The sequence below is a fragment of the Coregonus lavaretus genome, assembly GCF_964263955.1.
Source record: "Coregonus lavaretus genome assembly, chromosome: 2".
NCBI lineage: Eukaryota > Metazoa > Chordata > Actinopteri > Salmoniformes > Salmonidae > Coregonus > Coregonus lavaretus.
Window position 1 is genome coordinate 60,670,241 of NC_139989.1, and position 144,179 is coordinate 60,814,419.

General features: G+C 44.5%; 6 protein-coding genes and 2 pseudogenes across 10 annotated transcripts; 5 read left to right on the top strand and 3 right to left on the bottom strand.

Annotated features, from left to right (window-relative positions):
* Nucleotides 1-35,870: 35,870 nt before the first annotated feature.
* Nucleotides 35,871-74,181, bottom strand: LOC311144224 (proton channel OTOP2-like; the record flags this gene model as incomplete). Its single annotated transcript, XM_084180230.1, has 7 exons — nt 35,871-36,041; nt 36,463-37,334; nt 37,621-37,748; nt 37,999-38,057; nt 38,183-38,319; nt 38,663-39,057; nt 74,138-74,181. The coding sequence occupies 7 exons, from the start codon at nt 74,179-74,181 to the stop codon at nt 35,871-35,873; spliced, it is 1,806 nt and encodes a 601-aa protein (XP_084036356.1).
* On the top strand, nt 42,465-77,172 carry LOC311144234 (pre-mRNA splicing regulator USH1G-like; the record flags this gene model as incomplete). 3 transcript variants are annotated; one of them, XM_084180240.1, is made up of 4 exons in its annotated part: nt 42,465-42,628; nt 74,606-75,017; nt 75,522-75,566; nt 76,339-77,172. In XM_084180240.1, the coding sequence occupies 4 exons, from the start codon at nt 42,465-42,467 to the stop codon at nt 77,170-77,172; spliced, it is 1,455 nt and encodes a 484-aa protein (XP_084036366.1). The 3 variants fall into 3 exon arrangements, with proteins under 3 accessions (XP_084036366.1, XP_084036367.1, XP_084036365.1); XM_084180241.1 differs by having other exon boundaries at nt 74,606-75,005; nt 75,516-75,566; XM_084180239.1 differs by lacking the exon at nt 75,522-75,566 and having other exon boundaries at nt 74,606-75,062.
* Nucleotides 77,173-83,169: 5,997 nt separating this feature from the next.
* LOC311139902 (tripartite motif-containing protein 16-like protein) lies at nt 83,170-95,343 on the top strand (annotated as a pseudogene). The gene is made up of 6 exons: nt 83,170-83,808; nt 85,804-85,899; nt 86,195-86,414; nt 88,254-88,425; nt 90,331-90,420; nt 94,718-95,343. The product of its transcript is annotated as a tripartite motif-containing protein 16-like protein (transcript).
* Nucleotides 95,344-95,976: 633 nt separating this feature from the next.
* Nucleotides 95,977-97,413, bottom strand: LOC311145194 (protein amnionless-like; the record flags this gene model as incomplete). Its single annotated transcript, XM_084181406.1, has 1 exon — nt 95,977-97,413. One exon carries the CDS (start codon nt 97,411-97,413, stop codon nt 95,977-95,979), a length of 1,437 nt encoding a protein of 478 aa, XP_084037532.1.
* A 746-nt stretch (nt 97,414-98,159) lies between these two features.
* LOC311146550 (Golgi apparatus membrane protein TVP23 homolog B-like) lies at nt 98,160-106,704 on the top strand. Its single transcript, XM_084183068.1, has 7 exons — nt 98,160-98,219; nt 98,637-98,722; nt 99,118-99,262; nt 99,522-99,611; nt 103,154-103,279; nt 105,742-105,870; nt 106,088-106,704. Exons 1-7 carry the CDS (start codon nt 98,208-98,210, stop codon nt 106,109-106,111), a joined length of 612 nt encoding a protein of 203 aa, XP_084039194.1. The 5' UTR covers nt 98,160-98,207; the 3' UTR covers nt 106,112-106,704.
* A 648-nt stretch (nt 106,705-107,352) lies between these two features.
* On the top strand, nt 107,353-112,295 carry LOC311148337 (uncharacterized protein). The gene is made up of 5 exons (XM_084185271.1): nt 107,353-107,370; nt 109,744-109,849; nt 110,534-110,728; nt 111,260-111,805; nt 112,174-112,295. The coding sequence occupies exons 3-5, from the start codon at nt 110,536-110,538 to the stop codon at nt 112,281-112,283; spliced, it is 849 nt and encodes a 282-aa protein (XP_084041397.1). The 5' UTR covers nt 107,353-107,370; nt 109,744-109,849; nt 110,534-110,535; the 3' UTR covers nt 112,284-112,295.
* A 2,483-nt stretch (nt 112,296-114,778) lies between these two features.
* LOC311147124 (exocyst complex component 7-like) lies at nt 114,779-117,212 on the top strand. The gene is made up of 3 exons (XM_084183752.1): nt 114,779-114,893; nt 116,365-116,485; nt 116,971-117,212. Exons 1-3 carry the CDS (start codon nt 114,848-114,850, stop codon nt 117,080-117,082), a joined length of 279 nt encoding a protein of 92 aa, XP_084039878.1. The 5' UTR covers nt 114,779-114,847; the 3' UTR covers nt 117,083-117,212.
* A 4,401-nt stretch (nt 117,213-121,613) lies between these two features.
* Nucleotides 121,614-132,621, bottom strand: LOC311139913 (5-hydroxytryptamine receptor 3E-like; annotated as a pseudogene). Its single transcript has 5 exons — nt 132,561-132,621; nt 128,835-129,085; nt 127,244-127,288; nt 127,051-127,157; nt 121,614-121,803 (listed from the first exon to the last, which is right to left on the bottom strand). The product of its transcript is annotated as a 5-hydroxytryptamine receptor 3E-like (transcript).
* Between the last annotated feature and the right edge of the window lie 11,558 nt (nt 132,622-144,179).

The following is a 144,179-nucleotide window of genomic DNA, read 5'->3' on the forward strand; positions in this document are numbered from 1 at the left end:
CGCAGCAATGCGTCAAACACTCCAGTGCTTAAAACAGGCACACTGGGAAAGACACAAAGACAAGGGGACAGAGGGAACACTTATACAGATACTGATGAGGTGTTATGAACCAGGTGTGTGTAATAAACAAGACAAAACAAATGGAATGATGAGATGAGGAGCGGCAGTGGCTAGAAGGCCGGTGATGACGAACGCCGAAGCCTGCCCGAACAAGGAGAGGAGGCAGCTTCGGAGGAAGTTGTGACAGCCTAGTTGTTAAAAAGGCAGAGCAGCGCTTTATTATGGACAGACTTTTCCCCATTTTAGCTACTGTTGTATCAACATGTTTTGACCATGACAGTTTACAAACCAGGGTTACTCCAAGTTTAGTCACCTTAACTTGCTCAATTTCCACATTATTTATTACAAGATTTAGTTGAGGTTCAGGGTTTAGTGAATGATTTGTCCCAAATACAATGCTTTTAGTTTTTGAAATATTTAGAACTAATTTATTCCTTGCCACCTGTTCTGAAACTAACTGCAGCGCTTTTTTAAGTGTTGCATTGATTTAATTCGCTGTAGTAGCTGACGTGTATAGTGTTGAGTCATCCGCATACATAGACTCACTGGCTTTACTCAAAGCCAGTGGCATGTCATTAGTAAAGATTGAAAAAGTAAAGGGCCTAGACAACTGCCCTGGGGAATTCCTGATTCTACCTGGATTATGTTGGAGAGGCTTCCATTAAAGAACACCCTCTGTATTCTGCTAGACATGTAACTCTTTTTCCACAATATAGCAGGGGGTGTAAAGCTATAACACATACGTTTTTTCCAGCAGCAGACTATGATCGATAATGTCAAAAGCCGCACTGAAGTCTAACAAAAAAGCTCACAAAATCTTTTTATCATCAATTTTCTCTCAGCCAATCATCAGTCATTTGTGTAAGTGCCGTGCTTGTTGAATGTCCTTCCCTATAAGCGTGCTGAAAGTCTGTTGTCAATTTGTTTACAGTAAAATAGCATTGTATCTGGTCAAACACCAGTTTTTCCAAAAGTTTACTAAGGGTTGTAAAGGGGGCTTTACTATTCTTGGGTATCGGAATGACTTTTGCTTCCCACCAGGCCTGAGGGCACACACGTTCTAGTAGGCTTCGATTGAAGATATGGCAAATAGGATTGGCAATATCATCCGCTATTTTCCTCAGTAATTTTCCATCCAAGTTGTCAGACCCCGATGGCTTGTCATTGTTGCTAGACATTACAATCATATTGCATTTGAAAGGACAATAAGATGTCATATAGAATTTTCTGATACAGAGCTTACTTAAGCCTGTCACATGCCTCCCAGTCACAACAATTCCTATTATAAAAAAATTATGTGACTTTTTAATTTGTTTTGTTTTTCCGCAGGCTTTTTTTCCATCTGTTCGAGCACACCATTTTTTTTCTTGGGGCAAGTCGAAGTTCGGTAGCCGAAGTCTTCGCCCCTTCATCGGTGATTGGTCAACAGTACTACTATTAGGAGTGGGAACTATGGACGGGATTCTTCAATGAAGTGTTTGTTGTCATTCAACGAGAGACAACTAGTTTTCGTGCAAATTTTTCACTTACTGCACCAAACATCTTCGTTAGATTTAAAATTGCGTGACTGAGACCTCCTCGGCAGTGTTGTTGTTCATTAGTTTACTCCAATTAGGGGAGGGGTGTAAAATAGGGTTAGTGGGAAATAAGGAAAATATATTTTAAAAAGATGTGTATATATACAGTACCAGTCAAAGGTTTGGACACCCCTACTCATTCAAGGGTTTTTCTTTATTTTTACTATTTTTTACATTGTAGAATAATAGTGAAGACATCAAAACTATGAAATAACACATATGGAATCATGTAGTAAATAAAAAAGTGTTAAACAAATCAAAGTATATTTTATATTTAAGAATCTTCAAATAGCCACCCTTTGCCTTGATGACAGTGTTGCACACTCTTTTAGCCTTTTCCATTTAAGAATAATGGAGGCCACTTTGTTCTTGGGGACCTTCAATGCTGCAGACATTTTTTGGTACCCTTCCCCAGATCTGTGCCTCGACACAATCCTGTCTTGACGCTCTACAGACAATTCCTTCGACCTCATAGGTTGGTTTTTGCTCTGACATGCACTGTCAACTGTGGGACCTTATATAGATAGGTGTGTGCCTTTCCAAATCGTGTCCAATCAATTGAATTTACCACAGGTGGACTCCAATCAAGTGGAAACAGGATGCATCTGAGCTCAGTTTCAAGTCTCATAGGACAGGGTCTGAATACTTATGTAAATAAGGTATTTCCGTTTTTGTTTTGTAATACATTTGCAAAAAAAATTGTAAATCTGTTTTTGCTTTGTCATTATGGGGTATTGTGTGTAGATTGATGAGGATTTGTTTTATTCAATCTATTTTAGAATAAGGCTGTACGGCAACAAAATGTGGAAAAGGTGAAGGGCTCTGAATACTTTCCAAATGCACTGTATACTGGCTATGTTGTTGCTACGGAGTCTCAAGAGGGACAAACAGTAATACAATATCGTTTTTCAAGCTAAGGTCTTTTAAGGGAACACGTGAGGAACAGCCGAGTTCTGCTAGGAGCAAACCAAACTTAGAGTTGTACTTATTTCTGCTGTTCCCTATCTGGTCCATAGGTGGCAGTGCTATCCATGTGGATTGCATGAGGGAGCCAACCATAGGTCCCCATAAAAGTTTCCTTTCTCCCTTCCTTGAAGTAATCACTGATAAAAACATGACCGTACAGGTTAAAGCCTTGTGGGGAATCAACCCAATGACCTCACTATTAATAATGGCACATAGATCATTCACAATTTCACACAGCCTTATCGGTGTCTTGAGGAAATAAATAGTAGTGACTTAAAACAACATCACTGATATCAGCACAATGCCACTATGCCACTAAGTTTGGGAAGACAGCACAAACACTGCCAACTTGGCAAGACAGCACAAACAGATCTGGGACCAGACTAGTTGACTTATGTAACACAAATACTGGACCAGCAAGAAAATACAATGAGACAAAATAACATAAGAATATTGTCCCTACTGGAAGACGAGGAAAAGGGAGACCTTACCAACTACGTGATCAAGCTGATATCGGAGGAGCATGGCGATCTTTAACGCCCTAGATATATCTGTTTGTTTTTCCATTGGATGCGTAATCCACCGCATCCGCCAATGTCGCACTTCCGCATCTGCGGTGAAAGGTGGCAGAGCTAGAGCGGTGTTTGTCAGACCATGAGACATCCCGAGAATCAAGGGACTCGTCTGAAATAGGTTCAGTCGATATGCTAACTTTTGTTTGTAGCGTCTGAACCGTTTGGGCTACAAACTAATGTGACACCACTGTGGAAAGAGACATCCCGAAAATTGGTCTTCAAACTCCATTTTGCTCTAGGACCCCCATAAGTGTCACGGGAAACGTCTGAAGGCAACCGTACTGGTTAAAAAAATTAATGAAAGTATGGAGGTAGTTTTGTGCCTACCCCCCAAAAAGGGTTAAATAATGTATGTGTAATATTCAGCCACAAGAGCATTAGTGAGGTCGGGCACTGATGTTGGACAATTAGGCCTGGCTCGCAGTCGGCGTTCCAATTCATCCCAAAGGTGTTCGATGGGGTTGAGGTCAGGTCTCTGTGCAGGCCAGTCAAGATCTTTCACACCGATCTCGACAAACCATTTCTTCATGGACCTCGCTTTGTGCACGGGGCATTGTCATGCTGAAACAGGAACGGGCCTTCCCCAAACTGTTGCCACAAAGTTGGAAGCACAGAATCGTCTAGAATGTCATTGAATGCTGTAGTATTAAGATTTTACTTTACTGGAACTAAGGGGCCTAGCCCGAACCATGAAAAACAGCCCCAGACCATTATTCCTCCTCCACCAAACTTTACAGTTGGCACTGGGCATTCGGGTAGGTAGCGTTGTCCTGGCATCTGCCAAACCCAGATTTGTCCGTCGGACTGCCAGATGGTGAAGAGTGATTCATCACTCCAGAGAACGTGTTTCCACTGCTCCAGAGTCCAATGGTGGCGAGTTTACACCACTCCAGCGGCTGCTCGGCAATGGAAACCCATTTCATGAAGCGCCCGACGGACAGTTATTGTGCTGAAGTTATTCCAGAGGCCGTTTGGAACTCGGTAGTGAGTGTTGCAACCGAGGGCAGATGATTTTTACATGGTACGCGCTTCAGCACTTGTCGGTCCCTTTCTGTGAGCTTGTGTGGCCTACCACTTCGCGTGTGGCCTACCACTCCTAGACGTTTCCACTTCACAATAACAGCACTTACAGTTAACCGGGGCAGCTCTAGCAGGGCAGAAATTTGAAGAACTGACTTGTTGGAAAGGTGGCATCCCATGACGGTGCCACGTTGAAAGTCACTGAGCTCTTCAGTACGGGCCATTCTACTGCCAATGTTTGTCTATGGAAATTGCATGGCTGTGTGTTCGATTTTATACACCTGTCAGCAACGGGTGTGGCTGAAACAGCTTAATCCACTAATTTGAAGGGGTGTATCAATCAAACAGGGTTTATGAAAAATAGACACATACAAACAAATACAATAACATGTATTAATACAATACGCAATACAATACCTAAAAAAAGCAAGATATAGATTTATCAATAATTGCTGTTGATGCCGAAAAGGCTTTCGACCATCTTGAATGGCCGTTTCTATTCAAAATTTTGGAAGCTCTCAATACTACAGCTGAAATAAGTATGAAAAATGTATGCACTCACTAACTGTAAGTCGCTCTTGATAAGAGCGTCTGCTAAATGACTCAAATGTAAATGTAAATAATACATTTAATAAAAATATTATATAAATGTCGTAAAGCAAAATTATACACAAATAATACATTATCTGATGAAATTGCTTTAGACAGGGATGTAACCTCTCCCCCCTTCTGTTTGCACTGGCAATTGAACCGCTTGCAGAAAAAATTTGACAGGAGCCAAACATAACAGTTATCTGTATTGGAAAACATGAATATAAACTAAACTTATTTGCAGATCATCTCCTGATATATCTGACCAATATTGAAAACTCAATGCCCCTTTGCTAAAAATATTTAAAGAATACTCTAAAATCTCAAGATATAAAATTAATGTGGATTTCTTTTTTTGTAATGTCAATAGGAAAAATAATAAGTCATGATCTACAGTAATCCTTTAAGTGGACCACACAAAATATGAAATACTTACAGTGAGGGAAAAAAGTATTTGATCCCCTGCTGATTTTGTACGTTTGCCCACTGACAAAGACATGATCAGTCTATAATTTTAATGGTAGGTTTATTTGAACAGTGAGAGACAGAATAACAACAAAAAAATCCAGAAAAACGCATGTCAAAAATGTTATAAATTGATTTGCATTTTAATGAGGGAAATAAGTATTTGACCCCTCTGAAAAACATGACTTAGTACTTGGTGGCAAAACCCTTGTTGGCAATCACAGACGTTTCTTGTAGTTGGCCACCAGGTTTGCACACATCTCAGGAGGGATTTTGTCCCACTCCTCTTTGCAGATCTTCTCCAAGTCATTAAGGTTTTGAGCCTGACGTTTGGCAACTCGAACCTTCAGCTCCCTCCACAGATTTTCTATGGGATTAAGGTCTGGAGACTGGCTAGGCCACTCCAGGACCTTAATGTGCCTCTTCTTGAGCCTCACTGTTTTGGGTCATTGTCATGCTGGAATATCCATCCACAACCCATTTTCAATGCCCTGGCTAAGGGAAGGAGGTTCTCACCCAAGATTTGACGGTACATGGCCCCGTCCATCGTCCCTTTGATGCGGTGAAGTTGTCCTGTCCCCTTAGCAGAAAAACACCCCCAAAGCATAATGTTTCCACCTCCATGTTTGACGGTGGGGATGGTGTTCTTGGGGTCATAGGCAGCATTCCTCCTCCTCCAAACACGGCGAGTTGAGTTGATGCCAAAGAGCTCCATTTTGGTCTCATCTGACCACAATACTTTCACCCAGTTCTCCTCTGAATCATTCAGATGTTCATTGGCAAACTTCAGACGGGCCTGTATATGTGCTTTCTTGAGCAGGGGGACCTTGTGGGCGCTGCAGGATTTCAGTCCTTCACGGCGTAGTGTGTTACCAATTGTTTTCTTGGTGACTATGGTCCCAGCTGCCTTGAGATAATTGACAAGATCCTCCCGTGTAGTTCTGGGCTGATCATTGCAACTCCACGAAGTGAGATCTTGCATGGAGCCCCAGGCCGAGGGAGATTGACAGTTCTTTTGTGTTTCTTCCATTTGCGAATAATCGCACCAACTGTTGTCACCTTCTCACCAAGCTGCTTGGCGATGGTCTTGTAGCCCATTCAGCCTTGTGTAGGTCTACAATCTTGTCCCTGACATCCTTGGAGAGCTCTTTGGTCTTGGCCATGGTGGAGAGTTTGGATTCTGATTGATTGATTGCTTCTGTGGACAGGTGTCTTTTATACAGGTAACAAACTGAAATTAGGAGCACTCCCTTTAAGAGTATGCTCCTAATCTCAGCTCGTTACCTGTATAAAAGACACCTGGGAGCTAGAAATCTTTCTGATTGAGAGGGGGTCAAATACTTATTTCCCTCATTAAAATGCAAATCAATGTATAACATTTTTGACATGCGTTCTTCTGGATTTTTTTGTTGTTATTCTGTCTTTCACTGTTCAAATAAACCTACCATTCAAATTATAGACTGATCATTTCTTTGTCAGTGGGCAAACGTACAAAATCAGCAGGGGATCAAATGCTTTTTTCCCTCACTGTAGGATGCTTAATAAATGACAACAAACAACAAATATATAAAGATAACTTTATTCCATTACTCACCAATATGAAAGAATACCTAATTTAATGGAACAATCTTCCCATAAATCTTACAGGTAGAATAAACCTCTTCAGGATGGCATGGCTCCCAAAGTTTTTGTATTTATTTTCGGTAATACCAATTACCGCAGCGAAGACCCCCCCAAAAAATATGTATACTCGGTCATAACAGACTTTATATGGCCAAATAAAATTAATAGAATAAAAATAACCTTCCAGACTTGGAATTGTATCAACTCGCTTCCCAAGGCTTTTACTTGCGACATATAGTTAAATGCACTAAGGAGGAACAATGGGTACATATTGAAGATGTGCATGCTCATCCCCAGAATATTTTTATGAGTCTATTATCAAAGGACAAAGGTAAGAACATCAACAACTTCATAGATAAGAACACTATAATAATATGGAATAAAATGTAACGTATTCTACAAGAACCAACATCACTACCTAAAAGCACAACCTTATAGAACAATCCTTGGATAGCTTTTCAGAATTTACCGATAAATTGTCCCACATGGAAAACTAAAGGCATAGAAACCATAAATTACTTGGTAATAGGAAATACATTTATTTCCATTATAGAATTTAAAATACATTTTGGACTGAACAATGTAGACATTTTCAAATACAAGCAACATGAAAGTTACATACCACGAAATATCGATTTGAAATCTTTTGGACATCACAGCAACCTAGAGGGCATTTTATTTGAGTCAGAAAAGGATGTTCATATGATAGGTAAGATATACAAAACCTTGCAGAGAGCATATCCAACTGACAAGCTCTTATAATATAAACTATAGGAACCAAGACCTACATAAGATCGAGGGAAAGTTGGAGCATAACTAACGAAATTAACGTTAACGAAAATGTACGCTTAATCCAGTATAAACTAATGTATAGAATTTATTATACAAGAGACAAAATTCAAAAATTCTACAGCACAACGGCAGAGTCATGTCTTAAGTGTAAAATAAACAATGACTCAATAATCCATGCTTTCTAGTAATGCTATGAAGTCCAAAAGTTATGGGCAGAGCTAGAAAGTTTGCTGTCAGAAGTATTACATTTAACAGACGCTCTTATCCAGAGCGACTGTCACGATCGTCGGGAACAGAGGACCAAGGTGCAGCGTGGAAGGTGAACATATCTTTATTATTTGAGTAATACCACGAACAAAACAATAAACGATAACGTGACGTCCTCGGTTCAGACACAAACCTAAACAGGAACAAGAAACCACACCAAACGAATGCCTAACGGCTACCTAAGTATGGCTCCCAATCAGAGACAACGAGCTACAGCCGTCTCTGATTGGGAGCCACCCTGGCCAACATAGAAATGCAAAACTAGACCCACAACCTACAACTAACACCCTGGCTCAACATACGAGAGTCCCCAGAGCCAGGGCGTGACAGCGACTTACAGTTAGTGAGTGCATACATTATTTTATTTTTCATACTGGCCCCCTGTGGGAATTGAACCCACAACCCTGGCGTTGCAGACACCATGCTCTACCAACTGAGCTACATCCCTATTAACGTCCAGTGATTTGAACAGAGAGAGAGATTATTAATGTTCAGTGATTTGAACAGAGAGAGAGATTATTAATGTCCAGTGATTTCCAGGGATTAAAAAACAAAACAACTGGGAACTTTGGAAAAGTTTCTGGAATTTAGCAGCCGTAGACCCAGAAGATCTGAAGAGGATGTCTTCTCTTACCCCTGAGCCACACAGGCCCGGCATGGCTATCCTTGTAGAGCACGGCGTGATCTTCCCGGGACGTGTAGATGGTGTAGTACAGCATCCAGGCAGTGGTGAGGATGACGAGGAGGATGAGGAAGATCTGCAGGTTGATGGCGTTGATCTTGACATTGTTGAAGACACTGCCACTGACCAGAGCACAACCTAGGATCAGGACATTGACCGTGATGATGCTAGAGAGTAGCCAGCTGCGGTTACGGCCCCTCTCCCTCATTGTGCTCCCGCTGGTCGAGAGGGTGTTTCTCATTCTGTAAAGGTCTAGTCCACAGTTTGTTTGTGGTTTGTTACAAACCAAGCTCGCTTTCTTCAAAATGTCATATCCTATCAAAAGGTAAAATATCTAATGAGTTCAGAAAGTCTGGCTGTTCTGATCAGAGTTTTGTGAATACCTAACCATCCACTCAAAGGCTGCCTGTAGAAGGATGTCCCTCCTACCCATAACCCAGCTTCTAACCTAATTTCATCAGCAATGTCAACTCCATCAGTGATATGACACTGTTTATCATCATCAGCAGTGCCAGCCCATTATGCTCCTGTTGTAACGATAGGCCACGAGGGAAGCCATGCACAATGGGGGGTAATTTACAATTACACATTAACACAGGAACCAGCATCACCCTTCCTGTCCTAGAGCTGGAATGTTGGCTTCATTATATGACAGGGCCATAAAGGCCACCAGGGACAATAGCTCATCTGCTCATCACCGGAGTACTAGCTACTGCCGATCTATGTTCGACTTGTTTTGTCTTTATTGTACACACCTGTTTCCCATCATGTAGTTATGTCTTCCCTATTTAACCCTCTGTCTCACACTGTGTGTTGTGCGTGTTTGTTCATGTTTTGGTTGTCGTAGTGAGCGGGTTTGTTCCTCCCTGCGTGGAGGTTTGTTCTTTCTATTACCTACGAGTAAAGTACGTTTTTTCGATTAGCTCTGTGTCCTGCGCCTGACTTCGTCCTACCGCATTACACTGACGCCTTGACAATTATCTGTAAGGTCCCTCAGTCGAGCAGTGAATTTCAAACACAGATTCATCCACAAAGACCAGGGAGGTTTTCCAATGCCTCGCAATGAAGGGCAGCTATTGGCAGATAGGAAAATAAATAAATAAATAAACAGACGCTGAATATCCCTTTGAGCATGGTGAAGTTATAATTTACTCTTTGGATGGTGTATCAATGCACTCAGTCACTACAAAGATACAGACTTCCATCCTAACTCAGTTGCCGGATATGAAGGAAACCGCTCAGGGATTTCACCATGAGGCCAATGGTGACTTTAAAACAGTTAAAGAGTTTAATTTCTGCGGAGAAAACTGAGGATGGATCAACAACATTTTAGTTACTGTCACGGTTTCGGCCGAGACTGCTCCTCCTCCTGGTTCGGGCAGGCTTCGGCGTTCGCCGTCCCCGGAGTACTAGCTGCCACCGTTGTATGTTTCGTGGTGTGATTGCTTTAGTCTGTCTTGTACACCTGTGTCTGTTTGTGTTCTGATTACGTGTCCTATAAGTTCCCTGTTTTGTATTAGTTAGATTGTGTGTAGTTGTTTGCCTGTCGTGCGGAGCTGCGTGTTTGCGCTCTGTTAGTTTTGTTTATTGTTTTACGCATGTTGCGTAATTACCTCGCCTCCGTTTGTTTTCGAGGTTGTGTATTGTTTTGTTGCACTTTGGACTAGTAAAGTCTTTTTGGACGAATCCTCTGTGTCCTGCGCCTGACTCCTCCACCACATCCACATCGATTCTTTTGACAGTTACTCCACAATACTAACCTTATTGACAGAGTGAAAAGAAGGAAACCTGTACAGAATAAAAAATATTCCAAAATATTCATCCTGTTTCACGATAATTTTCAACCTCTCCTTGTCCCAGTCTTTAATCCCCACATGTTTTAAGATGACCACCATCATTCCTGTTCCCAATAGCTCTAAGGCTTCATGCCACAATGACTACCGCCCTCTAGCACTCATATCTGTAACCATGAAGTGCTTTGAGAGGCTGGTTATGGTTACACATCATCTCCATCTTCCTGGACATCCTAGATCCACTCCAATTTTCATACTGCCCCAACAGATCCATAGACGACGCAATCTCAATTGCACTCCACACTGCCCTCTCCCATCTAGATAAGAGGAATAACATCGATGGGGCTGCAATGGACCGGGTCGAGAACTACAAGTTTCTCGGGGTCCAAATCACTAAGGACTTAAAATGGTCCACACACACGCACACAGTCGTGTAGAAGGCAGGCAGAGCGCCTCTTCCCCCTCAGGAATTATAGAAGGTTTGGCATGGGCCCTCAAATCCTCTACAGCTGCACCATTGAGAGCATCTTGACTGGCTGCATTACTGCTTGGTATGGCAATAGCACCACCCTCGATCGCATGGTGCGGACAGACCAGTACATCACTGGGGCCCAGCTCCCTGCCATCCAGGACCCCTCCATATCAGGCGGTGTGAAAGGAAGGCCCGGCAAGTCGTTAACTACTCCAACCACCTGAGCCATAGACTATTATTTTACATGTTTAGTCATTTAGCAGACACTCTTATCCAGAGCAACTTACAGTAGTGAGTGCATACATTTTTGGTACTGGTCCCCTGTGGGAATCAAACCCACAACCCTGGCATTGCAAGCACCATGCTCTTCCAACTGAGCTACACAGGACATATCTGTTCTCTCTGCTTCTATCCCCAAGAAATAAGACTGCTATATAGCTAACAAAATGGCTACAAAGACTATTTGAGTTGACTATCTGAGTTGACCTTGTATTTCTCCATGCACACAGGGTCCTACACACTCACACACACTGACACTCCAACACACACCCAAACACTCACTACTCCATCATTTGTTCACACACACATAATATGCACATGCATTTATACTGACTCTACACACACGCACACCAACTCACATACAACATCATATTCGCTGCTGCTACTCTGTTTATCATATATCATGATGCCTAGTCACCTTACCCAAATACATATCTACCTCTATCAATCCAGTATCCCTGCACATTGGAAATATGTTACTGGAAATGAACATGTATATAGTATGCCTACTTACTTTCTCATATTCTTCTCATTTCTTATTTTTATTTCTCGTGTGTTTTTGTTCTACCTTATGCTATTTTCAGTACTACATTGTTATTGATTACTGTGTTGTTGGGTTGAGAGCTTGCAAGAAAAGCATTTCACTGTACTTGTGCATGTGACATTAAAACATACAACTTGTTTACAACAAGGAATTAAAGTAATACTGCAAAACATTTGGCAAAGCAATTCACTATTGGTCCTGAATACAAAGTGTTATGTTTGGGACAAATCCAGTACAACACATTGCTGAGTACCATTCTCCATATTTTCTAGCATTGTGGTGGCTGCATCATGTTATGGGTATGCTTGTAATCGTTAAGGACTGGAGAGTTTTTCAGGATAAAAAATAAGAGGAATTGAGCTAAGCACAGGCGAAATCCTAGAGGAAAACCTGCTTCAGTCTGCTTTCCACCAGACACTGGGAGATGAATTCACCTTTCAGCAGGATAATTTTTTTAAATTTAATTTTAATTTTTACTAATTGTAGACCTCCACAAGTCTGGTTAATCCTTGGGAGCAATTTCCAAATGCCTGAAGGTACCACGTTCATCTGTACAAACAATAGAACAAGTTCTCATTTACAACTGCGACCTGGCCAAGATAAAGCATAGTAGTGCGATAAAAACAACAACACAGAGTTACATATGGGGTAAAAAAACATAAAGTCAAAAAAAAATTATAACCTAAAACACAAGGCCAAATCTACACTCCTGAGTGGCAGAGTTACAGTTTTCACCTAAATATGCTTGAAAATCTATGGCAAGACAGAGCTTGAAGAATTATGAAAAGAATAATGGGCAAATATTGTACAATCCAGGTGTGCAAACCTCTTAGAGACTAACGCAGAAAGACTCACAGCTATAATCACTGCCAAAGGTGATTCTAACATGTATTGCCTCAGGGGTGTGAATACTCAGGTACATTATTTCATTTTCAATACATTTGCTAACATTTCTAAAAACATGTTTTTACTTTGTCATTATTGGGTATCGTGTTTAGATGGGTGAGATAATTTTTTTTTTAAATCCATTTTGAATTCAGGCTGTAACACAACAAAATGCGGAATAAGTCAAGGGGTATGCATACTTTCTGAAGGCACTGCAGGTAATGAAATACATTGGTGACATTTCTGAAGTATCATATCCACTTTGCAGTACTTTAAAGCTACTTTTTAAATGCTGATAAAAGTCTAATTTAAATAGTATTTGTATCTTTTTACACTTCACTTATTTTTGTACAATCTGTTGACAGGACTTGTTTTGATTTAGTTCTCTGTACTTTTAAGATGAACATGTGATTAATTGGGTGTACTTATTTTAGGGTATTGAGGGAAATATTAGCATATTTATTGTGGAAAAATTTAACATTTTATAGATTTTGTGTTTCATTTTGCAATATTTTTTCCTCTAACAGGTACACCACCTATCTATATCTAGAACCACCTATATATATCTAGAACCACCTATCAATATCTAGAACCATCTATATCTATAACCACCTATCTATATCTAGAACCACCTATTTTGTGAAGTGCACCAGTCCCTCCTGCAGCAAAGCACCCCCACAGCATGATGCTGCCACCCCTGTGCTTCACGGTTGGGATGGTGTTCTTCGGCTGGCAAGTTCTCCCTTTTTCCTCCAAACATAACGATAGTCATTATGGCCAAACAGTTCTATTTTTGTTTCATCAGACCAGAGGACATTTCTCCAAAAAGTATGATATTTGTCCCCATGTGCAGTTGCAAACCGTAGTCTGGCTTTTTTATGGCGGTTTTGGAGCAGTGGCTTCTTCCTTGCTGAGCGACCTTTCAGGTTATGTCGATATAGGACTCATTTTACTGTGGATATAGATACTTTTGTACCTGTTTCCTCCAGCATCTTCACAAGGTCCTTTGCTGTTGTTCTGGGATTGATTTGCACTTTTCGCACCAAAGTACGTTCATCTCTAGGAGACAGAACGCGTCTCCTTCCTGAGCGGTATGATGGCTGCATGGTCCGATGGTGTTTATACTTGCGTACTATTGTTTGTACAGATGAACGTGGTACCTTCAGGCATTTGGAAATTGCTCCCAAGGATGAACCAGACTTGTGGAGGTCTACAATTTGTTTTCTGAGGTCTTGGCTGATTTCTTTTGATTTTCCCATGATGTCAAGTAAAGAGGCACTGAGTTTGAAGGTAGGCATGAAAAATACATCCACAGGTACACCTCCAATTGACTCAAATGATGTCAATTAGCCTATCAGAAGCTTCTAAAGCCATGACATCATTTTCTGGAATTTTCCAAGCTGTTTAAAGGCACAGTCAACTTAGTGTATGTAAACTTCTGACCCACTGGAATTAAGTGAAATAATCTGTCTGTAAACAATTGTTGGAAAAATTACTTGTGTCATGCACAAAGTAGATGTCCTAACCGTCTTGCCAAAACTATAGTTTGTTAACAAGAAATTTGTGGAGTGGTTGAAAAACAAGTTTTAATGACTCCAACCTAAGTGTATGTAAACTTCCGACTTCAACTGTATCTATATCTATAACCACCTATCTATATCTATAACCACCTATCTATCTATAACCACCTACCTATATACTGTATATAACCACCTATCTATATCTATAACCACCTATCTATCTATAACCACCTACCTATATAGTGTATATAACCACCTATCTATATACTGTATATAACCACCAATCTATTTCTATAACCACCTATCTATCTATAACCACCTACCTATATACTGTATATAACCACCTATCTATATCTATAACCACTTATCTATATAGTGTATATAACCACCTATCTATATACTGTATATAACCACCAATCTATTTCTATAACCACCTATCTATCTATAACCACCTACCTATATACTGTATATAACCACCTATCTATATCTATAACCACTTATCTATATAGTGTATATAACCACCTATCTATATACTGTATATAACCACCAATCTATTTCTATAACCACCTATCTATCTATAACCACCTACCTATATACTGTATATAACCACCTATCTATATCTATAACCACTTATCTATATAGTGTATATAACCACCTATCTATATACTGTATATAACCACCAATCTATATCTATAACCACTCATCTACAGTGGGGAGAACAAGTATTTGATACACTGCCGATTTTGCAGGTTTTCCTACTTACAAAGCATGTAGAGGTCTGTAATTTTTATCATAGGTACACTTCAACTGTGAGAGACGGAATCTAAAACAAAAATCCAGAAAATCACATTGTATGATTTTTAAGTAATTAATTTGCATTTTATTGCATGACATAAGTATTTGATCACCTACCAACCAGTAAGAATTCCGGCTCTCACAGACCTGTTAGTTTTTCTTTAAGAAGCCCTCCTGTTCTCCACTCATTACCTGTATTAACTGCACCTGTTTGAACTCGTTACCTGTATAAAAGACACCTGTCCACACACTCAATCAAACAGACTCCAACCTCTCCACAATGGCCAAGACCAGAGCGCTGTATAAGGACATCAGGGTTAAAATTGTAGACCTGCACAAGGCTGGGATGGGCTACAGGACAATAGGCAAGCAGCTTGGTGAGAAGGCAACAACTGTTGGCGCAATTATTAGAAAATCGAAGAAGTTCAAGATGACGGTCAATCACCCTCGGTCTGGGGCTCCATGCAAGATCTCACCTCGTGGGGCATCAATGATCATGAGGAAGGTGAGTGATCAGCCCAGAACTACACGGCAGGACCTGGTCAATGACCTGAAGAGAGCTGGGACCACAGTCTCAAAGAAAACCATTAGTAACACACTACGCCGTCATGGATTAAAATCATGCAGCGCACGCAAGGTCCCCCTGCTCAAGCCAGCGCATGTCCAGGCCCGTCTGTGTCATGAGCCCTCTCACTCCACCGGGTTACCTCCTTTATTTTCTTCCACTCTGCTCACCACTCTCTCTACTCAGCCTAACTAGCTCCACCTGTCCCTGCTCTGCTCTGCTCTAATTACTCTGCCAGCTGCGCTGCATTACCCACTACCTCTCCCAGTATTTAAAGCCCTGTCTTTCAGCTCTCCTTTGTCAGATCGTCTGCAAAGCTCACACCCGGAACCTGTTTGCTCGCGCTTCTGGCTCACCCTGGTTTTGTGACCCCGGACCTGCCTGATGTTTGGATACTCTTCTGCCCCAGGAGATCCAGACCTGCTTTCTGCCATAACGACTCCTGACTACTCTTCGCTCCCGGTAACTCTGACCAGCCTTCTGCCTTGCTACTACGTATTTGGATTTCCCTTGAACTGTACTGCTGCCTTGTTTCATCCGCCCTGTTGTGTCTGTGTCTCCCCCCCCCCCAGGACTTCTGGACCACCCACCACCGGCTTCATAGGACGCATCGCTGCCACTGGGGGGGGCACAGACCCAGCACATTGGACGGGATCCCTGTTACCCCTGGAGCCTTCACTCACTCCCTACTCCCCTTTTCCCTTAAGTTTTAATAAACTTTCTGGTGTGACGCAATTGTGGTCCTCTGGTCGTCTGTCTGAACCGTGACAGTACGATCTGACCATCATGGACTCAGCGCACACTTCCCCCGACATGGAAACCGACGAGCATGAGCAGCAGTTCCAGCAGCAGCAACAACAACTCGCCATGATCATTCAACTCCTCACCAACCTTACCCCAGCCACTCCGCCCACCGGCCCGTTTCCAGGCAGTCTGCCCACCAGCCCTGCCCCCGAGTTACCTGCCCCGGTCATTGCAGCCGCTGCTCCGGAACCCAAGATTGGAAACCCCGAGCGGTTCAACGGCGATTCAACCCAGGTCCGGCCATTCCTGACTAGCTGCCGACTTCAGTTCTCCTTGCAGCCAAGGACCTTCGCCACGGAGGGGGCTAAAGTTGGGTATGCCATCACTCACCTGACGGGCCGAGCTCGACTCTGGGGAACAGCAGAGTTCGAACGTCAAACCCCCGCATGTGCAACCTTCGACCTGTTTGCTGAGGAGATGCTGAAGGTGTTTGACCTGGATTCACCAACCGCAGAGGCGTCTCGTGAACTGTTCAGTATTCGACAAGGCAGACGTACAGTCGCAGACCATTCCATCAACTTCCGAACCCTGGCTAGACGAAGTTCTTGGAACACACCATCGTTGGTGGACGCGTTCTTCCATAGTTTGGCTGACTATATCAAGGACGAGTTGGTCTCCCATGAACTGCCTTCCACTCTTGATGAAGCCATCGCACTGACTGTCCGGATCGACAGAAGGATACAGACCCGTCGTCGTGAGAGGGGGCGCCAAGGTCCACCTACTACCGGCATTCGGAGAGATCCGACTGGGCTCCTGTCATCTTCTGCCACTCACCCAGGTCAGCTTGATCAGTCTGAGCCTATGGAGATTGGGCGAGCCTCTCTCACTCCTGCAGAGCGCCAGCGCCGCTTCACCTCAAACCTCTGCCTCTATTGTGGAGGTGATGGACATCGTGTGGTAACCTGCCCTTTTAAAGGGCCGAAGCTCACCGGGCATAGGGGGAGTCCGGTTGAGCTCAATGACCATCCAGTCCTCCGACCGCAAACCCCTGCTGCAAGTTCACCTCCGCCTCTCTGACTCAACTCACACCCTGGCTGCTCTGGTGGATTCTGGCGCCGAAGCCAACATAATGGACATCAAGCTGGCACGCCAACTGGGACTGGAGAACCTCCGTTTGACACCTCCTATTCCTGCCCGGGCACTGGACGGACACTTACTCGGATCGGTTACTCATGTCACGGCCCCGGTCTCGATGGGTCTGTCCGGAAACCATCAAGAAACTATCCAGTTTCACCTGCTCCCCTCTCCAGGCCAACCCCTCATCCTGGGTTACCCATGGCTCCGCCGGCACAACCCTCAGCTCGACTGGGTGACCGGGGTGATCAGGGAGTGGGGAGAGGACTGCCACCGAACCTGCCTGCTTGCTGCCGCACTACCCCCTCGGCCAGTACCTACTAACTCCGCTCCTGACCTCTCCAATGTCCCAGAATGCTACCATGGTCTCAGAGAAGTGTTTAACAAAGCAAGAGCCACATCTCTGCCCCCTCACCGACCGTACGACTGTGCCATCGACCTCCTCCCTGGAACAGCCCCTCCTAAGGGCCGTCTTTATTCGTTGTCTGCTCCTGAAAGAAAGTCCATGGAGGACTACATCAATGACTCTCTGTCCGCAGGATTAATCCGTTCATCTTCATCTCCTGCTGGTGCTGGCTTCTTCTTTGTGGGGAAGAAGGACGGATCTCTTCGCCCCTGCATCGACTACAGGGGACTCAACGACATCACAGTGAAAAACCGTTACCCTCTGCCTCTGCTCACCTCTGCTTTTGAGTTGCTCCAGGGAGCCACTGTTTTTACCAAGTTGGATCTCAGAAACGCTTACCACCTAGTGCGGATCCGGGAGGGAGATGAATGGAAAACCGCATTCAATACACCAACAGGCCACTACGAGTATCTGGTTATGCCTTTTGGCCTCACCAATGCTCCTGCTGTGTTCCAGGCTCTAGTGAATGATGTACTGCGGGACATGTTAAACAAGTTTGTCTTCGTTTACCTGGATGACATCTTAATCTACTCCAGAAACCTGTCTGAACACACCCGCCATGTCCAGCAAGTCCTTCATCGTCTTCTGGAGAATTCCCTCTACGCCAAGGCAGAGAAATGTGAGTTTCACGTCAAGACAGTGGCCTTCCTGGGGTACATAGTGGCAGAGGGAAGTATCCAAATGGATCCTGCCAAGGTTTCAGCAGTCACTTCATGGCCAGTTCCGGAGAACCGTAAGAAGCTGCAACAGTTTCTGGGGTTTGCTAACTTCTATAGAAAGTTTATCCGGAACTACAGTACCGTTGCTGCCCCTCTCACTGCTCTAACCAGCACCAAGCAACCCTTCACCTGGACCCCAGCAGCCGACAAAGCCTTCAGTACCCTCAAGGTAAGGTTCACCTCTGCTCCCATCCTCCAGATGCCTGAGGTGGACCGGCAATTCATTGTGGAGGTGGACGCCTCGGATGTGGGAGTTGGTGCTGTGATTTCTCAGTGGGCTGCGGAGGATAGGAAGCTCCATCCCTGTGCCTTTTTCTCACGTCGGTTGTCCCCCTCTGAGTGCAATTACGACATAGGGAACCGAGAGCTGCTGGCTGTGAAGCTTGCCTTGGAGGAGTGGCGTCACTGGCTGGAGGGGTCCACCATTCCATTTCTCGTTTGGACCGATCATAAGAACTTGGAGTACATCCGCACGGCCAAACGGTTGAACTCCAGGCAGTCCCGCTGGGCCCTGTTCTTCACCAGGTTTAATTTCACTCTGTCATACCGGCCTGGATCACGCAACACCAAGCCAGACGCCCTCTCCCGTCAATTCCAGAAGGATGACACCCCCTCCAAGGATCCTGTGTCGATTCTGCCCAGTCCCTGCATCGTAGCAGCTCTGACCTGGGCTGTTGAGGAACAGGTGCTGGAAGCTCTCCGTAACCAGCCAGGTCCCAGCACTTGCCCAGCTGACCGCCTTTTTGTCCCCGAAAACCTGAGGTCCCAGGTCGTTCAGTGGGGACATGACTCCCGCCTAGCTTGTCACCCTGGCTCCACCCGCACTTACAACCTGCTCGCCCAGAGGTTCTGGTGGCCCTCTCTGAGAAAGGATGTACGGGAATTCGTCCAAGCCTGCCCCATCTGCAACCAACACAAGTCGTCCTGCCAGCCCCCAGCCGGATTGCTGCAGCCCCTGCCTGTGCCCAGACGTCCCTGGTCTCACATCGCCCTTGACTTTGTCACGGGGCTGCCCCCTTCAAGTGGCATGACCGTCATTCTCACCATAGTTGACCGATTCAGCAAGATGGCACACTTCATTCCCCTCCCCAAGCTCCCAACCGCCAAGGAGACCGCCCAGGTGGTCCTGGAACACGTCTTCCGGATCCACGGACTGCCAAAGGATGTAGTTTCTGACCGTGGTCCACAATTCTCCTCCGCTTTTTGGAAGGAGTTCTGTCACCTGCTGGGAGCCACAGTCAGTCTGACTTCCGGATTCCATCCCCAATCCAATGGGCAGTCAGAGCGGGCAAATCAGGAGCTCGAGAAGGCACTGCGATGCATGACTTCACGCAACCCCCACTCCTGGTCGCAGCAATTGACATGGGTGGAGTACGCACACAATTCTCTGACCTGCTCTGCCATCGGTATGTCCCCTTTCCAATGTGTTTATGGATACCAGCCTCCTCTATTTGCCAGCCAGGAAGGGGAGGTTACTTGCCCATCTGCACTTGCTTTTGCCCGTCGATGTCGCCGCACCTGGTCACAAGCCCGAGCCACACTCCTCAGATCCGTTGCCAGCTACACTACCGGGGCCAACCGTCGGAGAATTCCTGCTCCCACCTACCATGTTGGTCAAAGGGTGTGGTTGTCATCGAAGAACCTGCCACTCAGGGTGGAGTCGCAGAAGCTGGCACCTCGGTTCATTGGCCCATTCCCTATCATAAGAGTGATTAGCCCAACTGCTGTCCGGCTCCAACTGCCTAATTCCATGAGGGTGCACCCCACTTTCCATGTGTCTAAGATTAAGCCCATTCATGAGAGTCCGCTGGTCCCTGCTGCGCCTTGTCCTCCTCCTCCACGGCTCGTCGATGGTGGTCTGGTTTACACCGTCCGCCGCCTGCTTCGGTCCAGACGGAGGGGTAGGGGTCTCCAGTACCTCATTGACTGGGAGGGCTATGGACCTGAGGAAAGGACCTGGGTGCCAGCTAGTCGGATTGTGGATAGGACTCTCATCACCGCCTTCCACCAACGGCATCCTGATCAACCTGCAATCCGTAGGGGCCGCCCCAGAGGGGTCCCTAACCGTCCTGCCCGCTCGGCTTCCTGTCCTGTGCCTGATCCTGTCTCGGGACCTGTCCCATCTCCCGACCACGGCCCTCCGGCTTCCTCCGAGGATGAGGACGTTCACTCGGACCGTTCGGAGGAGTTCTAGCCCTCCTCCGGCTCCCCTCCTCCCGCCCGGCGTGGTGTTGCTCTTGGGACTTCTGGGGCCGTCCCTTGGGGGGGGGGTTCTGTCATGAGCCCTCTCACTCCACCGGGTTACCTCCTTTATTTTCTTCCACTCTGCTCACCACTCTCTCTACTCAGCCTAACTAGCTCCACCTGTCCCTGCTCTGCTCTGCTCTAATTACTCTGCCAGCTGCGCTGCATTACCCACTACCTCTCCCAGTATTTAAAGCCCTGTCTTTCAGCTCTCCTTTGTCAGATCGTCTGCAAAGCTCACACCCGGAACCTGTTTGCTCGCGCTTCTGGCTCACCCTGGTTTTGTGACCCCGGACCTGCCTGATGTTTGGATACTCTTCTGCCCCAGGAGATCCAGACCTGCTTTCTGCCATAACGACTCCTGACTACTCTTCGCTCCCGGTAACTCTGACCAGCCTTCTGCCTTGCTACTACGTATTTGGATTTCCCTTGAACTGTACTGCTGCCTTGTTTCATCCGCCCTGTTGTGTCTGTGTCTCCCCCCCCCCCAGGACTTCTGGACCACCCACCACCGGCTTCATAGGACGCATCGCTGCCACTGGGGGGGGCACAGACCCAGCACATTGGACGGGATCCCTGTTACCCCTGGAGCCTTCACTCACTCCCTACTCCCCTTTTCCCTTAAGTTTTAATAAACTTTCTGGTGTGACGCAATTGTGGTCCTCTGGTCGTCTGTCTGAACCGTGACAGTCTGAAGTTTGCCAATGACCATCTGGATGATCCAGAGGAGGAATGGGAGAAGGTCATGTGGTCTGAGACAAAAATAGAGCTTTTTGTTCTAAACTCCACTCGCCGTGTTTGGAGGAAGAAGAAGGATGAGTACAACCCCAAGAACACCATCCCAACTGTGAAGCATGGAGGTGGAAAAATCATTCTTTGGGGGTGCTTTTCTGCAAAGGGGACAGGACGACTGCACCGTATTGAGGGGAGGATGGAAGGGGCCATGTATCGTGAGATCTTGGCCAACAACTTCTCTCCCTCAGTAAGAGCATTGAAGATGGGTCGTGGCTGGGTCTTCCAGCATGAAAACGACCCGAAACACACAGCCAGGGCAACTAAGGAGTGGCTCCGTAAGAAGCATCTCAATGTCCTGGAGTGGCCTAGCCAGCCTGCAGACCTGAACCCAATAGAAAATCTTTGGAGGGAGCTGAAAGTCCGTATTGCCCAGCGACAGCCCCGAAACCTGAAGGATCTGGAGAAGGTCTGTATGGAGGAGTGGGCCAAAATCCCTGCTGCAGTGTGTGCAAACCTGGTCAAGACCTACAGGAAATGTATGATCTCTGTAATTGCAAACAAAGGTTTCTGTACCAAATATTAAGTTCTGCTTTTCTGATGTATCAAATACTTATGTCATGCAATAAAATGCAAATTAATTACTTAAAAATCATACAATGTGATTTTCTGGATTTTTGTTTTAGATTCCGTCTCTCACAGTTGAAGTGTACCTATGATAAACATTACAGACCTCTACATGCTTTGTAAGTAGGAAAACCTGCAAAATCGGCAGTGTATCAAATACTTGTTCTCCCCACTGTATATAGTGTATATAACCACCTATCTATATACTGTATATAACCACCTATCTATATACTGTATATAACCACCTATCTATCTATAACTACTATCTGAACACTACTAGTATTCTAACCTCAGGGCTATCCTATAGAGGTTATAGAGAAATAAGACAAGTCTGGTTTTTAGACCAGGTACACAACCCCATCTAACATGGCTGCCATAGAATGTTATAGTGTCATGTAAAGAAACCTCAATGTCCCAACTCTCTAAATGCATCGCTCTGTCTGCAGCCATTGACAAACTGACTGAAAAGTCTCAGGATGGCACCATGATCACTGTGCCAAAGATGGAACATTCACACGCGTCACACCACAGACAGACCACACACCCCAGGCTGACCACAGCGCCATCGTAGGGGTCAGCGACACAGAGTCCATTTCTGGAAGGGACAATGAGGTAAGGCTGTGTGTGTTGTGTGTGTGTGCGTGTGAACACATGCGCATGTGTGATCTTGTGTGGACGTGCGTGTGTATATGAGTCATCAGTGTTCTATGTTCTCAGGATGTTTTCTACACTGAGGCAGAGATGGAGAGAAGGTGCATGTTAAGCACATCATTACATTTACATTTGACATTTTAGTCATTTAGCAGACGCTCTTATCCAGAGCGACTTACAGTTAGTGCATACATTATTTTTATATTTTTCATACTGGCCCCATCCGCCATCTCCTGTACCTCTCAATCTCACTGGGCCCCTACACCAGACTGGGTGAGTAGGTCTCAATCTCACTGGTCCCCTACACCAGACTGGGTGAGTAGGTCTCAATCTCACTGGTCCCCTACACCAGACTGGGTGAGTAGGTCTCAATCTCACTGGGCCCCTACACCAGACTGGGTGAGTAGGTCTCAATCTCACTGGTCCCCTACACCAGACTGGGTGAGTAGGTCTCAATCTCACTGGGCCCCTACACCAGACTGGGTGAGTAGGTCTCAATCTCACTGGTCCCCTACACCAGACTGGGTGAGTAGGTCTCAATCTCACTGGTCCCCTACACCAGACTGGGTGAGTAGGTCTCAATCTCACTGGTCCCCTACACCAGACTGGGTGAGTAGGTCTCAATCTCACTGGTCCCCTACACCAGACTGGGTGAGTAGGTCTCAATCTCACTGGTCCCCTACACCAGACTGGGTGAGTAGGTCTCAATCTCACTGGTCCCCTACACCAGATTGGGTGAGTAGGTATCAATCTCACTGGTCCCCTACACCAGACTGGGTGAGTAGGTCTCAATCTCACTGGTCCCCTACACCAGACTGGGTGAGTAGGTATCAATCTCACTGGTCCCCTACACCAGACTGGGTGAGTAGGTCTCAATCTCACTGGTCCCCTACACCAGATTGGGTGAGTAGGTATCAATCTCACTGGTCCCCTACACCAGACTGGGTGAGTAGGTATCAATCTCACTGGTCCCCTACACCAGACTGGGTGAGTAGGTATCAATCTCACTGGGCCCCTACACCAGACTGGGTGAGTAGGTTTAATAGTAATATGATAATATAGTCATTTAGAAGACGTTTTTATTCAAGGCCACTTAAATAACTTTCAACATGGACAGTGACACATGAATTCAGTAAGTGGCCCATGCGTGACTCAAACCCACAACCCTGGTGTTGTCATGACCACACTCTAACACACAACCCTGGTGTTGCCATGGCCACACTCTAACTGATAACCCTGTTGTTGCCATGGCCACACTCTAACCCACAACCCTGATGTTGCCATGGCCACGCTCTAACCCACAGATCCATTCTAGATAGAACCGTCTGCAAAGGGTTTTACCCAGCACCAAAAGGGGTTCCCCTATGGGGTCAAACCGAAGAACCCTGTATGGTTCTACTTAGCACCTTTTGTTCTGAGTGTATTGTGTCCCTTCCTTCTCCCTCAGGTCCTCTCCTGGAAGTGTAAGCTCCCCCTACAGACCATAATGCGCCTGCTGCAGGTGCTGGTCCCGCAGGTTGAGAAGATCTGTATCGACAAGTAAGTCAAACATCACTGGTCATATTGGTCACCAAAGGTTTATTTCTATGAAGTGTCACAAGATGCCTCCTTGTCTGTATACCTGAAGACACAGACACAAAAGTGAGCAGTTCAGTCATCTGCACCCCCCAATACAGCTGGGCTTCAACATATTCTTATAGCCTACATATTCTTACCTCTTTGCTGATTGATATCCATTCAATTGTGTCCATTTTCTGTTTTAGAATGATTTGCACACATATGAAAAGATAGATGGTATCATCATAAAACAACATCAATTTAGATCACACAAGGGACAAACCTTACCTTAAATTGAGATCTTTAAATGTTTCAGTGAAGTGCCTGCACCTGCTGTCCTTTCAAATTAAAATCCAAATGTTTCAGTTGGGCAGTTAGGTTCCTGCAAGAACCCCCACCAACTAAGGAGGTTCCTCAATGAACCCCACCTCCTACAGGGTTCTTGGAAGAACCTTTCGGGGGCCATTTTCAGTGCCAAGAACCCTAAGATTCTTCGAAGAACTTTGAGGATCTTAGAAGAACCCTTGTTGAACCCCTAATTTTTAGAGTATACTTATAAATAATAATAATAATAAATATAAATTGTTTACTGTTGCTTATTCATGAAAGTTATTTTAAAGTGTTGCAGAGACATCAAAATGAAGCTTCTGGATAGCAGCCTAAAATATTATTGGATGGCATTGCTATTTAACATGAATTGTATTTAATTGACACATTAAAGTGAGAACGTGTCATGATGTGAAATTGCACTCCTCCAATGAGACCTTACTGCTATGTTCTTTGTAAAGTGGCAATGTGACAATGTTGTCACGCTCGTTGACTGAAGCGGACCAAGGCGCAGCGTGATAAGCGTACATTCTTTATTTGGTACACACACAAACCAAAACAATAAACCAAACGATACGTGAAGTCCTAAGGTTACAACACAAAACCCTACGGAACAAGATCCCACAATAAACTAGTGAAAACAGGCTACCTAAGTATGGTCCCCAATCAGAGACAACGAGCTACAGCTGCCTCTGATTGGGAACCACCCTGGCCAACATAGATCTAAACGATCTAGAACGAAATCATAGAAAATTTAACAGAAACTCCACACCCTGGCTCAACATTTAAGAGTCCCCCGAGCCAGGGCGTGACAAATGTACTGTATCTCGTCAGGAACTTGAAAGGACACTATTGTCTATTTCAGACTGAAAGAAACAAATATCCAAACCAATTTTGTGTTGCTGCGTAAAAGTCAATGGCTATATCTTACATGTACATTGTTATATTTTGTCTGCATATCAATCTGCAATCATCAGTGTTGACTGTAAATACTGTGCTTGAACTTTAAAGTAGTATTTCTTTCTTGAATTATGCTGTATAATACTATATTATAAATGTTTCATAAAGGAACCAGTAAAGAGCTGGAGACACTTATCTCCCTCAATAACTTTAAGCATCAGTTGTCAGAGCACCTTACCGATCACTGCACCTGTACACAGCCCATCTGAAATTAGCCCGCCCAACTACCTCATCCCTATATTGTTATTTATTTTGCTCATTTGTACCCCAGTATCTCTATTTGCACATCATCTCTTGCACATCTATCATTCCAGTGTTAATACTAATTGTAATTATTTTGCACTATAGCCTATTTATTGCCTTACCTCCATAACTTGCTACATTTGCACACACTGTATATATATTTATTTCTGTTGTATTTTTGACTTTGTTTTGTTTTACCCCATATGTAACTCTGTGTTGTTGTTTTTATCGCACTGCTTGCTTTATCTTGGCCAGGTCGCAGTTGTAAATGAGAACTTGTTCTCAACTGGTTTACCTGGTTAAATAAAGGTGAAATAAAAATAAATAATAAAAAAGCCTTTCAATTCCTTTATTTCATTACAATCATTATTGCATTTGAAAGGACCATAAGAATAATTTTCTGATCCAGAGCTTAGTTGTACTTTCTTTATGCTATTCCTCATTTGGTCCATAGGTGGCAGTGCTGTCTAACCATATGCCCCATTTATATTCCTTAAAAGGGCATCTTCATTTTTACATTTTACAGTTTAGTCATTTAGCAGACGCTCTTATCCAGAGCGACTTACAGTTAGTGGTACATTATTATTATTATTATTATTTAATTTTTTCATACTGGCCCCCCGTGGGAATCTTCCTTCCTCCCTTCCTTGAAGTAATCACTGATAAAACATGACTGGAGAGGTGAAAGACGTGGGGAATCAACTCAATGGTCACTGTTAATAATTGCACATAGATCATTCACAATTTCACATAGCCTTATCGGTGGTTTCTGAAAACAAGATGGCGCCGTACTAGATTGCCGCTGTTTTATGAACTCCGACCCAACTTTGCTATTTTGTGATTCTTTTGCCGTTTATCTTACATTATTTTCACGAAATGTATCCGCTATCATTTCTTATAACCGACAAGAACTTTTGAACATCAGATTTGCAGTTACTTACCCCAATTCTGCCTTCAACTTCGACTCATCTGCCCTGGGCTCTTTTTGTAATTCCAACCCAATTTTCGGGGTATGCAAAAAGAAACACCGGCATTACAGAGGCAGGAGAGGGGGATTCCTGGCGAGATCAAGGTGAAGGTAAAACCGGCCACCTCTTCCCTCCATTCTATTGGCCAATGTACAGTCACTTGATAATAACATGTATGACCTCTGATCGCGGATTTGGTACCAACGGGACTCTCATAACTGAAATATTTGATGATTTTCTGAAACATGGCTTTCGGACAAGATAGCCCCCATGGCTATCCAACTCGATGGATTTTCCATTCAACGAGTGTATAAGACAGTAGAGTCAGGGAAATCGAGAGGGGGAGGGGTTTGCCTCCTTATCAACAACAAATGGTGTGCTGACTCGAGTGCAGTGGTAGTCTTGACCCATTGTTCACCTGTCTTGGAATACCTGATGGTCAAATGCCGACCCTTCTACCTCCTGAGGGAGTTTTCAGCTGTTATCATGACTGTTGTAAACATTCCACCTCAGGACAGGAAATATAACAAGCTGGCACTTAACGAACTGTACGAGGCTATAAACAATCAGGAAAACGTACATCTGGAGGCTGCCTTTCTTGTCGCCAGCGATTTTAATTCCACGTCATTAAGACACGTTATGCCCAACTTCCATCAACACGTCTCCTTCGTCACTAGGGGCTATAAAGTCCTAGACTTTTACTCTACCCACAAGCAAGCATACAAGGCCCTCCCTCGTCCGCCATTCGGCAAATCAGATCATTGCTCCATACTCCTGCTTCCTGTTTACAAGCAGAAGCTCAAACAGGAAGTACATGTGACTCGCTCCATTGAGAAATTGTCATCAGAATCAGAGATTATTCTACAGGACTGCTTTGTTTGCGCTGATTGTAATATGTTCAGATATTCCGCCGATAACATTTATGAGCTCCTCCATCACCGGCTTCATAAGGAAATGCATCTGCGACGTTGTCCCCATAGTGAATGTTTGCTGCTTCCCCAATCAAAAGCCCTGGATTAACTCTGAGGTTGGCGCTAAACTAAAGGACAGGGCTACCGCACACAGGGCTATCGCAGACAACCCCGAGGCTACGGCTGAGGACAGGAACAAGTACAAGAAGTCCCACTACGACCTCTGCAGAGTCATTAAGCGAGCAAAAAGAAATATAGGAATAAGGTGGAATCATATTACACAGGCTCCGATGCCCACCGCATGTGGCACGGCTACAGTCCATTACAAATCACAAAGGAAGACCCAGCCGTGTTCTACCCAATGATGCCTCTCTTCCAGACAAACTCAATGCATTTCATGCAAGCTTCGACAATAATAACACCGAACCGTGCTTGAGGGCCCTGCGGCACCGTGAGTGGCATGGGCATAGGTGTGGATGAAGGACTCCCAGTGCAGCACCATGGACAGCGACACTCAGTTCAGCACTGTGGAATGCTGCACTACCTTCAGCACCAGGCCAGCCGAAGACAGCGCCACAGCTCTGCTCACCCAACACACCTGTGCAGGATTACTAATCAGCACACCTGAAAGGCATTCCCTAATCAACTGACTGGCAGAAGAGCGCAAACTGGACCTCACTCAAGTGTAGCAGTTAGGAAGACACATCCACAGCCTGCCTACTTTCTCTCTCTCCTTCCACAGACTCCTCAGAAGGGGCCGGACGGTATTCCAGGGTGCGTTCTCTGTCACGCCCTGGCTCTGGGGACTATGTTATGTTGAGCCAGGGTATGTAAGTCTATGTTTGTATATCTATGTGGGCCTGAGTGACTCCCAATCAGAGGCAACGAGTGTCAGCTGGTTGTCTCTGATTGGGAGCCATATTTAACTATCGGTCTTTTCACTTTGTGTTGTGGTTTCTTGTTCCGTTAAGGTTTGTTCGTGTTGTAACCTTAGACGTCACGCATCGTTGGTTATTGTTTTGTTCGTGTTGATCAGTTAATAAATATATATTATGTTCACCTTCAACGCTGCGCATTGGTCCTCTCTCGTAGACGATCGTGACATTCTCAGAGCATGCGCAGATCAGCTGGCAGGCATATTCACAGTAATGTTCAACCTCTCCTTGTCCCAGTCTGTAATCCCCACGTCTTAAAATGACTACCATCATTCCTGTTCCCAAGAACTCTAAGGCTTCATCCCACAATGAATACCGCCCTGTAGCACTCACATCTGGTATCATGAAGTGCTTTGAAAGGCTGGTTACGGGACACATCAACTCCATCATCCCAGACGCCCTAGACCAGTGGTCACCAGCCGTTTGCAGTTCTCCCAGGGTCAGCTCGATGAGTTGAAACAGGATAACGGCAAGATTACAGCAATCTGGAAGTCATTGATAGAGGACATCAGTTCTGTGTGTGAATCCATGATCTCGAGGGACAGTCAAGGTGTGACAACATGGTTGTGGATGGAATTGCAGAATCTCCACATGAGACCTGGATGGAGTCTGAGGACAAAGTGAGGGAAATTATCTCTGAGAAATTGAAGATGGACCACAGGAAGAATGGGGTGGAGCGCGCCCACAGGACTGGAAAACCCACCACCGGCCCAGGTGACAGGCCCGATAGTGGTCAAGTTCCTGAGGTTCAAGGACAAGGCAGCTGTTCTGGAAAGAGGAAAGAACTTGAGAGGAATGTATATCTTTCTCAACAAGGATTATCCTGAAGCTGTGTGCCAGAAGAGGAAAGAACTTATCCCAGCCATGAAAGCTGCCAGAGCGTGTGGGGACATTGCTTACATCCGCTATGACAGGCTTATTGTCCACCCTCCCTCCCAGAAGCCTGGAAGGGATGAGCGAGCCAAGCCTATGGGTTCGTAGCTTCAACCCCGCAGCACACACACACACACACACCAATTGATTAATGGACTGCTGAATGTATATATATTTTTATTATCTTTGTTTGCTCTTTTCAGTATTATGTCTATCTCTGATAAGCTACCCAGGAAAGGGCTGAAAATAGCCCATATTAATATATGTAGCCATAGAAATAAGGTTAATTAAATCAATAACTTGCTAAGATCAGCTAACATTAATGTATTAGCCATTTCTGAGACTCACTTAGATAATTCATTTGATGATACAGCAGTAGCAATACAAGAATATAACATCTATAGAAGAGACAGAAATGCTTATGGGGGAGGTGTTGCTGTATATATTCAGAGCCATATCCCTGTAATGCTTAGAGAAGATCTTATGTCAAGTGTTATTGAAGTGTTGTGGTTGCAGGTTCACTTGGCACATCCAAAGCCTTTTCTTTTGGGGTGTTGCTATAGGCCACCAAGTGTGAACAGTCAGTATCTAAATAATATGTGTGAAATGCTTGATAGTGAATGTGATATAAACAGAGAGGTCTACTTTCTTGGGGACCTGAATATTGACTGGTTTTCATCAAGCTGTCCGCTCAAGAGGGAAGCTTCTTACTGTAACCAGTGCCTGTAATCTGGTTCAGGTTATTAATCAACCTACCAGGGTGTTTACAAACACTACAGGAACAAGATCATCCACATATATCGATCAAATATTTACTAATACTGTAGAACTTTGTTCTAAAGCTGTATCCGTACCCATTGGATGCAGTGATCACAATATAGTGGCTATATCCAAGAAAGCCAAAGTTCCAACAGCTGGGCCTAAAATAGTGTATAAGAGATCATACAAAAGATTTAGCTGTGACTCATATGTTGATGATCTAAAAAATATTTGTTGGTCTGATGTGATTAATAAGGAGCATCCAGACACTGCACTTGATGAATTTATAAAATTGCTTCTTCCAATTATTGATAAATATGCACCTGTTAGGAAACTGACTGTTAGAACTGTTAAGGCTCCATGGATTGATGAGGAATTGAAAAACTGTATGGTTGAAAGAGATGGGGCAAAAGGAGTGGCTAATAAGTCTGGCTGCACATCTGACTTACTGCAAATTGAGAAATGATGTGACTAAACTCAACAAAAAGAAGAAACTGTATTATGAAGCCAAGATCAATGATATAAAGAATGACTTTGGAGTACTTTAAATGAAATTATGGGCAGAAAGACTAGTTCAACTCCATCTTTCATCGAATCAGATGGCTTATTCATCACAAAACCATTTGATGTTGCCAATTATTTTAATGATTACTTCATTGGCAAAGTGGGCAAACTTAGGCAGGAAATGCCAACAATGAACAGTGAGCCATCGTATTCATGCATAAAAAAAAAACAAATAATGAAAGAAAAGCATTGCAAGTTTGAATTTTGTAAAGTTAGTGTGAGAGAGGTGGAACAATTATTGTTATCGATCAATAATGACAAACCTCCTGGCATTGACAACTTAGATGGAAAGCTACTGAGGATGGTAGCTGACTCTATAGCCACTCCTATCTGTAGAATCTTTCATCTGAGCCTGGAGGAAAGTCTTTGCCCTCAGGCCTGCCAAAGTAATTCCGCTACCCAAGAATGGTAAAGCGGCCTTTACTGGTTCTAACAGCAGACCTATAAGCTTGCTGCCAGCTCTTAGCAAACTGTTGGAAAAATTTGTGTTTGACCAAATACAATGCCATTTCTCTGTAAACAAATTAACAACATACTTTCAGCATGCTTATAGGGAAGGGCACTCAACATGTACTGCACTGACACGAATGACTGATGGTTGGTTGAAATAAATTGATAATATGAAGATTGTGGGAGCTGTACTGTTAGATTTCAGTGCAGCCTTTGATATTATTGACCATAACCTGTTGTTGAAAAAACATGTGTTATGGCTTTTCAATCTCTGCCATATCGTGGATTCAGAGCTATCTATCTAAAAGCACTCAAAGGGTTTTATTTAATGGAAGCTTCTCTAATGTCAAACATGTAAAGTGTGGTGTACCACAGGGCAGCTCTCTAGGCCCTCTACTCTTTTCTATTTTTTACCAATGACCTGCACTGGCATTAAACAAAGCATGTGTGTCCATGTATGCTAATGATTCAACCATATACGCATCAGCAACCACAGCTAATGAAGTCACTGAAACCCTTAACAAAGAGTTGCAGTCTTTTTTGGAATGGGTGGCCACTAATAAACTGGTCCTGAACATCTCTAAAACTAAGAGCATTGTATTTGGTACAAATCATTCCCTAAGTTCTAGACCTCAGCTGAATCTGGTAATGATTGTGTGGCTGTTGAACAAGTTGAGGAGACTAAATTACTTGGTGTTACCTTAGATTGTAAACTATCATGGTCGAAACATATAGATTAAATGTTTGTAAAGATGGGGAGAGGTCTGTCCGTAATAAAGAGATGCTCTGCTTTTTTGACACCATACTCCAAAAAGCAAGTTCTGCAGGCTCTAGTTTTGTCTTATCTTGATTATTGTCCAGTCGTGTGGTCGAGTGCTACAAGGAAAGACCTAGTTAAGCTGTAGCTGGCCCAAAACAGAGCGGCATGTCTTGCTCTTCATTGTAATCAGAGGGCTGATATAAATACTATGCATGCCAGTCTCTCTTGGATAAGAGTTGAGGAGAGACTGACTGCATCACTTCTTCTTTTTATAAGAAACATTAATGTGTTGAAAATCCCAAATTGTTTGCATAGTCAATTTACACACAGCTCTGACACACACTTACCCCACCAGAGTTTGCTGCCGAAACAAGGGTGGTAGGCCTGATCACCAGCGCCGATGAGACAGCCTACAGGCAGGAGGTCCATGACCTGGCAGTGTGGTGCCAGGACAACAACCTCTACAGAGTGTGTTGCGGACAGCCCAGTACATCACTGGGGCCAAGCTCTCTGCCATCCAGGACCACTATATCAGGCGGCGTGAAAGGAATGCCCGGAAAATCATTAAAAACTTCAGCCACCCAAGCCATAGACTGTTCTCTCTGCTTCCGCACGGAAAGCGGTACCGGTGCATCAAGTCTGACACCAACATGCTCCTGAACAGCTTCTATCCAAAAGCCATAAGACTGCTAAATAGCTAACAGAATGGATACACGGACAATTGGAGTTGACCCTTGTATTATATTTTAATTATTGCACCGTCTCTATGCACACTCACAGGACTTCACACACACTGACACTGACACTCAAGCACACACATAACATACACACACATTTATACTAACTCTACACGCACACATACAATCATAATATACGCTACTGCTACTCTGTTTATCATACATCCTGATGCCTAGTCACCTTACGTCTATACATATCTACCTCTATCACTCCAGTATCCCTGCATATTGTTAATATGGTATTGGAACTGACCCTGTATATAGCTTCTTACTTTCTTGTGTTCTTCTTATTTCTTATTTTTATTTATTGTGTGTTTTTGTTCTACCTTGTTATTTCTTGTGCTACATTGGTATTGATTACTGCATTGTTGGGTTTGGAGCTTGCAAGAAATACATTTCACTATACTTGTGCACGTGACATTGAAACTTGAAAATAAATATCACTGATATCAACACAACTATACACCTTTCGTCTGGTGCAGATACAGTTGAAGTCGGACGTTTACATACACTTAGGTTGGATTCATTAAAACTTGTTTTTCAACCACTCCACAAATGTCTTGTTAACAAACTATAGTTTTGGCAAGTCAGTTAGGACATCTCCTTTGTGCATGACACAAGTAATTTTTCCAACAATTGTTTACAGACGGATTATTTCACTTATAATTCACTGTATCACAATTCCAGTGGGTCAGCAGTTTACATACACTAAGTTGACTGTGCCTTTAAACAGCTTGGAAATTCCAGATAATTATGTCATGGCTTTAGAAACTTCTGATAGGCTAATTGACATCATTTGAGTCAATTGTAGGTGAACCTGTGGATGTATTTCAAGGCCTACCTTCACACTCAGTGCCTCTTTGCTTGACATTATGGGAAAATCAAAAGAAATCAGCCAAGACCTCAGAAAACAAATTGTAGACCTCCACAAGTCTGGTTCATCCTTGGGAGCAATTTCCAAACGCCTGAAGGTACCACGTTCATCTGTACAAACAATAGTACACAAGTATAAACAACATGGGACCACGCAACCGTCATACCGCTCAGGAAGGAGACGCGTTCTGTCTCCTAGAGATGAACGTACTTTGGTGCGAAAAGTGCAAATCAATCCCAGAACAACAGCAAAGGACCTTGTGAAGATGCTGGAGGAAACAGGTACAAAAGTATCTATATCCACAGTAAAACTAGTCCTATATCGTTTAACCTGAAAGGCCGCTCAGCAAGGAAGAAGCCACTGCTCCAAAACCGCCATAAAAAAGCCAGACTACGGTTTGCAACTGCACATGGGGACAAAGATCGTACTTTTTGGAGAAATGTCCTCTGGTCTGATGAAACAAAAATAGAACTGTTTGACCATAATGACCATCGTTATGTTTGGAGGAAAAAGAGGGAAACTTGCAAGCCGAAGAACACCATCCCAACCGTGAAGCACGGGGGTGGCTTTGCTGCAGGAGGGACTGGTGCACTTCACAAAATAGATGGCATCATGAGGAAGGAAAATTATGTGGATATATTGAAGCAACATCTCAAGACATCAGTCAGGAAGTTAAAGCTTGGTCGCAAATGGGTCTTCCAAATGGACAATGACCCCAAGCATACTTCCAAAGTTGTGGCAAAATGGATTAAGGACAACAAAGTCAAGGTATTGGAGTGGCCATCACAAAGCCCTGACCTCAATCCTATAGAAAATGTGTGAGCAGAACTGAAAAAGCGTGTGCGAGCAAGGAGGCCTACGAACCTGACTCAGTTACACCAGCTCTGTCAGGAGGAATGGGCCAAAATTCACACAACTTATTGTGGGAAGCTTGTGGAAGGCTACCCGAAACATTTGACCCAAGTTAAACAATTTAAAGGCAATTCTACCAAATACTAATTGAGTGTATGTAAACTTCTGACCCACTGGGAATGTGATGAAAGAAATAAAATCTGAAATAAATCATTCTCTCTACTATTATTCTTCATTCTCTCTACTATTATTCTGACATTTCACATTCTTAAAATAAAGTGGTGATCCTAACTGACCTAAGACAGGGAATTTTTACTAGGATTAAATGTCAGGAATTGTGAAAAACTGAGTTTAAATTTATTTGGCTAAGGTGTATGTAAACTTCCGACTTCAACTGTAGTTGAGAAGAGGAACTAATGCAGGTTGTTGTCTGGTGCAGATAGTTGAGAAGAGGAACTAATGCAGGTTGTTGTCTGGTGCAGATAGTTGAGAAGAGTAAATACTGCAGGTTGTTTCAGCAGGATGTGATGTTCAGTCCTAGCCTGGTCCCAGATCTGTTTGTGCTGTCTTGCCAACTTGGCAAAAGCTGTGTGAATTGTCTAACTGCCACTGTGCCACTAACTTTGACAAGAGATGGGACCAGGCTAGTTGAGCTATGTAACACAGTGGAATCTGGAGTAGACAGAACAGAAAGAGGAAGCCAGTTGTCCACCTTTGATAATACAGAGAAGGGAACACTGGTTAAATATTGTTTTGGGTGTACTGTACATAATAATAAAGGGGCAACCTGGGATTCAAACAAGAACAACGCGGTCGTCCCCCACACTTGCTTTGCTAAACACCTGAGGGACGGGGTGGATAAATATAACCACTCTCAAGTTCATAGACTGAGCTATGGATGCAAGGACTTACCATCCATCAGATTAAAATGTTCTTTTTAACCATGTTTGTAATCAATGGGGTAATAAAACGTTATATTTTGTGTTATAGGTAAGACAGTTGTTGTAAGCTCCTGAGATAGTAAAAAAAAATAGTGCCAGTGCTTGGTCTGTGTTGTGTTACAGTGTGCCACAAAGAAGAAAGACTCATATCCCATAAAAATTCTTCATAAAATAATGTGCAATTTATTACAAAGTCATCAATTATAATTTAATATACAACTATTTATACAGTTTATTAGATACAGTTTAATAGTTCAGTGATATGGACATATTTCACTAAAAATGAAATTGTATTATATAATGGTTTTCTTTTTATCCTTTATATACATTTCAGTGCATGCTCAGGACAGGTCATAGTATAACAATAAAACATAGATTGTAAAAAAAAATATCTTTATACATGTTCAGAATGGTTTCTGTAATTTGCCTGCTTAGGAGGTTAGGAAGACCTCAAAGAGGCTGGCGACTGAGTGCATACGGTAAAAGATTCCGAAGGGGAGTCCGATATTCACAACAGCTGCCCACATGGTGAACTTGTAGAACTCTGCCCCGATCGTGTTGTCAAACTGGGGGCGGGCGCCAAACGCCGGCATGATCCAGAGCTGTCAATGGAAACAGAGTCATGATATTCAGTCCAATCTTTCAACCTAAACATACGAGTTACGATCATACTCTAATATGATGTATTGTACTGCACAAATCCCAGGGAGCCCTTTTGGCTCATGTGCAAGTTAGGCAAACAGGACAAAAGTTAATTTAAAGGGATGGTTCAGTAGTTTCAGTTTATTTGCGACGTACTGTACCTACCCACTGGGCACAGACGTCAATTCAACGTCTATTCCATGTTGGTTCAATGTAATTTCATTGAAATGACACGGAAACAACGTTGATTCAACCAGTGTGTGCCCAGTGGGTAGGGAGTTTCATCCAAACTTAATAAAAACTGTTTTGGATGAAAGGACACCACCCTAGTTTAACAAGCCCTTTAAAGGGACAGTGGTGGGTACTCAGTAGGCTACTCACAAGGATGTTGCAGAGCAGCAGAAATGCACAGATCTCCTTCAGGGCCCTCCTCTTCCAGGTCAGCCTATGGCGTTGAGGCAGGGGGGAGCCACAAGGAGCAGAAGGAGCAACATGCATACTGTGAACTGTGAGGGCCGGGGACGACTTGGTCTCCATGAACGTCCCTGGTAGGTTGTGTATGTCTCTTTGGGCTTGGGCTTGGAGGACGAATGGGTTTGTGAATACGGATGCCTGATGCACGTCTTCGTGGAAAGGCTTGCGATGCAGGCCCTCGATGATGAAGATGTTCTGCAGGCAGAGCTGGATCACAGTGAGCAGGGAGACAGCCAGGTTGAGAACGTTGAGGTGGCCCTTGGCCCCCGTCGCCACCACAGCCACGATGGTGAAATAACAGATGGTGAACTGTCCAATGGAGGCGCCTATCAGCAAGCCTACATCCAGGCTCCGCGTGGGGTTCTTCCCCGACACGTGGTCCCTCTGGTCTAGTCGGTAGATGGCGCAACCGGCCACGGTTGAGACGGACATGAGCGTCACAGCCACCGTGTTCATCACGTAGTGTATCATCAGCGCCGTGTCACGTTTCCCCGGGTCCCCCTTCTCCATGTCCACCTCATAGATGACGAAGGTTCCCAGGCCCGCCACCAGCATGACCAGCCCGACCACAGGCCCCACCAGCACGTCCTTCAGGCGGAAATGGAGCGAGTGGTGGTTATGCTCGTCCACCAGGCGGCCCACGTTCTTCCACATGACGTAGGCCATGGCCGAGGCAAACAGGCTGTACTCAATGTTGAAGGGGTACAGGTAGTAGTATGCCTTCTCTAAGATGGCACAGGCAGAGTGGCTGCACTTACAGCTGCTGTATCCGCCAGGGGCTGAAATAAGAGGGAGAAAAGATTTGCTTCATTGTTTGACTCTGTGAGGTGATGTTTTGTTATGTTGGTTTGTTTCTTTTGTATTTCATGGTTGGGGGCAATTCTATTTCAATTCAGTAAATTCAGAAAGTAAACTGTACATTTCCATTTATTTTATTCAACCTTAATTTAAACAGGGAAGTCCCATTTCAGTTTACATTCTGAATTTAAATGGAATTGACCCCAACCCTTTAGCATTTTCATTAGATTTGGTAGAGAGAAGATTCAACAACACAATATTCTCTACCTCTGATGTCATAGGAACGTGTGCTGTTGCTGTCCTCTGGTGGAACAACAGTCTGGTGTATGGACTCATCTGTGACTGCTGCCATCCACAATATCAGGTTGGTAGACAGAGTCAACATCAGCCCACAGCTTCAAGAGAGAAACACAGGAGTTTAGAACAGAATATAATAAAATACTTTCTATTTTTATATCCTGTTTCATTCTCTAAGAATAGAATGGAATAGTTTTTATGTTTCCCAAGGGGAACTTCAGGGCAACCGGCAATGTTAAAATGTCCAACCATCAATCATACATCAATTTACAACATCAATAAATCATAATAAATAAATAAATAAATGATAATAAATTCAGTTATACAGTAGCAGTTAGTTCCGCTCACCGAGTTATGTTCCGTTGTAGTTGTACACAGTCTTTAGCGTGGAGCCAGAGGAAGTATGTCTGAAAAAGATACAATGTTCACTTAGACTTGCATTTTTCCCACCAGCCAAATCCCTCAGTGGTTTCCCTATTGTCATATCCTCTAATGGTAGCTCCATTTGAGACGGCAGAATTTGTGTTCTTACCTGGACAAGTATGAATACAGATTGCACGACAGGGAACACTATCTTCACAGCGGAGTCACAGTGCAGGTAGCCTACGTAGTTAGCAATCTTAAACACATCCATAATCAGACTGCATATGCCAAACAGCACCAGACCACCTAGAGAAAATAGTACAATGAAGTCCATTTAGAAATAATCACTCTCATTCAATCACTCACACTTATTCAATGATCACACTCATTCAAGACAATGGGTGAATGTAAAACTGTGTCTAGGTAAATGACATCCTATTAGAATAGAACTCTTCCCCAATCAAAAGAGAGATTATTAATGTCCAGTGATATTAACAGACATTGATTCCTATAGGGTAATGTTGAAAAAGTCCATAAACTTCACAGATTTCCCGGGATAAAAAAAAGGAAAAAACTAGGAACTTTGGAAAAGTTTCTGGAATTTAGCAGCCGTAGACCCAGAAGATCTGAAGAGGATGTCTTCTCTTACCCCTGAGCCACACAGGCCCGGCATGGCTATCCTTGTAGAGCACGGCGTGATCTTCCCGGGACGTGTAGATGGTGTAGTACAGCATCCAGGCAGTGGTGAGGATGACGAGGAGGATGAGGAAGATCTGCAGGTTGATGGCGTTGATCTTGACGTTGTTGGAGACACTGCCACTGACCAGAGCACAACCTAGGATCAGGACGTTGACCGTGATGATGCTAGAGAGTAGCCAGCTGCGGTTATGGCCCCTCACCCTCACCGTGCCCCCGCTGGTCGAGAGGACGTCGCTCCCCCTCCCCATACTCCCCACCTGGACTCCCACGTGGATGGAGCACGGGGTGGATGGGGGGGATATGTAGCCCTCCTCAGCCGCCATCTCAGCTTTAGCCGTCATCTTGCTGGATTCACATGAAAAGAAGTACATGATGTTTCTCATTCTGTAAAGGTCTAGTCCATAGTTTGTGGTTTATTACAATCCAAGCTTGCTTTGTTCAAAATGTCATATCCTAATGAGAAAATCTAATGAGTTCAGAAAGTCTTGCCGTTCTGATCAGAGCTTTGTGAACACCTAACCATCCACTCAAAGGCTCTGCCTGTATAAGGAGGTCCCTTCTACCCTTAACCCAGCTATTAACCTCATTTCATCAGCAATGTCAACCCCATCAGTGGTATGACGAAAGAATGGTTCTTATCATTTCACAGTTAATCATCAGAAGCAGTGTCAGTGCAGCATGCTTCAACGAATATGAGTTTATCTTGCTTGATTTGGGTCAATACCAGTGTTTGATTAAATTGAAATTAACAAAGCAATCCTCACAGTTCAGATTTACTAACACACATTGGTCTTTTATTTACACGATGTCAGGTGTGTTTTGTTTCCTGGAAACCAACTTATTATTCTTCATAAAAAATAGTAGATTTTCAGTTTGTGTCTAATAAGATTGTTACTACAGCAGCACTAACTGTTCCTGGAACAACAGTAGGCTACTCCCCAATACCCAAACTGAGGTCTGAAAACACAGTGAACCATAGGCTAACATAATGAAAGCTGGAAATACCCTACTGGATCACTGAATTTCCTCATACGATATTAATCATTACACACCATACTGGTGTGCAGGTTCAAAAGTGACTTTTCAAAATGCCTATGTTGCAATCTAACAATAACCTAGCCTATGTAATGAAATAAATCGGTGACATTTCAGAAATGTTCTCATGACGGTGTAGTTATATCCACTTTGCAGTAATTAAAAATTGTATTATTAATCAGACCAACTGTAAATGCTGATAAAAGTCCAGTTGAAATAGTATTTGTATCTATTTGTCACAATACTTTGTAAAAAATAAATAATATGTTGACAGGACTTGATTTGATGTAGCCTAGTTCCCTGTACTTTTAAGATGAAAATGTAATTAGTTGGGTGTACTTATTATAGTGCATTGATGGATTTATTAGCATATGCATTGTTGTGGAACATTTTGTGTTTATTTTAATTTTATTTTTTAGTACTAGGTTACTAGCCTGGGTACCAGTCTCTTTAACTGATCCACTCCCTGTACTCCATGTCATGTGCAAAAGAGACTGGCCTTTCTTCCATCTTGGATTATGAATATTCTATCATTAATAAACTCGAGGAGAACAGAATAATTTATCCTGATTCGATCATCATCACAGCTATCCTCCAATCACAACGATTATGCAAATATTGGAACTCTATCATGTTGGTATAGCAACCGTTTTTTCTTTGTCCAGACTAAATCAGTCTGTCCAAAGTTGCTAGTTGAAGTCTACATTGTCACACTAAATACATACTGCAATTCCAACCACAAAACGTCAAAATACAACAACTTGCCTAGCTAACAGCTAAATGTTTGTTTTTGACATTGTTATACATTCTAGTTCTATTTTCGAGGCTCCACATGTTGTCATGGAAAATATTAATGTTATTTCCAAAAACCAATGAGCAACTCCGCCATAAATCCAGCGAACGTTGAGATTGCGGAAAGGCCAGTCTCTTTGGCAATGACAAGGAGTGGCAAGGAGTGGCATGTTAGCTAAAGAGAGTGGGACAGACTACTAGATTACTTGTGATAATATCAATTTAATTGGATGCTTATGAATGGGGTTCCAATAGGTCAGTTTGACGTTCTATAAATTGATTACAGCCATCCACGCCATCTCAATACAAACGCATTAGTGGCAGTCTGCTAAACACACGAATGGTGAGAAAAGGCTGCAGTGCCCAGCATTATATGCTCAGTTTATCAAAAGTAATTGGTTTCCTGAACTTGACTGAATTATTTATCTAACAGGTCAATAAGAGTGTCAAACATAATGAGTTACTGAGTTACTTAATTTAAGTACAAACAAATGAAAAAATTAATAACCATAAAGCATGTTTTTGAGTTCTATGAACAACAACAAAAAACTGTGTTAATCAGACTCACTCAGCTCAAGCCTTTACTTAATTATTCCAAGGCAATTAGTTTCAAAATAAAAAAATGTGTAAAGTTACATGTTACAGCAAATACCATCTCCATTTAAATAATAATACAGTCAATCTTATACCAATAGATCAATACATTGATGATCAATGTGAGGATGCCTGAGCAGCTGCTTACCTGGTGGGAGTTGTGGGCGATCAGGTTCAGAGTGAATGGGGGAGCTGTGTCCTTCATGGCTTTTATAGCCATCCCCAGCCACAGCCTGATTTACAGACAACAACACCAATGTACAGACAGTCATAAATGTCAAACATCTATGAAAAACAACATGTCTTTCAAAGCAGGCTTTGTTATATGTCCACACATAGTGAGTGTTTTTATTTATTTATCAAAAGAGCACTCATGTGTGGACATATAACAAGCTTCTACTTAGAAAAACACCCTTTAACCTTTTAGTAATTCACTGTCACAACATGGGTCATCATATTGTGATTTGCTCATCAAAATTCAAATCACACCATTAATGATGAGTCAGTGGATATGATGGTCTGTTCAGTAACACTGGCAGACTGCTGGTATAATGAGGTATAACTTGTTATAAGCATGTATGAGCCTTTAATGATGGCGTATGAAATGTTAAAAAGCATTTTTTAAATTATGTTGCTCTATGCATGAATCAACATTTCAAGTGACTCTAAATGGCTATTGGAAATGAATACCCACACCCTTAAAAAGTGCTATCTAGAACATAAAATGGTGCTTTGGCTGTCCCCATAGGAAAACCCTTTGAATAACCCTTTTTGGTTCCAGGTAGAGACCCCAAAACAGGTAGAGACCCCAAAAGGGTTCTACCTGGAACCAAAAAGTGTTCTATCTGGACCCAAAAAGGGTTCTGCCATGGCAACAGCCAAAGAACCCTTTTGGAACCCTATTTTCTGAGTGTAAAGGCTGCATGTGTGGAATACGAATATTGAACTTGAAGTTATTTTTAAAGAAGGCCTATATATTCCAAGCTGTTTTCTTTCTTTTCTATATTCATTCACATGTATATTAGGCTCCGTGCATTTTGTGCACATCATGTAGACCAGACCAATTCTATTACTATGGACCAGACAACCTAATAATAGTCCTGCCGCGATCGCCCCTGGATACCAAATGCGCGTTCCCTCTCGGCTCGCGTGGCCGTCACTGCAATGGCATACGCCACAATAACATTTCGGACCAGTAAGTACGGTGCTTGCTTACAATGAAACACAGGTGAAGGCTGGCAGTGGAACTCTAGCCTGTGGTGCCTGCCATTTAGACCGAGAGATGGGTAGATGACGACCAAGAGCAATGGAGTCGAGGGCCCGTTGATACCATGAATGACAGGTATCACAAGGCGGCCCGGGATGGCTACCTGGACCTGCTGAAAGAGGCTACGCGGAAGGACTTGAACGCGCCCGATGAAGATGGCATGACACCGACGTTATGGGCCGCTTATCATGGCAACTTGGAGGCTCTGCGACTTATTGTGGGCAGAGGGTAAGTAGCCTTTTATGAACTAAATGTTGTATTCCTTTTGCTCAACTCGTGCAGTAGCTAAGGATACTGTGTCCATATCTCGTGCGGTTAATAATATTGTGGTTGATAGACATTGGAGTAGTAATGCGCAATCTTATCATGGATAGATAAGATAGGTAAAGTTCCCTCTATAGCCAACCTATACTAGCTAGCCTGCCCCTTTATGCAGTGCTCTGGGAATGTTATGTATATTCTCCTAGGTAACGCAACACCTCTGCAAGAATTAGGTCCTGTCTAGTAAGGTCTGTAGAATTAGTAAGGTCTGTAGAATTAGGTCAGGGCTAGTATTAAAGGTCTGTAGCATTAGGTCAGGTCTGTAACATTAGGTCAGGGCTAGTATTAAAGGTCTGTGACATTAGGTCAGGGCTAGTATTAAAGGTCTGTAGCATTAGGTCAGGTCTGTAACATTAGGTCAGGGCTAGTATTAAAGGTCTGTAACATTAGGTCAGGGCTAGTAAGGTCTGTAGCATTAGGTCAGGTCTGTAACATTAGGTCAGGGCTAGTAAGGTCTGTAACATTAGGTCAGGGCTAGTAAGGTCTGTAACATTAGGTCAGGTCTGTAACATTAGGTCAGGTCTGTAATATTAGGTCAGGTCTGTAACATTAGGTCAGGGCTAGTAAGGTCTGTAACATTAGGTCAGGTCTGTAACATTAGGTCAGGTCTGTAATATTAGGTCAGGTCTGTAACATTAGGTCAGGGCTAGTAAGGTCTGTAGCATGGTGCAGCATGCAGGATAAATAAAGTAACAGTAGCCTACTGGTCTTTAGTTTGTTCTTTGTCTGTGGCAGGTTAGCCACGCCCATAATGCCTAAGTGGTGGTCAGTGAGGATTTATTGAAGTTATGTATGTTTGTTCCATTTGAATGAACTGTTTTGGCTAGGGGGAAACATGAAGTAAAAGGTCACCACCACCACCACACTGACCACACTAATAGTGTACACTGTAGAGAGGACTACCTACTGTGAACACTTTCTGTAGTTTTATTGGACAGCATATATCTTCTGTGTTTTTGAATATCATAGAATATCATAGAATAGAATACCATAAAATAGAATAGAATAGAATATCATAGAATAGATATATTGTCCATTTGATTAGAACAAGAATTGCCTTCTCCCACAATACCCCCAGACATATATTGACTGGCACAGCTAGGGTCAGCCACGAGGATATACCCTAGCTGTGTAGACCAGTTTAATCGTGAACCTTTCAATTGATAGACTATTAACTTAGTAGGTTAGATTGTTCCAGACTTTGTGCCATTTAAAGTCAAATAGGGTACTGCTAGGGGCCCCGGAGGCAGCGGTTCAATCCCCCGTTCTACCACTCAATCTGTACACTACTTTATCACTCATCTCATATTCTGTTCTATACCCGTCAATAAAACTTCAAAATACCCTAAAAAATATCATATTGGATCTGATGAATGTTTTGTTGACGTGATGATGTGCATGGATTGATTTGGCCTCGCCCTACTTTCTTTGTGGAGGGACTACTGGCTCCAACAATAGACTAACCAATGAGCAAGCTACTGCTTAGTTATTACATCATTGTTTTTCAATTAACCATAAAAGTGTCATAAAACTCTAATCATATCCTAGCAACATAAATGATTGCCAAAAAAGGAAGCCTACCATGATCAGTTAAGGCTGTTGTATCCCCTCTACAGCTTAACATTGCTTCTTGAAATAACATCAGAACATCAGAGAGGGTGAGATTAGAATTCTAGAATGTTACTTTACTGGTTATTGTGCAGGTCAGAGTTATGTGATGCAACAATGGACAACTCATCACACGTCATCATCATGCTATTTCTTCTTTCAGTAAAAACGTGGAAAGAGTAATGCGTTTTTATAGACAGACAATGTCACTTAGTTTCATTATTCCCATTTATGCAATTTGTCAGTAGCTATAAAATTCATTCAGATCATACATTCTATTCAGGATAGAAAATGAATAAATCACATTTTGGACAATCAGTGCAAATGACCAGTGGCCAATGAACCTGTTTAGATACAGTCAGGTACAAAATTATTGGCATCCTTGATAAAGATTTTTTTAAAGACTCTACAAATACTGAGATATGTTGTATGCAAAATAAATGGGAAAATTATATAATTTTATATACTAATACAATTGCTCAGAGAAATAGATTTAGTTTAACATGTGATAAAACAAGATAGGTGTAAACAATTCCCAATTTTTTGGAACATACAATATACAGTGCTATGAAAAAGTATTTGCCCCCTTTCTAATTTTCTCTACTTTTGCATATTTGTGATACTGAATGTTATCAGATCTTCAACCAAAACCTAATATTAGATAAAGGGAACATAAGTGAACAAATAACACAACAATTACATATTTATTTCATTTATTTCATAAACAAAGTTATGCAACACCCAATTCCCCTGTGTGAAAAAGTAATTGCCCCCTTACACTCAATAACTGGTTGTGCCACCTTTAGCTGCAATGACTCCAACCAAATGCTTCCTGTAGTTGTTGATCAGTCTCTCACGTCGCTGTGGAGGAATTTTTGCCCACTCGTCCATGCAGAACTGCTTTAACTCAGTGACGTGTGGGTTTTCAAGCATGAACTGCTCGTTTCAGGTCCTGCCACAACATCTCAATTGGGATTAGGTCTGGACCTTGACTAGGCCATTCCAAAACTTCCAATTTGTTGCTTTTTAGCAATTTTCATGTAGACTTGATTGTGTGTTGGATCATTGTCTTGCTGCATGACCCAGCTGCGCTTCAGCTTCAGCTCACAGATGGATGGTCTGACATTCTCCTGTAGAATTCTCTGATACACTTCAGAATTCATGGTTCCTTCTATTAAGGCAAGTCTTCCAGGTCCTGAGGCAGCAAAGCATCCCCAAACCATCACACCACCACCACCATGCTTGACCTTTGGTATGATGTTCTTACTGTGGAATGCAGAGTTTGGTTTTCGCCAGGCATTACTGGAACCATGTCGTCCAAAAAGTTATACTTTTGAATAATCTGTCCATAGATCGTTCTTCCAAGAGTTGATGATCATCCAGGTGCTTTTTGGCAAACTTAAGTCAACTTTTTGGACGAGATGGGTCCTATTATGCCTGGCGAACATTCAGTATCACAAATATGCAAAAGTAGAGCAAATTAGAAAGGGGGCAAATACTTTTTCATAGCACTGTAACTCAGTATTTGTATTATTTATTCTATACAGTCTTTTTTGCTCATCTTTATCAAGGGTGCCAATAATTTTGGACCTGACTATGTTCGATTTAGATTAGGAAGCACCAGTACAATGGGGTACACAAAGCTCTCTTCAGTGTGTTTCTGGCTGACCTGGTTTCCCTTCCTGTCCAGAGAAAGAGGCCCATTAGCAAAGTGGTTAATTGGCAAAAGTTTGGGGGATTCTCTCTCTCTTTCTCTCTCTCTCTCTCTCTCTCTCTCTCTCTCTCTCTCTCTCTCTCTCTCTCTCTCTCTCTCTCTCTCTCTCTCTCTCTCTCTCTCTCTCTCTCTCTTAATGAATGTGTATGCACCTAATATGGGGTGGGAGAGAGGGGTCCTGTTTCATACCTTGTGTTGGTGGGAGATTGTAACGGCAGTGGACACATAGAGAACTAAGTATCCCACCACAAAGTAGTATAGGTGGGTGAAGGTGGTTGGGGGTAGGGTGAGGATCCTGACAGGTGTCCTATTGGGGGGGGGGGGGGGTTGGGGACAGGTATAGCAGAGTCAGCATACGCTGATGACGTCTCAGAGATAGTTAGAGATGAGCTACTGGGTCTGGAGTCTAGTTTCAGAGTGTACGAGGGTGGCGTCTTCGGTTAAGGTAAATTGGGGCAAGAGTGAGGCTCTGTTATATGGGGCATGGAGGGACAGGGCACCTCCACAGCTTCCAGGTTGGTTGCAGTTGGGCTGTGAAGGGCTCAATATTCTTGGAGTGTATCTGTGCGTGGAGGTGTGGGTCAGGAAGAACTGTGATGGAGTATCACAAGTGGTGGTGTCGAAGCCGGGCGAAGTGGAGGTGGCTCCTCTCCCAAGTGTCATACAGAGGGAGGGTGCTGATCATCAACAACTTGGCGTCATCCTCCCTATGACATAAATTGGCCGTTCTCAACCCCCCCCGGCGGTCTGCTTGTGGACCTGCAGTGCAAGCTGGTGGATTTGTTCTGGTCGGGGCATCACTGGCTGAGGGTGGCGGTGCTGTACCTGCCTGTCCAGGAGGGGGGACAAGGCCTGGTGGACCTGGAGAGCAGGGTGGCAGCGTTCTCAGAGACTACTTTACCACACTGATGTTGGCTGGAAGGAAATAGCATGTGCTCTGTTGAGGAGGGCTGGCAAAATTTAAGTGATGTGGTGTTTTTAATGTAATGAGGATGTCTGATTAAACTAAGACAAAAGTAAAAAAATATCTCTGTCTCTCTCTCTCTCTCTCTCTCTCTCTCTCTTTTTCTCTCTGTGTCAGTGTGTCTGCTTTTGCCAGGCATAGTCCGTTCTCTCGTTCTCTCACACAGAATAAGTGGGCCTTGTGTGCATTTCAGGAACACAAATATACTGTAAGCAAATGCCCAATTAGGTTTGACGTGGTTCATTGGTCCTCTGTGCATTCCACCATTTTGTTCAGGGAAAATGTACACAAGGTAACACAATGGCGGGTCCACTTAGACAGTGTGGTGATAAAGTAACTGATAACAACCCTAGTTCTAGGAATTCCCACGGTATACAGCTTATAAAACATTTACTACACAAAATGTGTACTGTACCTATCTCTCACTGATTATGATAAACAGCAATTCTAACACCATGAAAAGTGTGAGTGACATTTGGTACTAAAAATAATTTCATAGTCACTATAGTTTCTCACAACACCATTGACTACTAGACAGCAGCACTCTTGAGATCCAGGGAGATCATTTCAATGATGTCTGACAACTTTATTGGGTCTGCAGCTGAAATACAGGCCTGGCAGATTTTTTGTGGATTTATATTGGGATAGCAAAACAGTAGCAAACAGCAATACAGGAGGGAGCAACAATCTGTCATTCTATGATGTAACAACTAGCATAGTCAGGACACTGAGGACTGGAATCCTTTTCAATTACATTCCATTCTTATCGTCTTTTATGTGAACAGGGGTTATCACGTGTTATTATTGGGTTATGACCTGCAGTAAAGGTGCCCAGAGAAGAGTGAGGGGTGTAACATTATGTAATGTCTAACAACTGTAGCTGTAATTGCATAAAAGCCATTATATATCATCAAATAGCTGGTCCTCTGTAGCTCAGTTGGTAGAGCATGGCGTGTGCAACGCAATGATAGTGGGTTTGATTCCTGGGACCACCCATACATAAAATGACTGTAAGTCGCTTTGGATGAAAGTGTCTGGTAATTGGCATATATTATATAATAGCACTGATATTTTGATTTATTCGAGATTCATCTGCCCAGAGGCCCAGGCATTTGTGGCACAGTCCTTTAGGCGCTTGATGGCAATCACAGAGGTCAGACGTTTCTTGTAGTTGGCCACCAGGTTTGCACACATCTCAGGAGGGATTTTGTCCCACTCCCCTTTACAGATCTTCTCCAAGACATTAAGGTTTCGAGGCTGACGTTTGGCAACTCAAACCTTCAGCTCCCTCCACAGATTTTCTATGGGATTAAGGTCTGGAGACTGGCTAGGCCACTCCAGGACCTTAATGTGCTTCTTCTTCAGCCACTCCTTTGTTGTCTTGGCCGTGTGTTTTGGGTCATTGTCATGCTGGAATACCCACCCACGACCCATTTTCAATGCCCTGGCTGAGGGAAGGAGGTTCTCACCCAAGATTTGACGGTACATGGCCTCGTCCATCGTCCCATTGATGCGGTGAAGTTGTCCTGTCCCCTTAGCAGAAAAACACCCCCAAAGCATAATGTTTCCACCTCCATGTTTGACGGTGGGGATGGTGTTCTTGGGGTCATAGGCAGCATTCCTCCTCCTCCAAACACGGCGAGTTGAGTTGATGCCAGAGAGCTCGATTTTGGTCTCATCTGACCACAACACTTTCACCCAGTTCTCCTCTGAATCATTCAGATGTTCATTGGCAAACTTCAGACAGGCCTGTATATGTGCTTTCTTGAGAAGGGGGACCTTGCGGGCGCTGCAGGATTTCAGTCCTTCACGGCGTAGTGTGTTACCAATTGTTTTCTTGGTGACTATGGTCCCAGCTGCCTTGAGATCATTGACAAGATCCTCCCGTGTAGTTCTGGGCTGATTCCTCACCGTTCTCATGATCATTGCAACTCCACGAGGTGAGATCTTGCATGGAGCCGCAGGCCGAGGGAGATTGACAGTTATTTTGTGTTTCTTCCATTTGCGAATAATCGCACCAACTGTTGTCACCTTCTCACCAAGCTGCTTGGCGATGGTCTTGTAGCCCATTCCAGCCTTGTGTAGGTCTACAATCTTGTCCCTGACATCCTTGGAGAGCTCTTTGGTCTTGGCCATGGTGGAGAGTTTGGAATCTGATTGATTGCTTCTGTGGATAGGTGTCTTTTATACAGGTAACAAGCTGAGATTAGGAGCACTCCCTTTAAGAGTGTGCTCCTAATCTCAGCTCGTTACCTGTATAAAAGACACCTGGGAGCCAGAAGTCTTTCTGATTGAGAGGGGGTCAAATACTTATTTCCCTCATTAAAATGCAAATAAATTTTTTATAACATATTTCACATGCGTTTTTCTGGATTTTTATGTTGTTATTTTGTCTCTCACTGTTAAAATAAACCTACTATTAAAATTATAGACTGATCATGTCTTTATCAGTGGGCAAACGTACAAAATCAGCAGGGGATCAAATACTTTTTCCCTCACTGTATATACAGGGGGTACCGGTACAGAGTCAATGTGCGGGGGCACAGGTTAGTCGAGGTAATTGAGGTAATATGTACAGTTGAAGTCGGAAGTTTACATACACCTTAGCCAAATACATTTAAACTCAGTTTTTCACAATTCCTGACATTTAATCCTAGTAAAAATTCCCTGTCTTAGGTCAGTTAGGATCACCACTTTATTTTAAGAATGTGAAATGTCAGAATAATAGTAGAGAGAATGATTTATTTCAGCTTTTATTTCTTTCATCACATTCCCAGTGGGTCAAAAGTTTACATACACTCAATTAGTATTTGGTAGCATTGCTATTAAATTGTTTAACTTGGGTCAAACGTTTCGGGTAGCATTCCACAAGCTTTCCACAATAAGTTGGGTGAATTTTGGCCCATTCCTCCTGACAGAGCTGGTGTAACTGAGTCAGGTTTGTAGGCCTCCTTGCTCGCACACGCTTTTTCAGTTCTGCCCACAGATGTTCTATAGGATTGAGGTCAGGGCTTTGTGATGGCCTCTCCAATACCTTGACTTTGTTGTCCTTAAGCCATTTTGCCACAACTTTGGAAGTATGCTTGGGGTCGTTGTCCATTTGGAAACCCATTTGCGACCAAGCTTTAACTTCCTGACTGATGTCTTGAGATGTTGCTTCAATATATCCACATCATTTTCCTTCCTCATGATGCGATCTATTTTGTGAAGTGCACCAGTCCCTCCTGCAGCAAAGCACCCCCACAGCATGATGCTGCCACCCCCGTGCTTCACGGTTGGGATGGTGTTCCCTCGGCTTGCAAGCTACCCCCTTTTCCCTCCAAACATAACAATGGTCATTATGGCCAAACAGTTCTATTTTTGTTTCATCAGACCAGAGGACATTTCTCCAAAAAGTATGATATTGTCCCCATGTGCAGTTGCAAACCGTAGTCTGGCTTTTTTGTGGCAGTTTTGGAGCAGTGGCTTCTTCCTTGCTGATCGGCCTTTCAGGTTATGTCGATATAGGACTTGTTTTCCTGTGGATATACAGTGAGGGAAAAAAGTATTTGATCCCTTGCTGATTTTGTACGTTTGCCCACTGATAAAGACATGATCAGTCTATAAATGTAATGGTACGTTTATTTGAACAGTGAGAGACAGAATAACAACAATAAAATCCAGAAGAACGCATGTCAAAAATGTTATAAATTGATTTGCATTTTAATGAGGGAAATAAGTATTTGACCCCCTCTCAATCAGAAAGATTTCTGTCTCCCAGGTGTCTTTTATACAGGTAACGAGCTGAGATTAGGAGCACACTCTTAAAGGGAGTGCTCCTAATCTCAGTTTGTTACCTGTATAAAAGACACCTGTCCACAGAAGCAATCAATCAATCAGATTCCAAACTCTCCACCATGGCCAAGACCAAAGAGCTCTCCAAGGATGTCAGGGACAAGATTGTAGACCTACACAAGGCTGGAATGGGCTACAAGATCATCGCCAAGCAGCTTGGTGAGAAGGTGACAACAGTTGGTGCGATTATTCGCAAATGGAAGAAACACAAAAGAACTGTCAATCTCCCTCGGCCTGGGGCTCCATGCAAGATCTCACTTCATGGAGTTGCAATGATCATGAGAACGGTGAGGAATCAGCCTAGAACTACACGGAAGGATCTTGTCAATGATCTCAAGGCAGCTGGGACCATAGTCACCAAGAAAACAATTGGTAACACACTACGCCGTGAAGGACTGAAATCCTGCAGCGCCCGCAAGGTCCCCCTGCTCAAGAAAGCACATACAGTGAGGAGAACAAGTATTTGATACACTGCCGATTTTGCAGGTTTTCCTACTTACAAAGCATGTAGAGGTCTGTAATTTTTTGCATAGGTACACTTCAACTGTGAGAGACTGAATCTAAAACAAAAATCCAGAAAATAACATTGTATGATTTTTATGTAATTAATTTGCATTTTATTGCATGACATAAGTATTTGATCACCTACCAACCAGTAAGAATTCCGGCTCTCACAGACCTGTTAGTTTTTCTTTAAGAAGCACTCCTGTTCTCCACTCATTACCTGTATTAACTGCACCTGTTTGAACTCGTTAACTGTATAAAAGACACCTGTCCACACACTCAATCAAACAGACTCCAACCTCTCCACAATGGCCAAGACCAGAGAGCTGTGTAAGGACATCAGGGATAAAATGAAAATGGGTCGTGGATGGGTATTCCAGCATGACAATAAACCAAAACACACGGCCAAGGCAACAAAGGAGTGGCTCAAGAAGAAGCACATTAAGGTCCTGGAGTGGCCTAGCCAGTCTCCAGACCTTAATCCCATAGAAAATCTGTGGAGGGAGCTGAAGGTTCGAGTTGCCAAACGTCAGGCTCGAAACCTTAATGACTTGGAGAAGATCTGCAAAGAGGAGTGGGACAAAATCCCTCCTGAGATGTGTGCAAACCTGGTGGCCAACTACAAGAAACGTCTGACCTTTGTGATTGCCAACAAGGGTTTTGCCCTAAGTACTAAGTCATGTTTTACAGGGGGGTCAAATACTTATTTCCCTCATTAAAATGCAAATCAATTTATAAAATTTTTGACATGCGTTTTTCTGGATTGTTTTGTTGTTATTCTGTCTCTCGCTGTTCAAATAAACCTACCATTAAAATTATAGATTGATCATGTCTTTGTCAGTGGGCAAACGTACAAAATCAGCAGGGGATCAAATACTTTTTTCCCTCACTGTAGATACTTTTGTAACTGTTTCCTCCAGCATCTTCACAAGGTCCTTTGCTGTTGTTCTGGGATTGATTTGCACTTTTCGCACCAAAGTACGTTTATGTCTAGGAGACAGAACACGTCTCCCTCCTAAGTGGTATGACGGCTGCGTGGTCCCATGGTGTTTATACTTGCGTACTATTGTTTGAAGAGATGAACGTGGTACCTTCAGGCATTTGGAAATTGCTCCGAAGTATGAACCAGACTTGTGGAGGTCTACATTTTTTTTTCTGAGGTCTTGGCTGATTTTTTTTTTTTTCCCATGATGTCAAGCAAAGAGTCACTGAGTTTGAAGGTAGGCCTTGAAATACATCCACAGGCACACTTCCAATTGACTCAAATGATCAGAAGCTTCTAAAGCCATGACATCATTTTCTGGAATTTTCCAAGCTGTTTTAAAGGCACAGTGAACTTAGTGTATGTAAACTTCTGACCCACTGGAATTGTGATACAGTGAAATAATCTGTCTGTAAACCATTTTTTGAAAAATTACTTGTGTCATGCACAAAGTGGATGTCCTAACCGACTTGCCAAAACTATAGTTTGTTAACAAGAAATTTGTGGAGGTTTTGAAAAACGAGTTTTAATGACTCCAACCTAAGTGTATGTAAACTTCCAACTTCAACTGTACATGTGGGTAGAGTTAAACTGACTATGCATAGATAATAAACAGAGAGTAGCAGCAATGTAAAAGAGGGGGTGGGGTGGGTGGGACAATGCAAATAGTCCAGGTAGCCATGATTAGCTGTTCAGGAGTCTTATGGCTTGGGGAAAGAAGCTGTTAAGAAGCCTTTTGGACCAAGTCTTGGTGCTCCGGTACCGCTTGCCGTGCGGTAGCAGAGAGAACAGTCTATGACTAGGGTGGTTGGCGTCTTTGACAATTTTTAGGGCCTTCCTCTGACACCGCCTGGTATAGAGGTCCTGGATGGCAGGAAGCTTGGCCCCAGTGATGTACTGGGCCGTACGCACTACCCTCTGTAGTGCCTTGCGGTTGGAAGGACGAGCAGTTGCCATACCAGGCGGTGATGCAACCAGTCAGGATGCTCTCGATAGTGCAGCTGTAGAACCTTTTGAGGATCTGAGTACCCATGCCAAATCTTTTCAGTCTCCTGATGTGGAATAGGCTTTGTCATGCCCTCTTCACGACTGTCTTGGTGTGTTTGAACCATGATAGTTTGTTGGTGATGTGGACACCAAGGAACATGAAGCTCTCAACCTGTTCCACTACAGCCCCGTCGATGACAATGGGGGCGTGCACAGTCCTCTTTTTTTTCCTGTAGTCCACAATCATCTCCTTTGTCTTGATCACGTTGAGGGAGAGGTTGTTATCCTGGCACCACATGGCCAGGTCTCTGACCTCCTCCCTATAGGCTGTCTCATCGTTGTCGATGATCAGGCCTACCACTGTTGCGTCGTCGGCAAACTTAATAATAGTGTTGGAGTCGTGCCTGGCCATGCAGTCATGGGTGAACAGGGAGGACAGGAATGGACTGAGCAAGCACCCCTGAGTGGCCCCCGGGTTGAGGATCAGCGTGGCAGATGTGTTGTTACCTACCCTTGCCACCTGGGGGCGGCCCGTCAGGGGTGCGTGGCAGATGTGTTGTTACCTACCCTTGCCACCTGTGGTCCTCTGTAGCTCAGCTGGTAGAGCACGGCGCTTGTAACGCCAAGGTAGTGGGTTCGATCCCCGGGACCACCCATACACAAAAAAATGTATGCACGCATGACTGTAAGTCGCTTTGGATAAAAGCGTCTGCTAAATGGCATATTATTATTATTATAACTCGAGGATACAGTTTCAGAAGGACGGGTTTAGTCCCAGGGTCCTTAGCTTAGTGATGAGCTTTGAGGGCACTATGGTGTTGAACGCTGAGCTGTAGTCAATAATAGCATTCTCACATAGGTGTTCCTCTTGTCCAGGTGAGAAAGGGCAGTGTGGAGTTCAATGGAGATTGCATCATCTGTGGATCTGTTGGGGCGGTATGCAAATTGGAGTGGGTCTAGGGTTTCTGGGATAATGGTGTTGATGTGAGCCATGAACAGCCTTTCAAAGCACTTCATGGCTACAGATTGCTACAGGCCGGTAGTCATGTAGGCAGGTTGTGTTAGTGTTCTTGGACACAGGGACTATGGTGGTCTGCTAGAAACATGTTTGTATTACAGACTCAATCAGGGACATGTTGAAAATGTCAGTGAAGACTTTTGCCAGTTGGTCAGCGCATGCTCTGAGTACACGTCCTGGTAATCTGTATGGCCATGCGGCCTTGTGAATGTTGACCTGCTTAAAAGTCTTACTCACATCGGCTACGGAGAGTGTGATCACATAGTCATCCGGAACAGCTGATGCTCTCATGCATGCTTCAGTGTTGCTTGCCTCGAAGCAAGCATATAAGTAATTTAGCTTGTCTGGTTGGCTCGTGTCACTGGGCTTCCCTTTGTAGTCTGTAATAGTTTGCAAGCCCTGCCAAAATCCGACAAGCTTCGGAACCGGTGTAACCCTACCTAACCCTGTCCCTAACCCTACCAGACCCTAAACCTAACCCTACCTAGCCCTACCTGACACTAACCATACCTGACCCTAACCCTACCTGACCCTAACCCTACCCCTACCTGACCCTAACCCTACCTGACCCTAACCATACCTACCTGTGCAGTAGAATAAACAGGTCAGATCAGTTCAAGGATGTAGTAGAGACCAATATAAAGTATATTTGTTTAATTGTTCTCTATTATTCTGTATACATCTGTGATCCCTCAGTTTCTAGAAGATTTAGACTGTGACCCCTCAGTTCCTAGAAGATTTAGACTGTGACCCCTCAGTTCCTAGAATATTTAGACTGTGAACCCTCAGTTCCTAGAAGATTTAGACTGTGACCCCTCAGTTCCTAGAAAATGTAGACTGTGACCCCTCAGTTCCTAGAAGATTTAGACTGTGACTTCTCAGTTCCTATAAGAATTAGACCGTGACCCCTCAGTTCATAAAATATTTAGACTGTGACCCCTCAGTTCCTAGAGGATTTAGACTGTGACCCCTCAGTTCCTAGAAGGTTTTGACTGTGACCCCTCAGTTCCTAGAAGATTTAGACTGTGACCCCTCAATTCCTAGAAGATTTAGACTGTGATCCCTCAGTCCCTAGATTTAGACTGTGACCACTCAGTTCCTAGAAGATTTAGACTGTGACCCCTCAGTTTCTAGACGATTTACACTGTGACCCCTCAGTTCCTAGAAGAACCCTTTGAAGAACCCATTTTGGTTCCAGGCATAACCCTTTTGGGTTCCATGTAAAACCATTTCCACAGAGGGTTGTACCTGGAAGCAAAAAGGGTTCTACTTGGAACCAGAAAGGGTTATCCTATGGGGACAGTCGAAGAACCCTTTTGGAACCCTTTTTTCTAAGAGTGTGCATTGTCACATCAGGACAGGAAGAAATAAAGTCAGGCAAGTTAGGAGTTGGTTAATCCTATGTCTCTCCTAGCTAATGCCTAGGTTTTAGCTCAGTGGGCTAAGACAGCCATATGGCCTGTAGGAGACCTGAGTTTGAATCTTGATCGTTCGCACATTGGGGGTGGAAATCAGGATCATGCAGGTGAGGTGTTAATCTGCTGGCATTCCGAGCTAATGCCTTTTACTCATTGGGCTAAGACTGTTGTGTTGCGCAAGAGACCCGGGTCGGTCACACAAGAAATCAAGGTCAGGCTGGTGAGAAGGTGCTAAGCCTGGCTCTGGTTGGGACGAGCGTGGCAAGCACACAGCTTCTCTGCTGTCTGTGAAAACCTTGCAGCTTTGTCAATTAATAATGTATCCCTAGCCTCTGTGACCAGTGCAACGCTAGCTTCACCTGCAGCCCATCAAATATTGATCAAGCCTGTTGGAGGACTAATGCTATATAGGGATACCACGACTGAGGTCAAATCCTGTCTGTTAAAGCATTTACGTTGGAAAGTCAACTGAAATCAACTCAATTATTTGGTTTGACATTACTTAAAGGTAATTTGGCTCTTTTTTTAAACAGTGCACGGTTGCCCCTATCATTTCCATTGATTGTTAGCTAGCTAGCTGTGGCTAAAGTTAGCATATGATTCTAGTGACTTTTTAAAGAAAACTGGAAAATGACAGACTTGGAGAGTAATGGCAGAATCTGCAAAAGCCAGCAGGAGTGGGAGGAGAATAGTTGGGTCAGTTTAAGGTTTCTTTCTTCTGGTTATATAGATCTCTGGCTCCCTCCCTCTCATTTGTGTCTTATTTCATCAAACAGTAAGCTTAAAGCATCAGACAAGCTCAATGCATATACCTGATTTTATTAAAACACAGAGGGTGTGTCTATATATGGAAAATAAACCTTTTTAAAATTTCAACCAATTGATTGGAACCGACTTTTGGTCAACCAAGATTTTTTTTAGTCAGGGACAGCCCTAAAGGCTAGGTAAAAAATATGTAATTCATACGCATTCTGACTGAGTGACAGCAAACTTGGCTACCTACTGCAAGTTGAGGACACAGACACACGCAGACACACCCACTCCTCCATGCGCTGCTCCTAATCTGCAGCTTTTTTGCAGTGAGAACTTGCAGGGAGGTATTTTGCCAACATCTATTTAGGCATATTAAAACCCTTCTGTTTTTTCAGATTGCAAGTATCATCCGATCCGACTATCAACTGTCAATTTACGGATAAGATTACGAATATGAGTATGGCCATGTTGGCACACCCCTACTTTCATAGCAGCCACATACAAACAGCATGAGCCCTTTGATTGTTGGATAATTCCTTCTCGCATCTACGCTCTCTCCTCTCACCTTTTCCCTTCACTTGTGGACTTCAGTGCACAACACATCAGCTGTCTGTAACCAGGCGAAAAAACCTTTCCAAGCCAAACCTTCATATAATAACCGCTAACCACTAAACACAGCCTAAGTCATTGTCACCATATTTGCTAACGTCAACATAGCTACTAGAATTACCGCGTTAGTAAACAAAAAAAATTAAGGAAACCCACTACAGTCATGCAGTTAGCAAGCAGTTTAGCAGTTACACCGGCAGGCCCCGGAGGCAACAAATTAATAAAACCAAAAGCTTACTTTGACTTGGAAAAGTTCCAGTGTTGGATAGCCATAGCCAGCTAGGTAACATAGCATCCCTCTCTGTTTGAGCTGGGTGTTTGAGTAGGCTAAACTAGCTTGCTGCATTTGCTAGCTAAGTAAGTAAAAGTGAGAAACCCCCCCCCCCCCCCCCCCCCCCCCCCGAAATATAGCTATCTCTCTCTCTCTCTTGCTTCTCTTTAATTTTTGAAGAAATTAATTTGTTTAACTATTGTCTTTCTCTCTCTTTGAGTCAACTACTCAACACATGTTATGCACTGCAGTGCTAGCTTGCTGTATCTTATGCTTTCAGTACTAGATTTATTATATGATCCTTTGATTGGTTAGACAACATGTCAGTTCATGCTGCAAGAGCTCTGATAGGTTGGAGGACGTCCTCCGGAAGTTGTCATAATTACTGTGTAAGTCTATGGAAGGGGGTGAGAAACACAAGCTTCCTAGGTTTTGTACTGAAGTCAATGTACCTAGAGGAGGACGGAAATTAGCTGTCATGGTGCTACTCTACAGAGTGGGGTTGAGGCTACTGTAGACCTTCATTGCAAAACAGTGGGTTTTAGTCAATTATTTGGTGACGTGAATATATTTAGTGTAGTTTTATCTAAAAGGGATAACTTTTTAAATGTTTCACTATTTAGATTTTTATGAAATTCACTAAGGAGGATGGTCCTCCACTTACTCATCTGAGGAGCCTCCACTGCTTCCAAATGATATCCAACTCAACCATTTATTTTTTCTAGTGGTGAAAACATGGATGTCTCATGGTATGGTGGGGAATGCAAAATGGGTCAACTTTGAGCACCTTTATCTCTTGAATGTTTTGGCATTCAGGTCCAAAGAGTCACTTTCTGAGCACTTCTACAATGAGCAAATATGTATGGAAGGTTTTGTTCAAATCAAAAGGGGTGCTGTCAAAAAGTGATTGAATTCAAATGTAGTTACCCTATTGTAACAGGACCTCTTTCACCCCCTCTGCCCGGTTGACACTAATACAGATGATCATTTTCCCCATGCTTGACTATGGGGACGTCGTCTACAGGTCAGAATGCAAGGGAGCCACTGAGAAGCAAGATGGGCTTTATCATTCCACCATTTTGTTCAGGGAAAATGTACACAAAGTAACACAATGGCGGGTCAACTTAGACAGTGTGGTGATAAAGTAACTGATAACAACCCTAGTTCTAGGAATTCCCACAGTATACAGCTTATAAAACATTTACTACACAAAATATGTACTGCACCTATCTCACACTGATTATGATAAACAGAAAGCATTTGCATTCCGATCTATCGGCCTGTCAATGTATCCTCAAGCAATGGAAAAGTGCTGAATACTACCTGACCCTAGCCCTACCTGTACAAGTAGACTACGCTCTACCTAACACTGACCCTAACCCTACCTGACCCTAATCCTACCTGGCCCTAACCCTAACCCTAACCCTACAAGACCCTAACCCTAACCCTACATGACCCTAACCCTACCATACCCTAACCCTACTTGACCCTAACCCTAACCCTACCTGACCCTAACCCTACCAGACCCTAACCCTACCTGACCCTATCACTACCTAATCCTAACCCTACCTGACCCTAACCCTACCTGACTCTAACCCTACCTGACCCTAACCCTAACCATAACCCTAATCAAAAGGGGTGCTGTCAAAAAGTGATTGAATTCAAATTGAGTTACCCTATCATAACAGGACCTCTTTCACTCCCTCTGCCCGGTTGACACTAATACAGATGATCATCTTCCCCATGACTATGGGGACGTCATCTACAGGTCAGAATGCAAGGGAGCCACTGAGAAGCAAGATGGGCTTTATCATTCCACCATTTTGTTCAGGGAAAATGTACACAAAGTAACACAATGGCGGGTCAACTTAGACAGTGTGGTGATAAAGTAACTGATAACAACCCTAGTTCTAGGAATTCCCACAGTATACAGCTTATAAAACATTTACTACACAAAATATGTACTGCACCTATCTCACACTGATTATGATAAACAGAAAGCATTTGCATTCCGATCTATCGGCCTGTCAATGTATCCTCAAGCAATGGAAAAGTGCTGAATACTACCTGACCCTAGCCCTACCTGTACAAGTAGACTACGCTCTACCTAACACTGACCCTAACCCTACCTGACCCTAATCCTACCTGGCCCTAACCCTAACCCTAACCCTACAAGACCCTAACCCTAACCCTACATGACCCTAACCCTACCATACCCTAACCCTACTTGACCCTAACCCTAACCCTACCTGACCCTAACCCTACCAGACCCTAACCCTACCTGACCCTATCACTACCTAATCCTAACCCTACCTGACCCTAACCCTACCTGACTCTAACCCTACCTGACCCTAACCCTAACCATAACCCTAATCAAAAGGGGTGCTGTCAAAAAGTGATTGAATTCAAATTGAGTTACCCTATCATAACAGGACCTCTTTCACTCCCTCTGCCCGGTTGACACTAATACAGATGATCATCTTCCCCATGACTATGGGGACGTCATCTACAGGTCAGCATGCAAGGGAGCCACTGAGAAGCAAGATGGGCTTAATCATTCCACCATTTTGTTCAGGGAAAATGTACACAAAGTAACACAATGGCGGGTCAACTTAGACAGTGTGGTGATAAAGTAACTGATAACAACCCTAGTTCTAGGAATTCCCACAGTATACAGCTTATAAAACATTTACTACACGAAATATGTACTGCACCTATCTCACACTGATTATGATAAACAGAAAGCATTTGCATTCCGATCTATCGGCCTGTCAATGTATCCTCAAGCAATGGAAAAGTGCTGAATACTACCTGACCCTAGCCCTACCTGTACAAGTAGAATACGCTCTACCTAACACTGACCCTAACCCTACCTGACCCTAACCCTAACCCTAACCCTACAAGTCCCTAACCCTAGCCCTACCTGGCCCTAACCCTACCAGACCCTAACCCTACTTGACCCTAACCCTACCTAACCCTAACCCTACATGACCCTAACCCTACCTGACTCTAACCCTACCTGACCCTAACCCTAACCCTAACCCTACCAGACCCTAACCCTAACCCTAATCAAAAGGAGTGCTGTCAAAAAGTGATTGAATTCAAATTGAGTTACCCTATCATAACAGGACCTCTTTCACTCCCTCTGCCCGGTTGACACTAATACAGATGATCATCTTCCCCATGACTATGGGGACGTCATCTACAGGTCAGCATGCAAGGGAGCCACTGAGAAGCAAGATGGGCTTAATCATTCCACCATTTTGTTCAGGGAAAATGTACACAAAGTAACACAATTGCGGGTCAACTTAGACAGTGTGATGATAAAGTAACTGATAACAACCCTAGTTCTAGGAATTCCCACGGTATATAGCTTATAAAACATTTACTACACGAAATGTGTACTGTACCTATCTCACACTGATTATGATAAACAGCACGCATTCGCATTTCGACCTATCCGCCTGTCAACGTATCCTCAAGCAATGGAAAAGTGCTGAATACTACCTGACCCTAGCCCTACCTGTACAAGTAGAATACGCTCTACCTAACACTGACCCTAACCCTAACCCTACCTGACCCTAACCCTAACCCTAACCCTACAAGTCCCTAACCCTAACCCTACCTGGCCCTAACCCTACCAGACCCTAACCCTACTTGACCCTAACCCTACCTAACCCTAACCCTACATGACCCTAACCCTACCTGACTCTAACCCTACCTGACCCTAACCCTAACCCTAACCCTACCAGACCCTAACCCTAACCCTAATCAAAAGGAGTGCTGTCAAAAAGTGATTGAATTCAAATTGAGTTACCCTATCATAACAGGACCTCTTTCACTCCCTCTGCCCGGTTGACACTAATACAGATGATCATCTTCCCCATGACTATGGGGACGTCATCTACAGGTCAGCATGCAAGGGAGCCACTGAGAAGCAAGATGGGCTTAATCATTCCACCATTTTGTTCAGGGAAAATGTACACAAAGTAACACAATTGCGGGTCAACTTAGAAAGTGTGATGATAAAGTAACTGATAACAACCCTAGTTCTAGGAATTCCCACGGTATATAGCTTATAAAACATTTACTACACGAAATGTGTACTGTACCTATCTCACACTGATTATGATAAACAGCACGCATTCGCATTTCGACCTATCCGCCTGTCAACGTATCCTCAAACAATGGAAAAGTGCTGAATACTACCTGACCCTAGCCCTACCTGTAAAAGTAGAATACGCTCTACCTAACACTGACCCTAACCCTACCTGACCCTAACCCTACCTGACCCTAACCATACCAGACCTTAACCCTAACCCTACCTGACCCTATCCCTACCTGACCCTAACCCTACCAGACCCTAACCCTACCTGACCCTAACCCTACCAGACCCTAACCCTAACCCTAGCAGACCCTAACCCTAACCCTACCAGACCCTAACCCTACCAGACCCTAACCCTACCTGACCCTAATCCTACCAGACCCTAACCCTACCTGACCCTAACCCTACCAGACCCTAACCCTACCTGACCCTAACCCTACTTGACCCTAACCCTACCTGACCCTAACCCTACCTGACCCTAACCCTACCTGACCCTAACCCTACCTGACCCTAACGCTACCTAACCCTAACCCTACCCCTACCTGACCCTAATCCTACCTGACCCTAACCCTACCTGATCCTTAACCTAGCCCTACCTGACCCTAACCCTACCTGACCCTAACCCTACCTGACCCTAACCCTACCTGATCCTTAACCTAGCCCTACCTGACCCTAACCCTACCTGACCCTAACCCTACCTGACCCTAACCCTACCTGATCCTTAACCTAGCCCTACCTGACCCTAACCTTACCTGACCCTAACCCTACCTGATCCTAAACCTAGCCCTACCTGACCTTAACCTTACCTGATCCTAAACCTAGCCCTACCTGACCATAACCTTACCTGATCCTAAACCTAGCCCTACCTGACCATAACCCTACCTGTACAGTAGAATCAGGTCAAATTAGTTTAATGACGTTTCATGAATACAGAATAGTAGAGACCAATATAAAATATATTTGTTTCATTGTTCTCTATTATTCTGTATACATCTGTGACCCCTAAGTTCCTATAAGATTTAGATTGTGACCTCTCAGTTCCTAGAAGATTTAGACTGTGACCCCTCAGTTCCTAGAAGATTTAGACTGTGACCCCTCAATTCCTTGAATATTTAACTGTGACCCCTCAGTTCCTAGAATATTTAGATTGTGACCCCTCAGTTCCTAGAAGATTTAGACTGTGACACCTCAGTTCCTAGATTTATACTGTGACCCCTCAGTTCCTAGAAGATTTAGACTGTGACACCTCAGTTCCTAGATTTATACTGTGACCCCTCAGTTCCTAGAAGATTTAGACTGTGACACCTCAGTTCCTAGATTTATACTGTGACCCCTCAGTTACTAGAAGATTTAGACTGTGACCCCTCAGTACCTAGTAGATTTAGACTGTGACCCCTAAGTTCTTAGAATATTTAGACTGTGACCCTTCAGTTCCTAGTAGATTTAGACTGTGACCCCTCAGTTCCTAGAAGATTTAGACTTTTCAGACGACCTTTGTCTAATGTCCCAGACAAGACTACACATGCAAAACAAGACACTAAAATGGGCAGACTAGAGACTGCAAACATTTTCAGGAGACCCAGGTTGAACCCTTGTCGGTAACACTAGTACAGTGAGAAGGTTGGGCAGGTGATGGTGTTAATCCATTGGCTCCCTGATCTAATGCAGAGGCTTTAGCTCAGAAGGCTAAGTAACACAGTAATGTGGTGGTCAGGAGTCCTGGGATTGAACCCTGGATTGTCTCATCAGGGCAGGAAGAAATTAAAGTCAGGCAAGTGAGGAGTTGGTTAATTCTATGGCTCTTCTAGCTAATGCCTAGGTTTTAGCTCAGTGGGCTAAGACTGTTTTATGGTGCGCAGAAGACCTGGGTTCGAATCTTGATCGGTCGCACAGTCGGGTGGAAATCAGGATCAGGCAGGTGAGGTGTTAATCCGCTGGCGTTCCGAGCGAATGCCTTTAACTCATTGGGCTAAAACTGTTGCTTTACGTACGAGACCCGGATCGGTCACACAAGAAATCAAGGTCAGGCTGGTGAGAAGGTGCTAATCCTGGCTCTGGTTGGGACTAGCGTGGCAGGCACACAGCTTCTCCGCTGTCTGTGAAAATCTTGCAGCTTTGTCCATCAATAAGTGCGATGCTAGCTTCACCTGCAGCCCATCAAAAATGTATCAAGCCTGTTGGAGGACTAATGCTATATAGGGATACCACGACTGAGGTCAAATCCTGTCTGTTAAAGCATTTATGTTAAAAAGTCAACTGAAATCAACTCAATTATTTGGTTTGACATTGCTTAAATGTCATTTGGCTATTTTTTTAAAACAATGCACGGTTGCCCCTATCACTTCCATTGATTGTTAGCTAGCTAGCTGTAGCTAAAGTTAGCATATGGTTCTAGTGGCTTTTTAGAGAAAACTGGAAAATGACAGACTTAGATTTATATATCAGGTAAGTCCATTTGAATTCAAACACCTTTTGACAGCATCCATTTTGATTTAAACAATATTTTCCATACATGTTTTCCAATGGAAGAAGTAGTCAGAAAGTGACTTTTTGGACTTGAATGCCAAAACATTCAGGAGTTAAAGGTGCTCAAAGTTGACTAATTTTCCATATCCCACAATACCATGAGACATCCATGTCTTCGTCACTGGAAAAGATAAACGGTTGAGTTGTATATCATTTGAAAGCTTACAAACAGGGTTGTCAAACTGTTTTATAATTTCTTTAAATTATTAGTATTATTATTCTTTTTTTATTCTGTCATTTTTTAATCTTTAATGTCAATTATCTAAACACATGTACATTTCAGTTTTTAAAAATGTATTAGCATACGTTGTAGTTTAGACCCTACTTTACATAATCTGAGGTTTTTGTGTTGTGTCCACCAACGGTTGGAAACAGCATGCTTTAAGATTTTTTTTCAAGAAATTATCAAATAGTTTGACAACCTTGTTTGTAAGATAAAAAAATTATAACAATCTCAACCGTTTATCTTTTCCATTCTATTGCTAATTGTCTACTATCTATGCTGACTGTTTTTACTAAATGCTGTGCTCTAGCCATGTGTTTCTGCCCGCTGTGTTGTTGTGATATCTGTTCTCCTAGTGCTATAACTGTTCTGTATTGACTTCTGTGTTTGTCACATGTCCTTCTCCTTCTGTGTTGTCACATGTCCGTGTCCTTCTGTGTTGTCATGTCTGTGTTGTCCTGTGATTTCAATGTTTTTTTTGTTAATTGATTTATTGCACCGCACTTCCCAGTCTTCACTGGCCAGGCCGTCATTGTAAATAAGAATTTGTTTGTAGCCCTTTACAGGCAGATTTGAACTCTGATAAGGGCCTATATTGTAACGCAGTGGCTGTATACATGTAACTTCACATTTCCATATCATAAAATTCATGTAATATAACACCATGTCAACGTTTATGAACACTATGTTTGATGTACAGTTACAAGATGACATGGCGTTATACCCTGGGTTTGTTCTGAACAGAATGAGAAAATGTTTGTTGTATTGTGACAAAGATTTGCTGTGGACCACGCATCTGAATGCACTCATGACTCCATTCTATGCGCAACAAAATTACGAACTGCTTCTCTGAATTGCCTTGTGAAAGCCTTAACACTGTAATATCATATTTTATAATTTAGCTACTCATGTTGGCAATAGAACATTAAAAAAACACCTTATAGTTGAAGACTTCTTTGAGTCATAAAAGTGCACTGAAATTACTTAGGAACTGTGCACACTTTGGAGAGGTATGTGGCCACTTGGAAACACCAGTTAGACCTCTCACTCAAACCCTTGTCATTCTTTGGTTGCACCTATGTCAAGGCGTGCTGTAGGTGCAGTGGCGGAATCAAACGCAGGACGCAGACGGATAATCCAACAGACTTGTATTAAGCCGAAACACGGCAAACGGACAACACTTGCCCGAAGGCGAAATACGCACGAAGGCGAAAAAGAAACAAAACAGCGCACAAACAGGTGCGTAAACTCCAGCGCAGTGGAGAGAAGCTCAACCGAGCGAAAACACGTCTGACACAATCAATAATACACAACACCTGACAAACACAACGGGAACTAAATAGGACACTAATGACACTAAATGAAAACAGGTGTGACAACACTCAGACAAAAGCAAACGAACATGAAACATACAACGGTGGCAGCTAGTATTCCGGAGACAACGAACGCCGAAGCCTGCCCGAACAAGGGAGAGAGGCAGCCTCAGCCGAAACCGTGACAGTACCCCCCCCTTGACGCGCGGCTCCAGATGTGCGCTGACTCCGGCCTCGGGGACGACCCGGAGGACGCGGAGCCGGGCGCGTCGGGTGCCCACGATGGAATTCCGTCAGGAGAGACGGGTCCAAAATGTCTCTCCTCGGCACCCAGCACCGCTCCTCCGGACCGTACCCCTCCCACTCCACTAGATACTGGAGACCCCCCATCCGACGTCTCGAATCCAAGATGGACCTCACGGAGTACGCCGGTGCCCCCTCGATGTCCAATGGGGGCGGAGGAGTCTCCCTGATCTCACTGTCTTGGAGTGGGCCAGCTACCACCGGCCTGAGAAGGGACACATGGAACGAGGGGTTAATACTTTTATATTCAACAGGTAGCTGTAATTTATAACACACCTCGTTCAACCTTCCCAGGACTTTAAATGGCCCTACAAACCGCCGACCCAGTTTCCGACAGGGCAGGCGGAGGGGCAGGTTCCTGGTAGAGAGCCAGACTCGATCACCAGGTGCGTACACCGGTCCCTCACTGCGGTGGAGATCAGCGCTCGCCTTATGACGTCGGAGGGCCCGCTGCAGGTGGACGTGTGCAGCGTTCCATGTCTCCTCCGAGCGCCTCGCCCACTCATCCACCGCAGGAGCCTCGATCTGGCTCTGCTGCCAGGGTGCCAGAACCGGCTGGTAACCTAACACACATTGGAAAGGGGTTAGGTTAGTGGAGGAATGGCGTAGGGAATTCTGGGCCATTTCGGCCCAGGGAACGTACCTTGCCCACTCCTCCGGCCGGTCCTGGCAGTATGTTCTAAGAAACCTGCCCACATCCTGGTTTACACGTTCCACCTGCCCATTACTCTCCGGGTGGTAACCCGAGGTGAGGCTCACCGAGACCCCCAACCGCTCCATAAAGGCCCTCCAGACTCTGGAGGTAAATTGGGGACCCCGATCAGACACAATATCCTCGGGTACCCTGTAGTGCCGGAACACATGGGTGAATAGGGCTTCGGCAGTTTGCAGGGCGGTAGGAAGGCCCGGCATGGGGAGCAAACGACAGGCCTTAGAAAACCGGTCCACAACGACCAGTATAGTGGTATTCCCCTGTGAAGGAGGAAGGTCAGTAAGGAAATCCACCGAGAGGTGGGACCATGGTCGTTGTGGCACGGGCAGGGGTAGTAACTTACCCCTAGGCAGATGTCTAGGCGCCTTACACTGGGCGCACACCGAGCAGGAGGAAACATAAACCCTCACATCCCTTGCCAACGTGGGCCACCAGTACTTGGCACTAAGACAGTGCACTGTCCGGCCGATACCCGGATGTCCAGAGGAGGGTGACGTGTGAGCCCAATAGATCAATCGATCCCGAACCTCGAGCGGAACGTACTTCCGACCCTCCGGGCACTGTGGTGGACTAGGGTCGGTGCGTAACGCCCGCTCGAGTTCAGCATCGACCTCCCACACTACCGGTGCCACCAGACACGACTCCGGCAGTATGGGAGTGGGCTCCACGGACCTCTCCTCCGTGTCATACCGCCGAGACAGCGCATCTGCCTTACCATTCTGTGACCCAGGGATGTACGTGATCTTAAAAGTAAACCTGGTCAAGAACATATTCCATCTTGCCTGGCGAGGGTTCAGCCTCCTCGCTGCCCGGATGTACTCCAGGTTACGGTGGTCCGTCAAAATGAGGAAAGGGTGTTGAGCCCCCTCAAGCCAGTGCCTCCACACCTTTAGGGCCTGTACCACGGCTAACAGCTCCCTGTCCCCTACGTCATAGTTCCGCTCCGCCGGACTGAGCTTCTTAGAATAAAAGGCACAGGGGCGGAGTTTAGGTGGCGCGCCAGACCGTTGTGAAAGCACGGCTCCTAGACCGGCCTCTGACGCGTCCACCTCTACCTGGAACGGCAAAGAGGGATCCGGATGCGCCAGCACCGGGGCCGAGGTAAACAGGTCCTTCAGCCTCCCAAACGCCCTGTCCGCCTCGGCCGACCACTGCAGACGCACCGGACCCCCCTTCAAAAGAGACGTGATGGGAGCTGCCACCTGTCCAAAACCCCGGATAAACCTCCGGTAGTAATTCGCAAACCCCAAAAACTGCTGCACCTCCTTCACAGTGGTTGGTGTTTGCCAATTACGCACGGCCGACACCCGGTCTACCTCCATCTTCACCCCTGACGCAGACAACTGATACCCCAAAAAGGAGACCGACTCCTGGAAAAACAGACACTTCTCTGCCTTCACATACAGGTCGTGCTCCACCAGCCTCCGCAACACTCTACGCACCAGGGCCACATGCTCGACACGGGTAGGCGAATACACGAGAATGTCATCAATGTACACAACCACCCCCTGCCCCTGCATGTCCCTGAAGATCTCATCCACGAATGATTGGAAAACTGACGGAGCGTTCATCAACCCGTATGGCATGACCAGATACTCGTAATGGCCCGAGGTGGTACTAAAGGCTGTCTTCCATTCATCGCCCTCCCTGATGCGCACCAAGTTGTACGCGCTCCTGAGATCTAATTTAGTGAAGAAACGCGCCCCATGCAACGACTCAGTCATGGTCGCAATCAGCGGGAGTGGATAACTGTACTTCACCGTAATCTGATTGAGACCACGGTAATCGATGCACGGGCGCAAACCACCATCCTTTTTCTTCACAAAAAAGAAACTCGAGGACGCAGGGGAAGTGGAAGGCCGTATGTATCCTTGTCTCAGAGATTCTTCTATGTAAGTCTCCATAGATTTCTTCTCCTCTTGAGACAGAGGATACACATGGCTCCGTGGGAGCGCAGCTCCTGCCTGGAGGTCTATCGCACAATCTCCCTGCCTATGGGGCGGCAACTGCGTCGCCCTCGCCTTACTAAACGCAATAGCCAAATCCCCATACTCAGGGGGAACGTGCAATGCGGGCACCTGGTTTGGACTCTCCACCGAGGTAGCCCCTACGGAAACGCCCAAACATCTACCCACACACTGAGCAGACCACTCCATCAGAGCCCTCTCCTGCCACGAAATGGATGGGTTATGGGTACTCAACCAGGGCATGCCCAGCACCACCGGATACGCAGGAGAGTCAATCAGAAATAGCTGAATCATCTCCTGATGACCCCCCTGCGCACACATCCTAAGTGGCGCCGTGACCTCCCTGATCAAGCCCGTACCCAACGGACGGCTATCTAGGGCATGAACGGGGAAAGGAACATCAACAGGAAGAAGGGGAATCCCTAACGCTAAACAAAACTTTTTATCAATAAAATTCCCAGCCGCGCCTGAATCTACCAGCGCCTTATGCTGGGAATGAGGTGCTACCTGTGGAAAACGCACAGGCATACAAAAATGTGCAACAGAGAGCTCTGGGTGAGTGGGGCGCCTACTCACCTGGAGGGAATCCCCAGTGCGGGACCTGTCGTCCTCTCCCCTAGGAGGCCATCCCCAGCACCTAGCCGCGGTGTGTCCTCCCCGACCACAGTTGGTGCAAGGGATGGACCCCCTAGTAAGCCGACCCCTCCTCTCTCTAGCGCCAGCGCCCCCGAGCGCCATGGGGCACGGCTCGGAAGCGCTGGAGGGTGAAATGGACGGACCCCCCTCGGAACGCCCGCGGGTAGCTAGCAGGTTATCCAGCCTGATGGACATGTCGACCAACTGGTCGAACGTGAGGCTGGTGTCCCTACAGGCCAGCTCCCGACGGACGTCCTCTCGTAGACTACACCTGTAGTGATCGACGAGGGCCCGATCATTCCACCCTGCATCTGCCGCTAGAGTACGGAATTCGAGGGCGAACTCCTGAGCACTCCTCCTCCCCTGCCGGAGGAAGACCAGACGCTCCCCCGCCGCTTTCCCCTCCGGGGGATGGTCAAACACCGCCTTGAAGCGGCGGGAGAACTCGTTGTACGTTATGGGCCCATTCCAACGCCTTCCCGGACAGGCAGGAGATCAGGGCGGACACGCTCTCATGTCCCGAGGGCGCCGGATGCACGGTGGCCAGGTACAGCTCCACCTGGAGAAGGAAACCCTGGCACCCGGCCGCGGTCCCATCGTAAGCCCTCGGGAGCGAGAGTCGGACTCCTCGGGGTTCTGGTGCGGGAATAGGCTGACTGGCCGATGGTGCTGGCACGGAGGGTGGCGGTGGAGGCGTCCCCCAGCCTCGGATGGTGGTGATCACCTCCTGCAGTGCGGTCCCCATCTGCAGGATCTGGTCCCCTTGCTCCCGGACCCGGTCCTCCAGAGTCGCCTGGGCTGCTGCGGCTCCTGCTGATTCCATTGTGGTGTATTATTCTGTCAAGGCGTGCTGTAGGTGCAGTGGCGGAATCAAACGCAGGACGCAGACGGATAATCCAACAGACTTGTATTAAGCCGAAACATGGCAAACGGACAACACTTGCCCGAAGGCGAAATACGCACGAAGGCGAAAAAGAAACAAAACAGCGCACAAACAGGTGCGTAAACTCCAGCGCAGTGGAGAGAAGCTCAACCGAGCGAAAACACGTCTGACACAATCAATAATACACAACACCTGACAAACACAACGGGAACTAAATAGGACACTAATGACACTAAATGAAAACAGGTGTGACAACACTCAGACAAAAGCAAACGAACATGAAACATACAACGGTGGCAGCTAGTATTCCGGAGACAACGAACGCCGAAGCCTGCCCGAACAAGGGAGAGAGGCAGCCTCGGCCGAAACCGTGACAACCTACCCCAATTTTCCAATAATATTCTTATCATGTTACTGAATGTATTCAGAGTATGTTCTGATTTCGTTATCAACAAATGCAGCGAAAAGTGCTGTAAATGTAAAAATAAATCACATAAAATCAACAGTGGATTCAGTCTTGTGTCAGGTGAACTGTTGTGTCCTCACCTTTAGTCTAATAATCGTCCCATAATCTCCAAACTGTTCCTTTTAATTGCTACCATGATTATGCGTTTCCATATTTCCTCTGAAGGAAACATTTAATTTAGCCCTATCCATATGTCACATCCTGGCTCTGGGACTCATTATGTTGAGCCAGGGTGTGTTCATTTCTATGTGTGTATTTCTATGTTGGTGTTCATTCTAGTTTGTTGTATTCTATGTTTGCCTGAGTGACTCCCAATCAGAGGCAACGAGTGTCAGCTGTTGGCTGGTTGTCTCTGATTGGGAGCCATATTTAAACTGTATGTTTTCCCTTTGTGGTTGTGGGTTTTTGTTCCGTGTTCGGTCATTGATACCGTGGACGTCACGAGTCGTTTCTTGTTTTGTTTCATGCTTTAACTAATTAAAGTCATGTTTGTTCATCACGCTGCGCCTTGGTCTACTCCTTACCTCGACCTTGACAGAAAAACCCACCATGCAACGACCAAGCAGCGTGTCCAGGGGCAGCCCTTGGGGTGGACATGGGAGGAAGCGCCGGGAAAGGCCCTGGCGAAAGAGGAGCAGCGTGTCCAGGAGCAGGCAGCCTGGACATGGGAGGAGATATTGGACGGTAAAGGGTCCTGGACTTGGGGGGAAATCCTGGCCGGGATGGATCGCCGGCCATGGAGTGAGACAGTGGAGAGGCGACGGAGAGAGGAGCAACGGCGTGATCAGGGTCGTCGTCGGACGGTCGTGAGGCAACCCCAGAAAATTTTTAGGGGGGGGCACACGGCATGGACGACGGGGCTGACGGAGGAGAAAAGGGGGCGGATCCAGAAGGCCACCAGGCCAGGGGTTCACCGCCCTGTACGTCCTGTGCGGATGCCTCACACAGAGTGTGTGAGGGTAGGCATTCAGCCAGGACGGGTGGTGGCCGCTCTTCACTCCAGGCCTCCTATCCGTCTCCACAGCCCGGTTCGGCCTGTCCCTGCTCCACGCACCAAGCCTACGGTGTGCGTCGCCAGCCCAGTCCGGCCTGTCTCTGCTCCACGCACCAAGCCTACGGTGTGCGTCGCCAGCCCAGTCCGGCCTGTCCCTGCTCCACGCACCAAGCCTACGGTGTGCGTCGACAGCCCAGCCCGGCCTGTTCCTGCTCCACGCACCAAGCCTACGGTGTGCGTCGCCAGCCCGACCCGGCCTGTTCCTGCCACTCGCACCAAACCTACGGTGCGCGTCGCCAGCCCGGTCCGGCCTGTTCCTGCCACCCGCACCAAGTCTACGGTGCGCGTCGCCAGCCCGACCCGGCCTGTTCCTGCCACTCGCACCAAACCTACGGTGCGCGTCGCCAGCCCGACCCGGCCTGTTCCTGCCACCCGCACCAAGTCTACGGTGCGCGTCGCCAGCCCGACCCGGCCTGTTCCTGCCACCCGCACCAAGTCTACGGTGCGCGTCGCCAGCCCGACCCGGCCTGTTCCTGCCACTCGCACCAAACCTACGGTGCGCGTCGCCAGCCCGGTCCGGCCTGTTCCTGCCACCCGCACCAAGTCTACGGTGCGCGTCGCCAGCCCGACCCGGCCTGTTCCTGCCACTCGCACCAAACCTACGGTGCGCGTCGCCAGCCCGGTCCGGCCTGTTCCTGCCACTCGCACTAAGCCAGGGGTGCGAGAAGTCAGCCTGGTAAGGCCCGTTCCTTCTCCACGCACCAAGCCAGGGGTGCGAGTCGTCAGCCTGGTAAGGCCTGTTCCTCCTCCACGCACCAAGCCAGGGGTGCGCGTCGTCAGCCTGGTAAGGCCCGTTCCTCCTCCACGCACCAAGCCAGGGGTGCGAGTCGACAGCCTGGTAAGGATCGCTCCTGTTAAGTCCAGTCCTGCTCCAGCCGGCGGGGCCAGACTGGACCAGGGGCACTATGGGGGGTGTATTGGAGGGTGGTGGTCAAGGCCGGAGCCAGAACCGCCGCCGAGGAGGTATGCCCGCCCAGCCCTCCCCTGGTTTGTTTAGTTGAGGCGCGGTCGCAGTCCGCGCCTTTAGGGGGGGGTACTGTCACACCCTGGCTCTGGGACTCATTATGTTGAGCCAGGGTGTGTTCATTTCTATGTGTGTATTTCTATGTTGGTGTTCATTCTAGTTTGTTGTATTCTTTGTTTGCCTGAGTGACTCCCAATCAGAGGCAACGAGTGTCAGCTGTTGGCTGGTTGTCTCTGATTGGGAGCCATATTTAAACTGTATGTTTTCCCTTTGTGGTTGTGGGTTTTTGTTCCGTGTTCGGTCATTGATACCGTGGACGTCACGTGTCGTTTCTTGTTTTGTTTCGTGCTTTAACTAATTAAAGTCATGTTTGTTCATCACGCTGCGCCTTGGTCTACTCCTTACCTCGACCTTGACACCATAGCCCTATCCATATAGGCCAATGCCCACGAGTGTAAGGGGTTTTAACTGACCTGGGTTAAATAAATAAAAATATACATTTAAAAAATAACCATGGATTAAAGTTTCTCCTGGCCCATAGACTACTTTCAGGGTGAGGAACCATCTAACATCAAGTTGTAAAATCCAGAATTTTCCCTTTAAGATCAGGAATAGGGTTAGTGAACCACCATCTGGAACCATTCCAAATCTGACAGCTGTTTATACACTGACTTTAAATAAAGAGGAACTTCCTGTTTAATATTTAAACCTCTGAAAGGATCAATTGAAGTACAATCTGGCGGTAAACAATATTTCACCTTTTATGTAATACCTGTAAAAAAAAAAACTCACAAAAAATCCCCCTTTCCTGGGAATAGAACTGAAATACCAATCACGTTGTGATATGTTATCAATGATTTATGGAATAAATTAGAACTGAAATCTGCCCCTCCCCCTAAACAAATATTAGTCAAGTTCAGTCATCTGTACTATCCCTACTCAGTTGGCATTCTGCCAGACAGCTCTAATGCTGCGTGACTGAAGGAATTCAGCATGACATCACCAGTCCAGGTAGGCACGCCACGGTAGTACGCTCCTGAATCAAGTGCCGCCCGACCGGCCCGGGCCTCCCCTGAAACAAGACACTGGTTAGTGTAGTGGTGTTGACAAGCCGATGGTCGTATTACAGGCCGACTGTAGTGTAGAGGTGTAGGCCCTAGTGGAGGCTGAGGTGCCCCTGGGGTCATGGTAGGCTGATGGTAGGGGAATGGAAAGCATGGAGCATGACTACTATGCCAGAGAAATCCTCTAAATGTAATGAGAGCAGGTCCAAACAGTGGCATTGTTCATCTCATAACTTGTGTATCTGCCATCTGTTGGGTGTCGTTGAGAACTAGTTTACTGTGTTGTTGCTGTTGTTGTTGCTGTTGTTGTTGTTGTTGTTGTTGTGGAGATTTACCAGTGCTAAAGGGTAGTGTGATGTAAGGTTATACATGATTTACGAAGACTCGATGAACAGCCCATCAGCTCAGTGCTGAAAATATGATAAAAAGATAATGGACTTTCTCACAAGGTCCCTGGTATGTTTAGGAGTATCTGGAGGGAAGCCAGAAGAGTGGGTTATCCTTCTCCTGGTTCATATTACTCACAGATAATGCTTACTGAATGCCTTTGGAACAGAACAGCATGACTTGTTGTAACAACATCATCACCTCTGTCTTGGCACGGGTCTTCGTTGGCACTGTAAAGTGTTTGTGATTTTTCAGTCTTGATATCGTTGCAAAATTGATGTTTCAAGTACAGATAAGAGTAGAGTAAAAAAAAAAGTTTTTTGTTTACTATACATTTTATAAAGAGCACGTATTTGTGGTGTATTAGATTTAGCTTGATATTTGCACTTTTGGGACTACTCCATTGGTTCTGGGGAAAAACTAAATCCAGCGCAGTTCAAGTATTTGAAATAATTGTACACAGTCCTATGTATTTGACCCAGGTCTATGCGTACGACATCCATATTAGGATGAAGACTTCCTAATATGGACTCCGTATGTGTGCTATATGCACGTTGCTTCTTTCAGCCTCTCTGGATCACAATTCTGGCTGATTTCTGTACTTCCTCTTGTTCTGCAGAGGCAACCCTGATAAGTGTGACATATGGGGGAACACACCTCTTCACCTGGCGGCTGCCAACGGCCACCACAACTGCCTGTCCTTCCTGGTGTCCTTCGGTGCCAACGTGTGGTGCCTAGACAACGACTACCACACGCCCCTCGACATGGCCGCCACCAAGAGCCACATGGACTGTGTCCGCTACCTGGACTCCATCGCTGCCAAGCAGTCGGCCCTCAACCCCAAGCTGGTGGGCAAGCTGAAGGAGCGGGCTTTCCGCGAGGCCGAGAAGAGGATTAAGGAGTGCGTGAAGCTGCAGCGGAAGCACCACAAGCGCATGGAGCGCGAGTTCCACAAAGAGGCGGCGTCGGAGCAGTCTGTGTCGGACGCCATGAGCTTCTCCAGCTACACAAGCAGCTCAGTGAGCCGCAAGCTGCACCACCTGAACACCGCCACTGTCAGTGTGCCATACTCTCAGGTCAGTACAAGCTGCACCACCTGAACACCGCCACTGTCAGTGTGCCATACTCTCAGGTCAGTACAAGCTGCACCACCTGAACACCGCCACTGTCAGTGTGCCATACTCTCAGGTCAGTACAAGCTGCACCACCTGAACACCGCCACTGTCAGTGTGCCATACTCTCAGGTCAGTACAAGCTGCACCACCTGAACACCGCCACTGTCAGTGTGCCATACTCTCAGGTCAGTACAAGCTGCACCACCTGAACACCGCCACTGTCAGTGTGCCATACTCTCAGGTCAGTACAAGCTGCACCACCTGAACACCGCCACTGTCAGTGTGCCATACTCTCAGGTCAGTACAAGCTGCACCACCTGAACACCGCCACTGTCAGTGTGCCATACTCTCAGGTCAGTACAAGCTGCACCACCTGAACACCGCCACTGTCAGTGTGCCATACTCTCAGGTCAGTACAAGCTGCACCACCTGAACACCGCCACTGTCAGTGTGCCATACTCTCAGGTCAGTACAAGCTGCACCACCTGAACACCGCCACTGTCAGTGTGCCATACTCTCAGGTCAGTACAGTACAGCCTAAATCCAGCTATTTATGCCTTTTGAATATTTATTGAAAGGGACATTCCACTCCAAAACCAATGTTTGTCAGATGTTTTCAGACCTCAAAAATAGTCCAATGTCAAGATGAGTGCACATCCCACGCCATTGGTTGTGTATCTCCAGCTACATGATGCCTCAACCTAAATGAATGAATGGGAAAGATGAGCACAGCAAATCTGGAAATAATATGGTGCTTATCTTTTCCCTTCATTTAGGATTGTAGTACAAAGCTGCATCTACAAAATGAATGACCTGGGATGTGGACTTATCTCAAGTTTGAAAGACGACAAATGTTTAATATTGGAGTGTAATGTCCCTTTCATTTTCAACATGGTGTACATAATTATAGATTGCACATAACTGTCATTGTATCCTCTCCTTTCTCCACTAATGGGAAATGTTGATGTTCCATCTGCTGTGCATGTGAAATTATACAGCAGCAGACATAACAGATAGAGAGTTTCACATGCACAACAGTTGGAACATCAACATTTCCCATTAGTGGAGAAAGGAGAGGATACAATGACAGTTATGTGCAATCTATAATTATGTACACCATGTTGAAAATGAAAGGGACATTACACTCCAATATTAAACATTTGTCAACTGTTAAACTTGAGATGTGTGCTGCTGTATAACTAGTGGTTGAAGCCTGTGTTGTTCTTTGTCCCTGCAGGCTACTCTTCACGCCACAACCCGAGGCAAGACCAAGATCCAGAAGAGGCTGGAGAAGAGGAAGCAGGGGGGCGGGACCTTCAAGATCTACGAGGACGGTAGGAAGAGCGTGCGCTCCCTCTCTGGCCTCCAGCTGGGCAACGATGTCATGTTCCTTAAACAGGGAACCTACGTCGGCCCTCGGGACCGCACAGGGCGCCGCGGCAACCTCCGAGACATATTCCACGGAGACGCCAACGACGACGCCATCTCTCGTGCCATCAGCGAGCCGGACTTGTCTTACCGGCCCGACGTGGAATACTCTGAGGTCAGCACCGACTCGGGCCACGACTCCCTCTTCAACCGGCCCGGTCTGGGAACCATGGTGTTCCGACGCAACTACATCAGCGGCGGCCTGTTCGGCATCGGCGGGCGCGACGAGGGGAGCCTCAGTGGAGGAACCGAACGGGCTGGCAGCGCCAACGTGCGGCTGCACAGCCGGCTGCGGCGTTCGCCTAGCCTGGATGATGGGGGGGACAGCATCGGCAGTGCCCGCAGCCTCCAGGAAAGGAACCGCCAGGAGCTTCCTTGGGACGAGGTGGAGCTGGGGCTGGATGATGACTGCGAGGCCGTGACTAGCCCATTGGAGGTGTTCCTGGCCGCGCAGACCATGGGCGAGTTCCTCACCGTTTTTAGGCGTGAGAAGATTGACCTGGAGGCGCTGCTGCTGTGCTCGGACCAGGACCTTAAGAGCATCCACATCCCCCTAGGGCCCAGGAAGAAAATCCTGGACGCCTGCAAGAGACGCCTGGAGACCCTTGAGGACCCTGACTGCATCGAGGACACCCCGCTGTGAATGGTGACTGATGCTTTTGGATCTGAAGATGCTGTGTAGGTACTGTATACCTCCACTACTGTGATGTTCACCTACAGAGTAAACCTAACCTACAGAGTAAACCTAACCTACAGAGCAAACCTAACCTACAGAGTAAACCTAATCTACAGAGCAAACCTAACCTACAGAGTAAACCTAACCTACAGAGCAAACCTAACCTACAGAGCAAACCTAACCTACAGAGTAAACCTAATCTACAGAGCAAACCTAACCTACAGAGTAAACCTAACCTACAGAGCAAACCTAACCTACAGAGCAAACCTAACCTACAGAGTAAACCTAATCTACAGAGCAAACCTAACCTACAGAGTAAACCTAACCTACAGAGCAAACCTAACCTACAGATTAATCCTAACCTACAGATGAATCCTAACCTACAGAGTAAATCTAACCTACAGAGTACATCTGAGTGTGTAGAGGAGAACAGGGCCAACTGTAACAGTTTGGGGATTTTTCACTGGGACATGTTAATATTGTCGGCACTCTCCCCTACACATAGTTATGAAGGTAGGCGTCTAGTTTTTTCTTTGGTTGATGATAATAGTAACAATCCGGTATATAATTAATTCCTGTCTGTCTCTGCAAATATGGCATTGCCATTCTTCTGGAGACCACTAGGTGGACACACTGTATAGGTCAAGCAGAATGCTCTTCCAACCTTAAAGGTGGAGCATTGTTGCTTAGTCTTGTCAGGACTAATGTCTCGTGGGTGTTTGTTGTAGTATATGCAATATTCAGAGACTTTACAGCTACAACATAAATAGCGGTTTGTTGTAGTGTATGCAATATTCCGAGACAGTCTGACTCTATACGATTATGTAAGGACATTCAGAGAAATGTTCTAATTTCATACCCTGGGTCACCCTGTGACTAGTTAGGCAGAAAGGAGGACATTGTCAAGACAAAAATCTCAAGTAAAATACAGAAACCTGAGCTTTCTTTGGACTTTATAAATGAAGGAGAAGAGCTGAAGAAATCTGAATGGTATTTTGGATCATTGCAGCATCATTAGAGTGAGTTCTAGAAGTCCACTGCACTGCATTGTTGACCGTTTTAATGAACTAAATGACACTGTTGACCGTTTTATTGAACTAAAATACACTGTTGACCGTTTTAATGAACAAAAATACACTGTTGACCGTTTTAATGAACTAAATGACACTGTTGACCGTTTTATTGAACTAAAATACACTGTTGACCGTTTTAATGAACTAAAATACACTGTTGACCGTTTTAATGAACTAAACGACACTGTTGACCGTTTTAATATACTAAAAGACACTGTTGACCGTTTTAATGAACTAAACGACACTGTTGACCTTTTAATATACTAAAAGACACTGTTCTCAGAACAGAGGACCGTGTTGCTTCCGTGAAGGACAGAGAGCTATGGCATGCCATCTTTTGGAGCATTGCGCCACCATACGCAGTCAGCAAAAGACTGCCTGGATCTGTATCTACAGAACACATTGTTGATGTGCAGCAGTGTTCTTGTATCTACAGAACACAGTGTTGATGTGCAGCATTGTTCTTGTATCTACAGAACACAGTGTTGATGTGCAGCAGTGTTCTTGTATCTACAGAACACAGTGTTGATGTGCATCAGTGTTCTTGTATGCCATGTGGCACAGTACAGAGAGAGGAACAAGGAGGTGTGGCCTGCCCCCCTCCAACACCTCTCTGTCTGAGCCCAATACGTTGGCCCCTGTGGGGCTTGTTAGGTACCAGACCACCATCCCCTGAGCCTGTGCTCCTGGTGCCAGTGCATTTGTTAAGGACATGATTTTTACATACATGAGCATATGGTTAATTGTTTGTATTTGTTTATTAATCCATTAGACGTAGGCTGGGATTCAATACAAGGCACTTTTTAGCGCAGTGCACCATAACAGGTTTTTAAAGGTAATTTACTCTTTAGCCGGCATGCGCAGCTTTTACAATGAATGCGATCTCCGTGAACATCTGGGAAAATGCCTTTAAAAAGCACATTGTCAGCTGTATAGTGCGTGCTATAACGCGCCTTGCACGGAATCCTGGCCAAAGTCTCAAATCCATAGTTTTGTATAGATACTTCCATTGTTGACGTTGATGGTGATAATGTAGCGAATTTGTAGGGTGAGTCACAGTCAGTCTGCCTCTCCAATTCGCTACAATATTATAATTATCTGTGCATTACCAGTTCTATGCTATTAAGGCATTTGTTTTACCCGTTGATTGGTTTGGCCCGGGTCATTCAGCTTGCTATGCATTGTTCCATTTTGTACCAGTACATTTGTTTACACACAGTATGCCAGGTCAAACCACTTTCAGTTTGGTTCACTGATAAAGGAGGCCAATTGCTTTTTTTCATTGACGGTTGACGCTATGAGAGAATGGTAGAATAAACTTGTATTGAGTGGATTATTTAATGTTTCGATGGGTAAAACTCACACATAATTAAATCCATTGTCATAGATATTTTGATGAGGATTTTATGATACAGTATGTAGATGTCCAGAGTATAGGCCTACCCCCATGAGGTTTTGAATTACAATGTTGTCATATCATGTTGATCACATCATTAAGGATGTTACACTACACTATGGAAGTTTAGTTACTAATTGTTTACGTCAAATTTTGGCTTGAAGGTTGGCTGTATGCTTATACATGTTTGGTATGATGCTAAAGTAACTATCCAGTGAAATCTCACTTTTAAAAGTTTGTATTCTGTTAACTCATACCCAGATAATGTTGTTGAATCATCCTATTCTCGTATTTGTGGCTAAAGCATAAATTGGAGAAAAAGAAAAACACTTGAAAAACGCCACCTCAAACTTGTATCTCAAACAGACAGTTTAAAAAATGCTTGCTATTTCCTCATAGAGGATGATGTCATCCTCCTGAGGAGGATGAGCTGGCCAATCAGCGGTCTACTAGCGTTCATATGTTTAATGACCAGTATAAGCCCACACCATTCTATTGTTGGGGTGCGGCCGCACCATTCCAACACAGAAACGCTGCTTTTTAACATATTTAATTAAGACAATTTGGGAAGGATAACTATATTCACTCATATTGTAATTCATTATAGGTCCTATTTCTTAGAAATCTGGAAACACTGGATATTTACTTTAATCAATTTCATGAAACTACACAAGTTTTGAATTTTAGGCAAATAATATGTTATGCTTTTTCTCATGGTTATGTGGACATGTGCCTCTTTCTGTCCAATGATGTAATTTCTGGACACTATTTCTGTCCATTTAGGTTAATGGACACATTTTGTCTGAAGAGCACCCCTAAAGGCTAAAAGTTCTCTATCGCCTCTTTAACCATCATTGTAGTCTTCAGTCTGTACTGGATGTCTCTGTGGTATGTACTGTATGTCTCTGTGGTATGTACTGTATGTCTCTGTGGTATGTACTGGATGTCTCTGTGGTATGTACTGGGTGTCTCTGTGGTATGTACTGGGTGTCGCTGTGGTATGTACTGGGTGTGTGTGGTATGTACTGGATGTCTCTGTGGTATGTACTGTATGAAAAATGTATGCACTCACTAACTGTAAGTCTCTCTGGATAAGAGCGTCTGCTAAATGACTAAAATGTAAAATGTAAATGTACTGGATCTGTTCTGATAATGTGACGAAGTCTTCCCAATATACTGTATGTGTCATTGGTTTTAGTGGTTGATTTTATCAGATGCACTTGAAACCTAAACAATGTTCACATTGAATGCCTCATTTTTTAAAAGGTTTAAACAGTGTTTTTTGCATAATAAACAAATATACTAATATGTCCTTCTCTGCATTGTATGTGAAGCTGCAACAGACATGACTCTGACTGTGGCAGGCCGCTCTAGGGTCTAGGATCAGCTTCCCCTACTACAATCCTAACCTTAACCATTAGTGGGGGAGCGACTAGGAGCAACTTCACCCTGCACCCGACAGGCCTGGGAGGAATTCTCATTAACTTAGTCACCCTGCATCCCGATTCTCTGTCCTTTCCCCACGAAGTGTGCAATGGTGCATTCCTCATGAGTGTAAATGCATTTTCACAAAATTAATTATGCCAACCCTCAGTTTTAAATCCATGAAGGGAAATGAACTAGAGCACACTTCCAGAAAAAGGAAAATTGGGCCAGATGTAGGAAGAGGGATAGGGGAAACAATGGGGGAGTCAGAGTTTATGGGTCATTTAAGTAAACTGATACTCAGAGGCCAAAGATTGTTCCCACTGATTAATGTGCACGGTAGGTAAGGACTGTTTTGTCAATCAAGGATATTATTGAGTCATTTTTCAAGTATGCATTAAATTAGAACTAACTGGATCACAACATGAGCTTGGATTTTTGGTCATAACCGATCATTGTACATTACTTCACAGACATTCCCATTCAGTTCCGTAATTCTATTTCTATGCCTGACTTACTCTCATTGTTTTACAATGGCTCTATATCCAGACAATCTACTTCCTGTTTACATTTCCTGTTTATATGGAATCTAGCCTAGTCTGGATCTAAACTGAATTGTTCCATTTCAACAAAAGTGAAACGGAGCAAATTAGTTTGGATTCAGGCTAAACCTAGCCCCTCTCCGAGCTGCATTTGTATATGAAAGACAAATGGGTGTTAGAGAGATTTCCAAAATGTCCAGTTCAGTCTCTCATTACATTATTGTAAGATAAGTTGGAGTATGGTTAGAAAGAGTCGCAGGAAGTTAGGGTACGGCGGGAAAATAAAATTGTCTAGAAACATCCCTTCTCTTTAATCAGAATGGAACACTAGGTCAGGCCTGGTCACTGTGGTTCCTTGAGTTCTTTAACTTTGCATTACATTAGTGTTACAGTATCTCCAGACATTGGATGACTCTTCTGTGATCATGTCAACCACAATAGCATCTGAAAAACCTTGTATCTCAATGTATTTCAGTTTGTTATTTGTTCTCGTTCATCAACTGTGAATATATGAAAACTTTACTGTATGACCAGTCATTCCAAAACACCTTGTGATGACTCCTGAAAAGTTAACTTTTCAGAGATACAGGTTTCTACAGGATGCTGACATTCCAGTTTTCACAGATTACACTGCAGAAGACGGTCAGCTGACCCAGATCATCTGTGTTGATACAACATAATTTTTTTCCTACGAAATGCTATTATTACATAATAGCTTTGGAATTGCCACGTCTGGGATGTCCTATGAGGGAGTGTGGCTGTACAGTTACGATTTCATGATTCATAATAATAATAATAATAATAATAATTTGGTTGGTGATTTTACTGTATTTGTCCTGTTAAAACAGAGATCTCCACATTCCTTGCCCTCAGTACCCACTTCCCCCTTCTCTCCACTCAAACCGACATAGCCTTCCCTGAACCCAACTGAATGAGGGAGGAGAGAGTGAGAAAAGGAGAGAGAAAGAAAGAGAGAGAAGGGAGGGAGGAGTGTAACAAGAGGAGGCTCCTGCTGCCGCCGCTAACTCACACGGATAAAGTTATTAAGGCGTGGTCCTCAGTTCTGTTCTTGTCTTTTCACTGATTTATCTTGAGTTAGGGAGCTGGACAGAGAGTTAGAGAGGAGAGACTTACAGAGAGACAGACAGACAGACAGACATAGGGTGTGAGAGTTAGGGCAAGAGACGGTGAGACTCCATGAGAGAGAGAGAGAAACAGACAGAGAGCGAGAAAGTATGTTTGAGAGAGATAGAGAGCGATAGAGAGAGAGAGCGACTTACTGAGCGAGAGAATAGGAATTAAAAGAGTAGTGAGGCCTGTATAGGATGTCATGATAGACTAACACGTAGACCTGTCAGCCCAGCTCCATGGTGAGGAAAGATCTGCACCGTCTGCCTGTTCAGACCCAGAGACCTAGACAGAGGCACAGTGGTCACACCCTGCAGCCTGAAGTAGAAAGGAGAGAGTGAGGGAGGTATCTTGGCACACCAGCCTCACACAGGACATCCACAGAGTAGAGAAAGAGAACATGGAGACCCTCATCATCAAGAATGAAGAGAATACAGAAGAGAGTCATCCCACAACTGGAAGCCAAGATGTCACCACATCCATGATAAACGTGTGGGGCCTGAACCTAAACCAGAACCAGGAACAAGGGGACCCAACAAGAATGCACGATAAACCAGGGGAGAACACCCAGCCTCAGAACCAGGAACAAGGGGACCCAACAAGAACAGACGATAAGCCAAGGGAGAACACCTAGCCTCAGAACCAGGAACAAGGGGACCCAACAAGAACAGGCGATAAGCCAAGGGAGAACACCCAGACCCAGACAGTCTCTAGCGGGTTTACTGTCACCCCAGAGGATGTGCTGTGTGACTCCTGCATCGAGATCCCGTGCCGGGCCCAGAAGTCCTGCCTCACCTGCCTGGTGTCGTACTGCGAGGCCCACCTCAGACCCCACCTGGAGAACCAGAGGTTCCAGAACCACCGACTGGTGGAGCCCTTACAGGACATCGAATGTCTCACCTGCGAGGAGCACCGGCTACCACTTGAACTATACTGCCTGACGGACGGCTGTGGTGTGTGTGTGTGCTGCGAGTGTGAGGGACAGGGGCATCTGGGGCACAGTACTGTATCTGTAGAGGAGGCTCGAAGACAGATCGAGGTATTGGTAACATTTATATTATACCAGTGGAGGCTGGTGGAGGGAGAAATGGGGAGGACTGGATTCTTTGTAATGGCTGAGCCCGTCCTCCCCTTTCTCCCTCCACCAGCCTCCACTGATATATACAGACACACAACACACTTACATTTCACAGATGGTGGTTGATAACTGTACAAGCGCTCTCTTTTTTGTTTGGCATGGACATGTTGTTTTGGGTCATTCCACGAAAAGAGTGCCCTTTGATATTTTAAGTAGAAATTGTGCACCAATAATGAATTTTAAAAGCCTGTTATATTAAATGAAGTGCCCTTTAATATAGACCACATGGAGAATTCAATAAATCTTTAATATGAATATAATCTTGGTTACCCAGAAGTGAAATTCTCGCAAAAGTTGAATCACATGAATCTGTCCACAAGAGATGAATATGAATAAAGACTTGCTAAAGTGCCAGAATTCAACATTTTGACGTCCCTCCTTGCACCCGCTGTGACTTCTGGGAAGATTTGAACTCACTTAACCCCAACATTTCTCCAAGTTTTCACCACCATTGTAAAGCCGTAGTAATTTTGTTGCTTTAACAAAGTCATGTCTGAAGATTATTATTTATTTCATGTGATTAGCGATTCATTTACGCCTGTCCCTCATTTTAAGGTCAACCCTGTTACGTGAGCTGAACTCTCGATTCAATATGGTGAAACTATTCATAAAAAAATTAAAATACATTCAAAAGAAACATTGAACATCTAGTAGTCAAATCATAGTGTAAATGCAAGTGAGCCGGTTCTATTCTTTTGGTCATTTTCTGGTGTGTTGTGGTGGAAAGCTGAGTGGGTCTAGCATAACACGTCAACCCTGATACCCATAGATAGAGCTAGAAATGTTTTAACATTCAATTGGCCCAGTGTCGTCCGGGTTTGGCCGGTGTAGGCCGTCATTGTAAATAAGAATTTGTTCTTAACTGACATGCCTAGTTAAATAAAGGTAAACAAATTAATAAAACATTGTCACTCCCTGTTGCACACAACAAGCTTCCATTCCACCTGTCATAAGGGGATTTATGGCTGATTCAAGATGAAATCGTCAACCCTGTTACGGTCAGCTCTGTTATCTTATTTGGCACTTAAAGCTGAAATCAGCAGTTGAAACAATAACAAAGCGTTTCCCCGCCCCTGTTTTGGTACAAAGCTGAAGGATGGGCCTGGAGAAATATAACCACTCAAATTCATAGACAGAGCTATGGATGCAAGGACTGACCATCCATGATATCAAAATGATAGTTTTAACCATGTTTTGAGGCTAAATAGTGTGTATTTACATTTACTTTGTTCACAAACATTGGAGTAAAACAAGCTTATATTTTGGGTTCTGATGGGGTATGACAGTTGAACTAAGCTCATTAAACATTTATAAGTTATATTCTTCAGAATCAATGGGTACATATAATTAAGTTGAAAAATGGCTGTAGCAACTGTAGATTGCCCCTTTAACCGGCATTTCCTATAGTCCTTTTTTTTATTGAACCTCGTTTTTTATTAAATTGAACATGTGCTCTTTATGACAGAATGTTAAAGTTAGGTAAAATAAAACTTATTTTTTTTACCAAGTTACACTTCTCAAAAGGCACCGGGTTGGTGGAACGACCCCCATGTTGTTGTTTCCTCTTTTTAGTGTCAGTATTGTCTAGTGATCCAGGAGTCTCCAGGCAAATTAGTTTTTATCACATCATTAGTTTATCACAAGACTTCAGTATGTTTCTCTGTGATAAGAAACCTTCTGTGTGACGTGATACGTACAGCCTGCCCATTGTGTTTCAAGCTGGTCCAATAGGTTGCCCTCTCTCAAAGCTAGTAAATAAAGCAAATGCATTTCCCATGGGCTATGCTGGTAACCTTCTGGCATTGGTCCCAACACATGGTACTCTTTAAGAAACAGACCCCTGAATGTGTGTGTGTGTGTGTGCTTGCATGCGTGGGTGCGTATGATTGTCTATAGACAGAGCTGCAGAAGAAACAAGGGGAGATTATGAAGACCGTCTCAGTCGCGGAGAATGCCATTGGCAAGCTACAGAGCAACACTTAATCCATAGAGGTACGCCACTGAAATGTCATTTGTCACTACACCCGTATTGTACTTTCACCATTGCCTCTGACCTTAATGAACCTTAAACACACAGCTGATACAACTAAGTACCTCCTCCTCTCCTCTTTTTTTAAGTCGGTCACACATTCTCTCCCCTCATTCCCCTATTGCTCATTTATCACTTATAACATCGTCACTGATCTTAATGAACCTTGAAACACACAGCTGATACAAACTGACAAAGTACTTCTCCTTTCCTCCTCTTTCTCTTTATCACAACTTCTCTCCATCTTTCTCTCCCCGGAGCTCTGTGGCAGGGGTACGTGCTGTGATGGAGCAGCAGTTCTCCCTGCTGCAGGGGGGGCGTGGAAGAGGCCCGGAGGGGGGCCACAGAGGTTCTGGAGGGGGAGCAGAGGCAGGCGCTCAGCCAGACCCACCTGGAGCAGAAGAGCCTAGAGCTGAAGAAGACCCTGGCCAGAGTGGAAAGACTCTTCAGGAACAAGACGGACGTGGACTTCCTGCAGGTGAGAGACTGGGGCTCCCGGGTGAAGCTTCCCATTTTAATTTTTTTATTTTTTACATTTTACTCATTTAGCAGACGCTCTTATCCAGAGCGACTTACAGTTAGTGAGTGCATACATATATATATTTTTTCATTCTGGCACCCTGTGGGAATCGAACCCACAACCCTGCCGTTGCAAACGCCATGCTCTACCAACTGAGCTACACAGACCTAGGATCAGTTTCCCCTCCTCCAAACCTAACCTTAACCATTAGTGGGAAAAATGCTGAAAAATGCTAAACTGACCCATGATCGTCATATAGGCCGGGGCAACTTAACCTGCACCAGAGAGGGTTGGGTTTAATTCCATTTCAATTCAGTCAATTCAGGAAGCAAACTGAAATTCATAGAAAAGCACTGAGGAAAATGAATTGACTAAATTTAAATTGAATTCACTCCAAACGCTGGTGAGAGTGTCACACAAATGAAACAGAACGCATGCAGCTAGTGTTATTGCTGAAAAGGAAAATATCAACCTGCTGCCTTCAAGTCTCCTGTGTCTTGATACTGTGAGATGTATTTAATTTATTTTTACATTATATGTACATGTATTCTATTGGTTGATGGTATATACTGCATTCAATAATTGTTGACTCAAGACATTTCAGCTTTTCATTTTTAATTAATTTGTAAAAAGTTTGAAAAACATAATTCCACTTTGACATTATGGGGTATTGTGTGTAGGCCAGTGACAAAAAACCTAAATTGAATCCATTTTAAATTCAGGCTGTAACACAACACAATGTGGAAAAAGTCAAGGGGCGCAAATACTTTCTGAAGGCACTGTATATTTACATGTATTCTATTGGTTTATGGTATATACTGCATCATACTGCGGTCTTTGGAAGTGCCTGACTGCTCATTTGACTCATTCTGAACCCTATCCAGAGAGGACTACTGTATGAACCCATTTTAATTTAATTTAAATATTTTTTTAATATGCCATTTAGCAGACGCTTTTATCCAAAGCGACTTACAGTCATGCGTGCATACATTATTTTATTTTTTTGTGTACGTGCGGTCCCGGGGATCGAACCCACTACCTTGGCGTTACAAGCGCCGTGCTCTACGAGCTGAGCTACAGAGGACCATTTCCCTCTTACCCTTTGCCTCAGCTTTCCCCTATGATCTGTTAAATATTGTCTCGGTCAGTAATTTTGACTCGTCAATGTTTATTGTGGCTGTCAGTGTGTTGACAGTGTCGACAGTGTTAGGGAAGTGACAGGACAAGTGCCAAGGAAATCCAAGTACTGGGCCCTGGTGGGAAGAGCTATAGGAGGATGCAGAACGGGCTCATTGTAATGTCTGGAATGGAATTAATGGAACGGAGTCAAACATGGTTTCCATATGTTTGATGTGTTTGATACCTTCCATTGATTCCATTCCAGCCATTAGAATGAGCCCGTTCTGCTATAGCTCCTCCCACCAGCCTCCACTGCTTACCATAGACACTTCATTTAGATCTTAAAAGGATTTGATAGGTATAAACAGTATAGCCAAGAACCTACCAAGTCTATTCAAGGGAAAGCAATACTACCATATTGCTTTTATCTATCTGAAATGTCTAGGGGGTAGAGGCTGGGGGTTATTTCTGGACGGGGCCCTATTGTGCATCCCAAATGGCACCCTATTTCCCATATAGTGTACTACTTTATAGTACACTACTTTGCATGCTGTGATGGAGCAGCAGTAAAAGTAGTGCACTATAAAGGGGATAGGGTGTCATTTGGGAATCATGCATAGTTTTCTTAGTAGTGTGAGTGACAGAATTGTGAGTGGCTCCTCCTGCTGGTGAATGTAGGAATACTCAGAGTGGAAGACGGGGGCAGTGGATGTCTGTCTGCCTGGGGTCTACATTGGCCTCACAGATCGCCTGGCCTCCTTCAGCTGCCTGCTCACTGAGTCCACCCAGGAACTGTGTGACCAGCTCAAGGCTACCTACAGGGACAAACTGAAGGACATCTGCAAGACTGGTGATGAGTGTACACATTTTAACCAGGGCCGTGTTCATCAGGCACCAAACAGAACAAAACTATAGAAGCTTGGAAAAACTGCTCATTTTCGTTTTATTTTTACATTTGCCGTTTCGTGACATAATGAAAACGACCCAGGTTGTTATTGTAAAAGAGAATATGCTCCCAATGCCTTGGCTAAATCAAAGTTAAATACAGTGAGGGAAAAAAGTATTTGATCCCCTGCTGATTTTGTACGTTTGCCCACTGACAAAGACATGATCAGTCTATAATTTTAATGGTAGGTTTATTTGAACAGTGAGAGACAGAATAACAACAAAAAAATCCAGAAAAACGCATGTCAAAAATGTTATAAATTGATTTGCATTTTAATGAGGGAAATAAGTATTTGACCCCTCTGCAAAACATGACTTAGTACTTGGTGGCAAAACCCTTGTTGGCAATCACAGAGGTCAGACGTTTCTTGTAGTTGGCCACCAGGTTTGCACACATCTCAGGAGGGATTTTGTCCCACTCCTCTTTGCAGATCTTCTCCAAGTCATTAAGGTTTCGAGGCTGACGTTTGGCAACTCGAACCTTCAGCTCCCTCCACAGATTTTCTATGGGATTAAGGTCTGGAGACTGGCTAGGCCACTCCAGGACCTTAATGTGCTTCTTCTTGAGCCACTCCTTTGTTGCCTTGGCCGTGTGTTTTGGGTCATTTTCATGCTGGAATACCCATCAACGACCCATTTTCAATGCCCTGGCTGAGGGAAGGAGGTTCTCACCCAAGATTTGACGGTACATGGCCCCGTCCATCGTCCCTTTGATGCGGTGGAGTTGTCCTGTCCCCTTAGCAGAAAAACACCCCCAAAGCATAATGTTTCCACCTCCATGTTTGATGGTGGGGATGGTGTTCTTGGGGTCATAGGCAGCATTCCTCCTCCAAACACGGCGAGTTGAGTTGATGCCAAAGATCTCGATTTTGGTCTCATCTGACCACAACACTTTTACCCAGTTCTCCTCTGAATCATTCAGATGTTCATTGGCAAACTTCAGACAGCCCTGTATATGTGCTTTCTTGAGCAGGGGGACCTTGCTGGCGCTGCAGGATTTCAGTCCTTCACGGCGGAGTGTGTTACCAATTGTTTTCTTGGTGACTATGGTCCCAGCTGCCTTGTGATTATTGACAAGATCCTCCCGTGTAGTTCTGGGCTGATTCCTCACCGTTCTCATGATCATTGCAACTCCATGAGGTGAGATCTTGCATGGAGCCCCAGGCCGAGGGAGATTGACAGTCTTTTGTGTTTCTTCTATTTGCGAATAATCGCACCAACTGTTGTCACCTTCTCACCAAGCTGCTTGGCGATGGTCTTGTAGCCCATTCCAGCCTTGTGTAGGTCTACAATCTTGTCCCTGACATCCTTGGAGAGCTCTTTGGTCTTGGCCATGGTGGAGAGTTTGGAATCTGATTGATTGATTGCTTCTGTGGACAGGTGTCTTTTATACAGGTAACAAAATGAGATTAGGAGCACTCCCTTTAAGAGTGTGCTCCTAATCTCAGCTCGTTACCTGTTTAAAAGACAACTGGGAGCCAGAAATCTTTCTGATTGAGAGGGGGTCAAATACTTATTTCCCTCATTAAAATGCAAATAAATTTATAACATTTTTGACAAATGCATTTTTCTGGATGTTTTTGTTGTTATTCTGTCTCTCACTGTTCAAATAAACCTACCATTAAAATGATAGACTGATCATTTCTTTGTCAGTGGGCAAAAGTACAAAATCAGCAGGGGATCAAATACTTTTTTCCCTAACTGTAACTGTTGAATGAATATCCATAGTCTTCCCAATGCATTGTATCATAAAGAGTTCTCTGTGTATTAGCTGGAGGATAACTCCCATTTCTCCTACACTGACCTACAGAGAAACTGGGCATTATAATCATGGTCCATCCCAAGATGTCAAAGTCTTTTTCACTGCCTGAGCCTGAGACGCGAGATGACTTCCTCAAACGTAAGATGTCTTTTTTATTGCATTAGCAACAATTTGAAATTTGATTTGCATAGCCAGTGCTCTTCACAATGAGCTAACCCTTTTGAGAAATAGCCTGACTTGGTGTAACCCAGTCCTTCTCAAATAGTGGGGCGCGGAGCGATGCCGGGGGGAGCGTGCCCCCCTGGGGGGGCTCGGAGCGATGCCGGGGTGGGGGGCGCGTGTGACCCCGGGGAACATGCTTTTTTTATGCCGCAGGGAGTAGGGTTTTTTTGCACGGAACAAGAGCACACAGCACAGAGCAGGAGATATGAAGTGCAGATAACAAACCCTTAAGAGACACCATGGAAAAATATTTAACAGGGATGAAAAGAAAGGCGGAGAGAGACGGAGATGAGACAAACGTAAGTCTCCCGAAAGCTAAGACAAGGAAATATGACGAAGCGTATGTAGCGCTTGGCTTCACTGCGACTACGGTGGGAGACGAGGAAAGACCGGTATGTTTACTGTGTCTAAAAATGTTGGCAGCGGACAGCATGAAGCCAAATAAATTAAGGCGTCACTTAAAGACATTACACCCCAATCACGCTGATACACCCCAATCACCAGACCACTAAAAACAAGAGTCTTCTCTGCTATCTGTGAGGAGATGGGAGCTGAACATGAAGCTGTGCTGTTTCACAGTGAAGCAAGGTGGCTGTCACGAGGAAAAGTCTTGTCCCGAGTTTTTGAGCTCAGAGAGCAGATAAGAATGTTTTCGGAGCAGGAGCACAAGTATGACCTCGCAGAAAAATTTAGTGATGAGAACTTCCTGGCAAAACTGGCCTACCTGAGTGACATATTTGGAAAGCTAAATGAACTAAATCTACAGCTTCAAGGGAAAGATAAACACCTCAGGTCACAGACAAGATCAGCTCTTTCACTCGAACGTGTCACGATCGTCGTAGGAGTGAGTAGACCAAGGCGCAGCGTGTGAAACAAACATGACTTTAATTAGTTAAAGTATACCAAACAAAACACGACTCGTGAAGTCCACGGTAAACAAATACCGACACGGAACAAAAACCCACAAACTCAAAGTGAAACACAGACAGTTAAATATGGCTCCCAATCAGAGACAACCAGCAAACAGCTGACACTCGTTGCCTCTGATTGGGAGTCACTCAGACCAACCTAGAAATAAACACAACAGAACTACCAACATAGAAATAAACACATAGAATGAACACACCCTGGCTCAACATAATGAGTCCCAGAGCCAGGGTGTGACAGTACCCCCCCCTAAAGGCGCGGACTGCGACCGCGCCTCAACTACACAAAACAGGGGAGGGCTGGGCGGGCATACCTCCTCGGCGGCGGTTCTGGCTCCGGCCTTGACCACCACCCTCCAATACCCCCCCCATAGTGCCCCTGGTCCAGTCTGTCGACTCGCACCCCTGGCTTGGTGCGTGGAGGAGGAACGGGCCTTACCAGGCTGACTTCTCGCACCCCTGGCTTAGTGCGAGTGGCAGGAACAGGCCGGACCGGGCTGGCGACGCGCACCGTAGGTTTGGTGCGAGTGGCAGGAACAGGCCGGGTCGGGCTGGCGACGCGCACCGTAGGTTTGGTGCGAGTGGCAGGAACAGGCCGGGTCGGGCTGGCGACGCGCACCGTAGACTTGGTGCGGGTGGCAGGAACAGGCCGGGTCGGGCTGGCGACGCGCACCGTAGACTTGGTGCGGGTGGCAGGAACAGGCCGGACCGGGCTGGCGACGCGCACCGTAGGTTTAGTGCGTGGAACAGGGACAGGCCGGGCTGGGCTGTCGACGCACACCGTAGGCTTGGTGCGTGGAGCAGGGACAGGCCGGGCTGGGCTGTCGACGCACACCGTAGGCTTGGTGCAGGTGGCAGGAACAGGCCGGGCTGGGCTGTCGACGCACACCGTAGGCTTGGTGCGTGGAGCAGGGACAGGCCGGACCGGGCTGGCGACGCACACCGTAGGCTTGGTGCGTGGAGCAGGGACAGGCCGGGCTGGGCTGTCGACGCACACCGTAGGCTTGGTGCGGGTGGCAGGAACAGGCCGGGCTGGGCTGTCGACGCACACCGTAGGCTTGGTGCGTGGAGCAGGGACAGGCCGGACCGGGCTGGCGACGCACACCGTAGGCTTGGTGCGTGGAACAGGGACAGGCCGGACTGGGCTGGCGACGCACACCGTAGGCTTGGTGCGTGGAGCAGGGACAGGCCGAACCGGGCTGTGGAGACGGATAGGAGGCCTGGAGTGAATAGCGGCCACCACCCGTCCTGGCTGAATGCCTACCCTCACACACTCTGTGTGAGGCATCCGCACAGGACGTACAGGGCGGTGTACCCCTGGCCTGGTGGCCTTCTGGATCCGCCCCCTTTTCTCCTCCGTCATCCCTGTCGTCCATGCCGTGTGCCCCCCCCTAAAAATTTTCTGGGGTTGCCTCACGACCGTCCGACGACGACCCTGATCACGCCGTAGCTCCTCTCTACGGCGCGCCTCCACCGTCTCACTCCATGGCCGGTGATCCATCCCGGCCAGGATTTCCTCCCAGGTCCAAGATCTGCTCCCACGTCCAGGCTGCCTGCTCCTGGACACGCTGCTTGGTCTTGGTATGGTGGGTTTTTCTGTCACGATCGTCGTAGGAGTGAGTAGACCAAGGCGCAGCGTGTGAAACAAACATGACTTTAATTAGTTAAAGTATACCAAACAAAACACGACTCGTGAAGTCCACGGTAAACAAATACCGACACGGAACAAAAACCCACAAACCCAAAGTGAAACACAGACAGTTAAATATGGCTCCCAATCAGAGACAACCAGCAAACAGCTGACACTCGTTGCCTCTGATTGGGAGTCACTCAGACCAACCTAGAAATAAACACAACAGAACTACCAACATAGAAATAAACACATAGAATGAACACACCCTGGCTCAACATAATGAGTCCCAGAGCCAGGGTGTGACAGAACGCTTGCAATGTGGGACAGGCGACTTGATGAAGGAAATACTGATTCATTCGAGAACCTGCATGAATTTGTTGACACTACTGACTATGATGCCACCTCAGTGATTCCATATATTAAGGAGCATATTTCATCACTGAAGTACTTCCCTGAAAACAGTTCCCAATATGACTGGGTGAGAGATCCTTTCAATGCACCAGCTCCAAATGGTTTCAGCTCTGCAGAGGAGGACCAGTTCATTGATATGACGTCTGACTCCACATTGAGACTGAGGTTCACATCACAGACACTGAGTGAATTCTGGCTGAGTGTAGAGAGGCAGTATCCACTCTTAGGGCAGAGGGCCATGGGCATTCTTCTTCCTTTTGCAACATCTTATCTTTGTGAGATTGGCTTCTCTGCTGTTGCTGCACTGAAGACCAAGTACAGGTCCCAGCTAAACATTGAGCAGGAGCTGAGAGTTGCAGTATCATGCTTGGCCCCGTGTAGCTCAGTTGGTAGAGCATGGCGCTTGCAACGCCAGGGTTGTGGGTTTGTTTCCCACGGGGGGCCAGTATGAAAATGTATGCACCCACTAACTGTAAGTCGCTCTGGATAAGAGCGTCTGCTAAATGACTAAAATGTAAAATGTAAATGTAATGCTTCAAACCCCGCTTCGAAAAGCTGTGCACTGCAAAATGTGCTCATTGTAGCCATTAATCCTGACTTCCTCATTTAAATAAAAAAATCAGCACAAATTATTTTATTCATTTTTGTTTTATAGGTCAAAGTGTTTCATATATTGTGCTCCTGAGTTAATGTTGCTGATCAATTTGAATGTATTATTATTTATTGATTATATTTAATTTTGTTTTTCAGTATCAAATGGTCCAAAAAAAATTACAGTTTAAATAAGGTTTGAATTTTTTATTTTATTTCAGGCAAATTGATGAACTTTAAGTATTTTCTGTTACAGACTAAAAACAATGTTAATAAAGTTATTTGTTGTAAGTTGATCTATATTACTTTTATTTTAATTTTTTTGTTTTCTTTAATGTTAATAAGGATACAATGTTATGCAGAGGTGTACTTATAACAATTTTATAGACAAATGATACTATTTACAGTCACGGCGGAGAGTTGGGGGGCGCGAAATGTTTACTTCTTCCTAGGGGGGGGGCGTAACAGAAAACAATTGAGAAGCACTGGTGTAACCTTTCACATGTATTATAGCGACTTAGATAACCTTTGAATAAGCATGTATTTGTATTGGTATAAGTTTGTATTGTCCCTGCATGTGTCCTATGCTGGCGACAAATCCAATGAATAAGGATGAATAAAGTTTATTCAATTCAATGTGTCTACTTGGCAGATGCCAGCAGTCTGACCTTTGATCCAGACACTGTTCACAAGTTCCTGAGACTAACCGAAGACAACAGGAAGGTGACCAACACCACGCCCTGGCAGCACAGCTACCCAGACACGCCCGAACGCTTCGAGTACTGGCGCCAGGTGATGACCTCAGAGAGCCTCTACCTGGGCCGACACTACTTTGAGACAGAGCTGAGCGGGGAGGGCGTGCACGTGGGACTCACCTACAAGAGCATCGACCGGAAAGGCGTGGAGAGTGGCAGCTGCATCACAGGAAATGACTTCTCATGGAGCCTCGGAAGGGAGGGGCGGAGCTTTTCCACTTGGCATGCTGATATGGAGTCGGTCGTGGAAGCCACAAGTGTGTTCACAAGGATTGCAGTCTACATTGACTTTGACTCAGGCTCATTAGCTTTCTATGGTGTGACTGACGCCGCTATGACACTCCTCTACAGGTACAAGGCTGAGTTCATGGAGCCCTTGTATCCTACTGTCTGGCTCTCAAAGAAGGACAATGTGGTGTTATTGGTCGGCCCTAAGGACCCCCCACTAATGAAGAGCTCAACTCTGCCTGCCACCCCCATTACTCTCATAGCAACATCCGCTCCTGTCACTCCGGAATCATAATACTTTGACTGCAGTAGTGTAGTTAGGTTAGAGAGGCGGACCAGTCCACATTTCTGTTTCCCACAAATACAATAAAGTATCTATTATATTCATAAGCAGTTGCCTGAAGTGACTGATACCGTACTAATTTAACAGGACACAGCATCAAGTATCACAAGACAGCAAACATAGACTTCACAGGGGGTGTCTGCTCTCATGTAGTGGTGATATAGAACAAAACATATTGTGTTGGTATGACACTGAGGGATTGAGTAATAACTTTTTAACTGCTCATTTTATTGGAACTGGTTAGCAAGTGACTGACTTACTAACTGCTGTGATTGGTCTTTCATTGTCAATAAAAAGTACATTACGTGTTCACATACTATGTTTATTTGACATTGTGCTGAGTACATTTTTGTGTCCATGGTCAATCCAATGTAAATCATATTAACAATGTGACAAAGCTTTTGTAAAATCTTTTCAGAATCGATTTACAAATATGAATTGCTTGACTTTTTTAAATACCTAATACTTAATAGGAATTTAAGCATGAAACATATTCTTTATACATTTCAGATACATTACAACACGTAATAAATTATTCTCATAAGAATGGGCACGTAATATTGGCAGATACCATGACACAAAGTCTCAGGCAGTGAAATCGATTGAGGTCTCGTTCTCATCATACGCAGGGTTAACAAAATGCACACCTGACTGCGTCAGGGAGATAGAGTTGGCAGCTTCACTCCCATAGATACCTGGTACTTCGGGCATCATGGTGGGCTTGTCGAAGATAGGGTTTTCAAAGCCGTGGTCTGTGAAGTCTCCGATATCCTCCTGACTTCTCTTCAAGCTGCTCAGAGAAGGGATGGAGATTGTGGGCATGGTTGGCATTTTTACGACGCCTCTGCGGAAGAGGACAGCCAGGAGGGGAAGACCAACAACTACTATCAGGACCCCGAACACGGCTCCCACCACCACTGCTGTGTTGCCACCTGCCCTGTCACCACTGGTGGCCCCAGAGGAGGCCTGGAACTCAGCCCCGGTTATGCCCAGGTTTGAGCCTTGGGCTTGGACGTCCTTCAGTATGTCCCGAGCCAGGGCCTCTGCCACCGCACCAGACTCACCATCCAGGAGCACGATCTGGATCTCGGCGGCAGCCGCAGGTGGGATCACACCGAGGAAATACTGGGATTTGAGCACCTTGGACATGCCTAGCTGGATGGACTGGTACGAGGGCAGACCAAGGAAGAGGTGCTGCAGTCGATTCCAGTAAGACTCCAGGTTGAAGCCTGAGGAATACTGGACGGTGACGATGGCGCCGCACACGTCGCAGCAGTGTCCCGTGGGGTACAGTGGCTTCTTACAGCTCATAGGAGTACATGTCACGGTGCCGCAGATCCTTTCGTGATTCGCAGAGTTCCCACAGACACAGCCAGAGGCGTCATCGCAGCCAGAAACCCCGACGCTGGGGGACGAGGTGCCGTGGAACTGCAGCCGACCAGAGAGCGATCTGAGATACTGGGTAAACTCCGAGCTGCTGCTGAACTTCTTCCCCAGCACGGACACACTCTGGACGGGGACGCTGAACTGGTTGGAGGTGGTGTCCACGCGGAACGAGGAGCCGGCGCGGAACAACACGTCGTTGTACTGGCATGGCACGCTCTCCTCGTGTACCGAGAACAGGAAGCGACCTTTCTCCAGGTCGTCTAAAGATGCCGCCGCCTGCCACAGCGCCGGGTCGAACCACTGCAGAGACTCTGCATCTTTGAACTGGGCGGTGACGCCCGCCCCGCAACCGGGGTCCCCTCCGTTACTGACCGTGAAGCCTCCCCCCGAGGGAAGGATGAACTCCCCGTCCACTGGTAGCCGCATCTCCTGGACAGAGTGGACCGTCTCCACGTACACAGACACTTTCCTCTGAGCCGAGAACTGCACTATGTCGTTGCCGCAGGGCATGGACCCTTTGTCCAAGTTGGTCTTATTTTCATAGTTAGTGTCGGGTATCCACTGCTTGTACAGGGCGTCAGCTGCCCCGAACAGACAGAGACCGAGGAGAAGAAACACGGCTGGTGTTTTTGGCATCCTGAATGCTTGTGACAGAAGTGGTTGGACTTCGGGGTGACCTTTGTCTCTGACAGTGTGACTGTCACATGAGGGAGTGAATGCACAGGTTCCCAGATTATGAAGTTGATGAGCTCTGGTAGACACTCATCTTTACCGCCTGGTCACCAGCTTGGTCAAAGATTAACTGTTGCTGCAGCCGCAGCAATAATGCCCCAAAATAACAGTGTAGATGTCTCTATGAAAGAAAAAGTGATTTGATTCAGGCCTACAGCTTTACATAACCTTTATGCCTAAAAACGTTAAATACCTCACTCATTGCTTCAAGACACACCCACCAAACAGGAGCAAACCTTTAGATACAGTCATTGGCTTAAACATACTTCAAAGTCTGTTCAAGAACGTTTTGCAGAAACGTGTCGTTCAGTACAAACCGTTCTGCAACGTAGCAAACGTTCAAGCGAATTGAACGCACCTGTGATTTAAGGGTCGGTGTGGCCGCTATACATATCGGTGGCGGATTCCCTTACTTGGAGGTGAGACGCTTTGCAGATGATCAAGGTGGGTGTGAAATGAAACCATTCAAAATGAATTACCTGAAAATTATCAGCCAAATCACCAAGCAGTAAATTATGTTCAAGTTGAGGTAAAGATATCGCCAGTAATATTTTTTATAAATTAACCTATACAATTTTTGATATCACATTTCACATCACATTGTAATCAGGCAACTTATTTAGCCACACATGAGTGGGGTCCTTCACACAAGCATGTTTGTTGTTTACCTACACGTCATCCGGAAGTGAGTGTCAAAGATGATGAGACTGGTGAGATCTTCATATTTTCAAACAAATAAGTTGTTTTATATATTTAATTATTGATGACACTATGCCTGGTAACGCTTTACTGTTCAAGTTGCTCTCGTGGCGTTTTTCGTAGCTAACGATAGGCTCACAGAAGTTGGGCAACACAAAGTTAGCTAACTAGCTAACAGCTAGCTAGCTTGCTAACTTACTGCACTTTTGTTCTTTTAGCTAGCTAGCTAGCTACGTTTTATGCAATTACTTTAATAGATACAACTTTGTAAGGTTTTAAACCGAACTATTTAGCTAGAATACACAAATTACCCCAAAGCCATCTAGTTAGTGTCACTCACTATCATGTCAGTTAGTTAGATGTACAGTAGTAGCTATCTAGCCTCATAAAAATGAGCCTTGCTTGACAGCTCATTTCTTACTTGAAAGGATTCACAGGAGGCAGATGCTCCACTCTTTGGTGACGACGATGATGATGCCCCCACCGCCGTCAGACAGAAGAAATCAGAAATCAAGTCAGTTTTGGAAGTTGATTCACTATTGATGAGGAGTAACAGAACAAACTGATATGTTCATTTCAACCCGTATCAGCTATTCTGATCTACAAGAGAGGTTGTTTTGCTGTAAATGTGAACTCTTCCTCGTGTGTGTGTGTGTGTGTGTGTGTGTGTGTGTGTGTGTGTGTGTGTGTGTGTGTGTGTGTGTGTGTGTGTGTGTGTGTGTTCAAAACCTGCTCTTGTTGTTTGTGGTCCTCTGTAGCTCAGCTGGTAGAGCACGGCGCTTGAAACGCCAAGGTAGTGGGTTCGATCCCCGGGACCACCCATACACAAAAATGTATGCACGCATGACTGTAAGTCGCTTTGGATAAAAGCGTCTGCTAAATGGCATATTATTATTATTATTGTTTTAGGCATCCCCTGGCCACGTTCTTCCACCTCTTCTTCCGCACCAGTGCCATCCTAGTCTACCTACTGTGTGAAATCCTGAGCAGTAGTTTCATCGTCTGCATGGTCACCATCATCCTTCTCCTTTCATGTGACTTCTGGACAGTCAAGGTGGGTTGTCACAGTTTGATGTGGTACAACTTAATTAGGCTATACCCTTTTCACACTAACATGCTGGCTGGATATTTCCTTTTCACATTGTCCTTTCCAGCATGTTTCCAGCAACTATGTTGGATGTGTAACCAGGCCAGACTAGCCCAGCACAGCTCGACGGAGTAGTGTGAAAAGGGTAAAAGTTGCCTTTAGTTTTTTATTCTGTGTGTGTTTATAGGTCCAGTTGGTGAGTAATCCTATTGTGTTTCTTTCTCAGAATGTGTCTGGCAGGTTGATGGTGGGCCTCAGGTGGTGGAACCAGGTGGATGAGGATGGACAGAGTCACTGGGTGTTTGAGTCCAGACCAGTACGGTTGCACTATAGTTCATGACTGGAGTTGTAGTTGTGCCTGTCTATTAGATTAGTTTAGTTTAGTTTTAGTTGATTCATTCGCACACAAAGACAAGTGAAAAACAAACAGTGCAGATAAACAAGGTAAAAAGGTGTGCAGGTGAGGTTGGAAATCCAAGAGGGCTTATATGAAAATCACACACAAAAAAAGATATATATAGATATATATACACATACACAGTGAGGGGAAAAAAGTATTTGATCCCCTGCTGATTTTGTACGTTTGCCCACTGACAAAGAAATGATCAGTCTATAATTTTAATGGTAGGTTTATTTGAACAGTGAGAGACAGAATAACAACAACAAAAATCCAGAAAAATGCATGTAAAAAATGTTATAAATTGATTTGCATTTTAATGAGGGAAATAAGTATTTGACCCCCTCTCAATCAGAAAGATTTCTGGCTCCCAAGTGTCTTTTATACAGGTGATGAGCTGAGATTAGGAGCACACTCTTAAAGGGAGTGCTCCTAATCTCAGTTTGTTACCTGTATAAAATACACCTGTCCACAGAAGCAATCAATAAATCAGATTCCAAACTCTCCACCATGGCCAAGACCAAAGAGCTCTCCAAGGATGTCAGGGACAAGATTGTAGACCTACACAAGGCTGGAATGGGCTACAAGACCATCGCCAAGCAGCTTGGTGAGAAGGTGACAACAGTTGGTGCGATTATTCGCAAATGGAAGAAACACAAAATAACTGTCAATCTCCCTCGGCCTGGGGCTCCATGCAAGATCTCACCTCGTGGAGTTGCAACATTTCATGAGAACGGTGAGGAATCAGCCCATAACTACACGGGAGGATCTTGTCAATGATCTCAAGGCAGCTGGGACCATAGTCACCAAGAAAACAATTGGTAACACACTATGCCGTGAAGGACTGAAATCCTGCAGCGCCCGCAAGGTCCCCCTGCTCAAGAAAGCACAGGCCCGTCTGAAGTTTGCCAATGAACATCTGAATGATTCAGAGGAGAACTGGGTGAAAGTGTTGTGGTCAGATGAGACCAAAATTGAGCTCTTTGGCATCAACTCAACTCGCCGTGTTTGGAGGAGGAGGAATGCTGCCTATGACCCCAAGAACACCATCCCCACCGTCAAACATGGAGGTGGAAACATTATGCTTTGGGGGGGGGGGGGTTTCTGCTAAGGGGACAGGACAACTTCACCACATCAAAGGGACGATGGACGGGCCATGTACCGTCAAATCTTGGGTGAGAACCTCCTTCCCTCAGCCAGGGCATTAAAAATGGGTCGTGGATGGGTATTCCAGCATGACAATGACCGAAAACACACAGCCAAGGCAACAAAGGAGTGGCTCAAGACGAAGCACATTAAGGTCCTGGAGTGGCCTAGCCAGTCTCCAGACCTTAATCCCATAGAAAATCTGTGGAGGGAGCTGAAGGTTCGAGTTGCCAAACGTCAGCCTCAACCTTAATGACTTGGAAAAGATCTGCAAAGAGGAGTGGGACAAAATCCCTCCGGAGATGTGTGCAAACCTGGTGGCCAACTACAAGAAACGTCTGACCTCTGTGATTGCCAACAAGGGTTTTGCTACCAAGTACTGAGTCATGTTTTGCAGAGGGGTCAAATACTTATTTCCCTCATTTAAAATGCAAATCAATTTATAACATTTTTGACATGTTTTTCTGGATTTTTTGTTGTTGTTATTCTGTCTCTCACTGTTCAAATAAACCTACCATTAAAATTATAGACTGATCATGTCTTTGTCAGTGGGCAAACGTATAAAATCAGCAGGGAGTCAAATACTTTTTTCCCTCACTGTATATATATATATACACTGCTCAAAAAAATAAAGGGAACACTTAAACAACACATCCTAGATCTGAATGAATGAAATAATCTTATTAAATACTTTTTTTCTTTACATAGTTGAATGTGCTGACAACAAAATCACACAAATTATAAATGGAAATCAAATGTATCAACCCATGGAGGTCTGGATTTGGAGTCACCCTCAAAATTAAAGTGGAAAACCACACTACAGGCTGATCCAACTTTGATGTAATGTCCTTAAAACAAGTCAAAATGAGGCTCAGGAGTGTGTGTGGCCTCCACGTGCCTGTATGACCTCCCTACAACGCCTGGGCATGCTCCTGATGAGGTGGCGGATGGTCTCCTGAGGGATCTCCTCCCAGACCTGGACTAAAGCATCACCCAACTCCTGGACAGTCTGTGGTGCAATGTGGCGTTGGTGGATGGAGCGTGAAATTATGTCCCAGATGTGCTCAATTGGATTCAGGTCTGGGGAACGGGCGGGCCAGTCCATAGCATCAATGCCTTCCTCTTGCAGGAACTGCTGACACACTCCAGCCACATGAGGTCTAGCATTGTCTTGCATTAGGAGGAACCCAGGGCCAACCGCACCAGCATATGGTCTCACAAGGGGTCTGAGGATCTCATCTCGGTACCTAATGGCAGTCAGGCTACCTCTGGCGAGCACATGGAGGGCTGTGCGGCCCCCCAAAGAAATGCCACCCCACACCATGACTGACCCACCGTCAAACCGGTCATGCTGGAGGATGTTGCAGGCAGCAGAACGTTCTCCACGGCGTCTCCAGACTCTGTCACATCTGTCACATGTGCTCAGTGTGAACCTGCTTTCATCTGTGAAGAGCACAGGGCGCCAGTGGCGAATTTGCCAATCTTGGTGTTCTCTGGCAAATGCCAAATGTCCTGCACGGTGTTGGGCTGTAAGCACAACCCCCACCTGTGGACGTCGGGCCCTCATACCACCCTCATGGAGTCTGTTTCTGACCATTTGAGCAGACACATGCACATTTGTGGCCTGCTGGAGGTCATTTTGCAGGGCTCTGGCAGTGCTCCTCCTGCTCCTCCTTGCACAAAGGCAGAGGTAGCAGTCCTGCTGCTGGGTTGTTGCCCTCCTACGGCCTCCTCCACGTCTCCTGATGTACTGGCCTGTCTCCTGGTAGCGCCTCCATACTCTGGACACTACGCTGACAGACACAGCAAACCTTCTTGCCACAGCTCGCATTGATGTGCCATCCTGGATGAGCTGCACTACCTGAGCCACTTGTGTGGGTTGTAGACTCCGTCTCATGCTACCACTAGAGTGAAAGCACCGGCAGCATTCAAAAGTGACCAAAACATCAGCCAGGAAGCATAGGAACTGAGAAGTGGTCTGTGGTCACCACCTGCAGAACCACTTCTTTATTGGGGGTGTCTTGCTAATTGCCTATAATTTCCACCTGTTGTCTATTCCATTTGCACAACAGCATGTGAAATGTATTGTCAATCAGTGTTGCTTCCTAAGTGGACAGTTTGATTTCACAGAAGTGTGATTGACTTGGAGTTATATTGTGTTGTTTAAGTGTTCCCTTTATTTTTTTGAGCAGTGTATTATATATATATCAGATTGTTCAATTAAACAAAGCACAAAGTCTATGACTCAAAGAATTGCAACAACTAAGACATCTGTAGAACATAAACATGTGCTTATTTTTCCCCTCTCTCTGTAGGCAACCAGTAGAAAAGTTCCGACCAACTCTGAATCACGGATCTTCTGGCTGGGTCTGATTGTGTGTCCCGTCCTCTGGGGCATCTTTGTGTTCAGTACTCTCTTCTCCTTCAAGTTTAAGTGGCTGGTGGGTTCAGTGCCTTTCCTTCCTCCATTTGAATTTAGACATCTCTAATTTCCAACTGCATAATTTATATTTCAAACCTAGTATGAAACTAGCTATATGATTTGACCTTAAACAGACACATGCATTGTTTGGGTTCTCAAAGAAACATATCGCATTAGCATCTAACAGCCCCCGCGATATGCAACTTTTCAGGGAAGTCAGGAACCAATATACACAATCAGTTAGGAAGGCAAAGGCTAGCTTTTTCAAACAGAAATGTGCATCCTGTAGCACTAACTCCAAAATGTTTTGGGACACTGTAAAGTCCATGGAGAATAAGAGCACCTCCCAGCTACCCACTGCACTGAGGCTAGGAAACACTGTCACCACCGATAATCGAGAATTTCAATAAGCATTTTGCTACGGCTGGCCATGCTTTCCACCTGGCTACCCCTACCCCAGCCACCAGCTCTGCACCCTCCATTGCAACTTGCCCATGCCCCCCCCCCCGCTTCTCCTTCACCCAAATTCAGATAGCTGATGTCCTGAAAGAGCTGCTTAATCTGGACCCCTATAAATCAGCTGGGCTAGACAATCTGGACCCTTTCTTTCTAAAATTAGCTGCCGAAATTGTCGCAACCCCTATTACTAGCCTGATCAACCTCTCTTTCGTATCGTCTGAGATCCCCAGAGATTGGAAAGCTGCCGCGGTCATCCCCCTCTTCAAAGGGGGTGACACTCTAGATCCAAACTGTTACAGACCTATATCCATCCTGCCCTGCCTTTCGAAAGTATTTGAAAGCCAAGTTAACAAACAGATCACCGACCATTTCGAATCCCACCGTACCTTCTCCGCTATGCAATCTGGTTTCCGAGCTGGTCATGGGTGCACCTCAGCCACGCTCAAGGTCCTAAACGATATAATAACCGCGATCGATAAAAGACAGTACTGTGCAGCCGTCTTCATCGACCTGGCCAAGGCTTTTGACTCTATCGATCACTGCATTCTTATTGGCAGACTAAATAGCCTTGGTTTCTCAAATGACTGCCTCGCCTGGTTCACCAACTACTTCTTAGATAGCGTTCAATGTGTCAAATCGGAGGGCCTGTTGTCTGGACCTCTGGCAGTCTCTATTGGGGGGCCACAGGGTTCAATTCTCGGGCCGACTCTATTCTCTGTGTATATCAATGATGTTGCTCTTGCTGCTGGTGACGCTCGGATCCACCTCTACGCAGACGACACCATTTTGTATACATCTGGCCCTTCATTGGACACTGTGTTAACAAACCTCCAAACGAGCTTCAATGCCATACAACACTCCTTCCGTGGCCTCCAACTGCTCTTAAATGCTAGTAAAACTAAATGCACGCTCTTCAATCGAACGCTGCTTGCGCCCGCCCGCCCGACTATTATCACTACTCTCGGCGGGTCTGACTTAGAATATGTGGACAACTACAAATACCTAGGTGTCTGGTTAGACCGTAAACTCTCCTTCTAGACTCACATTAAGCATCTCCAATCCAAAGTTAAATCTAGAATCGGCTTCCTATTTTCCAACAAAGCCTCCTTCACTCATGCTGCTAAACATGCCCTCGTAAAACTGACTATCCTACCGATCCTTGACTTCGGCGATGTCATTTACAAAATAGCTTCCAACACTCTACTCAGCAAATTGGATGTAGTCTATCACAGTGCCATCCGTTTTGTCACCAAAGCCCCATATACTACCCACCACTGTGACCTGTACGCTCTCGTTGGTTGGCCCTCACTACATATTCGTCGCCAAACCCACTGGCTCCAGGTCATCTATAAATCACTTCTAGGCAAATCCCCGCTTTATCTTAGATCATTGGTCACCATAGCAACACCCACCCGTAGTATGCGCTCCAGCATGTATATCTCACTGGTCATCCCCAAAGCCAACACCTCCTTTGGCCGCCATTCCTTCCAGTTCTCTGCTGCAAATGACTGGAACGAACTGCAAAAATCTCTGAAGCTGGAGACACTTATCTCCCTTACTATATTTAAGCATCAGTTGTCAGACCAGCTTACCGATCACTGCACCTGTACACAGCCCATCTGTAATTAGCCCACCCAACTACCTCATCCCCATGTTGTTATTTACATTGTTATTTATTTTGCTCATTTGCACCCCAGTATCTCTATTTGCACATCATCTTCTGCACGTCTATCACTCCAGTGTTAATACTAAATTGTAATTATTTTGCACTATGGCCTATTTATTGCCTTACCTCCATAACGTACTACATTTGCACACACTGTATATAGATTTTCTATTGTGTTATTGACTGTATGTTTTGTTTATTCCATATGTAACTCTGTTGTTTTTATTGCACTGCTTTGCTTTATCTTGGCCAGGTCGCAGTTGTAAATGAGAACTTGTTCTCAACTGGCTTACCTGGTTAAATAAAGGTACAAAAAATCACAACGCATTGCATTTCTATGTCATGTCCTCTTGCAGGCAGTGGTGATCATGGGTGTGGCCTTGCAGTGGGCCAACCTGTACGGATATGTGCGATGCAAAGTAGGCGGGAAGACCAACTTGAGGAGCATGGCAACCAACTACCTTGGCAACCAGTTCTTCAAACAGGTATATAGTTCTCATATGAAAACAGATCATATTAGACATTTCAGCTCATAGGTAGCAATTTGGAGGATAATAAACATCTAATTTTTCATTTTGACTACAATTGTATTTCCCATTTGAGATTGGGTTCAGTTGCAACATGGACTATTTTGTCTGTGATAATATAGTGATATGATAGTTCTGCCATCTAAACCTTCATATGTTTGTGTTCTTTTTATAGGCAATGGCCAAACAGGGACCCTAGAGGTGGACGTGCAGAGAGAAGAAACATTAGCATTGCTGCTAATGTCATATTTTATGTTATCAAGAGGATCTTGCCTTGCTTTAACTGAGGCATAGGCTACTGTTATTTTTCTTAATTCCTGTTGAGCAGGTGGAAGGCATCTCTCTATTCTGAGGGCACAGGGTTGTTTCCTACAGAGTCCTACAAACTGTGTAGTTTCAAACTAAGATACTACTAGGTTTCTTTGTATGTTGGTTTAATTTGTTTTCCTGCTAAATATTCAAACACAGCCTTGTTAATGATTGAAAACTGCTGATTGTAATATGATACTTTTGTAAATATTATATTTACATTACATTTATGGGTGAATTAAGAAAAAAAAACGTTTCAAGTGAGTTGTTTTAATATCAGGCAAAGAAAATACACAGTGGACACTGAATGCAGCCAAGCCAATGGAATTCCTCCTTGGAAGTTTGGTGCGAAGAGGCTCAAGCCACGTGACCAACCGTCAACAAACCAACCCTTTCATCTGTGGTTCAGTTGGCTAACTAATTTACTTGGCGGGGGTGAACAGTCTTACAAATGCTTGACAATAAAATAGTGAAGTTATACCTAATAAGATAAGGGAATTGTTAACAGAATGACTGCGACAGAAGAAACATATTTGTGGAGAGAGAAGCTTGTGGAGAAGATCAAACAAGTAGGCTAGTTGCAGTAGCTAGCGTTAGCAATTCAATTTAACATCAATAAGCTAGGACTGACGTTAGCAGCTGTTGCTTTTTGCTAGTAACAAGCCTGGATTAGGGTGTCATTCAGACCACAAAATGGCTAGTGAACACTTCACACTTCTGTCCTAATATTATATGACATTGCTAGATAGAGTAGTAGACTTACTGTTAACATTTTGATTATTTGAGAAGTCACTGTAGCCTCTTTAAATGGGACAATATTAGTAGCTTTAGGAAGAGCTAGCCAAGTTAGCTTAAGCCAGTCCTTCTCAAATTTTGGGGCGCTTTTGGGGCGCTTGGCTTCACTGCGACTAAGGTGGGAGACGAGGAAAGACCGGTATGTTTACTGTGTCTAAAAATGTTGGCAGCGGACAGCATGAAGCCAAATAAATTAAGGCGTCACTTAAAGACATTACACCCCAATCACGCTGATACACCCCAATCACCAGACCACTAAAAACAAGAGTCTTCTCTGCTATCTGTGAGGAGATGGGAGCTGAACATGAAGCTGTGCTGTTTCACAGTGAAGCAAGGTGGCTGTCACGAGGAAAAGTCTTGTCCCGAGTTTTTGAGCTCAGAGAGCAGATAAGAATTTTTCGGAGCAGGAGCACAAGTATGACCTCGCAGAAAAATTTAGTGATGAGAACTTCCTGGCAAAACTGGCCTACCCGAGTGACATATTTGGAAAGCTAAATGAACTAAATCTACAGCTTCAAGGGAAAGATAAACACCTCAGGTCACAGACAAGATCAGCTCTTTCACTCGAACGCTTGCAATGTGGGACAGGCGACTTGATGAAGGAAATACTGATTCATTCGAGAACCTGCATGAATTTGTTGACACTACTGACTATGATGCCACCTCAGTGATTCCATATATTAAGGAGCATATTTCATCACTGATGGGATTCTTTAAAAAGTACTTCCCTGAAAACAGTTCCCAATATGACTGGGTGAGAGATCCTTTCAATGCACCAGCTCCAACTGGTTTCAGCTCTGCAGAGGAGGACCAGTTCATTGATATGACGTCTGACTCCACATTGAGACTGAGGTTCACATCACAGACACTGAGTGAATTCTGGCTGAGTGTAGAGAGGCAGTATCCACTCTTAGGGCAGAGGGCCATGGGCATTCTTCTTCCTTTTGCAACATCTTATCTTTGTGAGATTGGCTTCTCTGCTGTTGCTGCACTGAAGACCAAGTACAGGTCCCAGCTAAACATTGAGCAGGAGCTGAGAGTTGCAGTATCATGCTTGGCCCCGTGTAGCTCAGTTGGTAGAGCATGGCGCTTGCAACGCCAGGGTTGTGGGTTCGTTTCCCATGGGGGGCCAGTATGAAAATGTATGCACCCACTAACTGTAAGTCGCTCTGGATAAGAGCGTCTGCTAAATGACTAAAATGTAAAATGTAAATGTAATGCTTCAAACCCCGCTTCGAAAAGCTGTGCACTGCAAAATGTGCTCATTGTAGCCATTAATCCTGACTTCCTCATTTTTATAAAAAAATCAGCACAAATTGTTTTATTCATTTTTGTTTTATAGGTCAAAGTGTTTCATATATTGTGCTCCTGAGTTAATGTTGCTGATCAATTTGAATGTATTATTATTTATTGATTATATTTAATTTTGTTTTTCAGTATCAAATGGTCAAAAAAAATTTACAGTTTAAATAAGGTTTGAATTTTTTATTTTATTTCAGGCAAATTGATTAACTTGAAGTATTTTCTGTTACAGACTAAAAACAATGTTAATAAAGTTATTCTTTGTTGTAAGTTGATCTATATTACTTTATTTTTTATTTTTTTGTTTTCTTTAATGTTAATAAGGATACAATGTTATGCAGAGGTGTACTTATAACAATTTTATAGACAAATGATACTATTTACAGTCGCGGCGGAGAGTTGGGGGGCGCGAAATGTTTACTTCTTCCTAGAGAAGAAAATAATTGAGAAGCACTGGCTTAAGCTAACAAGCTAGCTACTATCCGTTTTATTATCAAGGATCAAAGATCTGCTGACATTCGTTAGTGACAGCCTCAAAATAAGTGATCAGCTGACTAAAGGCATGGTAAGCTAAATCTGAAAGCAAAGCAACCTTGAATCCTCATACATAAGCTAGCTAGCTAGCTACCTACCTAATTTGTGTCCAACTTCACAGCTATTAATCCAATCAGAACTGAGTACCACACCTCAAATGTTCAATTACTTGAGTTCCTGCACCTCTTACAGAATATGATTAGCTAAAAAGTATTGCGGAGTTCATGTATTGGATTGCAAATAAAGTAGAGTTCAAATGCCATGTCTTTTTAAGATAGCTACAGTTCTATGCAAGCTTGACATGAGACAGTGTAGCTAAAGTTTTGGTGTCCAAGGTGTCCATTCTCTCATCGTTCCGAGGGCCATATGGAGCACCTGGAGAACTCGGCCATTCCCATGCATGACAGCACACAGAACCTACTGCAGCTGAAGGGGACAATGCAGAATACATTATTCTACCTGGACGATGCCATCAGCCATTACCAAGCCGTCCGAGACACAGACAAGGTCATCATACAGGGGTGAGATAAGGAGCATGATGACACACACAAGCCCCATATTTGACCTTGTTTACCCTATTCACAATACTGGGCGGAGTTTGCCTGTACTGGCCTTTTTAGGTTACACTTAGTTGCTGGAATTACACTGGAAAAGTACAATGTACAAAGAAATGATCCAAGCCAGCACAGTTCGTTTTGGGAAGGCACGATAGAGTGAAAAGAGTCCTACTGACGTTCTCTGATGTTTATTGTGAATAGAGGTTCAGTATGGGTCAAGGGAGAAGGAGAGGGAGAATAGTCCTATTTGTGTCAAATACATTACTGATCAAATGATAATTTTAGAATGAAATACATTATATTTTTCTGTATGTACATGTGTTTCTTTGCAAAGGCCTGCAGGAAGACTGTCTGACTATCTAGCATGTGTTCACCGACTCAAAAAAGCAGAGGAGTACTTTCAACAGGAAGACCCGGACGGGCCTGAGCTGAATATGCTGGTAACACTGTCTTCATGTCTTTCTCTTACCATCTGTCCTTCAATCAAGTCAGGTTCTCTTTGTAGAAGTATGAATACTATCAAACATTTGGACAAGAGAATAGAGAGTGATGCTTTGCTTCAGTGAAAGGGTGCTCATTAGTCACAAGATACCTTATTTTACTAGAAGAGATGATCCCTATTAAATCACTATAGTCAATATCCAATAACTGTTAGATTTCAATCACTATAGTCCAATAACTGTTAGATCCTCCAATTTGAACGTACAGCACACACTGAGTGTACAAAACAGTATGAACACCTGCTCTGTCCATGACAGACTGACCAGATAAAAGCTGCGATCCCTTATTGATGTCACTTGTTAAATCCACTTCAATCAGTGTAGATGAAGGGGAGGAGACAGGTTAAGGAAGGATTTTTAAGCCTTGAGACAATCGATATATGGATTGTGTATGTGTGCCATTCAGAGGGTAAATGGGCAAGACAATATTTAAGTGCCTTTGAACAGGGTATGGTAGTAAACCAAGGTTGGGTTCAATTTCAGGAAGTCCCCTGAAATTCCAATTCCAATTCTCTTCAATGCTTTTCAATTAGGAATATTTGGAATAGGAACTGAAATTTGGTTTACATTCTGAATTGACTGGGTTTGAAATGGAATTGACCCCAACACTAATCGTTTTTGCAGAGATGCCGTTTAGAGAGTGCCAAGTCACAGCTGGAGTCCGTGTTCCAAGTCCTGTTGGGGCGCTACAGCAAGCCAGTGCAGACAGTCAAAATCCTCGATGTCCTGGCCAAAAAGTCACTGAATGGGTCTGCAGGTGGGGTGGAGGAGGTAGAACTAGGCTTCAGGACATCATCTCCATCTCCACCTGGCTGATAGGTAAAGTAGTGATACTGCCTGTTCACCTGTAGTCTGTCTCTGTCACTAACAGGAGGAGGTCCCTACTCTCAGCATTGTTGTCCATGCTGTAAACCAGGGTTGGGGTCAATTCCATTTAAATTTCAGTAAATTCTGGAAGTACACTGAAATTCTAATTCTTTTCAATGAGGAAAATGTGGATTTGGAATTGGAATTTGTTTTTTTCTGAATTGACTCTTAACCCTGGTGTAAAGTTAAACCACATAATTCAGTGGAGTCTTGGGTCATGTTCTTTAGGGGCGGCAGGTAGCTTAGTGGTTAAGAACGTTGTGCCATTAACCGAAAGGTCGCTGGTTCTAATCCCCAAGCCGACTAGGTGAAAAATCAACAACAACATTTTGAAACGTGTCTAATAAGACGTTGCAAATATGTGTTCTACATTGCTTGCATCCTACTGAACCAAACCCTGATGTTAAAGGCAGAGTGCAGCAAATGCTTATGATGTCAGTGTTAATCAAGGTGAGCATGCTAATGATGTCAGTGTTAATCCAGGTGAGGATGCAGCTCTGACAACTAAGAGAAGAGTCTCTGCCAGCAAGTTCAAAACACGGTCACTGGAAAGAAACCCATCGCACCACTCTCTTGGAAAACTGGAGCCCAGCAGCTTTTTCACCAAGAAGTCCTACTGCTCCAAACTCAAAACGCAGTCTCTAGGCAGAAAGCCATCACTAGAGAAAAAGACATCAACGGACTCTCTTGGAAAACTGAAAGCAAACAGCTTGTTCACCAAGATGCTCGGCCTGAAGTCATTCGGTAAATTCAAAACGCAGTCCCTAGACAGAAAGCCATCACTAGACAAGAATCCATCGCTAGACTCCCTTGGAAAACTGGAATCCAGTAGTTCTTTCACTAAGGTATCCACCTCGAAGCCATGCAGCACACTGACAATTCCTGATATTAGGCACCCATCTTTGGAGTCCATCCCATTTCTGTCTAGAGACTCCACCTCCCATACCTTCCCATCCTGCAAACCCAAGCCCCCAGCTTCCACCTCCTACATCCTGCCATACTTCAGACCCAAGCCCAGCTCAGCCTTTGGTAAGTTAAACGCAGCCTAGGTGGCATCTCTTCTATTGGTAGGGTGGAGGTGTATGTTCGTCAATTAGTTTTCTTAAATATAGGTAACTGAACTGACGTTTTGGTAAGGGCGATGACCCTCCCACAAGTCCTCTCTGGGGGGTTTCCCTGTCCCTGCACAATTATCCTTCACTTCATTTTATGATATATCTGTTGTATCTGTTTCTTTATGTGCAAAACATTTTTATAGGGCTATTGTATCTGTAACACGGCTATGTCTGGCACAGCGTACCTAGGATTTGAACCTGCGTCCCAACAGCACAACAGCACACCCTTTGCTCCATTGATCAGTGGCCATGGTGATCAATCACGCTGTTATTGTTCTACAGATATCAAGGCCCACTACGCCAAGGTGCGCTCCAATCAGTTGGACTGCTCTATGAAGGGTTTGAAGGACCACAAGAGTAGGAACCTCCTCTACCCAGTGCTGCAGAGCTAGCACGTATATTCTGCCATCAAGAAGAACAAGAAAACAGGTCAAGAAAACCCACCTTGCACAGCACCTTCATGATGGTTATAGACACAGTTACAGGGGATGCTTTTCTGTTTGCACATTTTTTGTGAACATATTAATAAGCATGCCATAGATCCAGGTTTTCCTAAAAAAAAGAACCCTAGATTCCTTATTTCAAAGTACTTCCTGGTTAAATAAAGGACTCCTTATATCAAGGTACTTCCTGTTTAAATAAAGGATTCCTAATATCAAGGTACTTCCTGGTTAAATAAAGGACTCCTTATAGCAAGGTACTTCCTGGTTAAATATAGGTTTCATTAAACTATAGATAGATGAGATAATATGTTAATGATATTTCCATGGCATTCACCCGTTCACTCCTGTCTTGTGTCACTAGGGAGGGACAGCATATTAAACATTAAGATTGAAACCTACATCGCCTGCATCACAGCCTTCTTGTCCCTGGCCAAGAGTGAATACACCATGGTGTCCAAAGTCTTCTCTCTGAACTGCACCAATACCTTTGAAACGCTCATCCAGGTCAGAAGTGAAGGATATTAAAATGTAATGAATAGAATATTACAACTTTATTGTCAATGTCTACACAATGTGGACATTTGCTTTTGGCTATTATAAGGCTTCACAGTGGCCAGATGATACACAAAACAAATAAAGATTTAATATCGGGAGCTCTTCATAATGGAGATCATTACAGCTATATAACCATCATGGTTACATATACACATGGTTATACATCGTACACAACCGGGGTGATGTGGATTTATTTGTACTCCCTGGCTGTAAGGTATCTTGATTCTAGTTTTAGACCAATGACGTCGTTATGTACATGTTATGTACATGGTGTTATGTACATGTTATGTACATGGTGTCATGGTGTTATGTACATGTTATGTACATGGTGTTATGTACATGTTATGTACATGTTATGTACATGGTTTTATTTACATGGTGTTATGTACATGTTATGTACATGGTGTCATGGTGTTATGTACATATTATGTACATGGTGTAATGTATGTGACTTTGCACTTTTTTCCTTGTTTATTGGGTTTTTTAATGGTCTTGAGAATTATGTGCTCATGAGGGTGTTTAATGTCTGTTTTTATGTGGTGAAGCAGAAGACACATTTCCACATTGCGTGGACAATAAAGTTTTGTAATTGTAATATTTTTTCCTTCAGGTGGCTCTGAACCAGCTGATCCAGAGTGGGGAGAACATCGTGTCCTCTGTCAGACGAGCCTGTTCACGTCACGACTACACAGCCCTCGTCGTCATGTTACCTGTCCTGGGCCGTCTCCTGGAGGAGGACAAAGAGTTTAACACATTACTAAAGGTGCCACATAATACTGAGAGGACAGTTTGAAGTTGAGCTTTCTCTCTATTGTTGTGTGCTCAGGGGGTGTCATGGTTAGGGGGGTCATGGTCGGGGGGTCATGGTTAGGGGGGTCAGGGTTGGGGTCATGGTCAGGGTGTGTCATGGTCAGGGTTGGGGTCAGGGGGTGTCAGGGTCAGGGTCAGGGTCAGGGTTGTGGTAAATTCTATTTCAATTCTAGTCGATTCAGAAAGTAAACCAAATTCCAATTCCAAACTTTCCTCCTTGAAAAGCATTGAAGAGAATTTGAATTTCAGTGTACTTCCTGAATTGTCTGGAATTGAAAATGTAATTGAGCCCAACCCTGCAGTATACTGAGGGAAATGTATGATTATGCCTCACTGTGATGTCATGTTTCATCCTGCGTGTCAATGCACAACAAGAGGCACCTTGGCCAAGGTCTCCAAACTCATTACATCTATGAAGACCCTGGCAGCCAGAGCACTGGAGGATTTTGCTGCCCATGTCAAGGTACAACATTCTAACCATTCAAAGATTGTTTTAGTTGGAAGGACTTTGAAATATAAAACATTTAATCATCCAGCAAGGGAACCTCTGACTGGATTGTTGTAATAATATTATTTAATCAGACAGACAACCGGGTGAGTTTCCCAAAAAGCTTCATAGCATTGAGATCATTTTTCGGCCATGATTGTGTACATTCCTATGATGTAAAATGATCTGGAAGCTTTGAGAAACTCAACCAAACTGTAATTTTCCCCTTTCTCTCACAGAGCAACCCTGACAGAGAGAGTATGTCCAAGGATGGAATGGTTCATGAATTCAACAGCAATGTAACAACTCTCTTCTCTGTTATTACATGTCCATCATTTTCCATTCAATAAGTGAATCAGTAATGCTGATGTGCTTATTGAGATTTGTGTAAGGACAATGGTGGTTTTGTTCCAGAGGGTGTTTGTGTTTCCTTATATTGTAGTATCATGGGATACTAGACAGTTGTCAGTTTCTCACTAAATGTATAATAAAGTATATATATTTTTTCTCCCATTTGAACTGTCCTAACTAAAGATGTCAATTATGTTAATCGTTCTCTTACTGTCTCCAGACCATTCTATTTCTGCAGCAGTTGCTGTCCTTTGCAGATGCTGTTCGGTCCATCCTGTATCCTCATGATGTAGACAGTGACACAGTAACTATGGAGGTGTCCAGTAGTGTTCAGGTGGACGTTCAACATGACACTGGTACAGAGTTTTTCTCATTGTTTATTAGTGAGTTTTCTGTTACAAAACTAGATGCTTATTAGATGGTTGTTTTTTCCCTATTGAGAGAAGATGTGCAGTGTAGATATAAAACAGTTTTCTTCACCAGATGCAGATGAATCAGAAGAACAGCCATCAGACAGTCAGAAGTCCAAGGGGAATGATAGTCAGAGAGCACTGAGTCCTTACGTCTGTGAGTGTTCAACATGGCTGTGTCTAATATCCAGAATTACACCTTTGACAAGGGCAAGACGCCGAGCCGTTGGGTCTTAAGGCGCCAGCATGCTTCAGTTCGGCTGGTGGCTAGCCGAAGTCGGCTAGGCGAACTTAACGAGTGTGCTCGCATACTCCCTTAAAAGACCTTCGCTTGAAAAACAAGAAAAAGCTGCAATAGTACTGTTTGTCCATTTTGAGACGCCGTAGCCAGTTTACACTTCCTCAAAATAGTCAGAATTAATCTAAGATAACTCAAGAAATCTGTCATTAATTTTGATGTTTTTGCCAAGGAGATCTTAGTCGTGCAACTTTACATCTAACTAGGATGTTTGGGGCAGCAGTGTTTCTCAATGAAAACATGTGAATGAAAACGAGTTGTCTCATTGAATGACAACAAAGACTACTGTTGACCAATCACAGACGAAGGGGCGTAGACTTCAGCTACCGACTTCGGCTACTGACTTCGTCTTGCCTCAAGAAAAAGATGTGTGCCTGAACAACCGGAAAAAAACTTACCAAAGTCCAAAACGAACAGAAACGTCACAAAATGTTGACATAATATATGCACAAACTCTTCCGAACTGTTTCGGCTGGGAAGCATGCGGACGCCTTTAGGCTAAGACAATATGCTGGTTTCTGGCTTTTTGCTCCAAAGAAAGTAAATTAACTGCTATTATAAACTGAGTAGTTTAGATACTGGAGGTCCCAATCTACTTTCAACTCTGATAATGAATCAGAATCAGCCACAGGTGGTGTTTAGTTCAAGTGTCTTGACTGCCCCATTGTGGTGGCTATGTGGTTTTACATGAGATGCATTGACTGCCCCATTGTGGTGGCTATGTGGTTTTACATGAGATGCCTTGACTGCCCCATTGTGATGGCTATGTGGTTTTACATGAGATGCCTTGACTGCCCCATTGTGGTGGCTATGTGGTTTTACATGAGATGCCTTGACTGCCCCATTGTGGTGGCTATGTGGTTTTACATGAGATGCCTTGACTGCCCCATTGTGGTGGCTATGTGGTTTTACATGAGATGCCTTGACTGCCCCATTGTGGTGGCTATGTGGTTTTACATGAGATGCCTTGACTGCCCCATTGTGGTGGCTATGTGGTTTTACATGAGATGCCTTGACTGCCCCATTGTGGTGGCTATGTGGTTTTACATGAGATGCCTTGACTGCCCCATTGTGGTGGCTATGTGGTTTTACATGAGGTTAATGATTTCCCTTCTCCAGGTAAAGTGCTGGAGCATCTCCAGTACAACCTACAGAGTAAGGCCAAGGTGTACGAGGACCACGCTCTCGGGGCCATATTCCTCCTCAACAACTACAACTACATCCTCAAGTCAATGAAGAAGTAGGCCCTCTCTTTGTTCATTTCAAAAGTGTGTGTTAGCTTTAATACACAGTGTGGATAAACCATTGCTTGAGTCTGGCATTAGGGCCTGGCACATTAATGAACAGGGTCATGTTCATTGGGCAACAATTGGATGAAAACGCTCAAATGGAACAGAGGGACCACCTGGACTTTAGAAATAAGAAACGCAAATGTTCTTTTTCAGTTACAAAACATTTAAAAACGTTTTCCGTGGCGTGCCCTAATGAATACGACTTCAGTCATGCAGTTTTCCAACACTGTTCCAGAACAGTCCTGAATTATGAGAAATCTTTATTTGTGACATTAGAGATCCCTAAGGTTGGAATATTAACTAGGCCTACACAACATAATGATCACTCCAAGTGGGCTACACTTTGACTTTCCATGTACTTTAGTTCAGGGTTGTAAGTGAATTTGTCACAGCTCACAGGGAGACTAGATATGACAGGGAAATCTACCTGCAGGTCATCTCTGTTTGAAGTGGTTAAAACCAGCGGCAGTGTCACGGATTCTGCCAAGGCTGCTCCTCCTCCTTGCTCGGGCAGGCTTCGGCGTTCGTCGTCCCCGGAGTACTAGCTACTGCCGATCGATGTTTCGGTGTTTGTCTTGTTTTGTCTTGAGTAGTTACACCTGTTGTCTATTATGTTTGATTGTTTAGCCTATAATTTCCCTTGTCTCACGTTTGGTATTTGTGTGTTATTGTTTTATGTCTAGTCGATGTTCGGCCTTGCTGTTATTCCATATTTCGTATATGGTGTTTTTCCCTCCAGTTGCGGAGGTGTTTGTTTTGTACTTTACATTTAGTAAAGTAGTCTGCCTGAATCTCTGTGTCCTGCGTCTGACTTCACTCGCCGCGTACACATCACTCCCTGACAGGCAGGGATCCAGAGGTTGAGTACGGGGAACTGATTGAGCAACAGAGGCAGGCGTACCAGCACAGGTGAGGGACCAGGCATCCAGAGGAGGATACAGTTACATATCGGTATATTATCTTTGACGATATATCGTATTGTTTTGACAATATGGCAATATTATTTTTGCGCTAGTTTGCTGTGCCTGCACCAAAACTCTAGTGTTTTTCCTTCATAGCTTGTTCTCCATCTTCATTTTAAATAGGGCGGAAATTTATTAGGGAGACAATTTGTTTTCAGCACTTTTTTATTTCCATGACTAATCAAAACTAGTTTTCTCATGGCTCTCTCGTCTCTCTGCAGCAGACGTATTGGGAGCAATATGTTTGGAACATCGAATCGCAATAAAATCACAGTATCAAATAGCCATACATATAAAATCGTGAGAATCGCAATACATATCGTATTGGTACCTAAGTATCGTGGTATCGTTTCGTGAGGTCCCTGGCAATTCCCAGCCCTAATCAGTACCATATGACATCTCTACACAACAACCCTTATTCATACTCAAAAACAGAATGATCACAAACGTCTAAACCCAACATGTCAGCTTAGGGCTCGTATTTATGGGGCACCATTTGTAACATGCTATGTTTATGGACACAAAATATTGTAATATTTGCATTTTCTGTTACAAAACAGTGCCCCCATATGTGATAACATGACGGTACATGGCTGTCCACAATCTTTTTTCTATGACCTTTGACCTCGCATCGTCCAGAGCTTCAACGAGGGAGGAACTGTATAAGGCTCAGAAGGTGTGGGCCATCCCAGACAGAGAGCAGCGCCAGGCCATCTGTCAGGCCCAGAGAGAGATGGTGTCCAAGGCCTACACATCCTTTCTGCTGAGGGGAGTCATGGCATATCACAGAGCTCATTACTGGAGACTGCTGCTGAATTCAGAATCAACCCCTGTTCCCTATTCCCTAGCCCTTACTCCCTAGACCCTATTCCCTAGCTCTTACTCCCTAGACCCTATTCCCTAGCCCTTACTCCCTAGACCCTATTCCCTAGCTCTTACTCCCTAGACCCTATTCCCTAGCTCTTACTCCCTAAACCCTATTCCCTAGCTCTTACTCCCTAGACCCTATTCCCTAGCTCTTACTCCCTAGACCCTATTACCTAGCTCTTACTCCCTATTCCCTAGCTCTTACTCCCTAGACCCTATTCCCTAGCCCTTACTCCCTAGACCCTATTCCCTAGCTCTTACTCCCTAGACCCTATTCCCTAGCCCTTATTACCTAGCCCCTATTCCCTAGCCCTTACTCCCTAGACCCTATTCCCTAGCCCTTATTACCTAGACCCTATTCCCTAGCTCTTACTCCCTAAACCCTATTCCCTAGCTCTTACTCCCTAGACCCTATTCCCTAGCTCTTACTCCCTAGACCCTATTACCTAGCTCTTACTCCCTATTCCCTATACCCTAGCTCTTACTCCCTAGACTCTATTCCCTAGCCCTTACTCCCTAGACCCTATTCCCTAGCCCTTATTACCTAGCCCCTATTCCCTAACTCTTACTCCCTAGACGCTATTCCCTAGCCCTTATTCCCTAGCCCATACCCCCTACTCCCCAACCACTCCTGTAGATCTGAGTGGATTGGATGGATACAATCATTATGGTAATACCTTCATCTAGCCTTCTGATTGGCTGAGTGAAAATGTTGTCATATTGCTTCTACCTATCCAATACTCTCAGATCTGCAAGGGTGGCTAGGGAATAGGGGCTAGGGGGTCCATTTGGAATTCAGCACACGTTAGGTGGTTGAATAAGTGATGCTTTTCAAATACTGTAGATGAAACTGGGGTGTACCATGTATGTTTGGTCTCTATGTACGAGACGTGTTCTTTTTATTCAGCACAATTCAATAGTGATTTGCAATAAGAATTTCATACAAAACGCTGGTACAGTGATATTCCTTTATTATGGTCATTTACCTGTACTTTACACAGATGTGACAATGCTGATTTCTCCAAACACCCTGAGAGATACCACAAATACAGCCCAGCACAGGTGGAGGAGATGATCGTGAGACTATTTGATATCTCAGCCTGAGGTTGAGAACCTGCTTAGTTAGGTGATAATGTAAGTCCTTCACACTGCCTCTATAGGAAATAACACACTGTTGATTTGTTTCCACACTACTAATACTACAGCTACAGTCGCCATTACATGTATTCATTAGAGTTCTAGGACTCTATGCTGGGGGATTATAGCACTTCAGTCCCCTTTACATGTATTCATTAGAGTTCTAATTGCTAAATGTATTATTCCACATATGACTGGCTAGTTTTAAATATGTTTAAATAAATATTTTCGCAGAAAATGACATACCCAAATCTAACTGCCTGTAGCTCAGGACCTGAAGCAAGGATGTGCATATTCTTGATATCATTTGAAAGGAAACACTTTTTTTTTTTGCATCATCTTTGAAATGCAAGAAAAAGGCCAGACAGTGATGTAGGATTCTATATGTAATTTAGATGTTGTCCACTAGATGGCATCAGGGTGTGCAAAGTTTCAGACTGATCCAGTGAAGAATTACATCACTACACAATATGTTGTATCAAGTCTGCTAGGAGTTTTCCCAAATGTGCCGAATTGGTTTTCAAGTACATAACCATAGAGAACATACAAAAATGCTATGGTAATACAAAATGTAAGTTTGCACACTCCCAGGAATGTCATACATGATGGATCATTAGCTTCCCTATGGAAAATACACTAATCGTCACACATCTAGATGGCTGAGCGGGGTGGGTGTGGAACCAGAGGTCAAACTGTAGAACCCAGTTCCTACATTTGAATATAAAAATTGAGTTTTCAAAAAAAACTACACTACATTTTATCTCTGGGACCCTCAGGGTGACAAATCAGAGCAAGATTACTGAATGAAGTACATTATTTACCTTCAGAGGTGAATGTACCAAACCAGTTGCCGTGATAAATGTGTTTTGTTGTTGTGCACTATCCTCAAACAATAGCATGGTATTTTATAGCTGTAATAACTGCTGTAAATTGGACACTGCAGTTAGATTAACAAGAATTTAAGCTTTCTGCCCATATAAGACATGTCTATGTCCCGGAAAGTTGTCTGTTGTTTACAACACTATTCTAGTCACATATTGAGCAGCAACCGTCCCGTATAAGGGACACCGATCCCGTGGAGGTTAAAGCGCTACTGAAGAATACACACATCTATTTATTTTACCCAGAAACTCAAAAAAACTTTTTGTTAGTGCTTGCACATTTTCTGAAGACCCAAATAGACCAATATTTCTTGAAATATGGTTGTTAAAAGCGAATAAAGAATTTATGACCAGAAATCTAATTGGTCGATCTCACATCGAGAACCAAAGGAGAAATGTAAAATGACGACTGTATAAACAATGAGGATGGTGAGATAGATACAGAAACAGATCAAGTCCACTTTGTTGGCAAAGCGATGGTGTCTAGCTTTTCTCTGGTCTTGTGCAGCCATTTTGTTGAGAAACTTTACCACCTTCTGGAGGGGTGAATTCTTCTCTTCCTCTGAGGCTTTCAGTTTGATGACAGTAATATCAGGCCTGGATTCTAGACAAAGTAAATCAGAGAAAAAAAAGGACAACATAATTAAAATAACATAATTTAATAAAGAGGTAAAAATGATGGACATTTTTGTAAAAACCATTCAGGACATAGATCAAACATCAAATGGAGTAGCTGGCCAGACCAGCGTACACACGAGACAAATGATGGTAACAAGAAAATATGATGGGAAAGATGTCAACTGCAAGCTTTAACTGCAGCTAAAGGGTATAAATGAAAAGGTTGTGCATCAATAAAATACAACTTGACTAGTTTATGGTGATTTAGATTTTTTTTTATGGGGTACCCAGTAAAACTGGTTGCAATAACGTCATTATGACATCATGGTCAGGTTATAAATGGTTGTATAAGGACGTTTTGTTAACGTCTTCTTTGGCAACCAGAAAAATATATCTTGCTCTCTCTGTAACATACCGGGCTAGAAATAGTGATCCTCTGCTCACAAAGGATCACTAGGATCACTGTTGCTGTTCAGGATCACTGCTCGCAAACACACGTGACCGTCCTCCTTGACAACGTACCAACCAATTGAGCTATAGAAATTTGATAGCTCCCTTGGCGACATTTCAAGCTAGCTGTGAAAAAAGCCTATGGCACGTTCTTAACTCTGTCACATAATGCTGTTCCACGCAGAATACTCACTGATGATGGGGCTACACTGGCCTCCTCCAGGCAGAAGGTCCTTGAGGATGATGAGGAACATGATGAAGCTGAGAACCAGTGTAACCTTGAATGAGATACGCTCGCCCCCTCCCAGCGGCAGGGCAAAGCTCACCACATCAGCCACAATGATCAGTATACTGGGCAGGACCAGGGACAGAAACGGGGTTTCGGACCGCATTTTCAGTGACACCTGTGAAGACAGATTGGTAGGCCAGACTGAAAGAATTCGTTTTTTTTCTCGAGTTCTTGCATCTAAACGTAGCATTTGTTTAAAATTGAAAGGGAAGAGCGTTACACTCCAAAATCAGACTTTGTCAGAACTCAAAAGAAGCCTAATGTCAATGAGTCCACATGCTTCACCATCGGTTGTGCAGATCCAACTATTCCATAACCCCAAATGAATGGGAAAAGATACATACTGCAAATCTGGAAATTACATAGTGCTCATCTTTTCCATTAATTTGGGATCTACACAATAGATAGCCTGGGATGTGTATTTATGGATCTACGAAATAGATAGCCTGGGATGTGTATTTATCTCAACGGAACACTACTTATGAAAGGTATGAAAACATCAGATACATTTTTATTTAAGTGCATTGTATTTTTTTGTTGTTGTAAATGTTGTTTAAGCTCTGCCCTTACAAATAGGAAGAGTAAAGTATCTTTACATGTCCCACAAAACAAAACTAATGAAATCACCTGGAGCACTCACTAACCCATAGATAGTTGTGATCATCTGCCTCCTTTAGCAGTGAGTTCCACGTTCTCGGTAAGCCAATCCCTGCGGTTTGCGCTAGTCTTGCTCACAGCCCCAAAGTTCAGGAACATACCACATCCTAGAAAGGCAGATATTTTATACTAGTTCACTCACTCAAAGATCATACCATAGCTTAATACAACAAATCATTTGTTTTAAGGGTGTAAAGATATAATTTTTTTGTTCGGTTCATTTTCTTGATATTTGACTCTCTTGTTTTAGTTTTATCTTGGTTCTCAGGAGAGGATGTAAAAAACGATCACATCAATAAATAAAAAAACGTTTAAAAAAATTGAAATGATAAAAAAATAAAGATGTGAACATTTTGATCCCTACTCCAGTGGTGGTCTCCTACTGTAACAAATATTTAAAATATTTCAGAGCCACTTTGGTGAAACAACGTCACTGGTAGATCCATAAGAAGCTGTTTGATTCATTCTGGCAGGCATATCCAAACAAAACGTCTTTGTTTGGTAGCGTGTGGTCTCCGAGAGAAGTGCCACATTATTTGCAAAATACAATGTAAAAGAAAAAAGTGTCCAAATCACCTTTAAGTAACAAACTAAATGTGGAGTTGATTTGCAGGATTGCCCCAGTCACTCCCATTGACTTTGTTTTGGTTAGCAGTGGCTAAAGTTAGCTGAAGTTTGTAGTTAAACTGAACCACATATTACACTTTCTCCTAGCCCATATACTACTTTCAGGGTGAGGAACCATCTAACATCAAGTTGTAAAATTCTGAACTTCCCCTTCAATGCTAGGCTAAAGCTTACAGGAGTAATCAAATAATAAGAATATGGGAGATTTCTAGAGTGTTCTTGCTTTCAGCATACATACTAATAAAACACTGACTCCTCTCATCCTGTCTCATACTGCACAGAACACAGTTTTTGTCTTTCATTTTATAACAGCCCAGGTCTCACGTCTATCGTCATGCAATACTGCTAAAACCATTTAACCCCGCATTTGTCTCTTTCACGCTACTGCCTTGAACTATATAACACATTAAAGCTTGCATTTGTTATGTTGTTTATATAATTCTTATTCGTGCTTAACTTATGAATTTACCTTATTTAATTTGGGAGATAAATTAGGCCTAAAGATTGTCTATCTTTATTATAATTTACAAAGGATGGTATAATGGTAGTTTTTTCCCTCCTGAAAACCGAGCCAAAAATCAAGGACTGAACCAAATAAAAATGTTTGTGAACCATTACACCCCTAATATTCACTGTGTCCAGCCCACTAACCAGCACCAAAAGACACCCAAAGGCCAATTGGGTCTGCAGCATGCTACACCGGCCCAAACACGCCTCTGTTAACACAAACCTGGAGGGGACGGAGTGTCAGGTACAATGATTTACAGTGCCTACGGAAAGTATTCAGACCCCTTGACCTTTTCCACATTTTGTAACGTTACAGCCTTATTCTCAAATGGATTTAAAAATAATAATAATCCTCAGCAATCTACACACAATACCCAATAATGACAAAGTGAAAACAGGTTTTTGCACATTGATTAAAAAATACCTCATTTACATAAGCATTCAGACCCTTTGCTATGAGACTCGAAATTGAGCTCAGGTGCATCCTGTTTCCATTGATCATCCTTGAGATGTTTCTACAACTTGATTGGAGTCCACCTGTGGTAAATTCAATTGATTGGACATGATTTGGGAAGGCACACACCTGTCTATTTAAGGTCCCACAGTAGACAGTGCATGTCAGAGCAAAAACCAAGCCATGAGGTCGAAGGAATTGTCCGTAGAGCTCCGAGACAGGATTGTGTCGAGGCACAGATCTGGGGAAGGGTACCAAAAGATGTCTGCAGCATTGAAGGTCCCCAAGAACACAGTGGCCTCCATCATTCTTAAATGGAAGTTGTTTGGAACCCCCAAGACTCTTCCTAGAGCTGGCCGCCCGGCCAAACTGAGCAATCGGGGGAGAAGGGCCTTGATCAGGGAGGTGACCAAGAACCCGATGGTCACTCTGACAGAGCTCCAGAGTTCCACTGTGGAGATGGGAGAACCTTCCAAAAGGACAACCATCTCTGCAGCACTCCAACAATCAGGCCTTTATGGTAGAGTGGCCAGACGGATGCTGCTGTGGGGATTATTTTCAGCAGCAGGGACTGGGAGACTAGTCGGGATCGAGGGAAAGATGAATGGAGCAATGTACAGGAGTGGCTTCGGGACAAGTCAATGAATGTCCTTTAGTTTTCCAGCCAGAGCCCAGACTTGAACCCGTTCGAACATCTCTGGAGAGACCTGAAAATAGCTGTGCAGCGACGCTCCCCATCCAACCTGACAGAGCTTGAGAGGATCTGCAGAGAAGAATGGGAGGAACTCCCCAAATACAGGTGTGCCAAGCTTGTAGCGTCATACCCAAGAAGACTCGAGGCTGTAATTGCTGCCAAAGGTGCTTCAACAAAGTACTGAGTAAAGGGTCTGAATACTTATGTAAATATGACATTTCATTTTTTTTGGTAAGAAATTTGCAAAAAAATCTAAAAACCTGCTTTTGCTTTGTTATTAATGAATATTGTGTGTAGATTGATGAAGAAAAAACCCAATGTAATCTATTTTAGAATAAGGCTGTAACGTAACAAAATGTAGAAAAAGTCAAGGGGTCTGAATACTTTCCGAATGCACTGTATACACTACATGACAGATGGGGGCCGCTGTGCCTCCATCTTGGCCCTCCCCCACCATTGTAAAAACATTTTCACCACATTTATTCTATTACAAACACCATATAAACTCATTGAATAACAGCTTCATACATGGATAAACAGATAGTCCTCCAAATAAATCTAAAATAAGTTTGTTCTGAAGTGTCTGTCCTATATCTGAGAGATATAAGAAAGATCAGGAAACTATTATTATTTGTAAAAATTATTTTTTAACCCCTTATTTTAGACACTAAACTATCTCATATATTATTCCTTTCATTTTTTCAACTGGTACCCGGCTACCTTCAGACTAGTCTTGTGAGGCTTGTGGACTTCCGTGTTCGTGAGAGACTCACCTTTCCATAAAGGGATCATATTAGTGATGCAAAAAAAAACAGATATCTCTAGCTTAAATATCAGATTTGATTGTTTTTTTATTATTATGCTAATTAGATTTCCGGGGGGTACAGACATTGACTCTAGGGGGTTTTAAAGTATAATGTTTTGAGATTACTAATGTTACTGTCGCCACTACAACAAAACAATACTTAAATACATGTAATTTTATCCTTGAAACATTTAATTGAAATACTGTAGAATTACATTCATTATGGAGGACTGTTCCTACTGGGGAGTGCCAATATGGCTGACCAGTTGCTTCAAAGCCTCTCAATGGCCAATACATAGCATCAGCAATCCAGGGTTTATATACAGTGCCTTCAGAAAGTATTCATACCCCTTGACTTGTGTTACACATCTTGGTTGTGTTGCCATCTGGATTTGGGGATTTTCTCCCATTCTTCCTTGCAGATTTTCTCAAGCTCTGTTAAATTAGATGGGGAGCGGGGATGAACAGTACTTTTCAAGTCTTTTCAATGGGATTCAAGTCTGGGCTTTGGCTGGGCCACTCAATGACTTTCACACTCTTGTTCTGAAGCCCTTCCAGCATTGCTTTGGCTGTATGCTTGGGGTCATTGTCCTGCTGGAACGTAAATCTTTGCCCCAGTCTAAGGTCGTTTGCACTCTGAAGCAGGTTCTCATCAAGGATTTGCCTGTATTTGGCTCCATTCATTGTTCCCTCTATCCCTACCAGTCTCCCAATCCATGCTGCTGAAATTCATCCCCATAGCATGATGCTGCCACAACGGTAGGGATGGTGTTAGACGACTGATGAGCTGTGCCTAGTTTTCTCCAGACATAGTGGTTTGCATTCAGGCCAAAGAGTTCAATTTTTGTCTCATCAGACCACAGAAGTCTTTAATGTGCCCTTTTGCAAGCTCCAGGTGTGCTGTCATGTGTCTTTTTCTCAGGAGTGGCTTCCGTCTGGCCCCTCTCCCATAAAGCCCAGATTGGTAAAGTACTGTAGAGACTGTTGTCCTTCTGGCAGGTTCTCCCATCTCAGCCAAGGAACTCTGTAGTTCTGTCAGAGTGGTCATTGAGTTCTTGGTCACCTCCCTGACCAAGGTCCTTCTTGCTCAGTGCTCAGTTTGATTGGACGGCCAGCTCTAGGCATAGTCTGGGTAGTTCCATATTTTGTAAATTTCCCAATGATGTAGACCAGTGTGCTCTTGGAAACTTTCAACACTCTATAAATTATTTTATACCCTTCTCCAGATATACTGTATGCCTCATCACAATTCTATCTCGGAGATCTACGGACAGTTCCTAGGACTTAATGGTGTAATTTCTGCTCTGACATGCACTGTCAACTGTAGGACCTTACAATCCTTGTTGCCGTTGTTTGCACTCTAGATATGAGAGTTTGAGGATAGACAACTGAGGATTGATCTACTGAAACTGTCACACCTAACAATTTAGCCACTCAAAAAATAAATACTGTATCTCTAATTGATTTCTGTAGATGTTTCACTCGCTATTTAGAAGATAATGTTATAAAAGGAATCAAGAATAAATGAAACATAGGTTAATGTATTCTGTTGTAAGTGGACTCACCCATTAGTCACATGGAGTTCAGGAGTCCAGATTTTGCTGACAGGCAGGACCACCATATCATGATGATAGACTGATGTGTCCCATGATAAGTCAGGGTCTTCCCAAGACTGTAGTTTAGAATCATAATCATGAGTAGTATTACAAAATGTCACATTTACTTGAATGTCTCATTGGATTTTTTATGTGTACATACCAACATAACTTGCAGCTGACTCTCGAAGCGGAGGTATTTTGTGTCCTATTAGGAAGATAATAAGTAAGGGATGAATGGGCCCCGTGTAGCTCAGTTGGTAGAGCATGGCGCTTGCAACGGCAGCGTTGTGGGTTCGTTTCTCACGGGGGGCCAGTATGAAGAAAAAAAAGAAAAAAAACGTATGCACTAACTGTATGTCGCTCTGGATAAGAGCGTCTGCTAAATGACTAAAATGTAAATGAATGCCAACGTTCTGTACATTACCTTGGGAAGAAACGGTGGAGCATGTGTTGTTATATTGTTGTAAGTATGTTGAAGAGAGGGAAATATGGAATTGTAGGGTCATTGAGGTTGTATGGGGTTGGGGTTGGGGGGGATTATGGGGATGGGGGGGTCTATTAGAAGTTAGTAGGGCTCTTTTTTTATTTTCTCAGAAGTACTGAGTTAGGTAGGAGGATTTAGACATGTTGTAACCCGTGATTGACCACACACTCCAGCACAGTAGGTGGCGGCATGCACCTTTAACGTTGGTTTGCGGACCGCCATTATATCATAGAAGAAGAAGATTACCTTGGAAATAATTGACGACGCAGCGGGACGAGGCGGAGCCAAGTCACTTTGCAGAGTCTATTTTTCCAAGGTAATGTACAGAACTGAGGCGTTTATCCCGCTTCTACCACAGTTGCCAAAGAAAACAATACTAAAGCACCCACTTACCGGTAGAAATTAAAAAAAATTGTTGATATTTTCATTTTTATAAGATCATTCATACTTTCTCTTCTTTTCGTTGCAAGAGACCCAGTCTTTCGTTTGATTGGTTCGATATTTATGGACGCGACCCAGTTCGTTCTATTTGTTGTGCTCGCTGGCAACCTTTTTGTCCCTTTCTTGCTAGTTAGCCAACTAGCTATGGCTAACACAGTCACGACCTCTGCTGCCAGAATAACAGGAAAGTAGATGCATTTGCATTTGTTAAAGCTTTTTTCTATTGACATTAATTTGGATACATCCATAACAATGAGCTGATCAAGCATGATTTTGCCTGGCATAGCTAGAAAAATTTGCCTTTCCGTTAGGATGCTCGACACTGTTCATTACGAGGAGATCGCATTGCATATCAAACACTAGGCTAGAAGCTAGCTAAATAGTTTGTTGCTAGCAAATCTGCCAATATGGGAACCTAATTCAAAAATACCAGTTGCTGAAAACAGCTGGTCAAACTTAAAACATGTGGGATGATTTGACAGCATAGCGCCACCGTCATGACTGCAAAAATTCATGTTCATCACTCACCACATTAGGTCATCAGATGCTCACAAAAAAATAAGTCTCTGAAAAACAAATCAGTGCTAGCTAGCTAAGTTTTTCCTTGTTGTACCTGCGTTTACAATGTATCCAATTTAGGTTTGTGTGGTTGTTGGTTTAGCTTTCTGTAACAACTGTCCCGTTAGCTGGTTTTAATGGCCATTTTAGAATGCCCTTTTAGCCAATTGGAAATGAGTATTCAACAATGATACAACTGTCAATAGGTTATCTCTGAAACTCATCACATTGTACAAAACTCAATTAAAAGGAACAGAAAGGGACTTACAACAGACAGAGTTTCATACACTATTGACGGCACACTGATATTTGAGATGCATGATGGAGACTGTGGCTAACTCAGAGCTTCTTTTGCAATCAGCATGCTGGCCAGACATCGACGTGTCATACAGGATGGTGTGGTTGCACTGGATGAAGTGGCTGTGTTGGATGAAGTGGCTGTGTTGGATGGTTGGTTTGCACTGGCTGTGTTGGATGGTTGGTTTGCACTGGCTGTGTTGGATGGTTGGTTTGCACTGGCTGTGTTGGATGGTTGGTTTGCACTGGCTGTGTTGGATGGTTGGTTTGCACTGGCTGTGTTGGATGGTTGGTTTGCACTGGCTGTGTTGGATGGTTGGTTTGCACTGGCTGTGTTGGATGGTTGGTTTGCACTGGCTGTGTTGGATGGTTGGTCTGCACTGGCTGTGTTGGATGGTTGGTTTTCACTGGCTGTGTTAGATGGTTGGTTTGCACTGGCTGTGTTGGATGGTTGGTTTGCACTGGCTGTGTTGGATGGTTGGTTTGCACTGGCTGTGTTGGATGGTTGGTCTGCACTGGCTGTGTTGGATGGTTGGTTTGCACTGGCTGTGTTGGATGGTTGGTTTTCACTGGCTGTGTTGGATGGTTGGTTTGCACTGGCTGTGTTGGATGGTTGGTTTCCACTGGCGGTGTTGGATGGTTGGTTTGCACTGGCTGTGTTGATTGTTTGGGCTGCATTGGATGTAGTAGTGGCTGTATTGGATGCATTGGCTGGAGTAATTTCACTAGCTGAAATGGCTGCATTGGATAGAGGGTCTGCTGCAGATACTGTGGAACCAGAGACAGGTATTTAAATTCAGAATAATACATTGGATTTATATAGCGATTTTCTAGGAACCAATGATGCCTTCCAATATTTCAACAACCACCGTACAATAAATAACAAACTGAATCTAAATGAAATGGCATAAGGTTGTTGCATGGCTTCATAGTAGCAGAAATACTTTAAGAAATGAGGAAATAGGAATCTCATTGGTCACTGAATGGAGGAACGTATTAACGCTCCGCTCATTAGACAATCGCATTCACGTTGTCATGCTGTTGTCACGCTCTGGCTCCGGGACTGTGTATTTTGAGCCAGGGTGTGTTCATTTGGTTGTGTTGTATTTGGTTGTGTTTCATTGTTTGGTCGTGTGACTCCCAATCAGTGGTAACGAGTGTCAGCTGTCGGCTCGTTATCTCTGATTGGGAGCCATATTTAAACTGTCAGTGTTCACCTTAGTGTTGTGGGTTTTTGTTCCTTGTCAGTCATTGTAACGGAGGACTTCACGTTTCGTCATTGTTTGTTGTTTTTGTAGTGAGTACGTTAATTTAATAAAGTCATGTTCGCTCAACGCGCTGCGTATTGGTCTGCACCTTTTGAAGACGATCGTGACAGAAAAACCCACCAAGATGGGACCAAGCAGCGTGTCCAGGAGCCATCGCCAGGGAGATCCCTCACAGATCTCCTTCGCCTCCTGGACTGGGTCAAGCCGAGTGAGGAAGAGAAGGGCTTGACATTATGGCAGAAGGGCGAGAGGCTGGCGAGGGACATGGAGACCTGGTCCACGGGTAGGAGAGACGCCCCGAAAATTTTTAGGGGGGGGCTCACGACGTCGGACCAGCAGGAGGCCGCGATAGAGCGGCCCAGTGGGTTGCCGGAGAAGGCCGCCGGGTTACGGGGGCCACTGGTCGAAGAGGGGATGGAGGAAGTAGAGGCACGGCGAGAGGTACTGGCGTGTGTTGCCAGTCCGGTCCGGCCCGTTCCAGATCCCAGTGTAGGACCAGTGGTGTGTGTCCCCAGTACAGTCCGGCCCATCCAAGCTTCCCGCACCAAGCCAGTGGTGTGCGTCGTCAGTCCGGCACGGCCCGTGCCTGCTCTCCGCATCAAGCCTGTGGTGCGTCTCGTCAGCCCGGCTCTGCCCGTTCCTGCTCTCCGCACCAGGTCTGTGGTGCACGTCGCCAGCCCAGTCCGGCCCATTCCTGCTACTCGCAACAAGCCAAGGGTGCGAGTCGTCAGCCGGATTCAGCCCATTCCTGCTACTCGCACCAAGCCAAGGGTGCGAGTCGTCAGCCGGATTCAGCCCATTCCTGCTACTCGCACCAAGCCAAGGGTGCGAGTCGTCAGCCGGATTCAGCCCATTCCTGCTACTCGCACCAAGCCAAGGGTGCGAGTCGTCAGCCGGATTCAGCCCATTCCTGCTACTCGCACCAAGCCAAGGGTGCGAGTCGTCAGCCGGATTCAGCCCATTCCTGCTACTCGCACCAAGCCAGGGATGCGAGTCTTCAGCCTGGTGAGGCCTGTTCCGGCTCCACGCACCATGCAAAGGGTGCGTATCGTCTGCCAGGTCCGGTCCATTCCTGCCTCACGCGCCAAGCCAGGGGTGCGCGTCGGCAGTCCTGATCCAGCTAACTGGGTCAGATCGGACTGGGGACACTACGGGGGGATTGTAGTAGGGTGGTGGTCAAGCCCGGAGCCGGAGCCGCCTCCGAGGAGCAATACCCACCCAGCCCTTCCCTATTTGGGGTGTAGGCGCGGTCGGAGTCCGCGCCTTTAGGGGGGGGTACTGTCACGCTCTGGCTCCGGGACTGTGTATTTTGAGCCAGGGTGTGTTCATTTGGTTGTGTTGTATTTGGTTGTGTTTCATTGTTTGGTCGTGTGACTCCCAATCAGTGGTAACGAGTGTCAGCTGTCGGCTCGTTATCTCTGATTGGGAGCCATATTTAAACTGTCAGTGTTCACCTTAGTGTTGTGGGTTTTTGTTCCTTGTCAGTCATTGTAACGGAGGACTTCACGTTTCGTCATTGTTTGTTGTTTTTGTAGTGAGTACGTTAATTTAATAAAGTCATGTTCGCTCAACGCGCTGCGTATTGGTCTGCACCTTTTGAAGACGATCGTGACAGCTGTGTCATGCGGTTGCTAAGCTAATCGTCACGAAATCCCTTGTAGAAAGTCAAGTTATGAGTCTAGAAACTGCTTATATTCTTAAAAAGTACGTAACGTCACGAAACAAAAACTAAAACAAGTTAAATATCTCAGAAAATATTTATAATGTTGTGCTTCTTTTTCACATAATTCATGCTAATGTTGGGTTTTTGAGCTAATGCCCAATTGACTCCCATTCACTCCTTGAAGGAGTCCACTCCTTGTCCCAGATTTACCCAGAATGCCCATTGACAACGCATGGGCAATGTACACAATGGCCGTTAATACGAAACAAATGGAGTTTCCCGTCTCCCCATTTAGAGTATTTTTGAAGGCTTCATAGCAGTGACTCAATATCTGTGAAAAGTGATCTAAACCTGATACTCTATCACTAGTCTTTATCGCTCCTGATTTAAAGCACAAGTGGGCACTGGAAAACAACCTACTACGTGGCCAGCTTTTAGTGCAAAATGTTATACAGCTTCAATACACTTAAATGTATTTGAATGTTTTATTTCTAATTGTTTTCATGGTTTTCATGACTTTAATAATATAGTCTGTTTGAAAGGCAATGGCCTGCATTTTTCATACGCAGCCCAAGAAGTGTGCCAAAATGGGACGAGGCAGTTTTTCAAAGAACATGTTTTGAATATTGCAGCTTGTGATAACCGTGTGTAACGCTTGTTTCACAATGTTTACTTCATATCTGCTAATAGGAATGATAAAGATGATATTCTTCTAGTGCAATTTTTGCCTGTTTTAAGAGGAGTAAAATGGAGCCCAATGTCTTACCTGTTAACAAGAGTAGGGAGAAGAGACAACATTTCAGCTTGCTGTGGTCCATAGGTCTCATCCCTGCACGTCTTCCTGTCACAAAGCATATAGAGTCAGTTGGACATTGGTATACAGTCTTAGGAGAAATTAAGATGAGTTTCCTCTAATGAAACGGTTAGAAGAAGGACAGAAAACTTACCTTTAGCTGCTTAGTGATCACCAATTGCCTTCTCCTGTCCTCTCTTTCCAGTAACACACCTGGGATGACACTTATAAAGGCTGCTCTGGAACATTTTGTCACAGCAGTTTTCCACGAGAACATACACACCCCTACAAACTGTCTACATGTGAACATAATCCTTGATATTGTACAGGATGTGCTTGGCTATAATCCCAAAATAATTAGTTTTTAAATTAGCCTTCCAGGATTCATTTCACCATCATGTGAAAACAACAACCACAACAGACTGGTAATTACTACTTGTCACTGGTCAGAAGGGGATATACCTCCACCTGTCATTAAACCCTATAGTTGCCTATATGTTTCACTGGACCTCAATTGGACCGAAGGCTATTATCATATCGTTGAGCATACAGACTTCATACAGACAATAATACAAAAGGGATTGAGTTGGTTTATTTGAAAAAAGACAAAGCATTGTGGTTTCAGTGGTACTGCTTCCTCTCTGGGTAATGGAGAAAGGTTGCTATCTCCTCACTAGTGGTTCATAAAGCAGCTTGTTTTGACAGCTGGTTGTGGACTAATTGTCCAGACATCTGAACCTACCCACAGTTTAAATTAGAGAGTAACTCTGACTGATGTAAAACTGTTTATGTATAGCATCAGAAGGGTTAGCATGGCGGTCCTTCCTCTGATGAAAACATCAGGAACAACTGAATAATTTACAGACTTTTCTGTTGAGAGTAACTGGATGTACTGGGGAGGTCCACATGTACACTGCACATCTACCATGACGACAGTAGATGGGTCATGGCAGAAATGGTATGCTGATGTTATGTGTTTCAGCAGAAATGTTCCGTTACTGTGTGTTTGAGATCCATAGAGATGCGTATATACCATGCCATCTCTAGTCTCTAAACATGGCAGAAAAACTAATGGGGGCAGTTCCCCAGGCACACATGAAGTTTATTCCTGGACTAAAGCTTTTTCAATGGAGGTTCTCTGCTTAATTTGTGTCAGGGAAACTGGCCCATTATGTATTTATCTCTTCACACCGCAGGAGGACTTTATAATAAGCACGATCCTTAAAATACTATTTGTCGAGAAATACATACAGCTATCTTACAAACGCTCCATGTAAGTTAAAACGTTAATGGGTGTAATCGAGCACACTGCCATGCAATGTCCATAGACAAACATTGGCAGTAGAATGGCCTTACTGAAGAGCTCAGTGACTTTCAACGTGGCACAGTCATAGGATGCCACCTTTCCAACAAGTCAGTTCGTCAAATTTCTGCCCTGCCAAAGCTGCCCCGGTCAACTGTAAGTGCTGTTATTGTGAAGTGGAAACGTCTAGGAGCAACAACGACTCAGCCGTGAAGTGGTAGGCCACACAAGCTCACAGAACGGGACCGTCTGTCCTCAGTTGCAACACTCACTACTGAGTTTCAAACTGCCTCTGGAAGCAACGTCAGCACAAGAACTGTTCGTCGGGAGCTTCATGAATGGGTTTCCATGGTCGAGCAGCCGCACACAAGCCTAAGATCACCATGCTCAATGCCAAGCGTTGGCTGGAGTGGTGTAAAGCTCGCCGCCATTGGACTCAGAAGTAGTGGAAACGCGTTCTCTGGAGTGATGAATCACGCTTCACCATCTGGCAGTCCAACGGAAAAATCTGGGTTTAGCAGATTACATTTACATTTACGTCATTTAGCAGACGCTCTTATCCAGAGCGACTTACAAATAGGTGCATTCACCTTATAGCCAGTGGGATAACCACTTTACAATTTATTTTTTTATTTTTTGGGGGGGGGGGTTGGAGTAAAGGGGGGAGGGGGTAGAATGATTACTTTATCCTATCCCAGGTATTCCTTAAAGAGGTGGGGTTTCAAATGTCTCCGGAAGGTGGTGAGTGACTCCGCTGTCCTGGCGTCGTGAGGGAGCTTGTTCCACCATTGGGGTGCCAGAGCAGCGAACAGTTTTGACTGGGCTGAGCGGGAACTATGCTTCCGCAGAGGTAGGGGAGCCAGCAGGCCAGAGGTGGATGAACGCAGTGCCCTCGTTTGGGTGTAGGGACTGATCAGAGCCTGAAGGTACGGAGGTGCCGTTCCCCTCACAGCTCCGTAGGCAAGCACCATGGTCTTGTAGCAAATGCGAGCTTCAACTGGAAGCCAGTGGAGTGTGCGGAGGAGCGGGGTGACGTGAGAGAACTTGGGAAGGTTGAACACCAGACGGGCTGCGGCATTCTGGATGAGTTGTAGGGGTTTAATGGCACAGGCAGGGAGCCCAGCCAACAGCGAGTTGCAGTAATCCTGACGGGAGATGACAAGTGCCTGGATTAGGACCTGTGCCGCTTCCTGTGTAAGGCAGGGTCGTACTCTCCGAATGTTGTAGAGCATGAACCTACAGGATCGGGTCACCGCCTTGATGTTAGCGGAGAACGACAGGGTGTTGTCCAGGGTCACGCCAAGGCTCTTCGCACTCTGGGAGGAGGACACAACGGAGTTGTCAACCGTGATGGCGAGATCATGGAACGGGCAGTCCTTCCCAGGGAGGAAGAGCAGCTCCGTCTTGCCGAGGTTCAGCTTGAGGTGGTGATCCGTCATCCATACTGATATGTCTACCAGACATGCAGAGATGCGATTCGCCACCTGGTTATCAGAAGGGGGAAAGGAGAAGATTAGTTGTGTGTCGTCAGCGTAGCAATGATAGGAGAGGCCATGTGAGGATATGACAGAGCCAAGTGACTTGGTGTATAGCGAGAATAGGAGAGGGCCTAGAACTGAGCCCTGGGGGACACCAGTGGTGAGAGCACGTGGAGCGGAGACAGCTTCACGCCACGCCACTTGGTAGGAGCGACCGGTCAGGTAGGACGCAATCCAAGAGTGAGCCGCGCCGGAGATGCCCAGCTCGGAGAGGGTGGAGAGGAGGATCTGATGGTTCACAGTATCAAAGGCAGCAGACAGGTCTAGAAGGACAAGAGCAGAGAGTTAGCTTTAGCAGTGCGGAGAGCCTCTGTGACACAGAGAAGAGCAGTCTCAGTTGAATGACCAGTCTTGAAACCTGACTGGTTTGGATCAAGAAGGTAATTCTGAGAGAGATAGCAAGAGAGTTGGCTAAAGACGGCACGCTCAATAGTTTTGGAGAGAAAAGAAAGAAGGGATACTGGTCTGTAGTTGTTGACATCGGAGGGATCGAGTGTTGGTTTTTTGAGAAGGGGTGCAACTCTCGCTCTCTTGAAGACGGAAGGGACATAGCCAGCGGTCAAGGATGAGTTGATCAGCGAGGTGAGGTAAGGGAGAAGGTCACCGGAGATGGTCTGGAGAAGAGAGGAGGGGATAGGGTCAAGCGGGCAGGTTGTTGGGCGGCCTGCCGTCACAAGTCGCAAGATTCTATCTGGAGAGAGAGGGGAGAAAGAAGTCAAAGCATAGGGTAGGGCAGTGTGAGCAGGACCAGCAGTGTCATTTGACTTAACAAACGAGGATCGGATGTCGTCAACCTTCTTTTCAAAATGGTTGACGAAGTCATCCACAGAGAGGGAGGAGGGGGGGGGGAGGATTCAGCAGGGAGGAGAATGTGTCAAAGAGCTTCCTAGGGTTAGAGGCAGATGCTTGGAATTTAGAGTGGTAGAATGTGGCCTTAGCAGCAGAAACAGATGAAGAAAATGTAGAGAGGAGGGAGTGAAAAGATGCCAGGTCCGCAGGGAGTCTAGTTTTCTTCCATTTCCGCTCAGCTGCCCGGAGCTCTGTTCTGTGAGCTCGCAATGAGTCATCAAGCCACGGAGCTGGAGTGGAGGACCGAGCCGGCCGGGAGGATAGGGGACATAGAGAGTCAAAGGATGCAGAAAGGGAGGAGAGGAGGGTTGAGGAGGCAGAATCAGGAGATTGGAGGGAGAAGGATTGAGCAGAGGGAAGAGATGATAGGATGGAAGAGGAGAGAGTAGCGGGAGAGAGAGAGCGAAGGTTGCGACGGCGCATTACCATCTGTGTAGGGGCAGAGTGAGTAGTGTTGGAGGAGAGCGAGAGAGAAAAGGATACAAAGTAGTGGTCGGAGACATGGAGGGGAGTTGCAGTGAGATTAGTAGAACAACAGCATCTAGTAAAGATGAGGTCAAGCGTATTGCCTGCCTTGTGAGTAGGGGGGGACGGTGAGAGGGTGAGGTCAAAAGAGGAGAGGAGTGGAAAGAAGGAGGCAGAGAGAAATGAGTCAAATGTAGACGTAGGGAGGTTGAAATCCCCCAGAACTGTGAGGGGTGAGCCATCCTCTGGAAAGGAACTTATCAAGGCGTCAAGCTCATTGATGAACTCTCCAAGTGAACCTGGAGGGCGATAGATGACAAGGATATTAAGCTTAAATGGGCTAGTGACTGTGACAGCATGGAATTCAAATGAGGAGATAGACAGATGGGTCAGGGGAAAAATTGAGAATGTCCACTTGGGAGAGATGAGGATTCCTGTGCCACCACCCCGCTGACCAGATGCTCTCGGGGTATGCGAGAACACATGGTCAGACGAGGAGAGAGCAGCAGGAGTAGCAGTGTTTTCAGTGGTAATCCATGTTTCCGTCAGCGCCAAGAAGTCGAGGGACTAGAGGGTAGCATAGGCTGGGATGAAGTCTGCCTTGTTGGCAGCAGAACGGCAGTTCCAGAGGCTGCCTGAGACCTGGAACTCCACGTGGGTCGTGCGTGCAGGGACCACCAGGTTAGAGAGGCAGCAGCCACTCGGTGTGAGGCGTTTGTGTAGCCTGTGCGGAGAGGAGAGAACAGGGATAGGCAGAGGCATAGTTGACAGGCTGCAGCAGATGGCTACAATAATGCAGAGGAGATCGGAATAAAATGAACTAAACATCTGGGAAAGGAGAGAGCGGGGCCTCCCTCACCACAACTTCCAAATATAACACCTCGTCATAAGACGCCACAGCCAGCTAGCATGCCGGTCTCCAGCAGCAGGGTTTAGCGCCAATACTCAGCCACAACAACCACCAGTGTATCAACACACAAGCAGATCGTTCGTGTCTGTGTCTAACGTTGTGGGTTAGTCCCGACAGCTTGAGCGAGTCCGTCGTCAACTTATTCAGCCAGTTAGTTTGCTAGAATAGTTAGCAAACTAGCTAGCCATTGCTTTCAGACAAAGAAGAACCCCTCCTTTCACGGCACGAACACACAGAGAGAGCCAAACTAACGTTAACTAGTCACCCATGTCCCGAATTCCTTGAACGACTCGGGCTATCAATATGTAAAAAACAAAAGACAAGTGTAGGTTATGACTTACCCCTAGCAGCTACTGTTAGCTAGCCAAGTGCAAAGCTAGCCACTGAATTGACTCAGCCAGTTCGCGTCTGTTCGCTCGGTCGTTCCAGCTATTGTTTACAAGTAGCTATCCAGGTTGCAACAAGCTTGCTAATTTTCAAGCACAGTAGCCACTTGCTACCTAACGTTAACGGTTCAGACAATGAGGTTAGAAAACAGCTGAATGGTAGGCAGTTATTGTATGTAATTATTGTAGGCAGCCAGCTGGCGTAATTACAGGCACTCTCAGGCGTGAAACAACTATACCGTTGCTAATAGCTACTCGCCAGCTAGTCCAGGTGGTGAGTTAGCTAGCTAGCTAGCTTCGTGCTACACCCGGCACCGCCGAATACAATACTAACCTACAATAATTACATACAACAACTACCTACAACAACCCACGATACCTACCTACAATACCTAACTACAATCTAAATACATAGTTTAAGCCTTACTCGACAAAGCCCAAGCTATGTATAAAGCCAAACTTACTGATGCCAGGAGAATGCTACCTGCCCGAATGCATAGTGCCAACTGTAAAGTTTGGTGGAGGGAGAATAATGGTCTGGGGCTGTTTTTCATGGTTCGGGCTAGGCCCCTTAGTTCCAGTGAAGGGAAATCTTATTGCTACAGCATACAATTACATTCTAGACGATTCTGTGCTTCCAACTTTGTGGCAACAGTTTGGGGAAGGCCCTTTCCTGTTTCAGCATGACAAAGCAAGGTCCATACAGAAATGGTTTGTCGAGATCAGTGTGGAAGGACTTGACTGGCCTGCACAGAGCCCTGACGTCAACCCCATCGAACACCTTTGGGATGAATTGGAACGCAGACTGTGAGCCAGGCCTAATCACCGAACATCAGTGCCCGACCTCACTAATGCTCTTGTTTGCTGAATGGAAGCAAGTCCCCCCAGCAGTGTTCCAACATCTACTGGAAAGCCTTCCCAGAAGAGTGGAGGCTGTTATAGCAGCAAAGGGGGGACCAACTCCATATTTTTGCCCATGATTTTGGAATGAGATGTTCGACAAGCAGGTGTCCATATACTTTTGGTCATGTAGTGTATGTCGATCTGGTCCTACCAATAACTGCAGCTTATATAAACAGACATATGAATCATACTTACCTACTCAACACCACTCTGAAACAAAGTTGTATTTTAATAATCACTATACAATATCTGCCAAAAGAGCACTATGGTAAATATGAGACAAAAAGTGGTTGGCCAGACCAAGCAGACATCCAAATGTGCCACTTTTCAAATAAGTATTCTTCAGATACACACACAGACAATCATGTCACTACTTATTCTATAGCTTAATTACATACATGTAACTGCCAAAGTAAAGGAAACACATGAGTAAATGAGGGATACAAAATATATTGCAAGCAGGTGCTTCCACACAGCTGTGATTCCTGAGTTAATTAAGCAATTAACATCCCATCATGCTTATGATCATGTATAAAAATGCCCCGTTGCCCATTATTTTGGCTACCATGGCTAGATGAGATCTCTGTGACTTTGAAAGAGGGGTCTCAAAGGAGCACAGTTGGTTTAAAGGGTGTGTGTGTGTGTGTGTGTGTGTGTGTGTGTGTGTGTGTGTGTGTGTGTGTGTGTGTGTGTGTGTGTGTGTGTGAGTCTCTTCACCAGGTCTCAACCCAATTGAACACTTATGGAAGATTCTGGAGCAGTGGCTGAGACAGTGTTTTCCACCACCATCAACAAAACACCAAATTATGGAATTTCTTGTGGAAGAATGGTGTCACATCCCTCCAGTAGAGTCCCAGACACTTGTAGAATCTATACCAAGGCGCATTGAAGCTGTTCTGACTCCCTATTAAGACACTTTATGTTGGTGTTTCCTTTATTTTGGCAGTTACCTGTAGCTTAAGCATCTATTGTGAACATTTACAGCAGGATCCATTCAGAATCAGCAAATGGCTTAACTATTTTGTGTACACAGCTAGAAATAAAATTTAATTAACAATTAACAAAACTTTACATTTAATTATCAGCTACTAAGATCATCAGCAAAATAAACAACTACAATATTGATTGATTTGGCAGCTGAGCAATATTTCTTCTGACTTGAGGAAAAAACTGTTTTCTACATACATTTCTTCTCCAGTAAGGGTGAAGTGTTGGACAACAGGTTTTTCTGACCAAGACTGAGACAAAAACAAGTTTTTCTGACCAAGACTTGTCTGAGATATTTAGGACTTGTGTACAGTGAGGGAAAAAAGTATTTGTACGTTTGCCAACTGACAAAGAAATTATCAGTCTATAATTTTAATGGTAGGTTTATTTGAACAGTGAGAGACAGAATAACAACAAAAAAATCCAGAAAAACGCATGTTATCAATTGATTTGCATTTTAATGAGGGAAATAAGTATTTTACCCCCTCTCAATCAGAAAGATTTCTGGCTCCCAGGTGTCTTTTATACAGGTAACGAGCTGAGATTAGGAGCACACTCTTAAAGGGAGTGCTCCTAATCTCAGTTTGTTACCTGTATAAAAGACACCTGTCCACAGAAGCAATCAATCAATCAGATTCCAAACTCTCCACCATGGCCAAGACCAAAGAGCTCTCCAAGGATGTCAGGGACAAGATTTTAGACCTACACAACTGGAATGGGCTACAAGACCATCGCCAATCAGTTGGTGCGATTATTCGCAAATGGAAGAAACACAAAAGACCTGTCAATCTCCCTCGGCCTGGGGCTCCATGCAAGATCTCACCTTGTGGAGTTGCAATGATCATGAGAACGGTGAGGAATCAGCCCAGAACTACACGGGAGGATCTTGTCAATGATCTCAAGGCAGCTGGGACCTTAGTCACCAAGAAAACAATTGGTAACACACTACGCCGTGAAGGACTGAAATCCTGCAGCGCCCGCAAGGTCCCCCTGCTCAAGAAAGCACATATACAGGCCCGTCTGAAGTTTGCCAATGAATATCTGAATGATTCAGAGGAGAACTGGGTGAAAGTGTTGTGGTCAGATGAGACCAAAATGGAGCTCTTTGGCATCAACTCAACTCGCCGTGTTTGGAGGAGGAGGAATGATGCCTATGACCCCAAGAACACCATCCCCACCGTCAAACATGGAGGTGGAAACATAATGCTTTGGGGGTGTTTTTCTGCTAAGGGGACACGACAACTTCACCGCATCAAAGGGACGATGGACGGCGCCATGTACCATCAAATCTTGGGTGAGAACCTCCTTCCCTCAGCCAGAGCATTGAAAATGGGTTGTGGATGGGTATTCCAGCATGACAATGACCCAAAACACTCGGCCAAGGCAACAAAGGAGTGGCTCAAGAAGAAGCACATTAAGGTCCTGGAGTGGCCTAGCCAGTCTCCAGACCTTAATCCCATAAAAATCTGTGGAGGGAGCTGAAGGTTCGAGTTGCCAAATGTCAGCCTCGAAACCTTAATGACTTGGAGAAGATCTGCAAAGAGGAGTGGGACAAAATCCCTCCTGAGATGTGTGCAAACCTGTTGGCCAACTACAAGAAACGTCTGACCTCTGTGATTGCCAACAAGGGTTTTGCCACCAAGTACTAAGTCATGTTTTTGCAGAGGGGGTCAAATACTTATTTCCCTCATTAAAATGCAAATCAATTTATAACATTTTTGACATGCGTTTTTCTGGATTTTTATTTATTCTGTCTCTCACTGTTCAAATAAACCTACCATTAAAATTATAGACTGATCATGTCTTTGTCAGTGGGCAAACGTACAAAATCAGCAGGGGATCAAATACTTGTTTCCCTTACTGTAGGGTTACTATACATGATTTTAACCCAATTTATAAGAGATTGTCCAAAATTGAAATGCTCCAGGCATTTATATATAAACCCCAGTCGTACTTTATCAAATGCCTTTTTGAAGTCTGCTATGAATAGTAGGCCTGGTTTCCCAGATTTTTCATAGTGTTCTATTGTTTCCAGTACCTGCCTTATATTATCTCCAATGTATCGCCCATGTAAAAAAACCTGTCTGATTAGAATGAATAATGTCCGACAATACCTTTTTTTATTCTATGCGCTATACATTTTGCTAGAATTTTTGCATCACAACACTGAAGTGTAAGGGGCCGCCAATTTTTTAAATGGACTGGATCTTTATATTTTCCACTTGTATCCTGTTTCAGTAATAATTAAATCAGACCTTCTTCTTGAGTGTCTGATAATCTACCATTTACATAGGAGTGGTTAAAACATGCTAATAACGGTCCTCTGAGTATATCAAAAAAGGTTTGGTATACCTCGACTGGTATGCCATCCAACCCTGGAGTTTTCCCGGACTTAAAGTCTTTAATTGCATCCAGAAGTTCCTCCTCTGTAATTTCACCTTCACATGAGTCTTTCTGTATGGCTGTTAATTTTACATTATCAATAGAAAAATAATTTCTACAATTTGCTTCAGTTAGAGGAGATGGAGGCGACTGAACCGAAAACATATGTTTACAGTACTTTGTTTCCTCCTTCAAAATATAATTTGGTGAATCATGGGTTACTCCGTCATTTGTAACCAGTTTCAAGAAATTATTTTAGGTAGCATTCCTATGTTGAAGATAAAAAAATAATTTGGTGCATTTTTCCCCAAATTCCATCCAGTTTGCTTTATTTGTATAATATATTACACTTGATCTTTCTTGAATAAGTTTCTCAATTTATTTTTGTTATCCCTAGGCATTTGTAAAAAATATATATATACACTACCGTTCAAACGTTTTGGGTCACTTAGAAATTTCATTTTTTTCCGAAAGGAAAGCCATTTTTTTGGCCATTAAAATAACATCAAATTTATCAGAAATACAGTGTAGACATTGTTAATGTTGTAAATGGCTATTGTAGCTGCAAGCGGCTGATTTTTAATGGAATATCTACATAGGCGTACAGAGCCCCATTATCAGCAACCATCAGTCCTGTGTTCCAATGGCACGTTGTGTTTGCTATTCCAAGTTTATCATTTAAAAAGGCTAATTGATCATTAGAAAACACTTTTGCAATTATGTTAGCACAGCTGAAAACTGTTGTGCTGATTAAAGAAGCAATAAAACTGGCCTTCTTGAGACTAGTTGAGTATCTGGAGCATCAGCAATTGTGGGTTCGATTACAGGATCAAAATGGCCAGAAACAAATAACTTTCTTCTGAAACTCATCAGTCTATTCTTGTTCTGAGAAATGAAGGCTATTCAATGCGAGAAATTGCCAAGAATCTGTAGATCTCGTACAACGCTTTGTACTACTCCCTTCACAGAACAGCGCAAACTGGCTCTAACCAGAATAGAAAGAGGAGTGGGAGTCCCCGGTGCACAACTGAGCAAGAGGACAAATACATTTGAGTGCCTAGTTTGAGAAACAGACACCTCACAGGTCCTCAACTGGCAGCTTCATTAAATAGTACCCGCAAAACACCAGTCTCAACGTCAACAGTGAAGAGGCGACTCCGGGATGCTGATCTAGGCAGAGTTGCAAAGAAAAAGTCCAGTGTCTGTGTTCTTTTGCCCATCTTAATCTTGTCTTTTTATTGGCCAGTCTGAGATATGGCTTTTTCTTTGCAACTCTGCCTAGAAGGTCAGCATCCGGAGTCGCCTCTTCACTGTTGACGTTGCCCTTTAAATACGTCACTCCTTGCTTCAATTTACACCTCGCCACACCCACCAAATGGGAGAAAACATACCTCAAAGTCCTGTTCAAGAGCTTACAAGAGACTTTTGTCGTTCAGTACAAAATGTTCTGCAACGTAGCAAACGTTCAAGCAAACCGAACGCACCTCTGCCGTTAGTGTACCATGGGTACCCTTTACTCTAATTGTTTTCTAGACAATCAATCAAATTGTATTTATCGCATGTGCCGAATACAACAAGTGTAGACTTTACAGTGAAATGCTTACTTGCTAGACCTTACCAACAATGCAGAGTTAAAAATAGAAAAATGTAAAACAAAAACTGTATCACAGAGGAATAGATACACAATAAATAACAAAAATAAGGCTATATACAGGGAGTACCAGTACTGAGATAATGTGCGGGGGTACGAGGTAGAGGAGGTAGATATGTACATGTAGGTAGGGGTAAAGTGACTTGGCAATCAGAATAGATAGTAAACAGAGTAGCAACAGCGTATGTGATGAGTGTTACAGTGTGTGTGTGTGTGTG

Bases quoted from the DNA above. Each gene is read 5' to 3' on its own strand.
- LOC311146550 (XM_084183068.1), top strand. The intron at 99,612-103,153 runs GTACGGTTGCAC...CTCTCTCTGTAG, and splicing joins GGGTGTTTGAGTCCAGACCA to GCAACCAGTAGAAAAGTTCC. The intron at 103,280-105,741 runs GTGGGTTCAGTG...GTCCTCTTGCAG, and splicing joins CCTTCAAGTTTAAGTGGCTG to GCAGTGGTGATCATGGGTGT.
- LOC311148337 (XM_084185271.1), top strand. From the start codon at position 110,536: ATGCCGTTTAGAGAGTGCCAAGTCACAGCTGGAGTCCGTGTTCCAAGT. The intron at 110,729-111,259 runs GTAAAGTAGTGA...GTGTTAATCCAG, and splicing joins CATCTCCACCTGGCTGATAG to GTGAGGATGCAGCTCTGACA. The intron at 111,806-112,173 runs GTAAGTTAAACG...ATTGTTCTACAG, and splicing joins CAAGCCCAGCTCAGCCTTTG to ATATCAAGGCCCACTACGCC.
- LOC311147124 (XM_084183752.1), top strand. From the start codon at position 114,848: ATGGAGGTGTCCAGTAGTGTTCAGGTGGACGTTCAACATGACACTG. The intron at 114,894-116,364 runs GTACAGAGTTTT...TCCCTTCTCCAG, and splicing joins GGACGTTCAACATGACACTG to GTAAAGTGCTGGAGCATCTC. The intron at 116,486-116,970 runs GTAGGCCCTCTC...ATCTACCTGCAG, and splicing joins ATCCTCAAGTCAATGAAGAA to GTCATCTCTGTTTGAAGTGG.